We start from the raw sequence: 129,622 nt of genomic DNA, 5'->3' as shown, positions 1-129,622 counted from the left end.
TGAAACAAAGGCTTGGCTTGGCTAGACTTGAGAGTAGTCAAGTGAACGTGACCATGAAGAGTGAAACCATGCCCCAAGATGCCATGGTACATGTCTTACATATGCCATGGTATCTCCATACATTGAATGTCAATAAAATTTACAAAATGCACATTAATCAAACACTTAAAAAAGATATTGATATTACGATCACGAACCTGACCTTTACTCACCATACATCTCATTGTAAAGCACATGTATCAATTGAATCTTAATTTAATTTTTATACATCTTAATCATAATTTGTCTCAAATATAAAAATTTAATTCTGTCTAACAATTTTCCCATATCAAAATTACAAGGTTTTAGTTGTTAGCATGAAAGAAAGGCTTGACCTGGTTGGACTTCAGAGTAGCCAAGTAAACATGACCATGAAGAGTGAAACCATGCCTCAAGATGCCATGGTACATGTCTTACACATTCTTAATCAGGTTTACAAACTTGCAGCTCTAGAACAATATAATTGATTAAACGTAAAATGTTCATATGGATTAAATGGGCAACATAGTGCCCAAATCTGTAGAAAACATAAAGAGCAAAAAGGAAAATAAACGGTATATGATTCTAATGTTTTCAAACTTTTTTATCCCAGTAGCCATGCTTTCGTATCTTTAAGGCAAATATTTTTGCTTAAAAATTACCCTACTTGTAATTCTTAAAGAATCTTTGATTATGATAGAATAGAAATGAAAATCAGATAGTGAAATTCATCCATTTATACAGTCAAAGTTTCTCTCAACTTTAGAAGTAGCTCCATACATAAACAAAACAGCAAAGACCAACATAAAAGATTGACAGTCAATTTTAGACAGAGTTTACAAATCCCAAGTTACTCGCTATCCTCAGCACTGTCACAGCCTGCTACTTTGCTATCCATCCATGAGAAATCAATTACAAAACGAAGCTCATCAGATAATCAATTTCACATTTCAAGTCAAATATACATTAATCATTAACAAAAAATAAAAGACAAAGTAAAAATACTAACATATTTTCAATATAGTAGAGTTGTTGAGAAAGCAGTTCAGGATACATGCAGGCATTTCAAACCTCTTGCTTTGCCACTTCTTAACTTTTATCTTCAGATGCTTTAAATTAGCAAATGGTAATCGATTTTGATCCAGCAAGGATGGAAATTTGGCGAGAATCTTGCCACAAAGAAATGGTTATAAGAAATTAGAGAAAGAAATCTTTGAGAAAATCACATATTAAGATGCATTCATTTTTATCTAATTGATACTAATTGTCATTGTTCGTTATAAGAATGATTAAGATGACAAAAGACAACAATAAACAATTTGCACTGTTGTCTTCCAAAAGTAAATAGAAGAAAACCAAAGCCAAATCTGGCAATGATGCAGTAAGTGAGTCTAGCAATATATATCCACCTTTTGTGTTTAACAAGGACTTTATAAGAATAAATGGATGGCTGCCAATGAAATATAGACCGGTAGGTATGCTACAATAAAACAAATTAAAAGCCAATTCTTATTAAATATAATTAGAGAAGCAATAACCAGATCAATGTATTAATGAAGAATTACCTTTTTGTTTAAATTTTGTACATTCAACATATAGATTTCCTCCGAATTTCTTTTCAGTAAAATTTTCGTGAACCAAACAACATCAAAATGAACATACTGGGGTCTTACAATGGAAACAAATTGTTAAATTCAGGACACAATGTGTCTCATGCTTAAACATTCTCTTTTGCAATTAAAAGAGAAAGCTGAAATGATCTTTAACGCTTTGGTAAATTTTACACAACTTAGCAGGACAAGACAACAGATGATCTTGTCATGGAAAATTACCTTACTATCCTCATTAATGATCCGTTTCCTTTTGCATAGGTGAATTCCGATGCTTGAATTCTTTGACATAAGAGTTTAAAAGAACAAGACACATTTATAAGTGGAGATGGGAACCATAAATTTAGTAGGGGAATCTATGTGAAAAAGATGAGTTAGCATGAGTCCTGTTCTTCTTTTAGAATGATGAAACAGTATCCTTATAGATGTTGTAACATTTAATTTTCCTAAGAAAACGAACAATATGCTGCTCTGTATTATAATACATAACACCAACAACCCATTACACACATAAGTGATGGAGAGAAAGTTAGTTTTGCAAATCTTTTCTTGATTAAGTTTGCTTCCACTCCAACCCGTAATGGTTGAAAAAGAGATGTAAGCAATAAGATCAACATAGCAAGATGATAAATTTCAAACAGATTAATGATATGTGAGTAAAAACAATTTACCTTGACTGTTGAGGTGGATAATGTGAGAGATTTTGCTTGACGAAACTCCTTGAAGGTGTTGATCAAACGAATAACACTCTCTTCTTCATTGCGTTTAAGTGAGTATGCCTTTATATCAAAATATACATCATCGAGAAATGCAAGATTTTCCTTTAAACACACTATGGGAGGAATACCGGAATACTTAAAAGTTGTGAGTCGGGGAGCACAAATCTCAACCTTGCCCTCACCATGTAACACAAATGAAAGTAACAAGCTTCTGAGATTAACAGCATTAATACATAAATTTTCACTTCCAATCCAAATATCAAAAAGTTGCAGAGTTTGAAGATTTGGGCAACCTGAGAAAGCCGTTGGTTCAAAGTTTGGTCCAGCCATAGAGAAATGAGAAAGATGCAAAGACTTAAGAGCTGGACAAGCCAGTAATGTGGGTAGTTTTACGGCCATCCAATCATTACCTTTCAACTCGAGTGATGTCAATGATTGACAAGTGTAGAGACTCTGGGGCAATAAAAATGGGCGACCACCTCCACCTCTGTGGAGTTGGAAGGTGAGGTGTTGGACATTGTGTTTGACAGCGTAACACATCAAACCAGCTAGGACAGAAGCATGCTGGTCATAGTTGAGAGACTGGACACACACCTTGACAAGGTCAGTGGGACAACGCCGGAAAAGGACTTGACTGATGAAATTGCTCAAAGAAAGCATCTTGATACCTACCTGCTCTCGGTCTGCGTCATCTAACTGAACTATTTTCTGTTTGAAAGGGGAAGTATTGTAATTGAAGTCAAGGTAAGGAAGGGATTGCCAGAGGGGCTTCCATCTCTTGGACAAAACACAGGTTTGAACTGCCTGCTTGGTGTTTAAGAAAGACATGATTTTAAACAGAAGATCATCAGGTAACTTGCTGATCCTGTCTTCATTATTCCTGTTCCTCCTCCCAAGTGTTGACAACAACATATCGCTGAAATCTTCCATCTAAACTTTTCCAAGACCACCCAGAATGGGAGAGAGGGGATTTTGGGTTTTCTAAAAGAGAAGAGACTGTTTGAATGAAACGGTTGGCTGCAGCAGCAATGACCAAGTGAGCGTGAGAGGAAACGGCTTGAGAGAAAATGGTAAGGAAGATGCAAATTCGGATTTTTACCTTAATTTTATATATGTTTTAATTACCTACAAACGACGTAGTTTACCAAGGCAGGATCAAACTAATTATCTTGCCCACTCTAATTTATCATTCAATATTTTTCCTACATTTTCTCTACATATACACCATGAAACTTCAAGTTGCATATATATATATATATATATCATATCGAGTTTTATGTTTTATTTTCTTATCTCATTTTTATTTGAATTATTGCTACCATATGTAATACTATTTATGATTCTTAATATAAAATGTCGATAAAATTTTACAAAATGCATATCAATCAAACACTTTAAAAAATCAAAATATTACTACCGCCAAGCCGACCTTTACTCACCGTAAATCTCACTATATAGCGCACGTATCAATTTAGTCTTAATTTAATTTTTATACATCTTAATCATAATTTAGTTCAAATATAAAAATTTAATTCTGTCTAACAATTTTTCAATATCAAATTATAAGGCTTTCTGTTGTTTGCATGAAAGAAAGGATTGCACTGGCTGGACTTGAGAGCATCTAAGTAAACATGACCATGAAGAGTGAACCATGCCTCAATACGCCATGGTACAAACTTGCAGCTCTAGAACAATATAATTGATTAAACTTAAAAGGTTCATATGCATTAAATGGGCAGCACAGTGCTCAAATCTAAAAAAAACACAAAGAGATTTAGCGACAATATCAACATACAGTAGTATGTAAAGTAAGTATCAATTATTTTAAATCCAAAGCATCAATGAAATAAAAATGGCAGAAAGAGTTAATAGTTTCTCAAATCCTTTCTCACTTAACGTTTTCACTCCAACCCATAATGGTTAAAAAGAGATTTAAGCAACATAGTTTATCACAAATCCAAACAACCAATGATATGAAATGGCAATTGAGTCCAAGCAATTTACCTTAACTGTTGACGTCAATAATGTGAGATATTTGTACGCTGATTTTTAAATAGAAAGATCATATACTATTCATTGAGTCAAATGCTCAAATACATAAATATCGTAATTCGTTTTAAGAAACACTAAAGTTGCCCCCATGCGCTGCGTTCAGATTGAACAAAAGATTTGTCATTCGGGTCAAACAAAAGATTTGTCATTGATTTTAATACAAAGTTAAAGAGAATTTGATTGATGTTAATAATTTCATACATTGCTTGAACAAATTAAAGATAATCGTATGCTTTTATGGTATGATGTTAACAAAAGATTTGTCATTCGGGTCAAACAAAAGATTTGTCATTGTTTCTCATTGGTGTATGGCTTGTCTTGGAGGATCCTCTGGATCAAAAAAAAACCAAATGAAAAGTTAGGTTTAGTAAATAATTTTGCAGGAAAGGAATGAAATTGGAGAAGGCAGATGCTAATAAATTCACGAAGTAACATGATTAATGGGAGTTAACATGATAAATAGAAATACAGAGTATGGATAATTTTGATATAAAAGTGAAGTTGGTAATGGAAGTATAAAAAAAGTAAAGAAGGTAATAATGATCATACTGTCAATAATTTGAGAAATTAATACAAAGTGTTCATAAGCAAAAAAACTCAGTGTAACATTAATGAAAATTGAGTATGAGTCAGTTGCTGGAACGAGTTAAATTAGTCTGGAAATCAGATGCTGCATGTGTTGAATTGATAAGAATATCAGTATATATATAAGCAAGATTTATGACCAAATGCATACTCAGCTTTGATTAGAGGGTGATATCTCTACATTGAAAAATAGTAAGAAAAGTTTGTACATTAGAGTAGCACAGAATGTTAAGAGCATAATAATCAATCATAAAATACATGAAAGGTACAGATTAATAAAAATTATTATAGTGTATGAATTGCACTTGGTTTTTTAATTCTTGGTTGGCGATTCTTTTCTTTTGCTGGTGGTGAATTGTTTTTGCAGTGTGGTTTCTAGGAAAAGTTATCTGGCTGCATGGGTGTTGGTAGGTGATGCCAGAAGCTGTTCTTGTAGCTATTGTATTGTTGGCGGAGGGGTTGTTGATCTCGAAGTACCAACAGAATTTACAGTGCTTCATTATTAGCTTTGCACTTCAATGCAGTCAAACATCTTGCAATTGGCTATTCTTGTTTTTACCACTTTGGTTGTTAACCCTACGGTGAAAAATCTTTCTTGCTTGATCAGAGATTTCAGAGGTTCAGGTAGTGTCATCCAGCTGATAGTTCGTAGTGCAGCAAGTTTCATAAATATTGCACAAAAAACTTTTCCACTAGCCTGTGAAAGGCCACCAACTCCATTTGTGAAGTATGATCCTCCACAATATGTTGTATGTAGTATCTAAAATCAAGAAGACATAATGTGTTATTTTTTGTTTGATATTAAAAGCTGAAAATAAGATGATATCGAAGATGAATCAAAAAATTTGTTCATGAAAAGACTAATAATCAATGATCAAACAGATGAAACAAATGGGTTAACCAAAGATATATGTTTAGTAAACTCAATTTTTACATGAATACCATGATTACTCAGATAAGCAATCTGTGAGCATTAATGCACCATAAAGCTCACTGCGTAACATAGATATCATTTTAGTCTTAATTTAATTTTTATACTTCTTAATCATAGTTTACTTAAAATATAAAAATTTTATTCAATCTAACAATTTTTCAATTTCAAATTATAAGGCTTTTGTTGTTAGCATGAAAGAGGGGGCTTGGCCTTGTTGTTAGCATGAAACAGGGGCTTGGCCTGGCTAAACTTGAGAGTAACAAAGTAAACAAGACCATGAAGAGTGAAACCATGCCTTAAGATGCCAAGGTACATGTCTTACACATTCTCAATAAGATATACAAACTTACAGCTCTAGAACAATATAATAATTGATTAAACATAAAATGTTCATATGGATTAAACAAACTTTAGAAGTAACTCCATACATAAACAAAACAGTAAAAACCAACATAAAAGATTGACAATCAGTTTTAGAACGAGTTTACAAATCCCAAGTTAATCGCTATCCTCAAGACTCTCATAGCTTGCTTTGCTATCCATGCCTGAGAAATCAATTACAAAGCAAAGCTCGTAAGATAATCAATTTTCACATTTCAAGTCAAATATATATTAATTATTAACAAAGAATAAAAGACAAAGTAAAAATACTTACATATTTTCAATATAGTAGAATTGTTGAGGAAGTAGTTTAGGATACATGCAGGCATTTCAAACCTCTTGCTTTCCCGCTTCTTAGCTTTTATCTTCAGATGCTTTAAATTAGCAAATGGTAGTCGATTTTGATACAACAAGGACGGAAATTTGGTGAGAACCTTACCATAAAGAAATGGTTATAAGAGATTAGAGAAGGAAATCTTTGAGAAAATCACATGTTAAGATGCATTCGTTTTTATCTAATTCACAATAATTGTCATTGTCTGTTATAAGAATGAATAAGATAACAAAAGAGAACAATAACCAATTTGCTCTACTGTCTTCCAAATGTAAAATAGAAGAAAACCAAAGCCATATATGTCAGTGATGCACCAAGTGAGTCTAGCAATATATATCCACCTTTTGTATTTAATAAGGAGTTCAAAAGAATAAATGGATGGCTGTTAATAAAATATTGACTGGTAGGTATGCTACAATGAAACAAATTAAAAGCCAATCTTTCCTAAATATAATTAGAGAAGCAACAACTAGATCAATGCATTAAGGAAGAATTACTTTTTCTCTTAAATTCTATATATTCAACATACAGATTTCCTTAAAATTTCTTTTCATTAAAATTTTCATGAATCAAATAATATCAAAACAAGCATGCTAGGGGTCTAAAACAAAAACAGATTGTTAAATCCAAGACACAATGTATCTCATACTTAAACATGCTCTTTTTCAATTAAAAGAGAAAGCTAAGAGGATCTTTCAAGCTTCAGTAAATTTCTTACTACCCTATTCAATGATCCATTTCCTTTTGTGCAGGCGAATTCCTATCTTTAAATTCTTTGACACGATAGTTTAAAAGTACAAGACACATTTATAAAGTGGTGATGAGAAACGTAAATTTAGTATGGAATCTATTTGAACAAGATGAGATCTGTTATTCTTTTTGAACGATGAAACAGTCTCTTTCTCAATGCTATAACATTTAGTTTTCCTTTTCAATTTGTCTCCTCTTTTGTATCAATTTCCAAGCAAGAGTTGAAGAGAAAATGAGCACTATGGTGCTCTGTACCATAATGTATAAAACTAATAACGCATTACACACATGTGTGATGGAGAGAAAGTGTTGCAAATCACTTTAAGCAACAAGATCAATACACCATAATATATCATAAATTCAAAGGTTCAATAATATGAAATGGAAAATGAGTAAAAGAAATTTACCTGCACTGTTGACGATGATAATGTTAAAGATTTTGCATGACGAAACTCGTTAAGGGTGTTGATCAAACGAAGAACATACTCTTCTTCATTGCGTTTAAATCCGAGTGTCTTTATATCAAAATATACATCATCGACAGATGCAAGGTGATCCGTTAAGCACACTATGGGAGGAATACCAGAATACTTAAAAGTTGTGAGTCGAGGAGCATAAATCTCAACCTTGCCGTGACGAAGAGATGCAAATGAAAGTACCAAGCTCGTCAGCTTAAGAGCATCAATACATAAACCTTCACTACCCACCGCTAAAATATCAAAAAGTTGCAAAGTTTCAAGATTTGGGCATCCTGAGAAAGCCGTTGGTTCAAAGTTTGGTCCGGCCGCAGAGAAATGAGAAAGATGCAAAGACTTAAGAGCTGGACAAGCCAGCAATGTGGGTAGTTTCATGGGCATCCAATCACTACCTTTCAACTCGATTGATGTCAATGATTGGCAAGTCCAGAAGCTCTCGGGAAATAAATATTGGCAATCAGAGCGGGAATGGAAGGTGAGTTGCTGGACATTGTGTTTAACAGCATAGCAAAGCAATCCGTCTACGAGAAAACAGTGCGGGTCATAGATATGGGATTGGACACAAACCTTGACAAGGTCAGTGGGGCAACGCCGGAGAAGGACTTGGCTGATGAAATTGCTGAAAGAACACATCTTCATCTCTACCTCCTCTTTGTCTTCGTCATCTGTTTCCTGTTGGAAAGGGAAAGTATCGAAATTGAAGTCAAGGTTTGGAAGGGATTGCCAGAGGGGCTTCCATCTCTTGGACAAAACACAGGTTTGAACCGCCTGCTTGGTGTTTAAGAGAGACATGATTTTAAGGAGAAGATCATCAGGTAACTTGCTGATCCTGTCTTCAACAGTCATGCTCCTCCTCCCAAGTGTTAACAACAACATATCGCTGAAATCTTCCATCTAAACTTTTCCAAGACCACCCAAACTTGCAATATCAAAAAGGGAGAGAGGGGATTTTGGGTTTTCTAAAAGAGAAGAGACTGCTTGAGTGAGAGGTAACGGCTTGAGAGGTTTACAGAGAGAAAATGGTAAGGAAAATGAAAATTTGGATTCTTACCTTATACTTATGTTTTAACCATCAATGTCAATAAAATTTTATAAAATGCACATCAATCAAACACTTTAAAAAAATCATGATTTTACGACCAGGAAGCTGACCTTTACCCACCATAAATCTCACTTTGTAACACAGATATCAATTGAGTCTTAATTTAAATTTTATACATCTTAATTATAATTTAGTTCGAATATAAATATATAATTAATAATTTAATTCTGTCTATCAATTTTTCAATATCAAATTATAAGGCTTTTTGTTGTTAGCATGAAAGAAAGGCTTGGCCTGGCTAGACTCGAGAGTAGCCAAGTAAATACATGACCATGAAGAGTGAAACCATGCCTCAAGATGCCATGGTACATGTCTTACACACTCTCAATAAGGTATACAAACTTGTAGCTCTAGGACAGTATGTTTGATTAAATATAAAATGTTCATATCGATTAAATCTGCTAAAAACACAAAGAGCAAAAAGGAAAATAAACAGTATGATTCTAATGTTTTTGAACTTTTCGATCTCATCATCCATGCTTTCATATCTGTAAATAAAATATTTTGACTAAGTGAGTCTAGGAATATATATCCACTTCTTGTGTTTAATAAAGAGTTTACAAGAATAAATGGATGGCTGCCAATAAAATATTGACCTGTAGGTATGCTACAATAAAATAAACTAAAATATAATTAAAGCAAAAACCAGATTAATGCATTGATGAATAATTACTTTTTCTTTTAAATTCTATTTATTCAGCATTAAGATTTCCTTCAAACTTCTTTCCTCCAAAATTTTCATGAATTAAACAATGTCAAAATGAACATGCTAGGGGTCTAAAACGAGTACAGACTGCTAAATTCAAGACACAATATATCTCATGCTTATTAAAAGAGAGCTAAAATGAACTTCCATACTTTGGTAAATTTTACACAACTTATCAAGACAAGACAACAGATGACCTTGTCATGGAAAACTGCCTTACTACCCTATTTAATAATCTATTTCCTTTTGTGTAGGAGAATTCCAATCCTTGAATTCTTTGACATGACAGTTCAAAAGAATAAGACACATCGGAAACATAAATTTAGTAGGGAATGTATTTGAACAAGATGAGTTAGGATGAGTTCTGTTATTCTTTTAATATGATGAAATGCTATCCTTCAAGATACTGTAACATTTAGTTTCCTTATTTCAGTTTTTCTCCTCTTTAGTATCAATTTCCAAACCGAGTTGAAGAGAGAAAAAAAAACAATATGCTGCTCTATATTATAATTATATATAAAACCAAGAACACATTACACATAAGTGATAGAGAGAAAGTTTTGCAAATTTTTTCTTGCTAAAATTTGCTTCCATTCCAATCCATAATGGTTAAAAAAGAGATTTAAGCGACGAAATCAACATACCGTAGTATATAAAAATGGCAGAAAGAGTTAATAGTTTTGCAAATCCTTTCTCCATTAACGTTTTCACACCAACCCATAATGGTTAAAAAGAGATTTAAGCAACATAATTTATCATAAATCCAAACAACCAATGATATGAAATGGCAAATGAGTCAAAGCAATTTACCTTAACTATTGACATCGATAATGTGAAAGATTCGTATACTGATTTTTAAATAGAAAGATCATATACTATTCATTGAGTCAAATGCTCGGATACATAAATATTGTATTTCGTTTTAAGAAGCACTAAAATTGTCCCTGTCCACTGCGTTCAGAACAAACAAACGATTTGTCATTCGAGTTAAATAAAAGATTTGTCATTGGTTTTAATACAAAGTTAAAGAGAATTTGATTGATGTTCATAATTTCATACATTTCTTGAACAAATTAAAGATGATCATCTACTTTTATAGTGTCATTATTTAAGTACAAAAGTTGGTTATGATCAAATATATTAACAAAAGTTGTTGTTGTTGTTTGTAGTACAAAGTTAAAGAGCATTTCATTTATGCTCATAATGTCATACATTTCTGAAACAAAATGAAGATGATCATCTGCTTGTATGTATTTGCAGATGTGTATGATGGCAGAGGTAGCTGTTGTTTACAAAAGTTAACATTAGAATGTTCACATCGTCAAGCTACCTGTTGGCCAAAAATGTGAGTCAACATTGGTCAACATTGCCTATGCACAAAAGTTGCCATCAGATTGTTTATCTTGTTTGGTTACCTTTAGACAAAAAATATTGGGCAGTCGTGGGTTCCGTGATGGGCAAAATTCCAGAGTTTGTCGACATCAAGGAACAGGATGAAGGTGTTCACTAGGCTATTTTCTGGTGTGTGGCTTGTCTTGGAGGATCCTCTAGATGGAAAAAAAGAAAAAAACAAAATGAAAAGTTAGGTTTGGTAAATAATCTTGCAGGAAAGGAATGAGGTTGGGGAAGGCAGATGGTTATAAATTCATGAAGTAACATGATTAATGGGAGTTAATCATCTTGTCAATACCTTGAGAAATTAATACAATGTAAGCGTTCATAAGCAAATTGAGTTACATGAGTAGTTTGGAAATCAAATGTTGTATGCGTTAAATTGATAAGAATATTAGTATATATATAAGCAAGATTTATAACCAAATGCATACTCAGTTCTGGTTAGAGGGTGATGCCTCTACATTAAAAAATAGCAAGAAGAGTTTGTAGTTTGGAGTAACACAGATTATTAAGAGCATAATAATCAATCATAAAGAACACGAAAGGTACAAATTAAAGAAAAATTGTTATGGTGTATGAATTGTACTTGATTTTGTATTTCTTGGTTGGCGATTCTTCTTTGTTGCTGGTGATGTAATGTTTTTGCAGTGTGGTTTTTGGGAGAAGTTTCCGGGCTACATGGGTGTTGGTCGGTGAAGCTAGAAGCTGCTTTTGTGGCTGTTGTGTTGTTGGCGAAGGGGTTGTTGATCCCATAGTACCAGCAGAATTTACAATGTTCCATTCTTGGCTTTGCACTTCATTGTAGTCAAACATCTTGCAATTGGCGATTCCTATTTTTATCGCATAAGACACGCAATAGATCTATAAGCAATTTTTGCACTCAATGATTAAAGAGATGAAACAAATAGGTTAAGCAAAGATGTATATTTGGTAAAGTGAATTCTATAAAGACTACCATTAAAGGTTAGATAAGCAACCTGTGTATATGTGGACTTGAAAAAAACAGATTGATAAAGTGAGTAAACAGAGAATAGGGCGGAAAGGGAGTGATTATTAAATTTATAATACATTCGCTGAACAATTTTTTATCATGTTAAAAATAAGTTCTTAAACAAAAAAAATTCATCGAAACAAAGAAATTCCCAATTTTTTTTTGGTGCAAAATTGTCATCTTTTCATAATGTGAAGGGACATATTCTCATATCTTCTCAGTTCAAAGTGGCCAAGCCTCAGCCTCCACTGGTAGGTTGCAAATGAACTGGTCCAGTATGTTTTAGGTTCATTCTTGATTGTTGAAAAATATATAAATCCAAGTTCAAGTTACACTTCAGCTTGGAATTTGGTATGATAGAAAATATATGTGATGTATATTTTAGGGTGGGCTAAGTCTGTGCAGATAAAGGCTTGTGTTGTTAACCTGACAGAAAGGCTAGGCCTGGCTAGGATTGGGCTTGTTAACCGGATAGCCTTACACCAAGATGCCATGGTACATGTCTTGCACATGGTCAATGAGATACACAAACAAACTTGCAGCTCTAGAACAATGAATTGATTAGGCATAAAATGTTCATATGGATTGAATGGGCAGCATAGTGCTCAAATCTGCAGAAAACACAATGAGCAAAAAGGAAAATAAACAGTATATGATTCCAATGTTTTCGAACGCCATGCTTTCGTATCTATAAATCAAATGTTTTTACTAAAAAACTGCCTTACTTTTAACTGTTTAAAGAATTTTTGCTTGAGATGGGATAGAATTGAAAATCACATAGTGAAATTCATCAATATACAGCCCAAGTTCTCTCAACTTTAGAAGTAGCTCCATACATAAACAAAACAACAAAGACCGAAATAAAAGACTGATAATCAATTTTAGAAAGAGTTTACAAATCTCAAGTCACTCGTTATCCTCAAAGCTGTCCATGCCTGATAAATCAATTTCAAAGTAAAGCTCGTTAGATAATCAATTTTCACATTTCAAGTGAAATATACATTAATTATTAACAAAAAAAAAAGGATAAAGTAAAAATGCTCACATATTTTCAATACAGTAGAGTTGTTGAGAAAGTAGTTTAGGATGCATGCAGGCATTCCAAACCTCTTGCTTTGCCACTTCTTAACTTTTATCTTCAAATGCTTTAAATTAGCAAATGGAAATTGATTTTGACCCACCAAGGAAGGAAATTTGGTGAGAACCTTACGACATAGAAATGGTTATAAAAGGTTAGAAAAGAAAACCTTTGAGAAAATCACATATTAAGATGCATTCATTTTTATCTAATTCACAATAATTGTCCTTATCGGTTATAAGAACGAGTAAGATAACAAAAGACAACAATAAACAATTTTCTCTACCGTCTCCCAAATGTAAAATAGAAGAAAACCAAAGGCAAATATGTCAGTGATGCACTAAGTGAGTCTAGCGATATATATCTACCTTTTGTGTTTAATAAGGAGTTTACAAGAATAAATTGACGGCTGCCTATAAATATAGACCAGTAGGCATGCTCAATAAAGCAAATTAAAAGCCAGTCCGTGTTAAATAAAATTAAAGACGCATCAACCAGATCAATGCAGTAAGGAAGAATTACTTTTTCTCTTAAATTCTATATATTCAACATTAAGATTTCCTTAAAATTTATTTTCATTAAAATTTTCATGAATCAAATAATGTCAAAATGAGCATGTTGAGGTTCTAAAATGAAAATAGATTGTTATATCCAAGATACAATGTATCTCGTGCTTAAACATGCTCTCTTACAATTAAAAGAGAAAGCTAAAATGATCTTGCAGGTTTCGGTAAATTTTACACAACTAATCAAGATAAGACAAGAGATGACCTTGTCATGGAAAATTTCTTACTACCTTATTCAATGATCCATTTCCTTATGTGCAGGCGAATTCTTATCTTTAAATTCTTTGACACAAAAGTTTAAAAGTACAAGACACATTTATAAAGTGGTGATGAGAAACGCAAATTTAGTATGGAATCTATCTGAACAAGATGAGTTAACATGAGTTCTGTTATTCTTTCTGAATGATGAAACTGTTTCCTTTTAGATGCTGTAACATGTAGTTTTCCTTTTCAGTTTGTGTCCTCTTTTGTATCAATTTCCAACCTAGAGTTGAAGAGAAAATGAACAATATGCCACTCTGTACCATAATCTATAAAACTAACAACGCATTACACACGTGTGATGGAGAGAAAGCATTGCAAATCACTTTAAGCAACAAGATCAATACACCATAATATATCATAAATTCAAAGGTACAATAATATGAAATGGAAAATGAGTAAAAGCAATTTACCTGCACTGTTGACGATGATAATGTTAAAGATTTTGCATGACGAAACTCGTTAAGGGTTTTGATCAAACGAAGAACAGACTCTTCTTCATTGCGTTTAAATCCGGGTGTCTTTATATCAAAATATACATCATCGACAGATGCAAGGTGATCCGTTAAGCACACTATGGGAGGAATACCAGAATACTTAAAAGTTGTGAGTCGGGGAGCATAAATCTCAACCTTACCGTGACAAAGAGATGCAAATGAAAGTACCAAGCTCGTCAGCTTAAGAGCATCAATACATAAACCTTCACTACCCACCGCTAAAATATCAAAAAGTTGCAAAGTTTCAAGATTTGGGCATCCTGAGAAAGCCGTTGGTTCAAAGTTTGGTCCAGCCGTAGAGAAATGAGAAAGATGCAAAGACTTAAGAGCTAGACAAGCCAGCAATGTGGGTAGTTTCATGGGCATCCAATCACTACCTTTCAACTCGAGTGATGTCAATGATTGACAAGTCCAGAAGCTCTCGGGAAATAAATATTGGCAATCAGAGCGGGAATGGAAGGTGAGTTGTTGGACATTGTGTTTAACAGCATAGCAAAGCAATCCGTCTACGAGAAAACAGTGCGGGTCATAGATATGGGATTGGACACAAACCTTGACAAGGTCAGTGGGGCAACGCCGGAGAAGGACTTGGCTAATGAAATTGCTGAAAGAACACATCTTCATCTCTACCTCCTCTTTGTCTTCGTCATCTATTTCCTGTTGGAAAGGGAAAGTATCAAAATCGAAGTCAAGGTTTGGAAGGGATTGCCAGAGGGGCTTCCATCTCTTGGACAAAACACAGGTTTGAACCGCCTGCTTGGTGTTTAAGAGCGACATGATTTTAAGGAGAAGATCATCGGGTAACTTGCTGATCCTGTCTTCAACAGTCATGTTCCTCCTCCCAAGTGTTAACAACAACACATCGCTGAAATCTTCCATCTAAACTTTTCCAAGACCACCCAAACTTGCAAGGGAGAGAGGGGATTTTGGGTTTTCTAAAGGAGAGGAGACTGTTTGAGTGAGAGGTAACGACTTGAGGGGTTTACAGAGAGAAAATGGTAAGGAAAATGAAAATTCGGATTCTTACCTTATACTTATGTTTTAACCATCAATGTCCACACTAATTTTTTTTTTGGACAATATGGTATTTATCATTAAATATTTTTCTTACATTTTCTCTACATAAGTAAAATGTCGAATAGTAGAATGAAACTTAAAAATGGCATATATATGCTACATATTTTTTTTGAGTTATTGTTATCATTTGTGCTACTATTTACAATTCTAAAATGTCGAATAGTAGAATGAAACTTAAAAATTGCCATGCTTTTAATTGTTGAAGAATCTTTGATTGAGATAGAATAGAAATGAAAATTAGATTGTGAAATTCATCCATTTATACAACCGAAGTTTCTCTCAACTTTAGAAGTATCTCCATACATAGAATACTAATAAAATTTACAAAATGCAAATCAATCAAACACTTAAAAAAGATCTTCATATTATGATCATGAAGCCGACCTTTACCCACCATAAATCTCATTGGAAAGCACGGGCATCAACTAAGTCTTACTTTAATTTTTATACATCTTAATCATAATTTAGTTAAAATATAAAAATTTAATTCTATCTAACAATTTAACAATATCAAAATTATAAGGCTTTTGTTAGCATGAAACAAAGGCTTGGTGTAGACACCTATTTCAAAAAAAAAAAAATAATAATAATAAAATTTAATTAAAAAAAAGAGCCAAAAAATAAAAAAATTAATAAGAAATAAAAAAATAAAAAAAAATGATGAATGAATAGGAAGGGACTGAGAGTGTGCTCAACCCCTTATCCAGTCCATTATTACAGGGCATTAGTGCCCTTAAAAGGTAGCCGGATTTAGGGAGGATTGGTCACCTCCGGCTACCAACCCTTCCTGTTTGCCATAGACATGTGAAATCATGCTCAGAAGAGCATGATTTCGCCTCTGGATTGTCCAAATTTTTGGACAATCCAGTTTCTTAAAAGGGGGTTTCAAACCAATGGAGGGAAGGGAAAAACAAAATTTTTTAAAACAAAAAAACCAAAGAGAATCGGCAATCAAAATCCCTAAGAGTCTCTAGTAGCAAAAAACCACAATCAATCAAAAATCCCTAGTCTCTAGCAACAAAAAAACCTCAATCCACAAAATAAAAAAATATACCAAAAATACCAAAAAAAATAAAGCAAAAAATACACAATGGAAAGAGGAGAGCAACTGTGTTTGGGGGATTTTTGGTTAGGATAGATTTTGATTTTTGGGGTTTTTGTTGTCACCGGATAGGAAAGCCTAGAGGGTTTGCCGCCGTTGGTTGGAAAACTAGTTTTTGGGAGTGTTAGAGTTAGGTTTTGAAGGTGAGTCACGTTAGGAGAGAGCTGCTGGGGTGTGACATCGGGGACGTCGAACGGCGAATAGGGGTTTCTGTTTTCGGTGGCCGGCAAAGGAAAGAGAGAGATAGAGATTTGAGGTAGTCGACGCCGCCGGTTAAGGAGGTCCGGTTTGGGGTGGTGGCCGATGAGAAAGGGTTTAGAGAGGGTGGAGGCTTTTAGAGAGAAGGCAAAGAGGAAGCTTTTAGAGAGAGAAACAAGAGGGAAAAAATGAAGGAGGAAGGGAGGAAAGAGAGATTAAATACCTAGGGTTTGGAAGCGTTAAACAGCGTCATTTTGGGCAACAGAAGGCTGTTGGGCAGGAGACTAACACGGGGCATTTTGGGGAGCAGGATTTGTGGGCTTATAGTGGCGGGTTGGCTGAAGTGGGTTGACCCTTTGGGCCGCTTTAGCCCACCAAGGTAAATTCCTAACCCTTTTATGGATCTGTTTGTTGACCCATTTTGTATGATTTCCTTTTTAAGGAATATTAGATAGAATTAATTCTAAATTGTTATAGTATAAAATTTTAATTTTTTTATGATATTTTAGACTTAGAAGGTTAATGCAAATGGAAGAATATAGAAATAATAAAGCATAAAAAAAATAAAAATATTTTTGGAGGATGTTTAGCTATACAAAGAATTGAAGCTTAGGAAAATATTTACTACAAATATAAAAATAACAATAAAAATAACATATAAATGAATGAAGTAAATGGTAGGCTAAAGATTTATATATAAAATTAAGAACTTGGAAATTATTGGATTAAGTATTAAAGTAATAAAATGGGTATGAGAATCAATCTTAGAAAATTAACCCCTAAAAAATAGAAAATAATGATAATACTTTATGACATTAACTACAAGTATAATATACCGATGATGGGATGTCCATTCGGAGCGCGAGAAGTCGCAATTTCGAGTAAACTTCCCTAGGTTAGGGGTTTCGATTAAGACTCCACTAGTACGATGGAAGGGTCTTAATTTGGAATTCCAATGTTCCTAATTTTAAATAAAATAAAATACTGTATATTCAATGACCAATTAATCAAAATATACAAAACAAAAAAAATAGAAAATTAGCAATAATAATGAATTCGTTAATCATAATACAAAAGTGGAAAATACATATTAAAAAAAATAACAAGTTACGGATGATAAAAAATAATAATACTTGGTCTAAAAATTTGATTTTTGACTTTCGTATAATAAATAAGTATCTATATAGTTAAATATATATCGACATAGAAATGGTTATACAAAAACAATCAATAAACGTAAATTATTTGTTTATAATAAACACACACAAAGAAGAAGTAGTGAATTTCGTGGGAAATAGGAAACGAACATAGAATCTACGAGTGCATCATGTACCATGGTCGCATTGTTAAATGTCATGGCATATAGATATATTTTGTATACGGGTCTAAACCCCAATGATGAAACTTTTCGAGAAAGCTTGCGAAGGCAAGTTTCATCGGTAAATTCCCTAGGTGAAAAGATACCTCCGAACTCCACTAGTACAATGAGAGGGTCCGGAGAAATATCTTTAATAAAAGGCTTTTACCCGTATTAGGATTTGCATTCATGAAAGCACTGTTTTTTTTTTACGCACAAACGACTATCCCGATGATGAGATCTACCAAATAAACTTGCGAAGGCGAGTTGCTAAGGTATTTCCCTAGGTGAGAATACTTTTGGATCCCACCAGTACAATGGACAGATTCGGAAAGTACACTCAATAAAGGATTTTCGTTTGGCATTATCTCGATTTTATGCCACATATTTCACAATTGCATCATGTGCATGTTAGACCCGTAAAAAATGAAATAAAATATTCTAATAAAAGATAAAATAAATAAATAACAATTAAGGAAACATAAGAATAAAACTAATGGGTTAGGATAATATATGATTAAATGGTACCGTTCGTGGAACGGGTGTCACAGGGGTGCTAATCCTTTCCCGTGCGTAACCGTACTCCTGAACCCAAATCTAAAAGATACGTAGACCAGTTTATCATTCTTTCGACAGACCTAAAATTAATTTAGGATTTTGTCGAGTATAACAAAATAGGGTGGCTAATCACACCTAGAAAAAAAAGATTGGTGGCGACTCCTAGTTACTCGATTTTCACCCACGTCTAGCTGTCGAGTTTCCGGACCCGCACGTTACGACACTTGGCTTGGCTAGACTTGAGAGTAGCCGAGCAAACGTGACCATGAAGAGTGAAACCATGCCTCAAGATGTCGTGGTACATGTCTTACACATGCCATGATATCTCTAGACATAAAATGTCAATAAAATTTACAAAATGCACATTAATCAAACACTTAAAAAAATTCTTGATATTATGACCAAGAAGCTGACCTTTACCCACCATAAATCTCATTGCAAAGCACAAGTATCAACTGAGTCTTAATTTAATTTTTATACATCTTAATCGTAATTGAATTCAAATATAAAAATTTAATTATGTTTAACCATTTTTCAATATCAAAAGTTTAAGGCTGTTGTTGTTAGCATGGAAGAAAGGCTTGGCTTGGTTGGACTTCAGAGTAGTCAAGTAAACATGACCATGAAAGGTGAAACCATGCCTCGAGATGCCATGGTACATGTCTTACACATTTTCATTGAGAGATACAAACTTGCAGCTGTAGAACAGTATAATTGATTAAACATATAATGTTCACTTGGATTAAATGGGTCGCATAGTGCCCAAATCTGTAAAAAAACACAATAAGCAAAAAGGAAAATAAACAGTATATGATTCTAATGTTTTTGAACTTTTGGATCCCATCAGCCATGCCTTCTTGTCTATAAGCCAAATGATTTTGCTTAAAAATTACCCTACTTTTAATTGTTGAAGAATCTTTGATTGAGATAGAAACTAAAATCAGATTGTGAAATTCATCCATTTATACAATCAAAGTTTCTCTCAACCTTAGAATTATCTCCTTACATAGAATGCTAATAAAATTTACATGATGCACATTAATTAAACACTTAAAAAAGATTTTGATATTACGATCATGAAGCCAACCTTTAGCCACCATTAGTCTCATTGCAAAGCACGGGTATCAATTGAGTCTTAATTTAATTTTTATACATCTTAATCATAATTTAGTTAAAATATAAAAATTTAATTATGTCTAACAATTTTTCAATATCAAAATTATAAGGCTTTTGTTGGCATGAAACAAAGGCTTGGCTTTGCTAGACTTGAGAGTAACCAGGTAAATGTGACCATGAAGAGTGAAACCATGCCTCAAGATGCCATGGTATATGTCTTACACATTCCATGGCATCTCCATACATAGAATGTCAATAAAATTTACATAATGCACATTAATCAAACACTTAAAAAAGATCTTGATATTATGATCACAAAGTCGACCTTTACCCACCATAAATCTTATTGCAAAGCACAGATATCAACTGAGTCTTAATTTAATTTTTACACATCTTAATCATAATTTAGTTCAAATGTAAAAATTAAATCTTGTCTAACAATTTTCAATATCAAAATTATAAGGCTTTTGTTGTTAGTGTGAAAGAAAGGCTTGGCTCGGTTGGACTTTAGAGTAGCCAAGTAAACATAACCATGAAGAGTGAAACTGTCACGACCCGGAACTCCCCTCGAGCCCGTGACAACCGCCGCGGTGCCCCGATGGGCACTCATCTCTCGGAATGCCAACCGGAACCTCGCAAGGCTTAATATCAGTTTCTCGTTTTCCCTGGTGAGTAACTATTGCCAAATATTATGTTCTAAAGGATTTTGAGCTATTTCCAACTTAAAACTGATAAAATAAAAATTTTGTCTCACTGAGGCATTTTGGTCATTTTTCACTAAAAATTTCGAAACCAGTTAAAAATATAGTAAACAAGTACCAATCGCATAATTCATATTCAAAACTAAGTTTAAGCATCTAAAACCTTTATTTAAAATGAAATTCTAATTATTTGAATATAATAAGAAGATAAAATAAAATATTCAATAAAATATTTTATTTTCTTATAAACAGTAATTTTAGAGTTATACGTAAATACTTTTTGTAATATAAAAACAAAATAAATTCATTCTTACTGTAACACAATAAAGTAGAATATTTAAATTAATTTAAATTTACAACATCAAGTGTGCCCACAAATAACTAGAATTAAGGAAAACTGTGAACCTACTGTGTGGAGGACGCTAATCCAATAGAAGCCCTCAATGGAATCAGCTATCTACAGCTTACTCTGAGCTTGAAATGGGTGGAAAGGAGGGTGGTGAGATTATAAAATCTTAGTGAGTAAACAAACATCATTTAAATCATCTAAAACCGAGTAAAAGGAGACAATTCAAATATCCCACCATTTTTAAGTATTTCACAATTTGAAAATTCATTCTAACCCATGCAAATAGTTGTATTTCATTTAATTTCTCATTAAGGCTTATGATTTCCATAAACATTTGGCTCATGCCATCAAATAGTACTCAGTGACACCTTAATTAGAGGTGTACACTCGAGCCCGCCAAGGCTGTTAAAAATTCACATTTCACATAAATCATATTTTTATTTTGAAAACATAGCCGTTCCTTGGCGTTAGCGGAGTTCATCATCATGAGGTGGTTCGGCGTGACGTGAACTCTAACCATACCTCAAAAGATACCCTACGCGCCTCTCCGACCGAGGTACATATATATATCCGGATTTCGTGCCCCTCTAATAGGCTGATCCACGAAATCCGCCCACTACAGCAAGCTAAACCCACCATACAATAAATTTCAATAACATGATATGGCAATTATTGTAATTCACAGCCTTTTAAGGCTAAATACATATTTCATACATTTCAACACAAATATCAATTCAGCCATTCATGCAAATATTGTCATAAGCCATTCGATTTCAAATCATAAATTTACAATATAACAAGTGGTCTCCAATTACTCTATTTTTCAAAATCATTATTCGATTTTAAGACAATTTATAAAATCCTTTCATTCAAATACATTTTTTTTGTAAAACACAAAGATTTACCATTTAAACTCCTTTTCAAAAAATTTCACCAAAACCGAATAAAAACATACTTTAGATAATAAAAATGATGGTAAGGTTACTCACCTCATAATAGCGGGATTTCTACGTCGTTATTAATTCGTATACGAGTATAATTATACTTAATTGCCCGTCACCTACTTTGTTCAACAAGCTTTCCTAGCAACCATTTAAATTCAATACATTTAGTGAATCAATTCTACTTTTCTCTCTCTCATTCTATCATAAATCCACTCACCTAATTCACATCTTAATATATTTTTACTATAATTAATTGCATCTTTTGTTCACGTAATTCTTTAGAGTATTAACACCGGTAACTTATTTACGGTATTTAGTGCCTATTTCAACCTTCTAAGCAACTTAAATTTACTTCATATCACCAATTAACCAATGCATAATTAAATAAAATAATTTAGCCTCCATATAATCCAATTTCAAAATAAATCATGGTGAAGAGTAAAGAAATTTTACCCAATTAAACTAAGTTGGCCCAAATCTTCACCTTCCTTTTCTTTTGGATTTTTCTTCCTTTGTTGTTTTTAGACTCTTATTCATGGACTTCTCCCATTTCTTTCTAATTGGACCATGTCCATTTTTCTTGCTTGTTGGGCCATGCCCATTTTCTTTGTTATTTTCTTTTCTTTTCTTTTCTTTTCTTTTCTTTCTTTCTTTCTTTCTTTCCCACCGTCCAACAACCTTGTTTGTCTTTCTTTTTCTTCTCTTCACATGCACAAACCGTCCACTCTCTTCCTCTCTCTCCCTCTCACCACCGGTCACCCTTTCCTAGCTTTTTATCCTTCAATTTTTTTCAGCAGCTACAGCTGCTCATTTTGGCTCCAAAATCAGCAGCTATGCTGTTTTGTTTTTCTTCAAATATTCAGCAGCTAAGCTGCACCTTTCCCTCCAAAAATTTGTAGCCAAAACAATCACAATTTACCATCAAAATAGCACCTCAAAACCTTCAATTTTCTACTACAAAATTCTGCACTTTTTGGCATCCAAAACCAGTAGAAAAATGGCACTGTCTAGCCTCCAAAACCAGCCCTTAAATGGCTCTCTTTTCCTTCTTGAATGGTAGCAAAAATAGCCCCTCAACTCAGCTCTCTTTTCCTTTTATTTTTCTTTCTCTCTTGGCTTTCTCTTTGTTCTTTCTTTCTCTTCGTTTCTTCTTTGTTCTTTGGTTTCTCTTTTACACTCCCTCAACCGACCTCTCTCTTCTTTGTCTTCTTTACTTAGTTTACTCAATGGTATATATATATATATACTATTTTATTTCTTCATGAATGTTCCACCACATTCAGCTTTGTTCCAACCAGTCACATCACAATCTTTTTTTTTTCTTTTCTTCCTTCACTTGTTGCTTCACATGCCCCCCCCCCTCTAATTCACTAAGGAAAGAGTCTTTGACTCTTTTATTGACCACATGGGCGGCTGCCCATGTTGGTCTTATAATATTTTTTTTTATACACATACTATTATTATTTTACTCTATGTTAATTTTATTTTTCTATTTAATTTCCATTGCATATCCTTTAACTTTTATATGTTAAATTCGATCCTTTTGATATGTCTAAAAATTTCAATTTTCATCTAACTTCCTTTCTCAATGCGTGTACCACCGAAATATACAGATTGCACCTCAACGCAATATTACCACAATATTTAAATATTTACTTATCCGCGTTGGTTCGACTTAACAAAACACGCGTATTTCACTTTTATCGCTTATTTCTACAAAAATTCACTTGTATTTCTTCTCCCCCACTTGGATCAACCATATGATCCTTTTTCATGACTGATTTCGACATCCGGTTAAATATTAATATTTTAATATTATTTAATTAATAAAAATATTATTTTATTCTAAAAATTTTATCTTGTCTCCTTGGTACTCAAAATTCCTTATTATGCCTCACTTGACTTCTGAATCGCCTTTTATCTCACAAATTCTCTTCCGATAAAATTATTATTATTCTATTATTATTTTCTCGCATGCGGATCATTTTATCTTAAACTACTCCTTTCGTCTTTTATCACTTTGAAACATTTTAATTGACTTCAATTTGCATCCGATCAACTTTATTTATCACTATATCAAAGTATGGGTTATTTCAGAAACCATGCCTCAAGATGCCATGGTACTTGTCTTACACATTCTCAATCAGATATACAAACTTGCAGCTTTAGAACAATATAATTGATTAAACATAAATTGTTCATATGGATTAAATGGGCAGCATAGTACTCAAATCTGTAGAAAACATAAAGAGCAAAAAGGAAAATAAATGGTATATGATTCTAATGTTTTCGAACTTTTTGATCCCAGCAGTCACGCTTTCGTATCTTTAAGCCAAATATTTTTGCTTAAAATTACCCTACTTTTAATTGCTCAAGAATCTTTGATTGAGAAAGAATAGAAATGAAAATCAAATAGTGAAATTCATCCATTTATACAGCCAAAGTTTCTCTCGACTTTAGAAGTAGCTGCATACATAAACAAAACAGCAAAGACCAACATAAAAGACTGACAATCAGTTTTAGAAAGCGTTTACAAATCTCAAGTCACTGGCTATCCTCAAAACTATCCATCCCTGAGAAATCAATTGCAAAAGCAAAGCTCGTAAGATAATCAATTTGCACATTTCAAATCAACTATACATTAATTATTAAATAAAAATAAAAGATAAAGTAAAAATACTTACATATTCTCAATATAGCAGAGTTGTTGAAAAAGTAGTTTAGGATACATGCAGGCATTTCAAACCTGTCCCTTTCCCACTTCTTAACTTTTATCTTCATATGCTTTAAATTAGCAAATGATAATGGATTTTGATCCAGCAAGGATGGAAATTTGGTGAGAACCTTACCACAAAGAAATGGTTATAAGAGATTTAGAAAAGGAAATCTTTGAGAAAATCACATATTAAGATGCATTCGTTTTTATCTAAATCACGATAATTGTCATTGTCCGTTATAAGAAAAAATAAGATAACAAAAGAGAACAGTAACCAACTTATCAAGATAAGACAACAGATGACTTTGACATGGAAAATTTCTTCATTCTTACCACCCTATTCAATGATCCATTTCCTTTGTTGCAGGCGAATTCCTATACGGGAATTCTGTGACAATATAGTTTAAAAGTACAAGACACATTTATAAAGTAGTGATGAGAAACGTAAATTTAGTATGGAATCTATCTGAACAAGATGAGTTTTGTTATTCATTTATAATGATGAAACATTATCCTTCTAGATGCTGTAACATTTAGTTTTCCATTTCAGTTTGTGTCCTCTTTTGTATCAATTTCCAAGCAAGAGTTGAAGAGAAAATGAACAATATGCTGCTCGGTATCATAATATATAAAGCTAACAACGCATTGCACAGATGGAGAGAAAGTGTTGCAAATCACTTTAAGCATCAAGATCAACATACCATAATATATCATAAATTCAAACGGTCAATAATATGAAATGGAAAATGAGTAAAAGCTATTTACCTGCACTGTGGACGATGATAATGTCAAAGATTTTGCATGACGAAACTCGCTAAGGGTGTTGATCGAACGAAGAACATACTCTCCTTCACTGTGTCTAAATCTGGGTGGTGTCTTTATATCAAAATATACATTATCGACAGATGCAAGGTGATCCGTTAAGCACACAATCGGAGGAGTACCAGAATACTTAAAGGTTGTGAGTCGGGGAGCATAAATCTCAACCTTACCGTCACCAAGAAATGCAAATGAAAGTACCAAGCTTGTCAGCTTAAGAGCATCAATACATAAACCTTCACTACCCACCGCTAATATATCAAAAAGTTGCAAAGTTTCAAGATTTAGGCAACCTGAGAAAGCCGTTGGTTCAAAGTTTGGTCCAGCCGTAGAGAAATGAGAAAGATGCAAAGACTTAAGAGCTGGACAAGCCAGTAATGTGGGTAGTTTCATGGGCATCCAATCACTACCTTTCAACTCGAGTGATGTCAATGATTGACAAGTCCAGAAGCTCTCGGGAAATAAATATTGGCAATCAGAGCGGGAATGGAAGGTGAGTTGCTGGACATTGTGTTTAACAGCATAGCAAAGCAATCCGTCTACGAGAAAACAGTGCGGGTCATAGATATGGGATTGGACACAAACCTTGACAAGGTCAGTGGGGCAACGCCGGAAAAGGACTTGGCGGATGAAATTGCTGAAAGAACACATCTTCATCTCTACCTCCTCTTGGTCTTCGTCATCTATTTCCTGTTGGAAAGGGAAAGTATCGAAATCGAAGACAAGGTTTGGAAGGGATTGCCAGAGGGGCTTCCATCTCTTGGACAAAACACAGGTTTGAACTGCCTGCTTGGTGTTTAAGAAAGACATGATTTTAAGGAGAAGACCATCAGGTAACTTGCTGATCCTGTCTTCAATAGTCATGTTCCTCCTCCCAAGTGTAAACAGCAACATATCGCTGAAATCTTCCATCTAAATTTTTCCAAGACCACCCAAACTTGCAAGCGAGAGAGGGGATTTTGGGTTTTCTAAAGGAGAGGAGACTGTTTGAGTGAGAGGTAACGGCTTGAGGGGTTGATAGAGAGAAAATGGTAAGGAAAATGAAAATTCAGATTCTTACCTTATACTTATGTTTTAACCATCAATGTCCACTCTGATTTTTTTTTTGGACAATATGGTATTTATTATTAAATATTTTTCTTACATTTTCTCTAGATAGGAAAAATGTCGAATAGTAGAATGAAACTTAAAAAATGCATATATATGCTACATATTTTATTTGACTTATTGCAATCGTATGTAATACTATTTACAATTCGTAATATAGAGAATGCCAATAAAATTTTACAAGATGCATATCAATCAAACACTTCAAAAAAATCAAGATTTTACAACCACGAAGCTAACCTTTACCCACCATAAATCTCACTTCGTAACACAAATATCAATTGAGTTTTAATTTATTTTTTATACATCTTAATTATAATTTAGTTCAAATATAAAAATATTATTAAAAATTTAATTTGGTCCATCAATTGTTCGATATCAAATTATAAGGCTTTTTGTTGTTAGCTTGAAAGAAAGGCTTGGCCTGGCTAGATTTGAGAGTAGCCAAGTAATTACATGACCATGAAGAGTGAAACCATGCCTCAAGATACCATGGTACATGTCTTACACATTCTCATTGAGATATACAAACTTGCAACACTAGAACAATATAATTGATTAAACATAAAATGTTCGTTTGGATTAAATGGGCAGTGCAGTGCTCAAATTTGCAAAAAAAAAATAAAAACTCAATGATCCAAAAGGAAAATAAACAGTATATGATTCTAATGTTTTTGAATTTTTTGATCCCATCAGTCATGCCGTCGAATCTATAAGCCAAACGTTTTTGCTTAAAAATTACCCCATTTTTAATTGTTAAAAAATCTTTGATTGAGATAGAATAGGAACAAAAATCAGATTGTGAAATTCATCCATATATACAACCAAAGTTACTCTCAACTTTAGAAGTATCTCCATACATAGTGCTAATAAAATTTACAAAATGCACAGCAATCAAACACTTAAAAAAGATCTTGATATTACGATCACGAAGCCAACCTTTACCCACCATAAATCTCATTGCAAAGCACGGGTATCAACTGAGTCTTAATTTAATTTTTATATATCTTAATCATAATGTAGTTCAAATATAAAAATTTAATTCTATCTAACAATTTTTCAATATCGAAATTATAAGGCTTTTGTTAGCATGAAACAAAGGCTTGGCTTGGCTAGACTTGAGAGTAGTCAAGTGAACGTGACCATGAAGAGTGAAACCATGCCCCAAGATGCCATGGTACATGTCTTACATATGCCATGGTATCTCCATACATTGAATGTCAATAAAATTTACAAAATGCACATTAATCAAACACTTAAAAAAGATATTGACATTACGATCACGAACCTGACCTTTACTCACCATACATCTCATTGTAGAGCACAGGTATTAACTGAATCTTAATTTAATTTTTATACATCTTAATCATAATTTGTCTCAAATATAAAAATTTAATTCTGTCTAACAATTTTCCCATATCAAAATTACAAGGTTTTAGTTGTTAGCATGAAAGAAAGGCTTGACCTGGTTGGACTTCAGAGTAGCCAAGTAAACATGACCATGACGAGTGAAACCATGCCTCAAGATGCCATGGTACATGTCTTACACATTCTCAATCAGGTGTACAAACTTGCAGCTCTAGAACAATATAATTGATTAAACGTAAAATGTTCATATGGATTAAATGGGCAACATAGTGCCCAAATCTGTAGAAAACATAAAGAGCAAAAAGGAAAATAAACGGTATATGATTCTAAAGTTTTCAAACTTTTTGATCCCAGTAGCCATGCTTTCGTATCTTTAAGGCAAATATTTTTGCTTAAAAATTGCCCTACTTGTAATTCTTAAAGAATCTTTGATTATGATAGAATAGAAATGAAAATCAGATAGTGAAATTCATCCATTTATACAGTCAAAGTTTCTCTCAACTTTAGAAGTAGCTCCATACATAAACAAAACAGCAAAAACCAACATAAAAGATTGACAATCAGTTTTAGACAGAGTTTACAAATCCCAAGTTACTCGCTATCCTCAGAACTGTCACAGCCTGCTACTTTGCTATCCATCCATGAGAAATCAATTACAAAACGAAGCTCATCAGATAATCAATTTCACAGTTCAAGTCAAATATACATTAATCATTAACAAAAAATAAAAGACAAAGTAAAAATACTAACATATTTTCAATATAGTAGAGTTGTTGAGAAAGCAGTTCAGGATACATGCAGGCATTTCAAACCTCTTGCTTTGCCACTTCTTAACTTTTATCTTCAGATGCTTTAAATTAGCAAACGGTAATCGATTTTGATCCAGCAAGGATGGAAATTTGGCGAGAAGCTTGCCACAAAGAAATGGTTATAAGAAATTAGAGAAAGAAATCTTTGAGAAAATCACATATTAAGATGCATTCATTTTTATCTAATTGATACTAATTGTCATTGTTCGTTATAAGAATGAATAAGATGACAAAAGACAACAATAAACAATTTGCACTGTTGTCTTCCAAAAATAAAATAGAAGAAAACCAAAGCCAAATCTGGCAATGATGCAGTAAGTGAGTCTAGCAATATATATCCACCTTTTGTGTTTAACAAGGACTTTATAAGAATAAATGGATGGCTGCCAATGAAATATAGACCGGTAGGTATGCTACAATAAAACAAATTAAAAGCCAATTCTTATTAAATATAATTAGAGAAGCAATAACCAGATCAATGTATTAATGAAGAATTACCTTTTTGTTTAAATTTTGTACATTCAACATATAGATTTCCTCCGAATTTCTTTTCAGTAAAATTTTCGTGAACCAAACAACATCAAAATGAACATACTGGGGTCTTACAATGGAAACAAATTGTTAAATTCAGGACACAATGTGTCTCATGCTTAAACATTCTCTTTTGCAATTAAAAGAGAAAGCTGAAATGATCTTTAACGCTTTGGTAAATTTTACACAACTTAGCAGGACAAGACAACAGATGATCTTGTCATGGAAAATTACCTTACTATCCTCATTAATGATCCGTTTCCTTTTGCATAGGTGAATTCCGATGCTTGAATTCTTTGACATATGAGTTTAAAAGAACAAGACACATTTATAAGTGGAGATGGGAACCATAAATTTAGTAGGGGAATCTATGTGAAAAAGATGAGTTAGCATGAGTCCTGTTCTTCTTTTAGAATGATGAAACAGTATTCTTTTAGAATGTTGTAACCCATTACACACATAAGTGATGGAGAGAAAGTTAGTTTTGCAAATCTTTTCTTGATTAAGTTTGCTTCCACTCCAAGCCGTAATGGTTGAAAAAGAGATGTAAGCAATAAGATCAACATAGCAAGATGATAAATTTCAAACAGATTAATGATATGTGAGTAAAAACAATTTACCTTGACTGTTGAGGTGGATAATGTGAGAGATTTTGCTTGACGAAACTCCTTGAAGGTGTTGATCAAACGAATAACACTCTCTTCTTCATTGCGTTTAAGTGAGTATGCCTTTATATCAAAATATACATCATCGAGAAATGCAAGATTTTCCTTTGAAGACACTATGGGAGGAATACCGGAATACTTAAAAGTTGTGAGTCGGGGAGCACAAATCTCAACCTTGCCCTCACCATGTAACACAAATGAAAGTAACAAGCTTCTGAGATTAACAGCATTAATACATAAATTTTCACTTCCAATCCAAATATCAAAAAGTTGCAGAGTTTGAAGATTTGGGCAACCTGAGAAAGCCGTTGGTTCAAAGTTTGGTCCAGCCATAGAGAAATGAGAAAGATGCAAAGACTTAAGAGCTGGACAAGCCAGTAATGTGGGTAGTTTTACGGCCATCCAATCATTACCTTTCAACTCGAGTGATGTCAATGATTGACTAGTGTAGAGACTCTGGGGCAATAAAAATGGGCGACCACCTCCACCTCTGTGGAGTTGGAAGGTGAGGTGTTGGACATTGTGTTTGACAGCGTAACACATCAAACCAGCTAGGACAGAAGCATGCTGGTCATAGTTGAGAGACTGGACACACACCTTGACAAGGTCAGTGGGACAACGCCGGAAAAGGACTTGACTGATGAAATTGCTCAAAGAAAGCATCTTGATACCTACCTGCTCTCGGTCTGCGTCATCTAACTGAACTATTTTCTGTTTGAAAGGGGAAGTATTGTAATTGAAGTCAAGGTAAGGAAGGGATTGCCAGAGGGGCTTCCATCTCTTGGACAAAACACAGGTTTGAACTGCCTGCTTGGTGTTTAAGAAAGACATGATTTTAAACAGAAGATCATCAGGTAACTTGCTGATCCTGTCTTCATTATTCCTGTTCCTCCTCCCAAGTGTTGACAACAACATATCGCTGAAATCTTCCATCTAAACTTTTCCAAGACCACCCAGAATGGGAGAGAGGGGATTTTGGGTTTTCTAAAAGAGAAGAGACTGTTTGAATGAAACGGTTGGCTGCAGCAGCAATGACCAAGTGAGCGTGAGAGGAAACGGCTTGAGAGAAAATGGTAAGGAAGATGAAAATTCGGATTTTTACCTTAATTTTACATATGTTTTAATTACCTACAAACGACGTAGTTTACCAAGGCAGGATCAAACTAATTATCTTGCCCACTCTAATTTATCATTCAATATTTTTCCTACATTTTCTCTACATATACACCATGAAACTTCAAGTTGCATATATATATATATATATATATATATATATATATCATATCGAGTTTTATGCTTTATTTTCTTATCTCATTTTTATTTGAATTATTGCTACCATATGTAATACTATTTACGATTCTTAATATAAAATATCGATAAAATTTTACAAAATGCATATCAATCAAACACTTTAAAAAATCAAAGTATTACTACCGCGAAGTCGACCTTTACTCATTGTAAATCTCACTATATAACGCACGCATCAATTTAGTCTTAATTTAATTTTTATACATCTTAATCATAATTTAGTTCAAATATAAAAATTTAATTCTGTCTAAAAATTTTTCAATATCAAATTATAAGGCTTTTTGTTGTTTGCATGAAAGAAAGGATTGCATTGGCTGGACTTGAGAGCATCTAAGTAAACATGACCATGAAGAGTGAACCATGCCTTAAGATGCCAAGGTACATGTCTTACACATTCTCAATAAGATACACAAACTTACAGCTCTAGAACAATATAATAATTGATTAAACATAAAATGTTCATATGGATTAAATGGGCAACATAGTGCTCTAATCTGCAGAAAACACAAAGAGCCAAAGGGCAAATAAACAGTATATGATTCTAATGTTTTCGAATTTTTCAATCCCATCAGCCATGCTTTCTTATCTATAAGCCAAATATTTTTGCTTTAAAATTGCCCTACTTTTAATTGTTTAGGAATCTTTTATTGAGATAGAATAGAAATGAAAATCAAATAACGAAATTCTTCTATTTATACAGCCAAAGTTTCTCTCAACTTTAGAAGTAGCTCCATACATAGAATGTCAATAAAATTTACAAAATACACATCAATCAAACACTTAAAAAAGATCTTGATATTGCGATCACGAAGCCGACCTTTACTGACCATAAATCTCACTGCGTAACATAGGTACCAATTGAGGCTTAATTTAATTTTTATACATCTTAATCATAATTTAGTTAAAATATAAAAATTTAATTCTTTCTAACAATTTTCCAATATCAAAATTATAAGGCTTTTGTTGTTAGCATGAAAGAAAAGCTTGGCATGGCAAGACTTGAGAGTTGCCAAGTAAACATGACCATGAAGAGTGAAACCATGCCTCAAGATGCCTCAAGTAAACATGTCTTTTACATTCTCATTAAGATAAACAAACTTGCAGCTCTAGAACAATATAATTGATTAAGCATAAAATGTTCATTTGGATTAAATGGGTAGGATAGTGATCAAATTTGCAAAAAACACAATGAGCAAAAAAGAAAATAGACAGCATATGATTCTAATGTTTTCAAGCTTTTCGATCCCATCAGCCATGCTTTCGTATCTATAAGATAAATATTTTAAAAAAAAATTACCCTACTTTTAATTGCTTAAGAATCTTTGATTGAGATAGAGTAGAAATGAAAATCAGATAGTGAAATTCATCCATTTATACAGCCAAAGTTTCTCTCAACTTTAGAAGTAACTCCATACATAAACCAAACATTAAAGACCAACATAAAAGATTGACAATCAGTTTTAGAAAGAGTTTACAAATCCCAAGTTAATCTGTATCCTCAAGACTCTCATAGCTTGCTTTGCTATCCATGCCTAAGAAATCAATTACAAAGCAAAGCTCGTAAGATAACCAATTTTCACATTTCAAGTCAAATATATATTAATTATTAACAAAGAATAAAAGACAAAATAAAAATACTTACATATTTTCAATATAGTAGAATTGTTGAGGAAGTAGTTTAGGATACATGCAGGCATTTCAAACTTCTTGCTTTCCCACTTCTTAGCTTTTATCTTCAGATGCTTTAAATTAGCAAATGGTAGTCGATTTTGATACAACAAGGACGGAAATTTGGTGAGAACCTTACCATAAAGAAATGGTTATAAGAGATTAGAGAAGGAAATCTTTGAGAAAATCACATGTTAAGATGCATTCGTTTTTATCTAATTCACAATAATTGTCATTGTCTGTTATAAGAATGAATAAGATAACAAAAGAGAACAATAACCAATTTGCTCTACTGTCTTCCAAATGTAAAATAGAAGAAAACCAAAGCCATATATGTCAGTGATGCACCAAGTGAGTCTAGCAATATATATCCACCTTTTGTATTTAATAAGGAGTTCAAAAGAATAAATGGATGGCTGTTAATAAAATATTGACTGGTAGGTATGCTACAATGAAACAAATTAAAAGCCAATCTTTCCTAAATATAATTAGAGAAGCAACAACTAGATCAATGCATTAAAGAGGAATTACTTTTTCTCTTAAATTCTATATATTCAACATACAAATTTCCTTAAAATTTCTTTTCATTAAAATTTTCATGAATCAAATAATATCAAAACAAGCATGCTAGGGGTCTAAAACAAAAACAGATTGTTAAATCCAAGACACAATGTATCTCATACTTAAACATGCTCTTTTTCAATTAAAAGAGAAAGCTAAGAGGATCTTTCAAGCTTCAGTAAATTTCTTACTACCCTATTCAATGATCCATTTCCTTTTGTGCAGGAGAATTCTTATCTTTAAATTCTTTGACACGATAGTTTAAAAGTACAAGACACATTTATAAAATGGTGATGAGAAACGTAAATTTAGTATGGAATCTATTTGAACAATATGAGATCTGTTATTCTTTTTGAATGATGAAACAGTGTCTTTCTCGATGCTATAACATTTAGTTTTCCTTTTCAATTTGTCTCCTCTTTTGTATCAATTTCCAAGCAAGAGTTGAAGAGAAAATGAGCAATATGGTGCTCTGTACCATAATGTATAAAACTAATAACGCATTACACACATGTGTGATGGAGAGAAAGTGTTGCAAATCACTTTAAGCAACAAGATCAATACACCATAATATATCATAAATTCAAAGGTTCAATAATATGAAATGGAAAATGAGTAAAAGAAATTTACCTGCACTGTTGACGATGATAATGTTAAAGATTTTGCATGACGAAACTCGTTAAGGGTGTTGATCAAACGAAGAACATACTCTTCTTCATTGCGTTTAAATCCGAGTGTCTTTATATCAAAATATACATCATCGACAGATGCAAGGTGATCCGTTAAGCACACTATGGGAGGAATACCAGAATACTTAAAAGTTGTGAGTCGAGGAGCATAAATCTCAACCTTGCCGTGACGAAGAGATGCAAATGAAAGTACCAAGCTCGTCAGCTTAAGAGCATCAATACATAAACCTTCACTACCCACCGCTAAAATATCAAAAAGTTGCAAAGTTTCAAGATTTGGGCATCCTGAGAAAGCCGTTGGTTCAAAGTTTGGTCCGGCCGCAGAGAAATGAGAAAGATGCAAAGACTTAAGAGCTGGACAAGCCAGCAATGTGGGTAGTTTCATGGGCATCCAATCACTACCTTTCAACTCGAGTGATGTCAATGATTGACAAGTCCAGAAGCTCTCGGGAAATAAATATTGGCAATCAGAGCGGGAATGGAAGGTGAGTTGCTGGACATTGTGTTTAACAGCATAGCAAAGCAATCCGTCTACGAGAAAACAGTGCGGGTCATAGATATGGGATTGGACACAAACCTTGACAAGGTCAGTGGGGCAACGCCGGAAAAGGACTTGGCTGATGAAATTGCTGAAAGAACACATCTTCATCTCTACCTCCTCTTTGTCTTCGTCATCTGTTTCCTGTTGGAAAGGGAAAGTATCGAAATTGAAGTCAAGGTTTGGAAGGGATTGCCAGAGGGGCTTCCATCTCTTGGACAAAACACAGGTTTGAACCGCCTGCTTGGTGTTTAAGAGAGACATGATTTTAAGGAGAAGATCATCAGGTAACTTGCTGATCCTGTCTTCAACAGTCATGTTCCTCCTCCCAAGTGTTAACAACAACATATCGCTGAAATCTTCCATCTAAACTTTTCCAAGACCACCCAAACTTGCAAGGGAGAGGGGATTTTGGGTTTTCTAAAGGAGAGGAGACTGTTTGAGCGAGAGGTAACGGCTTGAGGGGTTTACAGAGAGAAAATGGTAAGGAAAAAGAAAATTCGGATTCTTACCTTATACTTATATTTTAACCATCAGTGTCCACTCTAATTTTTTTTTGGAGAATATGGTATTTATCATTATATATTTTTCTTACATTTTCTCTACATACGTAAAATGTCGAATAGTAGAATGAAACTTAATAAATGCATATATATGCTACATATTTTGTTTGAGTTATTGTTATCATTTGTGCTACTATTTACAATTCTAAATATATAGAATGTCAATGAAATTTTACAAAATGCACATCAATCAAACACTTCAAAAAAGAAAAAACACAATGAGCAAAAGGGAAAATAAACAGTCTATGATTCTAATGTTTTCAAACATTTCGATCCCATCAACTATGCCTTCGTATCTATAAGCCAAACGTCTTTACTTAAAAATTGCCATGCTTTTAATTGTTGAAGAATCTTTGATTGAGATGGAATATAAATGAAAATTAGATTGTGAAATTCATCCATTTATACAACCGAAGTTTCTCTCAACTTTAGAAATATCTCCATACATAGAATGCTAATAAAATTTACAAAATGCAAATCAATCAAACACTTAAAACAGATCTTCATATTATGATCACGAAGTCGACCTTGACCCACCATAAATCTCATTGCAAAGCACGGGCATCAACTAAGTCTTACTTTAATTTTTACACATCTTAATCATAATTTAGTTAAAATATAAAAGTTTAATTCTATCTAACAATTTAACAATATCAAAATTATAAGGCTTTTGTTAGCATGAAACAAAGGCTTGGCTTGGCTAGACTTGAGAGTAGTCGAGCAAACGTGACCATGAAGAGTGAAACCATGCCTCAAGATGCTGTGGTACATGTCTTACACATGCCATGGTATGTCCATACATAGAATGTCAATAAAATTTACAAAATGCATATTAATCAAACACTTAAAAAAGTTCTTGATATTATGATCAAGAAGCTAACCTTTACTCACCATAAATCTCATTGCAGAGCACGGGTATCAACTGAGTCTTAATTTAATTTTTATACATCTTAATCGTAATTGAATTCAAATATAAAAATTTAATTATGTTTAACCATTTTTCAATATCAAAAGTTTAAGGCTGTTGTTGTTAGCATGGAAGAAAGGCTTGGCTTGGTTTTTGGGTTTTCTAAAGGAGAGGGGACTGTTTGAGCGAGAGGTAACGGCTTGAGGGGTTTACAGAGAGAAAATGATGAGGAAAATGAAAATTCGGATTCTTACCTTATACTTATGCTTTAACCATCAATGTCCACTCTAATTTTTTTTTGGACAATATGGTATTTATCATTAAATATTTTTCTGACATTTTCTCTACATAGGTAATATGTCAAATAGTAGAATGAAACTTAAAAAATGCATGTATATGCTACATATTTTGTTTAGGTTATTGATATCATATGTAATACTATTTACAATTCTTAATATATAGAATGCCAAAAAAATTTATAAAATGCACATCAATCAAACACTGTAAAAAAATCAAGATATTACGATCACGAAGTTGACTTTTATCCACCATAAATCTCACTACATAACATAGATATCAATTGAGTTTTAATTTAATTTTTATACATCTTAATTATAATTTAGTTCAAATATAAAAATATAATTAAAAATTTAATTCTATCTATCAATTTTTCAATATCAAATTATAAGGCTTTTTGTTGGTAACATGAAAGAAAGGCTTAGCCTGGCTAGACTTGAGAGTAGCCGAGTAATTACATGACCATGAAGATGAAAGAAAGGCTGTAGCAGCAATGACCAAGTGAGCGTGAGTGGAAACCGCTCAAGAGAAAATGGTAAGGAATATAAAAATTCAGATTTTTAGCTTAATTTTACATATGTTTTAATTACCTACAAACGACGTAGTTTATCAAGGCAGGATCAAACTAATTATCTTGGCCACTCTAATTCTGTCTATCAATTTTTCAATATCAAATTATAAGGCTTTTTGTTGTTAGCATGAAAGAAAGGCTTGGCCTGGCTAGACTTGAGAGTAGCCAAGTAAATACATGACCATGAAGAGTGAAACCATGCCTCAAGATGCCATGGTACATGTCTTACACGCTCTCAATAAGGTATACAAACTTGTAGCTCTAGGACAGTATGTTTGATTAAATATAAAATGTTCATATGGATTAAATCTGCTAAAAACACAAAGAGCAAAAAGGAAAATAAACAGTATGATTCTAATGTTTTTGAACTTTTCGATCTCATCATCCATGCTTTCGTATCTGTAAATAAAATATTTTGACTAAGTGAGTCTAGGAATATGTATCCACTTCTTGTGTTTAATAAAGAGTTTACAAGAATAAATGGATGGCTGCCAATAAAATATTGACCTGTAGGTATGCTACAATAAAATAAACTAAAATGTAATTAAAGCAAAAACCAGATCAATGCATTGATGAATAATTACTTTTTCTTTTAAATTCTATTTATTCAGCATTAAGATTTCCTTCAAACTTCTTTCCTCCAAAATTTTCATGAATTAAACAATGTCAAAATGAACATGCTAGGGGTCTAAAACGAGTACAGACTGCTAAATTCAAGACACAATATATCTCATGCTTATTAAAAGAGAACTAAAATGAACTTCCATACTTTGGTAAATTTTACACAACTTATCAAGACAAGACAACAGATGACCTTGTCATGGAAAACTGCCTTACTACCCTATTTAATAATCTATTTCCTTTTGTGTAGGAGAATTCCAATCCTTGAATTCTTTGACATGACAGTTCAAAAGAATAAGACACATCGGAAACATAAATTTAGTAGGGAATGTATTTGAACAAGATGAGTTAGGATGAGTTCTGTTATTCTTTTAATATGATGAAATGCTATCCTTCAAGATACTGTAACATTTAGTTTCCTTATTTCAGTTTTTCTCCTCTTTAGTATCAATTTCCAAACCGAGTTGAAGAGAGAAAAAAAAACAATATGCTGCTCTATATTATAATTATATATAAAACCAAGAACACATTACACATAAGTGATAGAGAGAAAGTTTTACAAATTTTTTCTAGCTAAAATTTGCTTCCATTCCAATCCATAATGGTTAAAAAAGAGATTTAAGCGACGAAATCAACATACCGTAGTATATAAAAATGGCAGAAAGAGTTAATAGTTTTGCAAATCCTTTCCCAATTAACGTTTTCACACCAACCCATAATGGTTAAAAAGAGATTTAAGCAACATAATTTATCATAAATCCAAACAACCAATGATATGAAATGGCAAATGAGTCAAAGCAATTTACCTTAACTATTGACATTGATAATGTGAGAGATTCGTATACTGATTTTTAAATAGAAAGATCATATACTATTCATTGAGTCAAATGCTCGGATACATAAATATTGTATTTCGTTTTAAGAAGCACTAAAATTGTCCCTGTCCGCTGCGTTCGGAACAAACAAACGATTTGTCATTCGAGTTAAATAAAAGATTTGTCATTGGTTTTAATACAAAGTTAAAGAGAATTTGATTGATGTTCATAATTTCATACATTTCTTGAACAAATTAAAGATGATCATCTACTTTTATAGTGTCATTATTTAAGTACAAAAGTTGGTTATGATCAAATATATTAACAAAAGTTGTTGTTGTTGTTTGTAGTACAAAGTTAAAGAGCATTTCATTTATGCTCATAATGTCATACATTTCTGAAACAAAATGAAGATGATCATCTGCTTGTATGTATTTGCAGATGTGTATGATGGCAGAGGTAGCTGTTGTTTACAAAAGTTAACATTAGAATGTTCACATCGTCAAGCTACCTGTTGGCCAAAAATGTGAGTCAACATTGGTCAACATTGCCTATGCACAAAAGTTGCCATCAGATTGTTTATCTTGTTTGGTTACCTTTAGACAAAAAATATTGGGCAGTCGTGGGTTCCGTGATGGGCAAAATTCCAGAGTTTGTCGACATCAAGGAACAGGATGAAGGTGTTCACTAGGCTATTTTTTGGTGTGTGGCTTGTCTTGGAGGATCCTCTAGATGGAAAAAAAGAAAAAAACAAAATGAAAAGTTAGGTTTGGTAAATAATCTTGCAGGAAAGGAATGAGGTTGGGGAAGGCAGATGGTTATAAATTCATGAAGTAACATGATTAATGGGAGTTAATCATCTTGTCAATACCTTGAGAAATTAATACAATGTAAGCGTTCATAAGCAAATTGAGTTACATGAGTAGTTTGGAAATCAAATGTTGTATGCGTTAAATTGATAAGAATATTAGTATATATATAAGCAAGATTTATGACCAAATGCATACTCAGTTCTGGTTAGAGGGTGATGCCTCTACATTGAAAAATAGCAAGAAGAGTTTGTAGTTTGGAGTAACACAGATTATTAAGAGCATAATAATCAATCATAAAGAACACGAAAGGTACAAATTAAAGAATCTTTGCCATGCTTTTAATTGTTGAAGAATCTTTGATTGAGATAGAATAGAAATGAAAATTAGATTGTGAAATTCATCCATTTATACAACCGAAGTTTCTCTCAACTTTAGAAGTATCTCCATACATAGAATACTAATAAAATTTACAAAATGCAAATCAATCAAACACTTAAAAAAGATCTTCATATTATGATCATGAAGCCGACCTTTACCCACCATAAATCTCATTGGAAAGCACGGGCATCAACTAAGTCTTACTTTAATTTTTATACATCTTAATCATAATTTAGTTAAAATATAAAAATTTAATTCTATCTAACAATTTAACAATATCAAAATTATAAGGCTTTTGTTAGCATGAAACAAAGGCTTGGTGTAGACACCTATTTCAAAAAAAAAATAATAATAATAATAAAATTTAATTAAAAAAAGAGCCAAAAAATAAAAAAATTAATAAGAAATAAAAAAATAAAAAAAAATGATGAATGAATAGGAAGGGACTGAGAGTGTGCTCAACCCCTTATCCAGTCCATTATTACAGGGCATTAGTGCCCTTAAAAGGTAGCCGGATTTAGGGAGGACTGGTCACCTCCGGCTACCAACCCTTCCTGTTTGCCATAGACATGTGAAATCATGCTCAGAAGAGCATGATTTCGCCTCTGGATTGTCCAAATTTTTGGACAATCCAGTTTCTTAAAAGGGGGTTTCAAACCAATGGAGGGAAGGGAAAAACAAAATTTTTTAAAACAAAAAAACCAAAGAGAATCGGCAATCAAAATCCCTAAGAGTCTCTAGTAGCAAAAAACCACAATCAATCAAAAATCCCTAGTCTCTAGCAACAAAAAAACCTCAATCCACAAAATAAAAAAATATACCAAAAATACCAAAAAAAATAAAGCAAAAAATACACAATGGAAAGAGGAGAGCAACGGTGTTTGGGGGATTTTTGGTTAGGATAGATTTTGATTTTTGGGGTTTTTGTTGTCACCGGATAGGAAAGCCTAGAGGGTTTGCCGCCGTCGGTTGGAAAACTAGTTTTTGGGAGTGTTAGAGTTAGGTTTTGAAGGTGAGTCACGTTAGGAGAGAGCTGCTGGGGTGTGACATCGGGGACGTCGAACGGCGAATAGGGGTTTCTGTTTTCGGTGGCCGGCAAAGGAAAGAGAGAGATAGAGATTTGAGGTAGTCGACGCCGCCGGTTAAGGAGGTCCGGTTTGGGGTGGTGGCCGATGAGAAAGGGTTTAGAGAGGGTGGAGGCTTTTAGAGAGAAGGCAAAGAGGAAGCTTTTAGAGAGAGAAACAAGAGGGAAAAAATGAAGGAGGAAGGGAGGAAAGAGAGATTAAATACCTAGGGTTTGGAAGCATTAAACAGCGTCATTTTGGGCAACAGAAGGCTGTTGGGAAGGAGACTAACACGGGGCATTTTGGGGAGCAGGATTTGTGGGCTTATAGTGGCGGGTTGGCTGAAGTGGGTTGACCCTTTGGGCCGCTTTAGCCCACCAAGGTAAATTCCTAACCCTTTTATGGATCTGTTTGTTGACCCATTTTGTATGATTTCCTTTTTAAGGAATATTAGATAGAATTAATTCTAAATTGTTATAGTATAAAATTTTAATTTTTTTATGATATTTTAGACTTAGAAGGTTAATGCAAATGGAAGAATATAGAAATAATAAAGCATAAAAAAAATAAAAATATTTTTGGAGGATGTTTAGCTATACAAAGAATTGAAGCTTAGGAAAATATTTACTACAAATATAAAAATAACAATAAAAATAACATATAAATGAATGAAGTAAATGGTAGGCTAAAGATTTATATATAAAATTAAGAACTTGGAAATTATTGGATTAAGTATTAAAGTAATAAAATGGGTATGAGAATCAATCTTAGAAAATTAACCCCTAAAAAATAGAAAATAATGATAATACTTTATGACATTAACTACAAGTATAATATACCGATGATGGGATGTCCATTCGGAGCGCGAGAAGTCGCAATTTCGAGTAAACTTCCCTAGGTTAGGGGTTTCGATTAAGACTCCACTAGTACGATGGAAGGGTCTTAATTTGGAATTCCAATGTTCCTAATTTTAAATAAAATAAAATACTGTATATTCAATGACCAATTAATCAAAATATACAAAACAAAAAAAATAGAAAATTAGCAATAATAATGAATTCGTTAATCATAATACAAAAGTAGAAAATACATATTAAAAAAAATAACAAGTTACGGATGATAAAAAATAATAATACTTGGTCTAAAAATTTGATTTTTGACTTTCGTATAATAAATAAGTATCTATATAGTTAAATATATATCGACATAGAAATGGTTATACAAAAACAATCAATAAACGTAAATTATTTGTTTATAATAAACACACACAAAGAAGAAGTAGTGAATTTCGTGGGAAATAGGAAACGAACATAGAATCTACGAGTGCATCATGTACCATGGTCGCATTGTTAAATGTCATGGCATATAGATATATTCTGTATACGGGTCTAAACCCCGATGATGAAACTTTTCGAGAAAGCTTGCGAAGGCAAGTTTCATCGGTAAATTCCCTAGGTGAAAAGATACCTCCGAACTCCACTAGTACAATGAGAGGGTCCGGAGAAATATCTTTAATAAAAGGCTTTTACCCGTATTAGGATTTGCATTCATGAAAGCACTGTTTTTTTTTTACGCACAAACGACTATCCCGATGATGAGATCTACCAAATAAACTTGCGAAGGCGAGTTGCTAAGGTATTTCCCTAGGTGAGAATACTTTTGGATCCCACCAGTACAATGGACAGATTCGGAAAGTACACTCAATAAAGGATTTTCGTTTGGCATTATCTCGATTTTATGCCACGTATTTCACAATTGCATCATGTGCATGTTAGACCCGTAAAAAATGAAATAAAATATTCTAATAAAAGATAAAATAAATAAATAACAATTAAGAAAACATAAGAATAAAACTAATGGGTTAGGATAATATATGATTAAATGGTACCGTTCGTGGAACGGGTGTCACAGGGGTGCTAATCCTTTCCCGTGCGTAACCGTACTCCTGAACCCAAATCTAAAAGATACGTAGACCAGTTTATCATTCTTTCGACAGACCTAAAATTAATTTAGGATTTTGTCGAGTAGAACAAAATAGGGTGGCCAATCACACCTAGAAAAAAAAGATTGGTGGCGACTCCTAGTTACTCGATTTTCACCCACGTCTAGCTGTCGAGTTTCCGGACCCGCACGTTACGACACTTGGCTTGGCTAGACTTGAGAGTAGCCGAGCAAACGTGACCATGAAGAGTGAAACCATGCCTCAAGATGTCGTGGTACATGTCTTACACATGCCATGATATCTCTAGACATAAAATGTCAATAAAATTTACAAAATGCACATTAATCAAACACTTAAAAAAATTCTTGATATTATGACCAAGAAGCTGACCTTTACCCACCATAAATCTCATTGCAAAGCACAAGTATCAACTGAGTCTTAATTTAATTTTTGTACATCTTAATCGTAATTGAATTCAAATATAAAAATTTAATTATGTTTAACCATTTTTCAATATCAAAAGTTTAAGGCTGTTGTTGTTAGCATGGAAGAAAGGCTTGGCTTGGTTGGACTTCAGAGTAGTCAAGTAAACATGACCATGAAAGGTGAAACCATGCCTCGAGATGCCATGGTACATGTCTTACACATTTTCATTGAGAGATACAAACTTGCAGCTGTAGAACAGTATAATTGATTAAACATATAATGTTCACTTGGATTAAATGGGTCGCATAGTGCCCAAATCTGTAAAAAAACACAATAAGCAAAAAGGAAAATAAACAGTATATGATTCTAATGTTTTTGAACTTTTGGATCCCATCAGCCATGCCTTCTTGTCTATAAGCCAAATGATTTTGCTTAAAAATTACCCTACTTTTAATTGTTGAAGAATCTTTGATTGAGATAGAAACTAAAATCAGATTGTGAAATTCATCCATTTATACAATCAAAGTTTCTCTCAACCTTAGAATTATCTCCTTACATAGAATGCAAATAAAATTTACATGATGCACATTAATTAAACACTTAAAAAAGATTTTGATATTACGATCATGAAGCCAACCTTTAGCCACCATTAGTCTCATTGCAAAGCACGGGTATCAATTGAGTCTTAATTTAATTTTTATACATCTTAATCATAATTTAGTTAAAATATAAAAATTTAATTATGTCTAACAATTTTTCAATATCAAAATTATAAGGCTTTTGTTGGCATGAAACAAAGGCTTGGCTTTGCTAGACTTGAGAGTAACCAGGTAAATGTGACCATGAAGAGTGAAACCATGCCTCAAGATGCCATGGTATATGTCTTACACATTCCATGGCATCTCCATACATAGAATGTCAATAAAATTTACATAATGCACATTAATCAAACACTTAAAAAAGATCTTGATATTATGATCACAAAGTCGACCTTTACCCACCATAAATCTTATTGCAAAGCACAGATATCAACTGAGTCTTAATTTAATTTTTACACATCTTAATCATAATTTAGTTCAAATGTAAAAATTAAATCTTGTCTAACAATTTTCAATATCAAAATTATAAGGCTTTTGTTGTTAGTGTGAAAGAAAGGCTTGGCTCGGTTGGACTTTAGAGTAGCCAAGTAAACATAACCATGAAGAGTGAAACTGTCACGACCCGGAACTCCCCTCGAGCCCGTGACAACCGCCGCGGTGCCCCGATGGGCACTCATCTCTCGGAATGCCAACCGGAACCTCGCAAGGCTTAATATCAGTTTCTCGTTTTCCCTGGTGAGTAACTATTGCCAAATATTATGTTCTAAAGGATTTTGAGCTATTTCCAACTTAAAACTGATAAAATAAAAATTTTGTCTCACTGAGGCATTTTGGTCATTTTTCACTAAAAATTTCGAAACCAGTTAAAAATATAGTAAACAAGTACCAATCGCATAATTCATATTCAAAACTAAGTTTAAGCATCTAAAACCTTTATTTAAAATGAAATTCTAATTATTTGAATATAATAAGAAGATAAAATAAAATATTCAATAAAATATTTTATTTTCTTATAAACAGTAATTTTAGAGTTATACGTAAATACTTTTTGTAATGTAAAAACAAAATAAATTCATTCTTACTGTAACACAATAAAGTAGAATATTTAAATTAATTTAAATTTACAACATCAAGTGTGCCCACAAATAACTAGAATTAAGGAAAACTGTGAACCTACTGTGTGGAGGACGCTAATCCAATAGAAGCCCTCAATGGAATCAGCTATCTACAGCTTACTCTGAGCTTGAAATGGGTGGAAAGGAGGGTGGTGAGATTATAAAATCTTAGTGAGTAAACAAACATCATTTAAATCATCTAAAACCGAGTAAAAGGAGACAATTCAAATATCCCACCATTTTTAAGTATTTCACAATTTGAAAATTCATTCTAACCCATGCAAATAGTTGTATTTCATTTAATTTCTCATTAAGGCTTATGATTTCCATCAACATTTGGCTCATGCCATCAAATAGTACTCAGTGACACCTTAATTAGAGGTGTACACTCGAGCCCGCCAAGGCTGTTAAAAATTCACATTTCACATAAATCATATTTTTATTTTGAAAACATAGCCGTTCCTTGGCGTTAGCGGAGTTCATCATCATGAGGTGGTTCGACGTGACGTGAACTCTAACCATACCTCAAAAGATACCCTACGCGCCTCTTCGACCGAGGTACATATATATATCCGGATTTCGTGCCCCTCTAATAGGCTGATCCACGAAATCCGCCCACTACAGCAAGCTAAACCCACCATACAATAAATTTCAATAACATGATATGGCAATTATTGTAATTCACAGCCTTTTAAGGCTAAATACATATTTCATACATTTCAACACAAATATCAATTCAGCCATTCATGCAAATATTGTCATAAGCCATTCGATTTCAAATCATAAATTTACAATATAACAAGTGGTCTCCAATTACTCTATTTTTCAAAATCATTATTCGATTTTAAGACAATTTATAAAATCCTTTCATTCAAATACATTTTTTTTGTAAAACACAAAAATTTACCATTTAAACTCCTTTTCAAAAAATTTCACCAAAACCGAATAAAAACATACTTTAGATAATAAAAATGATGGTAAGGTTACTCACCTCATAATAGCGGGATTTCTACGTCGTTATTAATTCGTATACGAGTATAATTATACTTAATTGCCTGTCACCTACTTCGTTCAACAAGCTTTCCTAGCAACCATTTAAATTCAATACATTTAGTGAATCAATTCTACTTTTCTCTCTCTCATTCTATCATAAATCCACTCACCTAATTCACATCTTAATATATTTTTACTATAATTAATTGCATCTTTTGTTCACGTAATTCTTTAGAGTATTAACACCGGTAACTTATTTACGGTATTTAGTGCCTATTTCAACCTTCTAAGCAACTTAAATTTACTTCATATCACCAATTAACCAATGCATAATTAAATAAAATAATTTAGCCTCCATATAATCCAATTTCAAAATAAATCATGGTGAAGAGTAAAGAAATTTTACCCAATTAAACTAAGTTGGCCCAAATCTTCACCTTCCTTTTCTTTTGGATTTTTCTTCCTTTGTTGTTTTTAGACTCTTATTCATGGACTTCTCCCATTTCTTTCTAATTGGACCATGTCCATTTTTCTTGCTTGTTGGGCCATGCCCATTTTCTTTGTTATTTTCTTTTCTTTTCTTTTCTTTTCTTTTCTTTCTTTCTTTCTTTCTTTCCCACCGTCCAACAACCTTGTTTGTCTTTCTTTTTCTTCTCTTCACATGCACAAACCGTCCACTCTCTTCCTCTCTCTCCCTCTCACCACCGGTCACCCTTTCCTAGCTTTTTATCCTTCAATTTTTTTCAGCAGCTACAGCTGCTCATTTTGGCTCCAAAATCAGCAGCTCTGCTGTTTTGTTTTTCTTCAAATATTCAGCAGCTAAGCTGCACCTTTCCCTCCAAAAATTTGTAGCCAAAACAATCACAATTTACCATCAAAATAGCACCTCAAAACCTTCAATTTTCTACTACAAAATTCTGCACTTTTTGGCATCCAAAACCAGTAGAAAAATGGCACTGTCTAGCCTCCAAAACCAGCCCTTAAATGGCTCTCTTTTCCTTCTTGAATGGTAGCAAAAATAGCCCCTCAACTCAGCTCTCTTTTCCTTTTATTTTTCTTTCTCTCTTGGCTTTCTCTTTGTTCTTTCTTTCTCTTCGTTTCTTCTTTGTTCTTTGGTTTCTCTTTTACACTGCCTCAACCGACCTCTCTCTTCTTTGTCTTCTTTACTTAGTTTACTCAATGGTATATATATATATATACTATTTTATTTCTTCATGAATGTTCCACCACATTCAGCTTTGTTCCAACCAGTCACATCACAATCTTTTTTTTCTCTTTTCTTCCTTCACTTGTTGCTTCACATGCGCCCCCCCCCCCTCTAATTCACTAAGGAAAGAGTCTTTGACTCTTTTATTGACCACATGGGCGGCTGCCCATGTTGGTCTTATAATATTTTTTTTTATACACATACTATTATTATTTTACTCTATGTTAATTTTATTTTTCTATTTAATTTCCATTGCATATCCTTTAACTTTTATATGTTAAATTCGATCCTTTTGATATGTCTAAAAATTTCAATTTTCATCTAACTTCCTTTCTCAATGCGTGTACCACCGAAATATACAAATTGCACCTCAACGCAATATTACCACAATATTTAAATATTTACTTATCCGCGTTGGTTCGACTTAACAAAACACGCGTATTTCACTTTTATCGCTTATTTCTACAAAAATTCACTTGTATTTCTTCTCCCCCACTTGGATCAACCATATGATCCTTTTTCATGACTGATTTCGACATCCGGTTAAATATTAATATTTTAATATTATTTAATTAATAAAAATATTATTTTATTCTAAAATTTTTATCTTGTCTCCTTGGTACCCAAAATACCTTATTATGCCTCACTTGACTTCTGAATCGCCTTTTATCTCACAAATTCTCTTCCGATAAAATTATTATTATTCTATTATTATTTTCTCGCATGCGGATCATTTTATCTTAAACTACTCCTTTCGTCTTTTATCACTTTGAAACATTTTAATTGACTTCAATTTGCATCCGATCAACTTTATTTATCACTATATCAAAGTATGGGTTATTTCAGAAACCATGCCTCAAGATGCCATGGTACTTGTCTTACACATTCTCAATCAGATATACAAACTTGCAGCTTTAGAACAATATAATTGATTAAACATAAATTGTTCATATGGATTAAATGGGCAGCATAGTACTCAAATCTGTAGAAAACATAAAGAGCAAAAAGGAAAATAAATGGTATATGATTCTAATGTTTTCGAACTTTTTGATCCCAGCAGTCACGCTTTCGTATCTTTAAGCCAAATATTTTTGCTTAAAATTACCCTACTTTTAATTGCTCAAGAATCTTTGATTGAGAAAGAATAGAAATGAAAATCAAATAGTGAAATTCATCCATTTATACAGCCAAAGTTTCTCTCGACTTTAGAAGTAGCTGCATACATAAACAAAACAGCAAAGACCAACATAAAAGACTGACAATCAGTTTTAGAAAGCGTTTACAAATCTCAAGTCACTGGCTATCCTCAAAACTATCCATCCCTGAGAAATCAATTGCAAAAGCAAAGCTCGTAAGATAATCAATTTGCACATTTCAAATCAACTATACATTAATTATTAAATAAAAATAAAAGATAAAGTAAAAATACTTACATATTCTCAATATAGCAGAGTTGTTGAAAAAGTAGTTTAGGATACATGCAGGCATTTCAAACCTGTCCCTTTCCCACTTCTTAACTTTTATCTTCATATGCTTTAAATTAGCAAATGATAATGGATTTTGATCCAGCAAGGATGGAAATTTGGTGAGAACCTTACCACAAAGAAATGGTTATAAGAGATTTAGAAAAGGAAATCTTTGAGAAAATCACATATTAAGATGCATTCGTTTTTATCTAAATCACGATAATTGTCATTGTCCGTTATAAGAAAAAATAAGATAACAAAAGAGAACAGTAACCAACTTATCAAGATAAGACAACAGATGACTTTGACATGGAAAATTTCTTCATTCTTACCACCCTATTCAATGATCCATTTCCTTTGTTGCAGGCGAATTCCTATACGGGAATTCTGTGACAATATAGTTTAAAAGTACAAGACACATTTATAAAGTAGTGATGAGAAACGTAAATTTAGTATGGAATCTATCTGAACAAGATGAGTTTTGTTATTCATTTATAATGATGAAACATTATCCTTCTAGATGCTGTAACATTTAGTTTTCCATTTCAGTTTGTGTCCTCTTTTGTATCAATTTCCAAGCAAGAGTTGAAGAGAAAATGAACAATATGCTGCTCGGTATCATAATATATAAAGCTAACAACGCATTGCACAGATGGAGAGAAAGTGTTGCAAATCACTTTAAGCATCAAGATCAACATACCATAATATATCATAAATTCAAACGGTCAATAATATGAAATGGAAAATGAGTAAAAGCTATTTACCTGCACTGTGGACGATGATAATGTCAAAGATTTTGCATGACGAAACTCGCTAAGGGTGTTGATCGAACGAAGAACATACTCTCCTTCACTGTGTCTAAATCTGGGTGGTGTCTTTATATCAAAATATACATTATCGACAGATGCAAGGTGATCCGTTAAGCACACAATCGGAGGAGTACCAGAATACTTAAAGGTTGTGAGTCGGGGAGCATAAATCTCAACCTTACCGTCACCAAGAAATGCAAATGAAAGTACCAAGCTTGTCAGCTTAAGAGCATCAATACATAAACCTTCACTACCCACCGCTAATATATCAAAAAGTTGCAAAGTTTCAAGATTTAGGCAACCTGAGAAAGCCGTTGGTTCAAAGTTTGGTCCAGCCGTAGAGAAATGAGAAAGATGCAAAGACTTAAGAGCTGGACAAGCCAGTAATGTGGGTAGTTTCATGGGCATCCAATCACTACCTTTCAACTCGAGTGATGTCAATGATTGACAAGTCCAGAAGCTCTCGGGAAATAAATATTGGCAATCAGAGCGGGAATGGAAGGTGAGTTGCTGGACATTGTGTTTAACAGCATAGCAAAGCAATCCGTCTACGAGAAAACAGTGCGGGTCATAGATATGGGATTGGACACAAACCTTGACAAGGTCAGTGGGGCAACGCCGGAAAAGGACTTGGCGGATGAAATTGCTGAAAGAACACATCTTCATCTCTACCTCCTCTTGGTCTTCGTCATCTATTTCCTGTTGGAAAGGGAAAGTATCGAAATCGAAGACAAGGTTTGGAAGGGATTGCCAGAGGGGCTTCCATCTCTTGGACAAAACACAGGTTTGAACTGCCTGCTTGGTGTTTAAGAAAGACATGATTTTAAGGAGAAGACCATCAGGTAACTTGCTGATCCTGTCTTCAATAGTCATGTTCCTCCTCCCAAGTGTAAACAGCAACATATCGCTGAAATCTTCCATCTAAATTTTTCCAAGACCACCCAAACTTGCAAGCGAGAGAGGGGATTTTGGGTTTTCTAAAGGAGAGGAGACTGTTTGAGTGAGAGGTAACGGCTTGAGGGGTTGATAGAGAGAAAATGGTAAGGAAAATGAAAATTCAGATTCTTACCTTATACTTATGTTTTAACCATCAATGTCCACTCTGATTTTTTTTTTGGACAATATGGTATTTATTATTAAATATTTTTCTTACATTTTCTCTAGATAGGAAAAATGTCGAATAGTAGAATGAAACTTAAAAAATGCATATATATGCTACATATTTTATTTGACTTATTGCAATCGTATGTAATACTATTTACAATTCTTAATATAGAGAATGCCAATAAAATTTTACAAGATGCATATCAATCAAACACTTCAAAAAAATCAAGATTTTACAACCACGAAGCTAACCTTTACCCACCATAAATCTCACTTCGTAACACAAATATCAATTGAGTTTTAATTTATTTTTTATACATCTTAATTATAATTTAGTTCAAATATAAAAATATTATTAAAAATTTAATTTGGTCCATCAATTGTTCGATATCAAATTATAAGGCTTTTTGTTGTTAGCTTGAAAGAAAGGCTTGGCCTGGCTAGATTTGAGAGTAGCCAAGTAATTACATGACCATGAAGAGTGAAACCATGCCTCAAGATACCATGGTACATGTCTTACACATTCTGATTGAGATATACAAACTTGCAACACTAGAACAATATAATTGATTAAACATAAAATGTTCGTTTGGATTAAATGGTCAGTGCAGTGCTCAAATTTGCAAAAAAAAAATAAAAACTCAATGATCCAAAAGGAAAATAAACAGTATATGATTCTAATGTTTTTGAATTTTTTGATCCCATCAGTCATGCTGTCGAATCTATAAGCCAAAAGTTTTTGCTTAAAAATTACCCCATTTTTAATTGTTAAAAAATCTTTGATTGAGATAGAATAGGAACGAAAATCAGATTGTGAAATTCATCCATATATACAACCAAAGTTACTCTCAACTTTAGAAGCATCTCCATACATAGTGCTAATAAAATTTACAAAATGCACAGCAATCAAACACTTAAAAAAGATCTTGATATTACGATCACGAAGCCAACCTTTACCCACCATAAATCTCATTGCAAAGCACGGGTATCAACTGAGTCTTAATTTAATTTTTATATATCTTAATCATAATGTAGTTCAAATTTAAAAATTTAATTCTATCTAACAATTTTCCAATATCGAAATTATAAGGCTTTTGTTAGCATGAAACAAAGGCTTGGCTTGGCTAGACTTGAGAGTAGTCAAGTGAACGTGACCATGAAGAGTGAAACCATGCCCCAAGATGCCATGGTACATGTCTTACATATGCCATGGTATCTCCATACATTGAATGTCAATAAAATTTACAAAATGCACATTAATCAAACACTTAAAAAAGATATTGATATTACGATCACGAACCTGACCTTTACTCACCATACATCTCATTGTAAAGCACATGTATCAATTGAATCTTAATTTAATTTTTATACATCTTAATCATAATTTGTCTCAAATATAAAAATTTAATTCTGTCTAACAATTTTCCCATATCAAAATTACAAGGTTTTAGTTGTTAGCATGAAAGAAAGGCTTGACCTGGTTGGACTTCAGAGTAGCCAAGTAAACATGACCATGAAGAGTGAAACCATGCCTCAAGATGCCATGGTACATGTCTTACACATTCTTAATCAGGTTTACAAACTTGCAGCTCTAGAACAATATAATTGATTAAACGTAAAATGTTCATATGGATTAAATGGGCAACATAGTGCCCAAATCTGTAGAAAACATAAAGAGCAAAAAGGAAAATAAACGGTATATGATTCTAATGTTTTCAAACTTTTTTATCCCAGTAGCCATGCTTTCGTATCTTTAAGGCAAATATTTTTGCTTAAAAATTACCCTACTTGTAATTCTTAAAGAATCTTTGATTATGATAGAATAGAAATGAAAATCAGATAGTGAAATTCATCCATTTATACAGTCAAAGTTTCTCTCAACTTTAGAAGTAGCTCCATACATAAACAAAACAGCAAAGACCAACATAAAAGATTGACAGTCAATTTTAGACAGAGTTTACAAATCCCAAGTTACTCGCTATCCTCAGCACTGTCACAGCCTGCTACTTTGCTATCCATCCATGAGAAATCAATTACAAAACGAAGCTCATCAGATAATCAATTTCACATTTCAAGTCAAATATACATTAATCATTAACAAAAAATAAAAGACAAAGTAAAAATACTAACATATTTTCAATATAGTAGAGTTGTTGAGAAAGCAGTTCAGGATACATGCAGGCATTTCAAACCTCTTGCTTTGCCACTTCTTAACTTTTATCTTCAGATGCTTTAAATTAGCAAATGGTAATCGATTTTGATCCAGCAAGGATGGAAATTTGGCGAGAATCTTGCCACAAAGAAATGGTTATAAGAAATTAGAGAAAGAAATCTTTGAGAAAATCACATATTAAGATGCATTCATTTTTATCTAATTGATACTAATTGTCATTGTTCGTTATAAGAATGATTAAGATGACAAAAGACAACAATAAACAATTTGCACTGTTGTCTTCCAAAAGTAAATAGAAGAAAACCAAAGCCAAATCTGGCAATGATGCAGTAAGTGAGTCTAGCAATATATATCCACCTTTTGTGTTTAACAAGGACTTTATAAGAATAAATGGATGGCTGCCAATGAAATATAGACCGGTAGGTATGCTACAATAAAACAAATTAAAAGCCAATTCTTATTAAATATAATTAGAGAAGCAATAACCAGATCAATGTATTAATGAAGAATTACCTTTTTGTTTAAATTTTGTACATTCAACATATAGATTTCCTCCGAATTTCTTTTCAGTAAAATTTTCGTGAACCAAACAACATCAAAATGAACATACTGGGGTCTTACAATGGAAACAAATTGTTAAATTCAGGACACAATGTGTCTCATGCTTAAACATTCTCTTTTGCAATTAAAAGAGAAAGCTGAAATGATCTTTAACGCTTTGGTAAATTTTACACAACTTAGCAGGACAAGACAACAGATGATCTTGTCATGGAAAATTACCTTACTATCCTCATTAATGATCCGTTTCCTTTTGCATAGGTGAATTCCGATGCTTGAATTCTTTGACATAAGAGTTTAAAAGAACAAGACACATTTATAAGTGGAGATGGGAACCATAAATTTAGTAGGGGAATCTATGTGAAAAAGATGAGTTAGCATGAGTCCTGTTCTTCTTTTAGAATGATGAAACAGTATCCTTATAGATGTTGTAACATTTAATTTTCCTAAGAAAACGAACAATATGCTGCTCTGTATTATAATACATAACACCAACAACCCATTACACACATAAGTGATGGAGAGAAAGTTAGTTTTGCAAATCTTTTCTTGATTAAGTTTGCTTCCACTCCAACCCGTAATGGTTGAAAAAGAGATGTAAGCAATAAGATCAACATAGCAAGATGATAAATTTCAAACAGATTAATGATATGTGAGTAAAAACAATTTACCTTGACTGTTGAGGTGGATAATGTGAGAGATTTTGCTTGACGAAACTCCTTGAAGGTGTTGATCAAACGAATAACACTCTCTTCTTCATTGCGTTTAAGTGAGTATGCCTTTATATCAAAATATACATCATCGAGAAATGCAAGATTTTCCTTTAAACACACTATGGGAGGAATACCGGAATACTTAAAAGTTGTGAGTCGGGGAGCACAAATCTCAACCTTGCCCTCACCATGTAACACAAATGAAAGTAACAAGCTTCTGAGATTAACAGCATTAATACATAAATTTTCACTTCCAATCCAAATATCAAAAAGTTGCAGAGTTTGAAGATTTGGGCAACCTGAGAAAGCCGTTGGTTCAAAGTTTGGTCCAGCCATAGAGAAATGAGAAAGATGCAAAGACTTAAGAGCTGGACAAGCCAGTAATGTGGGTAGTTTTACGGCCATCCAATCATTACCTTTCAACTCGAGTGATGTCAATGATTGACAAGTGTAGAGACTCTGGGGCAATAAAAATGGGCGACCACCTCCACCTCTGTGGAGTTGGAAGGTGAGGTGTTGGACATTGTGTTTGACAGCGTAACACATCAAACCAGCTAGGACAGAAGCATGCTGGTCATAGTTGAGAGACTGGACACACACCTTGACAAGGTCAGTGGGACAACGCCGGAAAAGGACTTGACTGATGAAATTGCTCAAAGAAAGCATCTTGATACCTACCTGCTCTCGGTCTGCGTCATCTAACTGAACTATTTTCTGTTTGAAAGGGGAAGTATTGTAATTGAAGTCAAGGTAAGGAAGGGATTGCCAGAGGGGCTTCCATCTCTTGGACAAAACACAGGTTTGAACTGCCTGCTTGGTGTTTAAGAAAGACATGATTTTAAACAGAAGATCATCAGGTAACTTGCTGATCCTGTCTTCATTATTCCTGTTCCTCCTCCCAAGTGTTGACAACAACATATCGCTGAAATCTTCCATCTAAACTTTTCCAAGACCACCCAGAATGGGAGAGAGGGGATTTTGGGTTTTCTAAAAGAGAAGAGACTGTTTGAATGAAACGGTTGGCTGCAGCAGCAATGACCAAGTGAGCGTGAGAGGAAACGGCTTGAGAGAAAATGGTAAGGAAGATGCAAATTCGGATTTTTACCTTAATTTTATATATGTTTTAATTACCTACAAACGACGTAGTTTACCAAGGCAGGATCAAACTAATTATCTTGCCCACTCTAATTTATCATTCAATATTTTTCCTACATTTTCTCTACATATACACCATGAAACTTCAAGTTGCATATATATATATATATATATATCATATCGAGTTTTATGTTTTATTTTCTTATCTCATTTTTATTTGAATTATTGCTACCATATGTAATACTATTTATGATTCTTAATATAAAATGTCGATAAAATTTTACAAAATGCATATCAATCAAACACTTTAAAAAATCAAAATATTACTACCGCCAAGCCGACCTTTACTCACCGTAAATCTCACTATATAGCGCACGTATCAATTTAGTCTTAATTTAATTTTTATACATCTTAATCATAATTTAGTTCAAATATAAAAATTTAATTCTGTCTAACAATTTTTCAATATCAAATTATAAGGCTTTCTGTTGTTTGCATGAAAGAAAGGATTGCACTGGCTGGACTTGAGAGCATCTAAGTAAACATGACCATGAAGAGTGAACCATGCCTCAATACGCCATGGTACAAACTTGCAGCTCTAGAACAATATAATTGATTAAACTTAAAAGGTTCATATGCATTAAATGGGCAGCACAGTGCTCAAATCTAAAAAAAACACAAAGAGATTTAGCGACAATATCAACATACAGTAGTATGTAAAGTAAGTATCAATTATTTTAAATCCAAAGCATCAATGAAATAAAAATGGCAGAAAGAGTTAATAGTTTCTCAAATCCTTTCTCACTTAACGTTTTCACTCCAACCCATAATGGTTAAAAAGAGATTTAAGCAACATAGTTTATCACAAATCCAAACAACCAATGATATGAAATGGCAATTGAGTCCAAGCAATTTACCTTAACTGTTGACGTCAATAATGTGAGATATTTGTACGCTGATTTTTAAATAGAAAGATCATATACTATTCATTGAGTCAAATGCTCAAATACATAAATATCGTAATTCGTTTTAAGAAACACTAAAGTTGCCCCCATGCGCTGCGTTCAGATTGAACAAAAGATTTGTCATTCGGGTCAAACAAAAGATTTGTCATTGATTTTAATACAAAGTTAAAGAGAATTTGATTGATGTTAATAATTTCATACATTGCTTGAACAAATTAAAGATAATCGTATGCTTTTATGGTATGATGTTAACAAAAGATTTGTCATTCGGGTCAAACAAAAGATTTGTCATTGTTTCTCATTGGTGTATGGCTTGTCTTGGAGGATCCTCTGGATCAAAAAAAAACCAAATGAAAAGTTAGGTTTAGTAAATAATTTTGCAGGAAAGGAATGAAATTGGAGAAGGCAGATGCTAATAAATTCACGAAGTAACATGATTAATGGGAGTTAACATGATAAATAGAAATACAGAGTATGGATAATTTTGATATAAAAGTGAAGTTGGTAATGGAAGTATAAAAAAAGTAAAGAAGGTAATAATGATCATACTGTCAATAATTTGAGAAATTAATACAAAGTGTTCATAAGCAAAAAAACTCAGTGTAACATTAATGAAAATTGAGTATGAGTCAGTTGCTGGAACGAGTTAAATTAGTCTGGAAATCAGATGCTGCATGTGTTGAATTGATAAGAATATCAGTATATATATAAGCAAGATTTATGACCAAATGCATACTCAGCTTTGATTAGAGGGTGATATCTCTACATTGAAAAATAGTAAGAAAAGTTTGTACATTAGAGTAGCACAGAATGTTAAGAGCATAATAATCAATCATAAAATACATGAAAGGTACAGATTAATAAAAATTATTATAGTGTATGAATTGCACTTGGTTTTTTAATTCTTGGTTGGCGATTCTTTTCTTTTGCTGGTGGTGAATTGTTTTTGCAGTGTGGTTTCTAGGAAAAGTTATCTGGCTGCATGGGTGTTGGTAGGTGATGCCAGAAGCTGTTCTTGTAGCTATTGTATTGTTGGCGGAGGGGTTGTTGATCTCGAAGTACCAACAGAATTTACAGTGCTTCATTATTAGCTTTGCACTTCAATGCAGTCAAACATCTTGCAATTGGCTATTCTTGTTTTTACCACTTTGGTTGTTAACCCTACGGTGAAAAATCTTTCTTGCTTGATCAGAGATTTCAGAGGTTCAGGTAGTGTCATCCAGCTGATAGTTCGTAGTGCAGCAAGTTTCATAAATATTGCACAAAAAACTTTTCCACTAGCCTGTGAAAGGCCACCAACTCCATTTGTGAAGTATGATCCTCCACAATATGTTGTATGTAGTATCTAAAATCAAGAAGACATAATGTGTTATTTTTTGTTTGATATTAAAAGCTGAAAATAAGATGATATCGAAGATGAATCAAAAAATTTGTTCATGAAAAGACTAATAATCAATGATCAAACAGATGAAACAAATGGGTTAACCAAAGATATATGTTTAGTAAACTCAATTTTTACATGAATACCATGATTACTCAGATAAGCAATCTGTGAGCATTAATGCACCATAAAGCTCACTGCGTAACATAGATATCATTTTAGTCTTAATTTAATTTTTATACTTCTTAATCATAGTTTACTTAAAATATAAAAATTTTATTCAATCTAACAATTTTTCAATTTCAAATTATAAGGCTTTTGTTGTTAGCATGAAAGAGGGGGCTTGGCCTTGTTGTTAGCATGAAACAGGGGCTTGGCCTGGCTAAACTTGAGAGTAACAAAGTAAACAAGACCATGAAGAGTGAAACCATGCCTTAAGATGCCAAGGTACATGTCTTACACATTCTCAATAAGATATACAAACTTACAGCTCTAGAACAATATAATAATTGATTAAACATAAAATGTTCATATGGATTAAACAAACTTTAGAAGTAACTCCATACATAAACAAAACAGTAAAAACCAACATAAAAGATTGACAATCAGTTTTAGAACGAGTTTACAAATCCCAAGTTAATCGCTATCCTCAAGACTCTCATAGCTTGCTTTGCTATCCATGCCTGAGAAATCAATTACAAAGCAAAGCTCGTAAGATAATCAATTTTCACATTTCAAGTCAAATATATATTAATTATTAACAAAGAATAAAAGACAAAGTAAAAATACTTACATATTTTCAATATAGTAGAATTGTTGAGGAAGTAGTTTAGGATACATGCAGGCATTTCAAACCTCTTGCTTTCCCGCTTCTTAGCTTTTATCTTCAGATGCTTTAAATTAGCAAATGGTAGTCGATTTTGATACAACAAGGACGGAAATTTGGTGAGAACCTTACCATAAAGAAATGGTTATAAGAGATTAGAGAAGGAAATCTTTGAGAAAATCACATGTTAAGATGCATTCGTTTTTATCTAATTCACAATAATTGTCATTGTCTGTTATAAGAATGAATAAGATAACAAAAGAGAACAATAACCAATTTGCTCTACTGTCTTCCAAATGTAAAATAGAAGAAAACCAAAGCCATATATGTCAGTGATGCACCAAGTGAGTCTAGCAATATATATCCACCTTTTGTATTTAATAAGGAGTTCAAAAGAATAAATGGATGGCTGTTAATAAAATATTGACTGGTAGGTATGCTACAATGAAACAAATTAAAAGCCAATCTTTCCTAAATATAATTAGAGAAGCAACAACTAGATCAATGCATTAAGGAAGAATTACTTTTTCTCTTAAATTCTATATATTCAACATACAGATTTCCTTAAAATTTCTTTTCATTAAAATTTTCATGAATCAAATAATATCAAAACAAGCATGCTAGGGGTCTAAAACAAAAACAGATTGTTAAATCCAAGACACAATGTATCTCATACTTAAACATGCTCTTTTTCAATTAAAAGAGAAAGCTAAGAGGATCTTTCAAGCTTCAGTAAATTTCTTACTACCCTATTCAATGATCCATTTCCTTTTGTGCAGGCGAATTCCTATCTTTAAATTCTTTGACACGATAGTTTAAAAGTACAAGACACATTTATAAAGTGGTGATGAGAAACGTAAATTTAGTATGGAATCTATTTGAACAAGATGAGATCTGTTATTCTTTTTGAACGATGAAACAGTCTCTTTCTCAATGCTATAACATTTAGTTTTCCTTTTCAATTTGTCTCCTCTTTTGTATCAATTTCCAAGCAAGAGTTGAAGAGAAAATGAGCACTATGGTGCTCTGTACCATAATGTATAAAACTAATAACGCATTACACACATGTGTGATGGAGAGAAAGTGTTGCAAATCACTTTAAGCAACAAGATCAATACACCATAATATATCATAAATTCAAAGGTTCAATAATATGAAATGGAAAATGAGTAAAAGAAATTTACCTGCACTGTTGACGATGATAATGTTAAAGATTTTGCATGACGAAACTCGTTAAGGGTGTTGATCAAACGAAGAACATACTCTTCTTCATTGCGTTTAAATCCGAGTGTCTTTATATCAAAATATACATCATCGACAGATGCAAGGTGATCCGTTAAGCACACTATGGGAGGAATACCAGAATACTTAAAAGTTGTGAGTCGAGGAGCATAAATCTCAACCTTGCCGTGACGAAGAGATGCAAATGAAAGTACCAAGCTCGTCAGCTTAAGAGCATCAATACATAAACCTTCACTACCCACCGCTAAAATATCAAAAAGTTGCAAAGTTTCAAGATTTGGGCATCCTGAGAAAGCCGTTGGTTCAAAGTTTGGTCCGGCCGCAGAGAAATGAGAAAGATGCAAAGACTTAAGAGCTGGACAAGCCAGCAATGTGGGTAGTTTCATGGGCATCCAATCACTACCTTTCAACTCGATTGATGTCAATGATTGGCAAGTCCAGAAGCTCTCGGGAAATAAATATTGGCAATCAGAGCGGGAATGGAAGGTGAGTTGCTGGACATTGTGTTTAACAGCATAGCAAAGCAATCCGTCTACGAGAAAACAGTGCGGGTCATAGATATGGGATTGGACACAAACCTTGACAAGGTCAGTGGGGCAACGCCGGAGAAGGACTTGGCTGATGAAATTGCTGAAAGAACACATCTTCATCTCTACCTCCTCTTTGTCTTCGTCATCTGTTTCCTGTTGGAAAGGGAAAGTATCGAAATTGAAGTCAAGGTTTGGAAGGGATTGCCAGAGGGGCTTCCATCTCTTGGACAAAACACAGGTTTGAACCGCCTGCTTGGTGTTTAAGAGAGACATGATTTTAAGGAGAAGATCATCAGGTAACTTGCTGATCCTGTCTTCAACAGTCATGCTCCTCCTCCCAAGTGTTAACAACAACATATCGCTGAAATCTTCCATCTAAACTTTTCCAAGACCACCCAAACTTGCAATATCAAAAAGGGAGAGAGGGGATTTTGGGTTTTCTAAAAGAGAAGAGACTGCTTGAGTGAGAGGTAACGGCTTGAGAGGTTTACAGAGAGAAAATGGTAAGGAAAATGAAAATTTGGATTCTTACCTTATACTTATGTTTTAACCATCAATGTCAATAAAATTTTATAAAATGCACATCAATCAAACACTTTAAAAAAATCATGATTTTACGACCAGGAAGCTGACCTTTACCCACCATAAATCTCACTTTGTAACACAGATATCAATTGAGTCTTAATTTAAATTTTATACATCTTAATTATAATTTAGTTCGAATATAAATATATAATTAATAATTTAATTCTGTCTATCAATTTTTCAATATCAAATTATAAGGCTTTTTGTTGTTAGCATGAAAGAAAGGCTTGGCCTGGCTAGACTCGAGAGTAGCCAAGTAAATACATGACCATGAAGAGTGAAACCATGCCTCAAGATGCCATGGTACATGTCTTACACACTCTCAATAAGGTATACAAACTTGTAGCTCTAGGACAGTATGTTTGATTAAATATAAAATGTTCATATCGATTAAATCTGCTAAAAACACAAAGAGCAAAAAGGAAAATAAACAGTATGATTCTAATGTTTTTGAACTTTTCGATCTCATCATCCATGCTTTCATATCTGTAAATAAAATATTTTGACTAAGTGAGTCTAGGAATATATATCCACTTCTTGTGTTTAATAAAGAGTTTACAAGAATAAATGGATGGCTGCCAATAAAATATTGACCTGTAGGTATGCTACAATAAAATAAACTAAAATATAATTAAAGCAAAAACCAGATTAATGCATTGATGAATAATTACTTTTTCTTTTAAATTCTATTTATTCAGCATTAAGATTTCCTTCAAACTTCTTTCCTCCAAAATTTTCATGAATTAAACAATGTCAAAATGAACATGCTAGGGGTCTAAAACGAGTACAGACTGCTAAATTCAAGACACAATATATCTCATGCTTATTAAAAGAGAGCTAAAATGAACTTCCATACTTTGGTAAATTTTACACAACTTATCAAGACAAGACAACAGATGACCTTGTCATGGAAAACTGCCTTACTACCCTATTTAATAATCTATTTCCTTTTGTGTAGGAGAATTCCAATCCTTGAATTCTTTGACATGACAGTTCAAAAGAATAAGACACATCGGAAACATAAATTTAGTAGGGAATGTATTTGAACAAGATGAGTTAGGATGAGTTCTGTTATTCTTTTAATATGATGAAATGCTATCCTTCAAGATACTGTAACATTTAGTTTCCTTATTTCAGTTTTTCTCCTCTTTAGTATCAATTTCCAAACCGAGTTGAAGAGAGAAAAAAAAACAATATGCTGCTCTATATTATAATTATATATAAAACCAAGAACACATTACACATAAGTGATAGAGAGAAAGTTTTGCAAATTTTTTCTTGCTAAAATTTGCTTCCATTCCAATCCATAATGGTTAAAAAAGAGATTTAAGCGACGAAATCAACATACCGTAGTATATAAAAATGGCAGAAAGAGTTAATAGTTTTGCAAATCCTTTCTCCATTAACGTTTTCACACCAACCCATAATGGTTAAAAAGAGATTTAAGCAACATAATTTATCATAAATCCAAACAACCAATGATATGAAATGGCAAATGAGTCAAAGCAATTTACCTTAACTATTGACATCGATAATGTGAAAGATTCGTATACTGATTTTTAAATAGAAAGATCATATACTATTCATTGAGTCAAATGCTCGGATACATAAATATTGTATTTCGTTTTAAGAAGCACTAAAATTGTCCCTGTCCACTGCGTTCAGAACAAACAAACGATTTGTCATTCGAGTTAAATAAAAGATTTGTCATTGGTTTTAATACAAAGTTAAAGAGAATTTGATTGATGTTCATAATTTCATACATTTCTTGAACAAATTAAAGATGATCATCTACTTTTATAGTGTCATTATTTAAGTACAAAAGTTGGTTATGATCAAATATATTAACAAAAGTTGTTGTTGTTGTTTGTAGTACAAAGTTAAAGAGCATTTCATTTATGCTCATAATGTCATACATTTCTGAAACAAAATGAAGATGATCATCTGCTTGTATGTATTTGCAGATGTGTATGATGGCAGAGGTAGCTGTTGTTTACAAAAGTTAACATTAGAATGTTCACATCGTCAAGCTACCTGTTGGCCAAAAATGTGAGTCAACATTGGTCAACATTGCCTATGCACAAAAGTTGCCATCAGATTGTTTATCTTGTTTGGTTACCTTTAGACAAAAAATATTGGGCAGTCGTGGGTTCCGTGATGGGCAAAATTCCAGAGTTTGTCGACATCAAGGAACAGGATGAAGGTGTTCACTAGGCTATTTTCTGGTGTGTGGCTTGTCTTGGAGGATCCTCTAGATGGAAAAAAAGAAAAAAACAAAATGAAAAGTTAGGTTTGGTAAATAATCTTGCAGGAAAGGAATGAGGTTGGGGAAGGCAGATGGTTATAAATTCATGAAGTAACATGATTAATGGGAGTTAATCATCTTGTCAATACCTTGAGAAATTAATACAATGTAAGCGTTCATAAGCAAATTGAGTTACATGAGTAGTTTGGAAATCAAATGTTGTATGCGTTAAATTGATAAGAATATTAGTATATATATAAGCAAGATTTATAACCAAATGCATACTCAGTTCTGGTTAGAGGGTGATGCCTCTACATTAAAAAATAGCAAGAAGAGTTTGTAGTTTGGAGTAACACAGATTATTAAGAGCATAATAATCAATCATAAAGAACACGAAAGGTACAAATTAAAGAAAAATTGTTATGGTGTATGAATTGTACTTGATTTTGTATTTCTTGGTTGGCGATTCTTCTTTGTTGCTGGTGATGTAATGTTTTTGCAGTGTGGTTTTTGGGAGAAGTTTCCGGGCTACATGGGTGTTGGTCGGTGAAGCTAGAAGCTGCTTTTGTGGCTGTTGTGTTGTTGGCGAAGGGGTTGTTGATCCCATAGTACCAGCAGAATTTACAATGTTCCATTCTTGGCTTTGCACTTCATTGTAGTCAAACATCTTGCAATTGGCGATTCCTATTTTTATCGCATAAGACACGCAATAGATCTATAAGCAATTTTTGCACTCAATGATTAAAGAGATGAAACAAATAGGTTAAGCAAAGATGTATATTTGGTAAAGTGAATTCTATAAAGACTACCATTAAAGGTTAGATAAGCAACCTGTGTATATGTGGACTTGAAAAAAACAGATTGATAAAGTGAGTAAACAGAGAATAGGGCGGAAAGGGAGTGATTATTAAATTTATAATACATTCGCTGAACAATTTTTTATCATGTTAAAAATAAGTTCTTAAACAAAAAAAATTCATCGAAACAAAGAAATTCCCAATTTTTTTTTGGTGCAAAATTGTCATCTTTTCATAATGTGAAGGGACATATTCTCATATCTTCTCAGTTCAAAGTGGCCAAGCCTCAGCCTCCACTGGTAGGTTGCAAATGAACTGGTCCAGTATGTTTTAGGTTCATTCTTGATTGTTGAAAAATATATAAATCCAAGTTCAAGTTACACTTCAGCTTGGAATTTGGTATGATAGAAAATATATGTGATGTATATTTTAGGGTGGGCTAAGTCTGTGCAGATAAAGGCTTGTGTTGTTAACCTGACAGAAAGGCTAGGCCTGGCTAGGATTGGGCTTGTTAACCGGATAGCCTTACACCAAGATGCCATGGTACATGTCTTGCACATGGTCAATGAGATACACAAACAAACTTGCAGCTCTAGAACAATGAATTGATTAGGCATAAAATGTTCATATGGATTGAATGGGCAGCATAGTGCTCAAATCTGCAGAAAACACAATGAGCAAAAAGGAAAATAAACAGTATATGATTCCAATGTTTTCGAACGCCATGCTTTCGTATCTATAAATCAAATGTTTTTACTAAAAAACTGCCTTACTTTTAACTGTTTAAAGAATTTTTGCTTGAGATGGGATAGAATTGAAAATCACATAGTGAAATTCATCAATATACAGCCCAAGTTCTCTCAACTTTAGAAGTAGCTCCATACATAAACAAAACAACAAAGACCGAAATAAAAGACTGATAATCAATTTTAGAAAGAGTTTACAAATCTCAAGTCACTCGTTATCCTCAAAGCTGTCCATGCCTGATAAATCAATTTCAAAGTAAAGCTCGTTAGATAATCAATTTTCACATTTCAAGTGAAATATACATTAATTATTAACAAAAAAAAAAGGATAAAGTAAAAATGCTCACATATTTTCAATACAGTAGAGTTGTTGAGAAAGTAGTTTAGGATGCATGCAGGCATTCCAAACCTCTTGCTTTGCCACTTCTTAACTTTTATCTTCAAATGCTTTAAATTAGCAAATGGAAATTGATTTTGACCCACCAAGGAAGGAAATTTGGTGAGAACCTTACGACATAGAAATGGTTATAAAAGGTTAGAAAAGAAAACCTTTGAGAAAATCACATATTAAGATGCATTCATTTTTATCTAATTCACAATAATTGTCCTTATCGGTTATAAGAACGAGTAAGATAACAAAAGACAACAATAAACAATTTTCTCTACCGTCTCCCAAATGTAAAATAGAAGAAAACCAAAGGCAAATATGTCAGTGATGCACTAAGTGAGTCTAGCGATATATATCTACCTTTTGTGTTTAATAAGGAGTTTACAAGAATAAATTGACGGCTGCCTATAAATATAGACCAGTAGGCATGCTCAATAAAGCAAATTAAAAGCCAGTCCGTGTTAAATAAAATTAAAGACGCATCAACCAGATCAATGCAGTAAGGAAGAATTACTTTTTCTCTTAAATTCTATATATTCAACATTAAGATTTCCTTAAAATTTATTTTCATTAAAATTTTCATGAATCAAATAATGTCAAAATGAGCATGTTGAGGTTCTAAAATGAAAATAGATTGTTATATCCAAGATACAATGTATCTCGTGCTTAAACATGCTCTCTTACAATTAAAAGAGAAAGCTAAAATGATCTTGCAGGTTTCGGTAAATTTTACACAACTAATCAAGATAAGACAAGAGATGACCTTGTCATGGAAAATTTCTTACTACCTTATTCAATGATCCATTTCCTTATGTGCAGGCGAATTCTTATCTTTAAATTCTTTGACACAAAAGTTTAAAAGTACAAGACACATTTATAAAGTGGTGATGAGAAACGCAAATTTAGTATGGAATCTATCTGAACAAGATGAGTTAACATGAGTTCTGTTATTCTTTCTGAATGATGAAACTGTTTCCTTTTAGATGCTGTAACATGTAGTTTTCCTTTTCAGTTTGTGTCCTCTTTTGTATCAATTTCCAACCTAGAGTTGAAGAGAAAATGAACAATATGCCACTCTGTACCATAATCTATAAAACTAACAACGCATTACACACGTGTGATGGAGAGAAAGCATTGCAAATCACTTTAAGCAACAAGATCAATACACCATAATATATCATAAATTCAAAGGTACAATAATATGAAATGGAAAATGAGTAAAAGCAATTTACCTGCACTGTTGACGATGATAATGTTAAAGATTTTGCATGACGAAACTCGTTAAGGGTTTTGATCAAACGAAGAACAGACTCTTCTTCATTGCGTTTAAATCCGGGTGTCTTTATATCAAAATATACATCATCGACAGATGCAAGGTGATCCGTTAAGCACACTATGGGAGGAATACCAGAATACTTAAAAGTTGTGAGTCGGGGAGCATAAATCTCAACCTTACCGTGACAAAGAGATGCAAATGAAAGTACCAAGCTCGTCAGCTTAAGAGCATCAATACATAAACCTTCACTACCCACCGCTAAAATATCAAAAAGTTGCAAAGTTTCAAGATTTGGGCATCCTGAGAAAGCCGTTGGTTCAAAGTTTGGTCCAGCCGTAGAGAAATGAGAAAGATGCAAAGACTTAAGAGCTAGACAAGCCAGCAATGTGGGTAGTTTCATGGGCATCCAATCACTACCTTTCAACTCGAGTGATGTCAATGATTGACAAGTCCAGAAGCTCTCGGGAAATAAATATTGGCAATCAGAGCGGGAATGGAAGGTGAGTTGTTGGACATTGTGTTTAACAGCATAGCAAAGCAATCCGTCTACGAGAAAACAGTGCGGGTCATAGATATGGGATTGGACACAAACCTTGACAAGGTCAGTGGGGCAACGCCGGAGAAGGACTTGGCTAATGAAATTGCTGAAAGAACACATCTTCATCTCTACCTCCTCTTTGTCTTCGTCATCTATTTCCTGTTGGAAAGGGAAAGTATCAAAATCGAAGTCAAGGTTTGGAAGGGATTGCCAGAGGGGCTTCCATCTCTTGGACAAAACACAGGTTTGAACCGCCTGCTTGGTGTTTAAGAGCGACATGATTTTAAGGAGAAGATCATCGGGTAACTTGCTGATCCTGTCTTCAACAGTCATGTTCCTCCTCCCAAGTGTTAACAACAACACATCGCTGAAATCTTCCATCTAAACTTTTCCAAGACCACCCAAACTTGCAAGGGAGAGAGGGGATTTTGGGTTTTCTAAAGGAGAGGAGACTGTTTGAGTGAGAGGTAACGACTTGAGGGGTTTACAGAGAGAAAATGGTAAGGAAAATGAAAATTCGGATTCTTACCTTATACTTATGTTTTAACCATCAATGTCCACACTAATTTTTTTTTTGGACAATATGGTATTTATCATTAAATATTTTTCTTACATTTTCTCTACATAAGTAAAATGTCGAATAGTAGAATGAAACTTAAAAATGGCATATATATGCTACATATTTTTTTTGAGTTATTGTTATCATTTGTGCTACTATTTACAATTCTAAAATGTCGAATAGTAGAATGAAACTTAAAAATTGCCATGCTTTTAATTGTTGAAGAATCTTTGATTGAGATAGAATAGAAATGAAAATTAGATTGTGAAATTCATCCATTTATACAACCGAAGTTTCTCTCAACTTTAGAAGTATCTCCATACATAGAATACTAATAAAATTTACAAAATGCAAATCAATCAAACACTTAAAAAAGATCTTCATATTATGATCATGAAGCCGACCTTTACCCACCATAAATCTCATTGGAAAGCACGGGCATCAACTAAGTCTTACTTTAATTTTTATACATCTTAATCATAATTTAGTTAAAATATAAAAATTTAATTCTATCTAACAATTTAACAATATCAAAATTATAAGGCTTTTGTTAGCATGAAACAAAGGCTTGGTGTAGACACCTATTTCAAAAAAAAAAAATAATAATAATAATAAAATTTAATTAAAAAAAAGAGCCAAAAAATAAAAAAATTAATAAGAAATAAAAAAATAAAAAAAAATGATGAATGAATAGGAAGGGACTGAGAGTGTGCTCAACCCCTTATCCAGTCCATTATTACAGGGCATTAGTGCCCTTAAAAGGTAGCCGGATTTAGGGAGGACTGGTCACCTCCGGCTACCAACCCTTCCTGTTTGCCATAGACATGTGAAATCATGCTCAGAAGAGCATGATTTCGCCTCTGGATTGTCCAAATTTTTGGACAATCCAGTTTCTTAAAAGGGGGTTTCAAACCAATGGAGGGAAGGGAAAAACAAAATTTTTTAAAACAAAAAAACCAAAGAGAATCGGCAATCAAAATCCCTAAGAGTCTCTAGTAGCAAAAAACCACAATCAATCAAAAATCCCTAGTCTCTAGCAACAAAAAAACCTCAATCCACAAAATAAAAAAATATACCAAAAATACCAAAAAAAATAAAGCAAAAAATACACAATGGAAAGAGGAGAGCAACTGTGTTTGGGGGATTTTTGGTTAGGATAGATTTTGATTTTTGGGGTTTTTGTTGTCACCGGATAGGAAAGCCTAGAGGGTTTGCCGCCGTCGGTTGGAAAACTAGTTTTTGGGAGTGTTAGAGTTAGGTTTTGAAGGTGAGTCACGTTAGGAGAGAGCTGCTGGGGTGTGACATCGGGGACGTCGAACGGCGAATAGGGGTTTCTGTTTTTGGTGGCCGGCAAAGGAAAGAGAGAGATAGAGATTTGAGGTAGTCGACGCCGCCGGTTAAGGAGGTCCGGTTTGGGGTGGTGGCCGATGAGAAAGGGTTTAGAGAGGGTGGAGGCTTTTAGAGAGAAGGCAAAGAGGAAGCTTTTAGAGAGAGAAACAAGAGGGAAAAAATGAAGGAGGAAGGGAGGAAAGAGAGATTAAATACCTAGGGTTTGGAAGCGTTAAACAGCGTCATTTTGGGCAACAGAAGGCTGTTGGGCAGGAGACTAACACGGGGCATTTTGGGGAGCAGGATTTGTGGGCTTATAGTGGCGGGTTGGCTGAAGTGGGTTGACCCTTTGGGCCGCTTTAGCCCACCAAGGTAAATTCCTAACCCTTTTATGGATCTGTTTGTTGACCCATTTTGTATGATTTCCTTTTTAAGGAATATTAGATAGAATTAATTCTAAATTGTTATAGTATAAAATTTTAATTTTTTTATGATATTTTAGACTTAGAAGGTTAATGCAAATGGAAGAATATAGAAATAATAAAGCATAAAAAAAATAAAAATATTTTTGGAGGATGTTTAGCTATACAAAGAATTGAAGCTTAGGAAAATATTTACTACAAATATAAAAATAACAATAAAAATAACATATAAATGAATGAAGTAAATGGTAGGCTAAAGATTTATATATAAAATTAAGAACTTGGAAATTATTGGATTAAGTATTAAAGTAATAAAATGGGTATGAGAATCAATCTTAGAAAATTAACCCCTAAAAAATAGAAAATAATGATAATACTTTATGACATTAACTACAAGTATAATATACCGATGATGGGATGTCCATTCGGAGCGCGAGAAGTCGCAATTTCGAGTAAACTTCCCTAGGTTAGGGGTTTCGATTAAGACTCCACTAGTACGATGGAAGGGTCTTAATTTGGAATTCCAATGTTCCTAATTTTAAATAAAATAAAATACTGTATATTCAATGACCAATTAATCAAAATATACAAAACAAAAAAAATAGAAAATTAGCAATAATAATGAATTCGTTAATCATAATACAAAAGTGGAAAATACATATTAAAAAAAATAACAAGTTACGGATGATAAAAAATAATAATACTTGGTCTAAAAATTTGATTTTTGACTTTCGTATAATAAATAAGTATCTATATAGTTAAATATATATCGACATAGAAATGGTTATACAAAAACAATCAATAAACGTAAATTATTTGTTTATAATAAACACACACAAAGAAGAAGTAGTGAATTTCGTGGGAAATAGGAAACGAACATAGAATCTACGAGTGCATCATGTACCATGGTCGCATTGTTAAATGTCATGGCATATAGATATATTTTGTATACGGGTCTAAACCCCAATGATGAAACTTTTCGAGAAAGCTTGCGAAGGCAAGTTTCATCGGTAAATTCCCTAGGTGAAAAGATACCTCCGAACTCCACTAGTACAATGAGAGGGTCCGGAGAAATATCTTTAATAAAAGGCTTTTACCCGTATTAGGATTTGCATTCATGAAAGCACTGTTTTTTTTTTACGCACAAACGACTATCCCGATGATGAGATCTACCAAATAAACTTGCGAAGGCGAGTTGCTAAGGTATTTCCCTATGTGAGAATACTTTTGGATCCCACCAGTACAATGGACAGATTCGGAAAGTACACTCAATAAAGGATTTTCGTTTGGCATTATCTCGATTTTATGCCACATATTTCACAATTGCATCATGTGCATGTTAGACCCGTAAAAAATGAAATAAAATATTCTAATAAAAGATAAAATAAATAAATAACAATTAAGGAAACATAAGAATAAAACTAATGGGTTAGGATAATATATGATTAAATGGTACCGTTCGTGGAACGGGTGTCACAGGGGTGCTAATCCTTTCCCGTGCGTAACCGTACTCCTGAACCCAAATCTAAAAGATACGTAGACCAGTTTATCATTCTTTCGACAGACCTAAAATTAATTTAGGATTTTGTCGAGTATAACAAAATAGGGTGGCTAATCACACCTAGAAAAAAAAGATTGGTGGCGACTCCTAGTTACTCGATTTTCACCCACGTCTAGCTGTCGAGTTTCCGGACCCGCACGTTACGACACTTGGCTTGGCTAGACTTGAGAGTAGCCGAGCAAACGTGACCATGAAGAGTGAAACCATGCCTCAAGATGTCGTGGTACATGTCTTACACATGCCATGATATCTCTAGACATAAAATGTCAATAAAATTTACAAAATGCACATTAATCAAACACTTAAAAAAATTCTTGATATTATGACCAAGAAGCTGACCTTTACCCACCATAAATCTCATTGCAAAGCACAAGTATCAACTGAGTCTTAATTTAATTTTTATACATCTTAATCGTAATTGAATTCAAATATAAAAATTTAATTATGTTTAACCATTTTTCAATATCAAAAGTTTAAGGCTGTTGTTGTTAGCATGGAAGAAAGGCTTGGCTTGGTTGGACTTCAGAGTAGTCAAGTAAACATGACCATGAAAGGTGAAACCATGCCTCGAGATGCCATGGTACATGTCTTACACATTTTCATTGAGAGATACAAACTTGCAGCTGTAGAACAGTATAATTGATTAAACATATAATGTTCACTTGGATTAAATGGGTCGCATAGTGCCCAAATCTGTAAAAAAACACAATAAGCAAAAAGGAAAATAAACAGTATATGATTCTAATGTTTTTGAACTTTTGGATCCCATCAGCCATGCCTTCTTGTCTATAAGCCAAATGATTTTGCTTAAAAATTACCCTACTTTTAATTGTTGAAGAATCTTTGATTGAGATAGAAACTAAAATCAGATTGTGAAATTCATCCATTTATACAATCAAAGTTTCTCTCAACCTTAGAATTATCTCCTTACATAGAATGCTAATAAAATTTACATGATGCACATTAATTAAACACTTAAAAAAGATTTTGATATTACGATCATGAAGCCAACCTTTAGCCACCATTAGTCTCATTGCAAAGCACGGGTATCAATTGAGTCTTAATTTAATTTTTATACATCTTAATCATAATTTAGTTAAAATATAAAAATTTAATTATGTCTAACAATTTTTCAATATCAAAATTATAAGGCTTTTGTTGGCAAGAAACAAAGGCTTGGCTTTGCTAGACTTGAGAGTAACCAGGTAAATGTGACCATGAAGAGTGAAACCATGCCTCAAGATGCCATGGTATATGTCTTACACATTCCATGGCATCTCCATACATAGAATGTCAATAAAATTTACATAATGCACATTAATCAAACACTTAAAAAAGATCTTGATATTATGATCACAAAGTCGACCTTTACCCACCATAAATCTTATTGCAAAGCACAGATATCAACTGAGTCTTAATTTAATTTTTACACATCTTAATCATAATTTAGTTCAAATGTAAAAATTAAATCTTGTCTAACAATTTTCAATATCAAAATTATAAGGCTTTTGTTGTTAGTGTGAAAGAAAGGCTTGGCTCGGTTGGACTTTAGAGTAGCCAAGTAAACATAACCATGAAGAGTGAAACTGTCACGACCCGGAACTCCCCTCGAGCCCGTGACAACCGCCGCGGTGCCCCGATGGGCACTCATCTCTCGGAATGCCAACCGGAACCTCGCAAGGCTTAATATCAGTTTCTCGTTTTCCCTGGTGAGTAACTATTGCCAAATATTATGTTCTAAAGGATTTTGAGCTATTTCCAACTTAAAACTGATAAAATAAAAATTTTGTCTCACTGAGGCATTTTGGTCATTTTTCACTAAAAATTTCGAAACCAGTTAAAAATATAGTAAACAAGTACCAATCGCATAATTCATATTCAAAACTAAGTTTAAGCATCTAAAACCTTTATTTAAAATGAAATTCTAATTATTTGAATATAATAAGAAGATAAAATAAAATATTCAATAAAATATTTTATTTTCTTATAAACAGTAATTTTAGAGTTATACGTAAATACTTTTTGTAATATAAAAACAAAATAAATTCATTCTTACTGTAACACAATAAAGTAGAATATTTAAATTAATTTAAATTTACAACATCAAGTGTGCCCACAAATAACTAGAATTAAGGAAAACTGTGAACCTACTGTGTGGAGGACGCTAATCCAATAGAAGCCCTCAATGGAATCAGCTATCTACAGCTTACTCTGAGCTTGAAATGGGTGGAAAGGAGGGTGGTGAGATTATAAAATCTTAGTGAGTAAACAAACATCATTTAAATCATCTAAAACCGAGTAAAAGGAGACAATTCAAATATCCCACCATTTTTAAGTATTTCACAATTTGAAAATTCATTCTAACCCATGCAAATAGTTGTATTTCATTTAATTTCTCATTAAGGCTTATGATTTCCATAAACATTTGGCTCATGCCATCAAATAGTACTCAGTGACACCTTAATTAGAGGTGTACACTCGAGCCCGCCAAGGCTGTTAAAAATTCACATTTCACATAAATCATATTTTTATTTTGAAAACATAGCCGTTCCTTGGCGTTAGCGGAGTTCATCATCATGAGGTGGTTCGGCGTGACGTGAACTCTAACCATACCTCAAAAGATACCCTACGCGCCTCTCCGACCGAGGTACATATATATATCCGGATTTCGTGCCCCTCTAATAGGCTGATCCACGAAATCCGCCCACTACAGCAAGCTAAACCCACCATACAATAAATTTCAATAACATGATATGGCAATTATTGTAATTCACAGCCTTTTAAGGCTAAATACATATTTCATACATTTCAACACAAATATCAATTCAGCCATTCATGCAAATATTGTCATAAGCCATTCGATTTCAAATCATAAATTTACAATATAACAAGTGGTCTCCAATTACTCTATTTTTCAAAATCATTATTCGATTTTAAGACAATTTATAAAATCCTTTCATTCAAATACATTTTTTTTGTAAAACACAAAGATTTACCATTTAAACTCCTTTTCAAAAAATTTCACCAAAACCGAATAAAAACATACTTTAGATAATAAAAATGATGGTAAGGTTACTCACCTCATAATAGCGGGATTTCTACGTCGTTATTAATTCGTATACGAGTATAATTATACTTAATTGCCCGTCACCTACTTCGTTCAACAAGCTTTCCTAGCAACCATTTAAATTCAATACATTTAGTGAATCAATTCTACTTTTCTCTCTCTCATTCTATCATAAATCCACTCACCTAATTCACATCTTAATATATTTTTACTATAATTAATTGCATCTTTTGTTCACGTAATTCTTTAGAGTATTAACACCGGTAACTTATTTACGGTATTTAGTGCCTATTTCAACCTTCTAAGCAACTTAAATTTACTTCATATCACCAATTAACCAATGCATAATTAAATAAAATAATTTAGCCTCCATATAATCCAATTTCAAAATAAATCATGGTGAAGAGTAAAGAAATTTTACCCAATTAAACTAAGTTGGCCCAAATCTTCACCTTCCTTTTCTTTTGGATTTTTCTTCCTTTGTTGTTTTTAGACTCTTATTCATGGACTTCTCCCATTTCTTTCTAATTGGACCATGTCCATTTTTCTTGCTTGTTGGGCCATGCCCATTTTCTTTGTTATTTTCTTTTCTTTTCTTTTCTTTTCTTTTCTTTCTTTCTTTCTTTCTTTCCCACCGTCCAACAACCTTGTTTGTCTTTCTTTTTCTTCTCTTCACATGCACAAACCGTCCACTCTCTTCCTCTCTCTCCCTCTCACCACCGGTCACCCTTTCCTAGCTTTTTATCCTTCAATTTTTTTCAGCAGCTACAGCTGCTCATTTTGGCTCCAAAATCAGCAGCTATGCTGTTTTGTTTTTCTTCAAATATTCAGCAGCTAAGCTGCACCTTTCCCTCCAAAAATTTGTAGCCAAAACAATCACAATTTACCATCAAAATAGCACCTCAAAACCTTCAATTTTCTACTACAAAATTCTGCACTTTTTGGCATCCAAAACCAGTAGAAAAATGGCACTGTCTAGCCTCCAAAACCAGCCCTTAAATGGCTCTCTTTTCCTTCTTGAATGGTAGCAAAAATAGCCCCTCAACTCAGCTCTCTTTTCCTTTTATTTTTCTTTCTCTCTTGGCTTTCTCTTTGTTCTTTCTTTCTCTTCGTTTCTTCTTTGTTCTTTGGTTTCTCTTTTACACTCCCTCAACCGACCTCTCTCTTCTTTGTCTTCTTTACTTAGTTTACTCAATGGTATATATATATATATACTATTTTATTTCTTCATGAATGTTCCACCACATTCAGCTTTGTTCCAACCAGTCACATCACAATCTTTTTTTTTTCTTTTCTTCCTTCACTTGTTGCTTCACATGCCCCCCCCCCCCTCTAATTCACTAAGGAAAGAGTCTTTGACTCTTTTATTGACCACATGGGCGGCTGCCCATGTTGGTCTTATAATATTTTTTTTTATACACATACTATTATTATTTTACTCTATGTTAATTTTATTTTTCTATTTAATTTCCATTGCATATCCTTTAACTTTTATATGTTAAATTCGATCCTTTTGATATGTCTAAAAATTTCAATTTTCATCTAACTTCCTTTCTCAATGCGTGTACCACCGAAATATACAGATTGCACCTCAACGCAATATTACCACAATATTTAAATATTTACTTATCCGCGTTGGTTCGACTTAACAAAACACGCGTATTTCACTTTTATCGCTTATTTCTACAAAAATTCACTTGTATTTCTTCTCCCCCACTTGGATCAACCATATGATCCTTTTTCATGACTGATTTCGACATCCGGTTAAATATTAATATTTTAATATTATTTAATTAATAAAAATATTATTTTATTCTAAAAATTTTATCTTGTCTCCTTGGTACTCAAAATTCCTTATTATGCCTCACTTGACTTCTGAATCGCCTTTTATCTCACAAATTCTCTTCCGATAAAATTATTATTATTCTATTATTATTTTCTCGCATGCGGATCATTTTATCTTAAACTACTCCTTTCGTCTTTTATCACTTTGAAACATTTTAATTGACTTCAATTTGCATCCGATCAACTTTATTTATCACTATATCAAAGTATGGGTTATTTCAGAAACCATGCCTCAAGATGCCATGGTACTTGTCTTACACATTCTCAATCAGATATACAAACTTGCAGCTTTAGAACAATATAATTGATTAAACATAAATTGTTCATATGGATTAAATGGGCAGCATAGTACTCAAATCTGTAGAAAACATAAAGAGCAAAAAGGAAAATAAATGGTATATGATTCTAATGTTTTCGAACTTTTTGATCCCAGCAGTCACGCTTTCGTATCTTTAAGCCAAATATTTTTGCTTAAAATTACCCTACTTTTAATTGCTCAAGAATCTTTGATTGAGAAAGAATAGAAATGAAAATCAAATAGTGAAATTCATCCATTTATACAGCCAAAGTTTCTCTCGACTTTAGAAGTAGCTGCATACATAAACAAAACAGCAAAGACCAACATAAAAGACTGACAATCAGTTTTAGAAAGCGTTTACAAATCTCAAGTCACTGGCTATCCTCAAAACTATCCATCCCTGAGAAATCAATTGCAAAAGCAAAGCTCGTAAGATAATCAATTTGCACATTTCAAATCAACTATACATTAATTATTAAATAAAAATAAAAGATAAAGTAAAAATACTTACATATTCTCAATATAGCAGAGTTGTTGAAAAAGTAGTTTAGGATACATGCAGGCATTTCAAACCTGTCCCTTTCCCACTTCTTAACTTTTATCTTCATATGCTTTAAATTAGCAAATGATAATGGATTTTGATCCAGCAAGGATGGAAATTTGGTGAGAACCTTACCACAAAGAAATGGTTATAAGAGATTTAGAAAAGGAAATCTTTGAGAAAATCACATATTAAGATGCATTCGTTTTTATCTAAATCACGATAATTGTCATTGTCCGTTATAAGAAAAAATAAGATAACAAAAGAGAACAGTAACCAACTTATCAAGATAAGACAACAGATGACTTTGACATGGAAAATTTCTTCATTCTTACCACCCTATTCAATGATCCATTTCCTTTGTTGCAGGCGAATTCCTATACGGGAATTCTGTGACAATATAGTTTAAAAGTACAAGACACATTTATAAAGTAGTGATGAGAAACGTAAATTTAGTATGGAATCTATCTGAACAAGATGAGTTTTGTTATTCATTTATAATGATGAAACAATATCCTTCTAGATGCTGTAACATTTAGTTTTCCATTTCAGTTTGTGTCCTCTTTTGTATCAATTTCCAAGCAAGAGTTGAAGAGAAAATGAACAATATGCTGCTCGGTATCATAATATATAAAGCTAACAACGCATTGCACAGATGGAGAGAAAGTGTTGCAAATCACTTTAAGCATCAAGATCAACATACCATAATATATCATAAATTCAAACGGTCAATAATATGAAATGGAAAATGAGTAAAAGCTATTTACCTGCACTGTGGACGATGATAATGTCAAAGATTTTGCATGACGAAACTCGCTAAGGGTGTTGATCGAACGAAGAACATACTCTCCTTCACTGTGTCTAAATCTGGGTGGTGTCTTTATATCAAAATATACATTATCGACAGATGCAAGGTGATCCGTTAAGCACACAATCGGAGGAGTACCAGAATACTTAAAGGTTGTGAGTCGGGGAGCATAAATCTCAACCTTACCGTCACCAAGAAATGCAAATGAAAGTACCAAGCTTGTCAGCTTAAGAGCATCAATACATAAACCTTCACTACCCACCGCTAATATATCAAAAAGTTGCAAAGTTTCAAGATTTAGGCAACCTGAGAAAGCCGTTGGTTCAAAGTTTGGTCCAGCCGTAGAGAAATGAGAAAGATGCAAAGACTTAAGAGCTGGACAAGCCAGTAATGTGGGTAGTTTCATGGGCATCCAATCACTACCTTTCAACTCGAGTGATGTCAATGATTGACAAGTCCAGAAGCTCTCGGGAAATAAATATTGGCAATCAGAGCGGGAATGGAAGGTGAGTTGCTGGACATTGTGTTTAACAGCATAGCAAAGCAATCCGTCTACGAGAAAACAGTGCGGGTCATAGATATGGGATTGGACACAAACCTTGACAAGGTCAGTGGGGCAACGCCGGAAAAGGACTTGGCGGATGAAATTGCTGAAAGAACACATCTTCATCTCTACCTCCTCTTGGTCTTCGTCATCTATTTCCTGTTGGAAAGGGAAAGTATCGAAATCGAAGACAAGGTTTGGAAGGGATTGCCAGAGGGGCTTCCATCTCTTGGACAAAACACAGGTTTGAACTGCCTGCTTGGTGTTTAAGAAAGACATGATTTTAAGGAGAAGACCATCAGGTAACTTGCTGATCCTGTCTTCAATAGTCATGTTCCTCCTCCCAAGTGTAAACAGCAACATATCGCTGAAATCTTCCATCTAAATTTTTCCAAGACCACCCAAACTTGCAAGCGAGAGAGGGGATTTTCGGTTTTCTAAAGGAGAGGAGACTGTTTGAGTGAGAGGTAACGGCTTGAGGGGTTGATAGAGAGAAAATGGTAAGGAAAATGAAAATTCAGATTCTTACCTTATACTTATGTTTTAACCATCAATGTCCACTCTGATTTTTTTTTTGGACAATATGGTATTTATTATTAAATATTTTTCTTACATTTTCTCTAGATAGGAAAAATGTCGAATAGTAGAATGAAACTTAAAAAATGCATATATATGCTACATATTTTATTTGACTTATTGCAATCGTATGTAATACTATTTACAATTCGTAATATAGAGAATGCCAATAAAATTTTACAAGATGCATATCAATCAAACACTTCAAAAAAATCAAGATTTTACAACCACGAAGCTAACCTTTACCCACCATAAATCTCACTTCGTAACACAAATATCAATTGAGTTTTAATTTATTTTTTATACATCTTAATTATAATTTAGTTCAAATATAAAAATATTATTAAAAATTTAATTTGGTCCATCAATTGTTCGATATCAAATTATAAGGCTTTTTGTTGTTAGCTTGAAAGAAAGGCTTGGCCTGGCTAGATTTGAGAGTAGCCAAGTAATTACATGACCATGAAGAGTGAAACCATGCCTCAAGATACCATGGTACATGTCTTACACATTCTCATTGAGATATACAAACTTGCAACACTAGAACAATATAATTGATTAAACATAAAATGTTCGTTTGGATTAAATGGGCAGTGCAGTGCTCAAATTTGCAAAAAAAAAATAAAAACTCAATGATCCAAAAGGAAAATAAACAGTATATGATTCTAATGTTTTTGAATTTTTTGATCCCATCAGTCATGCCGTCGAATCTATAAGCCAAACGTTTTTGCTTAAAAATTACCCCATTTTTAATTGTTAAAAAATCTTTGATTGAGATAGAATAGGAACAAAAATCAGATTGTGAAATTCATCCATATATACAACCAAAGTTACTCTCAACTTTAGAAGTATCTCCATACATAGTGCTAATAAAATTTACAAAATGCACAGCAATCAAACACTTAAAAAAGATCTTGATATTACGATCACGAAGCCAACCTTTACCCACCATAAATCTCATTGCAAAGCACGGGTATCAACTGAGTCTTAATTTAATTTTTATATATCTTAATCATAATGTAGTTCAAATATAAAAATTTAATTCTATCTAACAATTTTTCAATATCGAAATTATAAGGCTTTTGTTAGCATGAAACAAAGGCTTGGCTTGGCTAGACTTGAGAGTAGTCAAGTGAACGTGACCATGAAGAGTGAAACCATGCCCCAAGATGCCATGGTACATGTCTTACATATGCCATGGTATCTCCATACATTGAATGTCAATAAAATTTACAAAATGCACATTAATCAAACACTTAAAAAAGATATTGACATTACGATCACGAACCTGACCTTTACTCACCATACATCTCATTGTAGAGCACAGGTATTAACTGAATCTTAATTTAATTTTTATACATCTTAATCATAATTTGTCTCAAATATAAAAATTTAATTCTGTCTAACAATTTTCCCATATCAAAATTACAAGGTTTTAGTTGTTAGCATGAAAGAAAGGCTTGACCTGGTTGGACTTCAGAGTAGCCAAGTAAACATGACCATGACGAGTGAAACCATGCCTCAAGATGCCATGGTACATGTCTTACACATTCTCAATCAGGTGTACAAACTTGCAGCTCTAGAACAATATAATTGATTAAACGTAAAATGTTCATATGGATTAAATGGGCAACATAGTGCCCAAATCTGTAGAAAACATAAAGAGCAAAAAGGAAAATAAACGGTATATGATTCTAAAGTTTTCAAACTTTTTGATCCCAGTAGCCATGCTTTCGTATCTTTAAGGCAAATATTTTTGCTTAAAAATTGCCCTACTTGTAATTCTTAAAGAATCTTTGATTATGATAGAATAGAAATGAAAATCAGATAGTGAAATTCATCCATTTATACAGTCAAAGTTTCTCTCAACTTTAGAAGTAGCTCCATACATAAACAAAACAGCAAAAACTAACATAAAAGATTGACAATCAGTTTTAGACAGAGTTTACAAATCCCAAGTTACTCGCTATCCTCAGAACTGTCACAGCCTGCTACTTTGCTATCCATCCATGAGAAATCAATTACAAAACGAAGCTCATCAGATAATCAATTTCACAGTTCAAGTCAAATATACATTAATCATTAACAAAAAATAAAAGACAAAGTAAAAATACTAACATATTTTCAATATAGTAGAGTTGTTGAGAAAGCAGTTCAGGATACATGCAGGCATTTCAAACCTCTTGCTTTGCCACTTCTTAACTTTTATCTTCAGATGCTTTAAATTAGCAAACGGTAATCGATTTTGATCCAGCAAGGATGGAAATTTGGCGAGAAGCTTGCCACAAAGAAATGGTTATAAGAAATTAGAGAAAGAAATCTTTGAGAAAATCACATATTAAGATGCATTCATTTTTATCTAATTGATACTAATTGTCATTGTTCGTTATAAGAATGAATAAGATGACAAAAGACAACAATAAACAATTTGCACTGTTGTCTTCCAAAAATAAAATAGAAGAAAACCAAAGCCAAATCTGGCAATGATGCAGTAAGTGAGTCTAGCAATATATATCCACCTTTTGTGTTTAACAAGGACTTTATAAGAATAAATGGATGGCTGCCAATGAAATATAGACCGGTAGGTATGCTACAATAAAACAAATTAAAAGCCAATTCTTATTAAATATAATTAGAGAAGCAATAACCAGATCAATGTATTAATGAAGAATTACCTTTTTGTTTAAATTTTGTACATTCAACATATAGATTTCCTCCGAATTTCTTTTCAGTAAAATTTTCGTGAACCAAACAACATCAAAATGAACATACTGGGGTCTTACAATGGAAACAAATTGTTAAATTCAGGACACAATGTGTCTCATGCTTAAACATTCTCTTTTGCAATTAAAAGAGAAAGCTGAAATGATCTTTAACGCTTTGGTAAATTTTACACAACTTAGCAGGACAAGACAACAGATGATCTTGTCATGGAAAATTACCTTACTATCCTCATTAATGATCCGTTTCCTTTTGCATAGGTGAATTCCGATGCTTGAATTCTTTGACATAAGAGTTTAAAAGAACAAGACACATTTATAAGTGGAGATGGGAACCATAAATTTAGTAGGGGAATCTATGTGAAAAAGATGAGTTAGCATGAGTCCTGTTCTTCTTTTAGAATGATGAAACAGTATCCTTATAGATGTTGTAACATTTAATTTTCCTAAGAAAACGAACAATATGCTGCTCTGTATTATAATACATAACACCAACAACCCATTACACACATAAGTGATGGAGAGAAAGTTAGTTTTGCAAATCTTTTCTTGATTAAGTTTGCTTCCACTCCAACCCGTAATGGTCGAAAAAGAGATGTAAGCAATAAGATCAACATACCAAGATGATAAATTTCAAACAGAGTAATGATATGTGAGTAAAAACAATTTACCTTGACTGTTGAGGTGGATAATGTGAGAGATTTTGCTTGACGAAACTCCTTGAAGGTGTTGATCAAACGAATAACACTCTCTTCTTCATTGCGTTTAAGTGAGTATGCCTTTATATCAAAATATACATCATCGAGAAATGCAAGATTTTCCTTTAAACACACTATGGGAGGAATACCGGAATACTTAAAAGTTGTGAGTCGGGGAGCACAAATCTCAACCTTGCCCTCACCATGTAACACAAATGAAAGTAACAAGCTTCTGAGATTAACAGCATTAATACATAAATTTTCACTTCCAATCCAAATATCAAAAAGTTGCAGAGTTTGAAGATTTGGGCAACCTGAGAAAGCCGTTGGTTCAAAGTTTGGTCCAGCCATAGAGAAATGAGAAAGATGCAAAGACTTAAGAGCTGGACAAGCCAGTAATGTGGGTAGTTTTACGGCCATCCAATCATTACCTTTCAACTCGAGTGATGTCAATGATTGACAAGTGTAGAGACTCTGGGGCAATAAAAATGGGCGACCACCTCCACCTCTGTGGAGTTGGAAGGTGAGGTGTTGGACATTGTGTTTGACAGCGTAACACATCAAACCAGCTAGGACAGAAGCATGCTGGTCATAGTTGAGAGACTGGACACACACCTTGACAAGGTCAGTGGGACAACGCCGGAAAAGGACTTGACTGATGAAATTGCTCAAAGAAAGCATCTTGATACCTACCTGCTCTGGGTCTGCGTCATCTAACTGAACTATTTTCTGTTTGAAAGGGGAAGCATTGTAATTGAAGTCAAGGTAAGGAAGGGATTGCCAGAGGGGCTTCCATCTCTTGGACAAAACACAGGTTTGAACTGCCTGCTTGGTGTTTAAGAAAGACATGATTTTAAACAGAAGATCATCAGGTAACTTGCTGATCCTGTCTTCATTATTCCTGTTCCTCCTCCCAAGTGTTGACAACAACATATCGCTGAAATCCTCCATCTAAACTTTTCCAAGACCACCCAGAATGGGAGAGAGGGGATTTTGGGTTTTCTAAAAGAGAAGAGACTGTTTGAATGAAACGGTTGGCTGCAGCAGCAATGACCAAGTGAGCGTGAGAGGAAACGGCTTGAGAGAAAATGGTAAGGAAGATGCAAATTCGGATTTTTACCTTAATTTTATATATGTTTTAATTACCTACAAACGACGTAGTTTACCAAGGCAGGATCAAACTAATTATCTTGCCCACTCTAATTTATCATTCAATATTTTTCCTACATTTTCTCTACATATACACCATGAAACTTCAAGTTGCCCACTCTATATATTTTTCCTATATATATATATATCATATCGAGTTTTATGTTTTATTTTCTTATCTCATTTTTATTTGAATTATTGCTACCATATGTAATACTATTTACGATTCTTAATATAAAATATCGATAAAATTTTACAAAATGCATATCAATCAAACACTTTAAAAAATCAAAGTATTACTACCGCGAAGCCGACCTTTACTCATTGTAAATCTCACTATATAATGCACGCATCAATTTAGTCTTAATTTAATTTTTATACATCTTAATCATAATTTAGTTCAAATATAAAAATTTAATTCTGTCTAACAATTTTTCAATATCAAATTATAAGGCTTTTTGTTGTTTGCATGAAAGAAAGGATTGCACTGGCTGGACTTGAGAGCATCTAAGTAAACATGACCATGAAGAGTGAACCATGCCTCAATACGCCATGGTACAAACTTGCAGCTCTAGAACAATATAATTGATTAAACTTAAAAGGTTCATATGCATTAAATGGGCAGCACAATGCTCAAATCTAAAAAAAACACAAAGAGATTTAGCGACAATATCAACATACCGTAGTATGTAAAGTAAGTATCAATTATTTTAAATCCAAAGCATCAATGTAATAAAAATGGCAGAAAGAGTTAATAGTTTCTCAAATCCTTTCTCACTTAACGTTTTCACTCCAACCCATAATGGTTAAAAAGAGATTTAAGCAACATAGTTTATCACAAATCCAAACGACCAATGATATGAAATGGCAATTGAGTCCAAGCAATTTACCTTAACTGTTGACGTCAATAATGTGAGATATTTGTACGCTGATTTTTAAATAGAAAGATCATATACTATTCATTGAGTCAAATGCTCAAATATATAAATATCGTAATTTGTTTTAAGAAACACTAAAGTTGCCCCATGCCCTGCGTTCGGATTGAACAAAAGATTTGTCATTCGGGTCAAACAAAAGATTTGTCATTGATTTTAATACAAAGTTAAAGAGAATTTGATTGATGTTAATAATTTCATACATTGCTTGAACAAATTAAAGATAATCGTACGCTTTTATGGTATGATGTTAACAAAAGATTTGTCATTCGGGTCAAACAAAAGATTTGTCATTGTTTCTCGTTGGTGTATGGCTTGTCTTGGAGGATCCTCTGGATCAAAAAAAAACCAAATGAAAAGTTAGGTTTAGGAAATAATCTTGCAGGAAAGGAATGAAGTTGGAGAAGGCAGATGCTAATAAATTCACGAAGTAACATGATTAATGGGAGTTAACATGATAAATAGAAATACAGAGTATGGATAATTTTGATATAAAAGTGAAGTTGGTAATGGAAGTATAAAAAAAGTTAAGAAGGTAATAATGATCATACTGTCAATAATTTGAGAAATTAATACAAATTGTTCATAAGCAAAAAAACTCAGTGTAACATTAATGAAAATTGAGTATGAGTCAGTTGCTGGAACGAGTTAAATAAGTCTGGAAATCAGATGCTCCATGTGTTAAATTGATAAGAATATCAGTATATATATATAAGCAAGATTTATGACCAAATGCATATTCAGCTTTGATTAGAGGGTGATATCTCTACATTGAAAAAAAGTAAGAAAAGTTTGTACATTAGAGTAGCACAGAATGTTAAGAGCATAATAATCAATCATAAAAGACATGAAAGGTACAGATTAAAGAAAAATTGTTATAGTGTATGAATTGCACTTGGTTTTGTATTTCTTGGTTGGCGATTCTTTTCTTTTGCTAGTGGTGAATTGTTTTTGCAGTGTGGTTTCCAGGAAAAGTTATCTGGCTACATGGGTGTTGGTTGGTAATGCCAGAAGCTGTTCTTGTAGCTATTGTATTGTTAGCGGAGGGGTTGTTGATCTCGAAGTACCAACAGAATTTACAGTGTTCCATTATTAGCTTTGCACTTCAATGCAGTCAAACATCTTGCAATTGGCAATTCTTGTTTTTACCACTTTGGTTGTTAACCCTGCGGTGAAAAATCTTTCTTGCTTGCTCAGAGGTTTCAGAGGTTCAGGTAGTGCCATCCAGCTGATAGTGTGTAGTGTAGCAAGTTTCATAATTATTGCACAAAAAACTTTTCCACTAGCCTGTCAAAGGCCACCAACTCCATTTGTGAAGTATGATCTTCCACAATATATTGTATGTAGTATCCAAAATCAAGAAGACATAATGTGTTATTTTTTGTTTGATATTAAAGGCTGCAAATAAGATGATATCGAAGATGAATCAAAAAATTTGTTCATGAAAAGAGTAATAATCAATGATCAAACAGATGAAACAAATGGGTTAACCTAACAACTTAAAATGTAAAAATTTAATTAAAAATTTAATTAAAAATTTAATTCGATCTAACAATTTTTCAATTTCAAATTTTAAGGCTTTTGTTGTTAGCAGAGGGGGCTTGGCCTTGTTGTTAGCATGAAACAGGGGCTTGGCCTGGCTGGACTTGAGAGTAACAAAGTAAACAAGACCATGAAGAGTGAAACCATGCCTTAAGATGCCAAGGTACATGTCTTACACATTCTCAATAAGATACACAAACTTACAGCTCTAGAACAATATAATAATTGATTAAACATAAAATGTTCATATGGATTAAATGGGCAACATAGTGCTCTAATCTGCAGAAAACACAAAGAGCAAAAGGGAAAATAAACAGTATATGATTCTAATGTTTTCGAATTTTTCAATCCCATCAGCCATGCCTTTTTATCTATAAGCCAAATATTTTTGCTTTAAAATTGCCCTACTTTTAATTGTTTAGGAATCTTTTATTGAGATAGAATAGAAATGAAAATCAAATAACGAAATTCTTCTATTTATACAGCCAAGGTTTCTCTCAACTTTAGAAGTAGCTCCATACATAGAATGTCAATAAAATTTACAAAATACACATCAATCAAACACTTAAAAAAGATCTTGATATTGCGATCACGAAGCCGACCTTTACTGACCATAAATCTCATTGCGTAACATAGGTACCAACTGAGGCTTAATTTAATTTTTATACATCTTAATCATAATTTAGTTAAAATATAAAAATTTAATTCTTTCTAATAATTTTCCAATATCAAAATTATAAGGCTTTTGTTGTTAGCATGAAAGAAAAGCTTGGCCTGGCAAGACTTGAGAGTTGCCAAGTAAACATGACCATGAAGAGTGAAACCATGCCTCAAGATGCCTCAAGTAAACATGTCTTATACATTCTCATTAAGATAAACAAACTTGCAGCTCTAGAACAATATAATTGATTAAGCATAAAATGTTCATTTGGATTAAATGGGTAGGATAGTGCTCAAATTTGCAAAAAACACAATGAGCAAAAAAGAAAATAGACAGCATATGATTCTAATGTTTTCAAGCTTTTCGATCCCATCAGCCATGCTTTCGTATCTATAAGATAAATATTTTTTAAAAAAAATTACCCTAGTTTTAATTGCTTAAGAATCTTTGATTGAGATAGAGTAGAAATGAAAATCAGATAGTGAAATTCATCCATTTATACAGCCAAAGTTTCTCTCAACTTTAGAAGTAACTCCATACATAAACCAAACATTAAAGACCAGCATAAAAGATTGACAATCAGTTTTAGAAAGAGTTTACAAATCCCAAGTTAATCGGTATCCTCAAGACTCTCATAGCTTGCTTTGCTATCCATGCCTGAGAAATCAATTACAAAGCAAAGCTCGTAAGATAATCAATTTTCACATTTCAAGTCAAATATATATTAATTATTAACAAAGAATAAAAGACAAAGTAAAAATACTTACATATTTTCAATATAGTAGAATTGTTGAGGAAGTAGTTTAGGATACATGCAGGCATTTCAAACCTCTTGCTTTCCCGCTTCTTAGCTTTTATCTTCAGATGCTTTAAATTAGCAAATGGTAGTCGATTTTGATACAACAAGGACGGAAATTTGGTGAGAACCTTACCATAAAGAAATGGTTATAAGAGATTAGAGAAGGAAATCTTTGAGAAAATCACATGTTAAGATGCATTCGTTTTTATCTAATTCACAATAATTGTCATTGTCTGTTATAAGAATGAATAAGATAACAAAAGAGAACAATAACCAATTTGCTCTACTGTCTTCCAAATGTAAAATAGAAGAAAACCAAAGCCATATATGTCAGTGATGCACCAAGTGAGTCTAGCAATATATATCCACCTTTTGTATTTAATAAGGAGTTCAAAAGAATAAATGGATGGCTGTTAATAAAATATTGACTGGTAGGTATGCTACAATGAAACAAATTAAAAGCCAATCTTTCCTAAATATAATTAGAGAAGCAACAACTAGATCAATGCATTAAGGAAGAATTACTTTTTCTCTTAAATTCTATATATTCAACATACAGATTTCCTTAAAATTTCTTTTCATTAAAATTTTCATGAATCAAATAATATCAAAACAAGCATGCTAGGGGTCTAAAACAAAAACAGATTGTTAAATCCAAGACACAATGTATCTCATACTTAAACATGCTCTTTTTCAATTAAAAGAGAAAGCTAAGAGGATCTTTCAAGCTTCAGTAAATTTCTTACTACCCTATTCAATGATCCATTTCCTTTTGTGCAGGCGAATTCCTATCTTTAAATTCTTTGACACGATAGTTTAAAAGTACAAGACACATTTATAAAGTGGTGATGAGAAACGTAAATTTAGTATGGAATCTATTTGAACAAGATGAGATCTGTTATTCTTTTTGAACGATGAAACAGTCTCTTTCTCAATGCTATAACATTTAGTTTTCCTTTTCAATTTGTCTCCTCTTTTGTATCAATTTCCAAGCAAGAGTTGAAGAGAAAATGAGCACTATGGTGCTCTGTACCATAATGTATAAAACTAATAACGCATTACACACATGTGTGATGGAGAGAAAGTGTTGCAAATCACTTTAAGCAACAAGATCAATACACCATAATATATCATAAATTCAAAGGTTCAATAATATGAAATGGAAAATGAGTAAAAGAAATTTACCTGCACTGTTGACGATGATAATGTTAAAGATTTTGCATGACGAAACTCGTTAAGGGTGTTGATCAAACGAAGAACATACTCTTCTTCATTGCGTTTAAATCCGAGTGTCTTTATATCAAAATATACATCATCGACAGATGCAAGGTGATCCGTTAAGCACACTATGGGAGGAATACCAGAATACTTAAAAGTTGTGAGTCGAGGAGCATAAATCTCAACCTTGCCGTGACGAAGAGATGCAAATGAAAGTACCAAGCTCGTCAGCTTAAGAGCATCAATACATAAACCTTCACTACCCACCGCTAAAATATCAAAAAGTTGCAAAGTTTCAAGATTTGGGCATCCTGAGAAAGCCGTTGGTTCAAAGTTTGGTCCGGCCGCAGAGAAATGAGAAAGATGCAAAGACTTAAGAGCTGGACAAGCCAGCAATGTGGGTAGTTTCATGGGCATCCAATCACTACCTTTCAACTCGAGTGATGTCAATGATTGACAAGTCCAGAAGCTCTCGGGAAATAAATATTGGCAATCAGAGCGGGAATGGAAGGTGAGTTGCTGGACATTGTGTTTAACAGCATAGCAAAGCAATCCGTCTACGAGAAAACAGTGCGGGTCATAGATATGGGATTGGACACAAACCTTGACAAGGTCAGTGGGGCAACGCCGGAAAGGACTTGGCTGATGAAATTGCTGAAAGAACACATCTTCATCTCTACCTCCTCTTTGTCTTCGTCATCTGTTTCCTGTTGGAAAGGGAAAGTATCGAAATTGAAGTCAAGGTTTGGAAGGGATTGCCAGAGGGGCTTCCATCTCTTGGACAAAACACAGGTTTGAACCGCCTGCTTGGTGTTTAAGAGAGACATGATTTTAAGGAGAAGATCATTAGGTAACTTGCTGATCCTGTCTTCAACAGTCATGTTCCTCCTCCCAAGTGTTAACAACAACATATCGCTGAAATCTTCCATCTAAACTTTTCCAAGACCACCCAAACTTGCAAGGGAGAGAGGGGATTTTGGGTTTTCTAAAGGAGAGGAGACTGTTTGAGCGAGAGGTAACGGCTTGAGGGGTTTACAGAGAGAAAATGGTAAGGAAAAAGAAAATTCGGATTCTTACCTTATACTTATATTTTAACCATCAATGTCCACTCTAATTTTTTTTTGGACAATATGGTATTTATCATTAAATATTTTTCTTACATTTTCTCTACATACATAAAATGTCGAATAGTAGAATGAAACTTAATAAATGCATATATATGCTACATATTTTGTTTGAGTTATTGTTATCATTTGTGCTACTATTTACAATTCTAAATATATAGAATGTCAATGAAATTTTACAAAATGCACATCAATCAAACACTTCAAAAAAAAAAAACACAATGAGCAAAAGGGAAAATAAACAGTCTATGATTCTAATGTTTTCAAACATTTCGATCCCATCAACCATGCCTTCGTATCTATAAGCCAAACGTCTTTACTTAAAAATTGCCATGCTTTTAATTGTTGAAGAATCTTTGATTGAAATAGAATATAAATGAAAATTAGATTGTGAAATTCATCCATTTATACAACCGAAGTTTCTCTCAACTTTAGAAGTATCTCCATACATAGAATGCTAATAAAATTTACAAAATGCAAATCAATCAAACACTTAAAAAAGATCTTCATATTATGATCACGAAGCCGACCTTGACCCACCATAAATCTCATTGCAAAGCACGGGCATCAACTAAGCCTTACTTTAATTTTTATACATCTTAATCATAATTTAGTTAAAATATAAAAATTTAATTCTATCTAACAATTTAACAATATCAAAATTATAAGGCTTTTGTTAACATGAAACAAAGGCTTGGCTTGGCTAGACTTGAGAGTAGCCGAGCAAACGTGACCATGAAGAGTGAAACCATGCCTCAAGATGCTGTGGTACATGTCTTACACATGCCATGGTATCTCCATACATAGAATGTCAATAAAATTTACAAAATGCATATTAATCAAACACTTAAAAACGTTCTTGATATTATGATCAAGAAGCTGATCTTTACCCACCATAAATCTCATTGCAAAGCACGGGTATCAACTGAGTCTTAATTTAATTTTTATACATCTTAATCGTAATTGAATTCAAATATAAAAATTTAATTATGTTTAACCATTTTTCAATATCAAAAGTTTAAGGCTGTTGTTGTTAGCATGGAAGAAAGGCTTGGCTTGGTTTTTGGGTTTTCTAAAGGAGAGGAGACTGTTTGAGCGAGAGGTAACGGCTTGAGGGGTTTACAAAGAGAAAATGATGAGGAAAATGAAAATTCGGATTCTTACCTTATACTTATGCTTTAACCATCAATGTCCACTCTAATTTTTTTTTTGGACAATATGGTATTTATCATTAAATATTTTTCTGACATTTTCTCTACATAGGTAAAATGTCGAATAGTAGAATGAAACTTAAAAAATGCATGTATATGCTACATATTTTGTTTAGGTTATTGATATCATATGTAATACTATTTACAATTCTTAATATATAGAATGCCAAAAAAATTTATAAAATGCACATCAATCAAACACTGTAAAAAAATCAAGATATTACGATCACGAAGTTGACTTTTATCCACCATAAATCTCACTACATAACATAGATATCAATTGAGTTTTAATTTAATTTTTATACATCTTAATTATAATTTAGTTCAAATATAAAAATATAATTAAAAATTTAATTCTATCTATCAATTTTTCAATATCAATTTATAAGGCTTTTTGTTGTTAACATGAAAGAAAGGCTTAGCCTGGCTAGACTTGAGAGTAGCCGAGTAATTACATGATCATGAAGATGAAAGAAAGGCTGCAGCAGCAATGACCAAGTGAGCGTGAGTGGAAACCACTCGAGAGAAAATGGTAAGGAAGATGAAAATTCAGACTTTTAGCTTAATTTTACATATGTTTTAATTACCTACAAACGACGTAGTTTATCAAGGCAGGATCAAACTAATTATCTTGGCCACTCTAATTTTTTGGACAGTATGTATTTATCATTCAATAGTTTTCCTACATTTTCTCTACATATACACAATGAAACTGAAAGATGTATATATCATATCTTAAAGATGCGTACCCCGTTCCTTTTACCGCTTCAGAGTTTTTTTTTTTTTTTTTTTTGGCTTTTTTCCTCTGATTCAGATCTGAAATAGTTTATTCTCTCAACAGAGGACAATGATGTTGTGTTTTCTTTTTATTTTGCTCTTTCCGTTTTTTTGCTCCCTTTTTTTCATGCATTGACAGTCTAAATTTATATTGATTTTACTATGCATTGTGAATTAGGGGGATTAAAAGGGTTTATTTATTTATTTATTTATTCTCTACAAGGAGTAAAGAATTGTTTCAAGCTTTGGATCATCTCAATGTTTTTAGTGGTGAAAGGAAGAGAAAAAAGTTTGAAAAATATCTTCCAAGAATTAATATATGAATATCCCATAAGCAAACTAAAGTGAAAAGTGTGGCACTTCAATGGAAGTTGCAAGCATGCTTGAAGATATCTGTTTTAAATTAGACAAGTTCAAGAAATATAAATTACTATATGAATATCCCATTAGCTATTGTTACTTGAATGAACAGATTCCAATTGTTTTACTAGTCAAGAACTTAGAGCAGTTTAGACAAATAAATGCTGCCTATTAAAATAGAATGGAATAGGAATTACAGGTTAGAGCAGAATTAACAATGTTACATGTAGATATAACGCTAAGCAGAGGTTGATTGATACCGACAAGGTGAAATTTGATTAGGATAAAGCAAACGAAAAGTCTATATTGTCTAGAAAATAACAATGGGAATTTCTCAATTCTTTTGGCTCTTTTCCTATCATTGAGATTTGAAATAGTTTATCCTCTCATTAGAAGAATTGTGGGAAATCAATGTTTGTGGAATGTTGATGATTTGTTATTCTTTTTTATCAAATTAGACCATGCATTTACAGTCTAAATTTATATTATTATGAATAGAATTTTGTACTTTTGAATTGAAGGAATGTCATTCTTGCAACTACGTAAGAGGCTAAAACGAATGGAATAGGTTATAATTTGTTACATTTCTAGCTATTTAATTTTAATATGATTGTATTTGTTTATCTCTTTGCTCCTGAATACAAGAAACATAAAATGAAAAAAAAAATTTGTCTGATGATTAAATAAAATGCTTTTAAGAACACTTCTTAAACTTTCGAAGAACAAAGCAATCTTCCCATTCTTGATATCAAAATATAAACAAAAAAATTTTGTGCTCGACAATATTTATCCAGTCAATGGCATGCATTAAGCATAAAGTTGTGAAATTTATTATGATATTCAATGCAAGCATTCATGCTATAACTTTATATTCTTCAATTGTTATTTTATTTAACGACTTTTATTATAAAGTGTAATGTTGGTAATTTTATCTTGATATTTTTGGCAGTTCATTGCTGTGTTTATTGCAAGATCTCAAAGGCAGCACTCATTGCAATTTGTAAGTATCTTTATTTTTGTTTGCCTTTTCCTGGATGCTTAACAATTTCAAAGACAATTTTGTATTACTACTACTATTATTAAATATTTGTAAAGTTTGTTTATTTTTGTTTGCTTTTTTTGGAGTGCTTTACAATTTGAATGACAATTCTGTATTAATGTTACAATCTATTCTATATTTTCATTGTTAATTTTTGACTCCAAATATGCTTTATTCATGAATGCTAATTCAATTCAAATACTCATTCTTTGCAAAAGCTATTATTTTTTTTGGTGGGATGTTGTTCTTTTTAATTTGGTCAAATTTAGCTAATCAAGTTGATATTTTTCTTGCGGATCGTGCCTGATCTATTTACATTGGTTGTGTACCATTATTTCTTTGATTGTTATAATTGTATTTGCAACTTTTGAAATACTTTATTTGCAAATCGTTGTTGTTTTTTTTTTAATGACTATTTCTTTTGAGTGAATATAGGTTTCTTTCAATAGATTGAAAGTACCAAATCTTGATTTGATGTGGCAATTTTTTTACAACACTTTGTTTGTTTTTTTTTTTTTTTATAGCCTTTTGTTATGATTGTTAGTGTAGATTTTTTTCAAAAACCACTGTTCATTCTTACTCCAAAATTGATGATTACCTATATATACAATCTTTCAGTTCTATTTTTCTAATATGAATACCAAACAAATTAGATCTTTTGTTTTCATTATTTCTTCTTATAATTAATGCCTTAACAAGTTAATTCACTACAATTATTGTCTTGAAAAAATTACTATAACTAACTAAACCACACACATGAACTTATAAATCTCAAATCCCAAGAAAAAGGAATTAATTTTTTTTATCTTCTCATTCTCAAATAAACTAACCATGAATTTATGAAATGTATGCCCTTGCCAACCCTTAGCTTTTCAAAAAATTAACTGTTGGATTTCTATTAAATACCTATATATTTGATTCTGTGTTACTCTTAGCATGAGTTACAACTTCCTTCAACCCGTAAGCTAATTATTACTATTTAATTGCAATCTACCATTGATAGAGTAATAATATATAGAGATTATTGTGAGATTAGTGCATACAATACTCTTAAATATTAAGTCTTAAATGTGTTTATTTTTTTATTACTTTGAGAGTGTTGTTGTTGTTTCCTTATATTTACAAAAACAATTACATCTTTGAATTGCATATAATTTCTATTCTTTAACATTTGTGTAAACTGTAAAAGGCTGTTGGTTCAACAAAGCTTTGAGCACTACATAACTTAAAATTAACAGAGGTTGTTCCTATGTGTTGCCAATGGTCTTGCCTACTATGTTTCTATATATTCTTTTTTATTCATTTATGTGCTTTGATTTACATAAATTTTGCAATCCCAATTTATACAATTTATTATTGTTTTGATGACAGATTTTTTTCAGTAGAAAATAGAATTATTGTGATTTTTTTATTTCTTTAGCCATACAATTTTTTCTACTCTTTACTTTTTTTGTAAACTAAATAAGTGGTTGATTATGCAAAGTTTAAAGATCTCAATAGCTTTGCATTTGCAAGACCAGCTGATATGTATAGTCAACTATTTTTTTATAAATATTTTTCTATTTAATTTGTTTAATACATTTATCTGTTCTACTTCACAAACCATCTGTAATTACTCTTTGTGTAATTTTTTAAAAGGAAATATTATGCTCAATGACATGAATTGTTCATTCTTTTATTTTTTTTATTCATCATTTTACGATTTCTTTTCGCTTTTAATTGTATATGTAGTTGATTGTGAAAAGATGTATGCTCTCTTTTTCAAATTTATATGTTCCGTTTTTTCACGAAAATAGTTCTTTATTTAATATGGTTGGGTTTATTTATGTATTATTGGTAGCGCTGCATTATTTGCACATTTAATCATGAGAACGATAGTACCAACATTAATAATATATGTATAAAAAATATTTTACCATGACTTAGAAGTTTATGATTCTAAAAATCGAAGAAAAAATATGATCAACTCATATATGCTAATATATCAATATCTAAAATATAAATATGATTTATCACATGTTTTTTTTATATTTTGCAAATTCACATCAGATATTGAATTCCATCTTTGCTTATTTACTATTTTTAAATGTACAAATTTTTTACATTGAATTGATGCAATCTTGAACTATTTTCAATATTTTCAGTTTTCTAATTATAAACATGACATTCAAATTTTCACTTATGTTCTTATTGTCTGATATTACATTAGTTACATGGAGTTTTCTCACCTATTTGTCTAACGTGTTTATGCTTTTTTGTTCTGAAGTCTTTTGTAGTTTTTTTTTTCTTTGTATATCACAGAAAGTACCAATTGAGCATTATAAAGCTTTCAACCTTACTTCGCCTTCTCATTTTTGCATCTTTTTTGTTCTCACTTCGTTTATTTGGGTTTTTTTTATCTAGGTGGTACCATTACTTTTTATGTTATTAATTTTTTTAAGTTTTCTGTTAGATCTTCCTTTCATAGTAATAAGTTTGTCTTCATGAATAGAAATAATCGTAGTAAACAAAATAAATGTAACAAGATCAAAATATCTAATTTTGTTATATCTGAGGATGATAGTTACTCATCCCAGATTCAGGGAGAATTTCCTCCTCAACATAACAACATGAATAATTTCCCCTCAACCCAATGTATCTATGTGCCTATAGAAGGACATGTAATTCTCCACTCTGCTGCAAATGCTCATGGAGAATTGCAAACAATTCAAGTTAAACCTGTTACAACTATTGCCGTAACTGGTTCAGCAAAAATGCTCCTTACCTAAGGAGAAAATTTAATTGCTCATCTTTTCTTTCAGCTACCTCAAGTTATTTTTCCCAACAATATACTTCAATTATAATTGACAATTTGTGTAGAATCCAGCAACTTTATGATTTTGCATTTTATGCTCCTAGGTCATCAAAGGTCTTCAAAGCCAATCTTAACAGCAAACTTATCTGTCTTAAAATCACCTACACTATACTAGCATCGTTTTTCTCCTTTTTTTTCATAACATGTAAAACCATGTAAACAATTTATGATTGAATTTTTCTTTAACCAAAATTATGAAGGTCACATGGAAGAAGTTGATTATCGATCTGATAATCATACGTCACGCCTTCAATTATCGTCTAAAAGAACTACTTTTAACATTTACGTAAGTCAAACAATATCAATAAAAATGTTCCAACTTATTTGAAACGTTGTTTCAATATTATCATTAACTAATGCTTACTATTATTTTTAATCAATTTAATAGGGAATTGCTTCACAACTTCTTGCTTCAGAGGACCCAATTATGTTTGTCCTTTTTTCCATGCTTATATGTGGTATGAAGAAAGAACTAACATATCAAAGGGAAGTAGAAATCTTACTTTTAGTTTTTGTTTTCAAGAAGGAATAGTTAGAATACCTTCATTTAAACAAATGCCTTCCTTCCTAGATCAGTTGCTTAGTAACAACACAAATCAAACAAGAATGAAATTTAATGATAACATAAAAATGTATAACAATATATTCCAATTCACATCATTAGGAGGTAAATTAGATAACTTAATCAACAATAAACCAAGCCCCTACACTTTTAAAATTAATGGACAGCTTCATCACAGAATAGGCTCTCTTCTTCCTATAGTTGGTAACAGACCAAAATTTGCTCAGTTGTATGTTTACGATAGTGAAAATAAAATCTCAAATAGACTAGACATTTTCTTTAATGATGATAACAACAAATCTATTGATAGATCTATAGTAGAAAGTTTATAAAAAATGCTTGATGAAAATAATTAAACTGTTAAAGTTTTTAGGATCACCAGAGATAGACTAATAATATCAAATTCTACACCTCTTAAGTTAGGACTTATAAAATCCTGTAATAACTCTAAACCAAACTATCGGTTGCCAACTACTTCTGAAATTGTTGGGCTAATAGTTGGTGATTTAGGAGAATATAATGGTCATCGAGATATCATAGTTGATCATATCAATGAAAGACATAAACGAATAAACAAACTACACCTTTATTTTATGGCCATGCAATACCCTCTTCTTTTCCCTTATGGTGAAGATGAGTTTACACCTACTATAAGTTATGTTCAATTACCAATAAGAAAAAAACCAAAATGCCAAAAAGTAACTATGTGAGAATACTATAAACATATAATTCAACAATGATTTATTGTTAAAAATACATAGTTAAGAGGTGGTAGGCTTTTTGAAAAATTTATAACTAACGCATTTGCGGCTATAGAAGAGGAAAGATTGTTATATATATGAAATAATCAAAAAAATTTAAGACCAAAATTGTATAAAAGCTTAAAAGACACATTTGCAAAAGGTAATAACAATGCAGTCACTATAGGAAAAAGTATAGTAGCACCTACAAGTTACACTAAAAGCCCACGATATTTATTACAAAATTACCATGATGCAATGGCAATTTGTAAAAATTATGGTTGTCCAGACCTGCTCATCACATTCATATGTAATGCTTGATGGAAAGAAATTTAAAATTTTAATCCCACATCAAACACCAGAAGATAGACTTGATATAACTACGAGTCTTTAAAATAAAATTCTATTGTTTAATGGAAGATCTAATGAAAAACAAACACTTTGGCCGCACTATAACCGGTATGTCAGTTAAACATAACGAACATTTATGACTTTAAATGAAACAATAAACTCATACTTTTCACAGACTAATACAAAATTTTTCTTCCTACATCAATTAGTGACTTATACCATTGAATTCCAAAAACAAAGATTGCCACATATCCATATTCTTCTTTGGTTGCATCATGATGACAAATACTTATCCTCGGAAGATATAAATAAGATAATATCAGCTGAACTGCCAAACAAAGACATGGATCTAATAACATACCAAGCTATAGCAGATTTTATGGTCCATGGACCATATGGCTCATCATGACCAAACTCTTCATGCATGACCAAAAGGAACTATTCCAAATACTTACCAAAAAATTTCCAAACAAGCACTGTTATTAATAAAGATGGGTTCCCAATATATTGAAGAAGAAATATACCTTATAATAAAATTATCAAAAATGGTATTGAATTAGATAATAAATATGTAATACCTCATAATATTGATCTAGTTAGTCAAATATCAAGCTAACATTGATGTTGAAATTTACAGTCAATCTAAAGCCATTAAATACTTATTCAAATACATCAATAAAGGACCAAACCAAGCACGAGTTATCCTAGAAAATTTAAACTCAAACATTAATCAAAATAAACAACAAAGGTATATTCAAATAGATGAAATAAAAACATATCTAGATTGTGGATTTTTATCAGCATACAAAGTATGCTGGAGACTCTTTGCTTTTCCAATACACCATCGAGAACCGACAATTCAAAGATTAGTCATACATTTACCAGAACAACAAAACATTTACTTCCATGATAATAAAAATTTATTTAGAGTCATGCATAAGCCAAATGTCAATAAGACAACCTTTACTGAATGGATGATTGCAAATCAAAATGGCAGGGATTTACTTTATGCGGACAATCCTATTGAATATGTTTAGCATCAAAAAGAAACAAAATGGAAGAAAAGGGAGAAAGGAAGATGAATAGGTAGAATAAACTATGTACATCCAGAAGTAGGAGAATTGTATTTCCTACGAATGTTATTAAATGTAGTGAAAGAAGCAACTAGTTATGAACATATCAGAACAATTGATGGCATTACGTATCAAAACTACCAAGAAACATGTAAGGCACTTGGATTACTAGGAAATGATCAAGAATGGCATGATGCATTAATTCAACCTTCACAAGGGCCTTCAAGTTAACAATTAAGACAATTATTTATAACTATTGTCATGTTTTTCCAAGTAGCAAATCCATAAGCCCTTTGGGAAAGTAATTGGAGATTATTTTCAGAAGATATTGAATATAGATTAGAATATCCATTTAGATCAACGCAATATACAATTTCAAAAAATGTCTAAAAAATTATGTTCTAATAGCTTTGGAAGACCTGTTTAACAAAAATTGTTGCTTTTTTTCTAAATTTAAATTACCTATGCCTAATCAACAAAATCTTTACCATGGAGAAAATAGGTTGATGCATGAAGAAATTAGTTATGAGTTGATACATCTCCAACAACTACACCTAAAATTGCTTTCAAACTTAAACCTCGAACAAATGCAAATTTATCAATGTGTTAAACAATCAATAGACAATGAAGAAGGACAAATGATCTTTTTATATGGACATGGAGGAAAAAGCAAGACTTACTTATGGAATACAATTATATCTGGAATAAGATCAATAGGGAAACTTGTTTTTGTTGTTGCGTCATCTGGTATTGTGTCATTGGTATTGCCAGGTGGCAGAACAGCTCACTCAAGATTTAAAATACCTCTCACTATCAATGAGTACTCCACGTGTCAAATAAAAAAGGAACACAACTTGCTAGGTTCATTCAAGCATGTAGCTTAATAGTATGGGATAAAGCACTTATGGTACATAGACATTACTTTGAAGCTTTAAAGAAACCTTGAAGAGATTTACTTGATAATGATTCTATTCAAGTTCTAAACAAACCCTTTGGAGGAAAAATCATTCTATTAAGAGGGGATTTTAACCATATTTTTCTTATTGTTGAGTCTGGAAACAAAACAAATATTATTAATGCTACAATAAATCAATCACCATTATGAGACAAATGCAAGATTTTTTGTCTTAAAAGTAACATGAGACTATTAAAGGATGACCTTGATGAGGAATTCAAGAAAGAAACTGAAGGATTTGCATAGTGTTTGCTAAATGTTGGTGATGGAAATTTAGAATCTTTTACCATGGAAAATGATGGTAAATCAAATTGTATACCATTACCAACGAATTTATTAGTTCCGCTTATGAATGACCCCATCCAAGACATGATCTCTGTAGTTTATAATAGATTCAAAAAATACTATGCAAACCTTGAATATCTCAGACAAAGACTATAGTCATACCGTATAACAAAACAATAGATATAATAAATGAACATGCCCTTAATTTGATATCAACAATGACAAAAACAGACTTTAGTAGTAACTTAATTTCACAAGCTAGCGATCAAATATCAAATCATCAACTACTATACCCAACAGAATTTCTAAACTCACTTAAATTTCTTAGAATACCAGACTATCTATTTCATCTAAAAATGGGAGCTATTATCACGTTATTAAGGAATATAGACCAAATTTGTTGTTTTTACAATAGAACTAGGCTTATTATCACACAATTAGCTCCAAATGTCATAGAAAGAGAAACCATTTCCAACTCTGAAAGAAACAAAAAAAATTTTATACCATGAATACTCCTAACCATGAAACATCGTAAATGGTCATTCCTTTGAGGTTATGCTATGGGATTACTATTAACAAAAGTCAAGGCCAAACCCTAGAAAAAATTAGTTTGTATTTACCTAAAGTTGATTTTATTCATGGTCAGTGATATGTTGGTCTCTCTATAGTAACACCTCAAAAAGGATTGCGAATTTTAGCCACTGACGAGAATGATAAACCAATTGCTAAAACAAAAAAAAAATAGTATACATGGAAATATTTGATAATCTGCATTAAGGTTTGGATCAACATCTTTTGACTGGTAGATATATTTGTTCAACATTTTTTTGTTATTTAAATCATCAAAACTTATACAAAATTAGATATTGTTCAATACTACCTCCCTTTTTTTGGGGGTTGGGGGGGCACTTATTACATAATGCCCATTTTGTTCCACTCATCATTTATTGCATGCATTTCATCCCATATTATTACATAGAGATGTGTTTCTTCAATTTATTCTATATTCAACTTCCGTCTTATAATTGCTTTAATTCGTGCTTATTTTCCAATTAAACATATAGTATAATGTAAACATTTTGCTCTTTAATATCTATTTAATTTAAAGGGCATAATCTATTTGCTATCAATACTGGGTAACAATGGCATATCAATTCCTATATGACCTACAATCTTTTCAACCACCTGCATCAGTCAAAGTGAGGATTGTGCGCCTATGGGAATCCATTGATCCAAATCGTCTGGACACACTCCTCAACCTTGATTTCCCAGTAACTGATGCACATGTACATACTCTTTCTAATGATTGAATAGGATTTTCCTTAAAAAAATTAGATACTATTCCATAAGCATTAAACCAATCCTATACAGAATATATATATATATATATATATATATATATATATATAAAACCATATCTTAACAAAGTTGCCGACGAAATATATTACAAATAGTTTGGCCATTTCTCAATTAGGAAAGAGCATTGTACAATTGTATAAATAACAATAGAATTGATATTGCTTTGTACTTATTTCTTATAATTAAATAAAAATATTAACAAAGAAATATTTAATTATTCCAATCTCTATTGTTATAAAACAACACAGTTAATTGGTGCTGACTAAATAGCTAATCCAAAATACAAATGAATATAATTTCGAGTTACCATATGGTCCAATTTTTCCAAAAACACTTGACCTTATCTTGCTACGGCAATAAACTTATTATATAGAAATTTTTAGGATATTTTTTTCTATTATTAGTTACTACTACAATGATAGGAGAATGTAAGTGATTACCATCCAAACATAAAAATTTGTTTATATTATGAAGAAGGCATAATGCAATGCTTAGTTAGCAAAGGAGTTATGACGGATTGTTGTTCCTTTGTATAGGATCAACCAAATTTTTAATGCCACACATATTTTCAATTCTTCTAGCCCATATTAATGTAAATTGATTTATATTTTCATTTGGTTGTGAGAATTCTGAGATATTAACAAAACACAAATTTTTCTTTATTTCAACTTTAACAAAACATAGATTTTTGATCGTTTCAAAATTTGGGTGCCTCACATATTAGGATAATAGAAATTTGCTTCTACATTTGTATGGTTATCCACAAAAAATTAATTTCAATGTTAAAACTGCATTTTGCATTCTTAGAGTTGCAAATTGGTGATAGCATTTTATATTCTTCATTCAATAGAGAAATATGTTGCATTTTATGGTAAGAACCCTAGACATGCCACAATTTCGACCTCAATTGAAAGAAGGATCTCTATATCAAATCAGCAAGTTTCAAACAAGTGATAAAAAGTCTAATTTCAACGCCATTCCTTCAAATATAACTGGGATACTTACAAGGAACACCTAAATCCATGAGCTTCATGAAGATCTGGCCCTATACCCTTCATCATATTTTACCTTTGCATCATTTAATCAGCTCAATGTAAGGATCCAGTATGATGCTATCTTGACAGGTACGACCAACTCAATTGTTTCCTAAATTGCTAAAGCATAATTTTCATAGCATATTTCATTATTGACACCGCAAATAGTCACTAACCCCACTTTAAATGATGTTTCAGAACCTAACAAATTTTATTAAGGATTTAAAATCGATGACCAATATTTCAAAGGTCTACTTGCATAACAAAACATATTACGCTAAAAAACTTGATCTTTACATTGAAGATCTCAAGTAAAAAAAGAAAAGTCATGAACACATTTGATCCTATGGGTGAATAAATTTTACATCAGATCTCATACTTGGTATTTTTATGTACAGTGGCAACAACTTAAAGGTTGTTTTATATGACGATAAAGCTGAAGACATAAATTGTAAAGCCTGACCTTATAAAATATTTTTCATGGCATACATGTGATGGATAGCATGTTTGCATACTAGGAGAGTCTCGAAAAATTTATAAAAGTCGATATTGTACCTAGAGGTACAACAAAGTTGATTAAAGCCTCGAACTAGATCGAATAGAGATTTTATGGTGAAATTAAAAATTTTACAGTCCAGGAATGATTTAATATGGTGATTCGGAGTTCGAGGATCAATTTGAAGTCAAACTGAAATTTTCATAACCTAGGGGTAAAATTGTCATTTTGCCACTCGAGGTTAAGATGTGAGTGTTGGATGAAATTTTTGACTAAGATTGATCAAGATTGACTATTTAGAACATAATTTGAGGTTGAGAAGTGAAAAATTGTAATCTTGGTATTTTTCGGAGCATAGGTGTAAAATGGTAATTTTGCCACCCTAGGGGCAAAACAGTAATTTTCCACCACCAGGACATTTGTCCAGCACATGGTCTTCCCTTATCCTCATTTTGACCTTTGACTAATCATGTGGTGGAGATAAAAGGTTTAAAATTTTTAAAGTTTTATAAATGGACCAATGGAAACATGCCATGTGTCAAGCTTAGAACATTTTATTATTTTCTATAAAAATCAGCCTATAAACCCCTCATTTCTCTCCAAATATTCGGCCACACCAAGAACAAAGGGAAAAAGGAAGAGAACAAACCCTAGGTGGGAAATTTGAAGAGAAAAAGTGTAGAAAAAAAAGGAAAATAAGTTAAAAAAGTAAGATTTTTCAATTTAAACTTGAAATCTATTTTCCTTAAGCATTTCTCCTTATTTTCCATGGTTAAATTACATGTTTTCATGATGAATTCATGGCTGATCAAAATGGGTATGGAGAGAGAAAGATGTTGGATTGATTTGATTTTAAATTATGTTAGTGTTTTTAGTTAATTTAGCATATTTAGAAGCAAAACAACAAGAAAACAATCCATTTTCCCCATGAATCTTCATTGGCCGAATCTTCCTTGATATGTGTGGGAGATGGATTGTTATTATTTCAAGAGAAATGGCTTAGAAAATGATGAATAATGGTGAGAAAATTAAGTAGACAAAATCACAGTGTTAGTGCACTGTAATGGTCGAATTTTTTCATGAAGAATGGGAAGGTTTTGATGCTGAAATTAGTGTTATTTGAATAATGTTTGGTGAATTGAGGCATAAGAAAAGAAATGGAGTAATTTGGGATTAAATTGGATGCGTTAGTAATTAATCGGGTGATAAGACGAACTTGGCCGGTAGCAAAATTTAGATGGTTACTCGTGCATTTTGCATTCCATATCATGCATTAGTAGTCTAAATTAGTTTAATTTTGATTTAGTACCAATGCAGTGAGTTTCTCGATTTTGTACTGTGTCAAGGTGGTGAGTCCTCTGATAAAGGCAAGGGAATTGCATCCGAGGACTCGTAGTCAAAGTACTTCGAAAATCCGTACTCTAGACATTGTGAGTAAACTTACTGTCATTTTAATTATCTAGGGTGGTTTTTAGATGATTTCATGAATTCTATGGAAAAAAGGGATTTAAAAAGGTAAATTTTCATGTTCTATGAATAAATGTATTTCAATGAAATTAATTTATAAATTGTTTTGAAATTAATAATGATGTTGAAAAACAGAGTACACGGAGACTGTTAATTGTTGCAATTCGATTGTTTAAATTGATTGGCTTATGATAAATCGGGCATGATTGGCTCGTTGGCAATTGTATTGAAATACGAATTGTTTGGTTACCTTGAAAGACTGCGAATTACAAAAATTATCATATCATGTTATTGAATTTTATTGTATGGTGGATTATATATTAATTAATCACTACAGTAGGGGGTTTTTGTGGACCAACCTTTTAGAGGGGCACGGTAAACCCCATTATATTCTTACCTCGATCAGAGAGGCACTATCGAACCCTGTTCTATAAAATAATTACGACGTCAGTTACATGCTCAATAGAATGTTTGCATATTTAGGAAGTTCGAGGAATCGTTAAAAGACGATATTGCCCCTAATGGTACCATTAAGTCGATTAAGCCTCGAACTAGTTCAAATAGGAATTTTAAGGTGAAATTAAGAGTTTCACAGTTCAGGGATGACTCAAAATGGTAATTCGGAGTTCGAGGATCAATTTGGAGTCAAATTGAAATTTTTACTATCTAGGGGTAAAATGGTCATTTGCCACTTGGAGACAAAATGAAAATTTTTAGAAAAGATTTTTTGGCCCCACTTGACTTATTGGAGTATGATTTGAAGTTTAGAAGTGAAAAATTTTAATTTCGGTATAATTTGGAGTATAGGGGCGAAATGGTAATTTTGCCACCTCGAGGGTAAATCATTAAATTTTCACCCCCGACACTTGTCAAGACCAAGGGATTTTATTCATCATGGAAATAGATAAACATGAGAAATGTGTGGTGGAGAATTAAAGAATTAAAAGTCAAATATTTAAAATTTGAACCAATAAGGAAATGCCATGTGTCATGTTTTTATTATTTTATTATTTCTTTATAAAAAGGCAATAAAAATCAGCCCATTTCTCCCATAGTGATCAGCCAAACCAGAAGAGAAGAGAAACCAAGGAAGAACAAACCCTAGGTGGAAAAAATCAAAGAGAAAGTGTTAGAATTCAAGGATTTGATCAAGCAAAGATAAAATTTCTTTGATTTTGCTAGTGATTTACCTTACCCATGAATTTTCCCTTAACTTTCATGGTTAAATTACATGTTTTCATGATGAATTCATGACTGGTCAAAATGGGTATGGAGAGAGAATGATCTTGGATTGGTTTGATTTTTAGGTATGTTAGTGTTTTTAGGTGATTAATGATGTGTAGCATGAAAACAAGTGAAGAAAACCACCAAAGGTTTGGTGCCTATCAATAGCCAAATTCTTTAAGTGAATAATGAGGAAGAATGAGATGTTATTCTAGGTGATTTGATTAAGAAATAATAGTTTTTGGTGTAGGAATTAATGAATTATGGAGAGAAAATTAAGTAGGAAAAATCACGGAGTTAGTGTACCATTGTTGGCCGAAAGTTCCAAGAAGAAAAGTGAAGGTAAATTTTGCCTAATTGTGTGTTAATTAGTTGTGCTTGGTGAATTGAGGGATTGGAAAAGAAATGGAGCAAGTTGGAGTGAAATTGGACGCATTGGCCAATTTATCGAATGAAAAATCGACTTAGTCCAATATCGAGTCTAGATGGCTACCCGCGCATTTTTCATTTCATATCATGCATATATATCGAGTCTAAAATAGCTTATGACTGTTAGACATAATTTAATTGAAATATGTGTCATGGATTATGACTAGGTGGTGAGCCATTGGATACGGGGTAAACGACTGTACCCGCGGACTGAAAATAGGAGTATTTCTACTCCTAATACTGTGAGTAAACTTATTATCGTCTTAATTATCTAGAGTAGCTTTATACAATTATGTGATTTTATAGAAAATGGGTTTAAATGGTAAATTACTATGTTTTAGGAGAAATTGTGATTTTATAAAATGGTTTTATAAATTTTCTGGAAAATTGAATACTGGTTTTGAAAATAGAGTAATTGGAGACTGCTTACTTGTGTTATAAATTGTGTTTTAAATTATAAGGCTTATAACAATGTGAGCATGAATGGCAAAGTCGGTATTTGTATCAAAATTATATATACTATGTATTCAGCCTTGAGATGCTAGATTGCGATAAATTGCCATATCATGCAGATAAGGATTTTATAAATCATGTGGTAGATAAAATAAAGTTAAGCTACTGCAGTGGCAGGGTTCCGTGGACCAACCTATTAGAGGGGCACGGTAAACTCCTTTATATTCTCACCTCGGTCATAGAGGCACGTAGGGTATCTCCTGAGGTGGGCTTTTTGAGTGCACTTCACGTTAACCACCACATGAAGTGAGACTCAATCAACGTCAAGGAACGGCTGTTTTTTTTTTCAAAATAAAAACAAGTTTTATGATTATATAAAATTTTTCACAGCCTTGGCGGACTCGGTTGGATACCCCTGGTCCAGGTGTCTCTAAGTACAGGATTTGGCATGAGCCAAGTTTTGAGAAATTCACGAGCCATATTGATTATTTGGTTGAAATGAATATTGGTGTTGTGAAAAATTTGTTGAAATGAATTATTTTTAATTGTCTCCCTTTACTTGCTTTTATATAATTTAGATGGTGTCTGTTGACTCACTGGGATTATGTAATCATAATCTCACCCCTCTTCCTATCTATTTTTCAGGTTCAGGTCAGTTTGTTGATAGTTGATTAAGACGAGAATCAATCTCGGAGTTGCATCCTAGAAAGTAAGGGTTCGTAGCCCTACACTTTCTTGGTCAGTTGGGGGCCCACATGTCACTGTAAAAGTAATTTTATACTTCAGTTATTGATTTAAAGTATGTATGAACATATTTATCTTTTACACCATGTTTTTGGCAGGTTTCGGTATTTTTGAAAAAAAATGATGAAAATACCCATGCGAGTTTTTATTGTTTTGATTTGGAAACGACTTATGATTTCTTAAAATACGAGATTTAATAACTGTCGCTCACTGGGGAAATGCGGAAGCTGATGCTAAGCCTTGCGGGGTTTCGATCGGTATTCGAGGTAATGAGTGCCTATCGAGATGTCGCGGTGGTTGTCACGGGCCCAATGGGAGTTTCGAGTCGTGACAGGGGCGTAGGGTATCTCCTGGGGTAAAGTTTAGGGTTCACTTCACACTAACCACCACGTGAGGGTGAACTCAACCAACGTCAAGGAACGGTTATGATGTCCAACGAAAATGTGTTTTATGTGAAATGTGAATTTTTAACAGCCTTGGCGGTCTCGATAGGATGCCTCGGCCAAGGTGTCCCCGAGAATGGATTTATGGCACAGGCCTAGTTTTTATGAGATTCATAAGCCTCTTTACGTATTTTGAATGAAATGTGTTCTAATGCTGTGACCCAGTTTACGATGATTTATTTTATTATCTCCATGTACTCAACTCTAGATGTTTATGATGATGTCTGTTTACTCACTGGGATTTTATAATCTCACCACCCTCATTTCCATCCATTTCAAGCTCAGAATAGACTGTATATAGCTGATCTCATCGAGGACTACCGTTGGGTTTGCATCTTTCAAACTGTAGGTTTATAGTCTTCTTTACTTTTGTTTATTCAGGGGGGGAGGGGCCCACTTATTACTGTAAATTAAATTTCGTACTCTAGATATCTATACTACTGTATGTAGGAATTTATTTTGCTTTGATGCTATAAAAATTATTTACGTAGTGTTTTAAAAATATTGTTTTATAAGACAATATCCTCGCTGTGTCATGATATCTACTTCATATCCACTAAATTCCTTAATCTGTAGTGCTATAATTCCAAGCATAATAAATGATATCCTTGATAGAGGATGTTATAGTACCAAGCATAATACTTGATATCCTTGATTTATAATGATATGGTTCAAATCATTATGCTTGATATCCTTGCTCTGTAGTGCTACGCTTTCAAGCCTAATGCTTGATATCCTTGATCTGGGGTACTATGGTTCCAAGCAAAATAGATGATATCCTTGATACTACTTAATTATATCCTTGATTTATTGTGCTACATTTCCAAACATAATACTTGATATCTTTGATTTGAAGTGCTACGATTCCAATTCCAATGCTTGATATCATTGATTTGTCATGATATCTCTTGATATCCACTGCTTAATTATCCTTAATTTATAGCACTATGATTCCAAGCATAATTCCCACTATCTTTGATCTGGTGTCCTATGGTACCAAGTATAATAGATGATATCCTTACTATGTCATGATATTTACTTGATATCCACTAAATATTCTTGATCTGTAATGCTACAATTCCAAGCATAATAAATGATATCCTTGATATAGGGTGTTATGGTACCAAGCATAAAGCTTGATATCCTTGATCTATCATGATATAGTTCAAATCATTATTCTTGATATCCTTGATCTATAGTGCTAAGCTTCCAAGCCTAGTACTTGATATCCTTGATTTGGGGTACTACGATTCCAAGCATAATAGATGATATCCTTGATACTACTTAATTATATCCTTGATTTATTGTGCTACGTTTTCAAGCATAATACTTGATATCATTTATTTGAGGTGCTACGGTTCCAATTACAATGCTTGATATCATTGATTTGTCGTGATATCTTTTTATATCCACTACTTAATTATCCTTGATTTGTAGCGCTATGATTTCAAGCATAATTCCCAATATCTTTGATCTGGGGTCTTATGGTACCAAGTATAATAGATGATATCCTTACTATGTCATGATATTTGCTTGATATCCACTAAATGTTCTTGATCTGTAGTGCTACAATTCCAAGCATAATAAATGTTATCCTTGATATAGGGTGTTATGGTACCAAGCATAAAGCTTGATATCCTTGATCTATCATGATATAGTTCAAATCATTATTCTTGATATCTTTGATCTATAGTGCTAAGCTTCCAAGCCTAATACTTGATATCCTTGATCTAGGGTACTACGATTCTAAGCATAATAGATGATATCCTTGATACTGCTAAATTATATCCTTGATTTATTGTGCTACGTTTCCAAGCATAATACTTGATATCATTGATTTGAGGTGCTATGGTTCCAATTACAATGCTTGATATCATTGATTTGTCGTGATATCTTTTGATATCCACTACTTAATTATCCTTGATTTGTAGCGCTATGATTCCAAGCATAATTCCCAATATCTTTGATCTGGGGTCCTATGGTACCAAGTATAATAGATGATATCCTTACTATGTCATGATATTTACTTGATATCCACTAAATATTCTTGATCTGTAGTGCTACAATTCCAAGCATAATAAATGATATCCTTGATATAGGGTGTCTTGGTACCAAGCATAAAGCTTGATATCCTTGATCTATCATGATATAGTTCAAATCATTATTCTTGATATCCTTGATCTATAGTGCTAAGCTTCCAAGCCTAATACTTGATATCCTTGATCTGAGGTACTACGATTCCAAGCATAATAGATGATATCCTTGATACTGCTTAATTATATCCTTGATTTGTTGTGCTACGTTTCCAAGCATAATACTTGATATCTTTGATCTGAGGTGCTACGATTCCAATTACAATGCTTGATATCATTGATTTGTCATAATATCTCTTGTTATGCACTGGTTAATTATCTTTGATTTGTAGCACTATGATTCCAAGCATAATTTTCAATATCTTTGATCTAGGGTCTTATGGTACCAAGTATGATAAATGGTATCCTTACTATGTCATGATATCTACTTGATATCCACTAAATATCCTTGATATGTAGTGCTACAATTCCAAGTATAATAAATTATATCCTTGATATAGGGTGTTATGGTACCAAATGTAATGCTTGATATCCTTAATCTATCGTGATACAGTTCAAATCGTTATTCTTGATATCCTTGATCTACAGTGCTAAGCTTTCAAGCCTAATGCTTGATATCCTTAATCTGAGGTATTACGATTCCAAGCATAATAGATGATATTCTTAATACTGCTTAATTATATCCTTGATTAGTTATGTTATGTTTTCTAAGCATAATACTTGATATCTTTGATCTGAGGTGCTACAGTTCCAATTATAATGCTTGATATCCTTGATTTGTCATGATATCTACTTGATATCTACTGCTTAATTATCCTTGATTTGTAGCGTTATGATTCCAAGCATAATGCCCAATATCTTTGATCTAAGGTCCTATGGTGTCAAGCATAATGATGATATCCTTACTATGTCTTGATATCTACTTGATATCCACTAAATATCAGTGATCTGTAATGCTACAATTCCAAACATAATAGATGATATCCTTGATATAGGGTGTTATGGTACCAAGCATAATGCTTGATATCCTTGATCTATCGTGATACAGTTCAAATCAGTATTCTTGATATCCTTGATCTATAGTGCTACACTTCTAAGCCTAATGCTTGATATCTTTGATCTGGGGTACTACGGTTCCAAGTATAATGGATGATATTCTTAATACTACTTAATTATATCTTTGATTTCTAGTGTTACGTTTCCAAGCATGATGTTTGATATCATTCATCTGAACTGCTATAGTTCCAATTATAGTACGTGATATTCTTGATTTGTCATGATATCTACTTGATATCTACTGCTTAATTATCCTTAATTTGTAGTGCTGTGATTCCAAGCATAATGTCCAATATCCTAGATCTAAGGTCTTGTGGGACCAAGCAAAGTAGATGATATCTTTGTTATGTCATGATATCTACTTGATATCTACTAAATATCCTTGATCTGTAGTGTTACAATTCCAAACATAATAAATGATATCCTTAATATAAGGTGTTATGGTACCAAGCATAATGCATGATATCCTTGATCTCTCGTGATACATTTCAAATCATTATTCTTGATATCCTTGATCTATAGTGCTAAGCTTCCAAGCCTAATGCTTGATATCTTTGATCTGGGGTACTACGGTTCCAAGATAATAGATGATATCCTTGATACTACTTAATTATATCCTTGATTTGTTGTGCTAGGTTTCCAAGCATAATACTTGATATCTTTGATCTGAGGTGATACAATTCCAATTATAATGTTTGATATCCTTGATTTACCATGATATCTACTTGATATCCACTGTTTAATTATCCTTGATTTGTAACGTTATGATTCCAAGCATAATGCCCAATATCTTTGATCTGAGGTCCTATGGTATGAAGCACGATAAATGATATCCTTACTATGTCATGATATCTACTTGATATCCACTAAATATCCTTGATCTTTAGTGCTATAATTCCAAGCATAATAGATGATATCCCTGATATAGGGTGTTATGCTACCAAGCATAATGCTTGATATCCTTGATCTATCATGATACAATTCAAATCAGTATTCTTGATATCCTTGATCTATAGTGCTACGCTTCCAAGCCTAATGCTTGATATCCTTGATCTTGGGTACTATGGTTCCAAACATAATAGATGATATCCTTAATACTACTTAATTATATCTTTGATTTGTAGTGTTACGTTTCCAAGCATGATGTTTGATATGCTTCATCTGAAGTGCTACAGTTCCAATTATAATACTTGATATCCTTGATTTGTTGTGATATCTGCTTGATATCCACTAGTTAATTATCCTTGATTTGTAGTGCTATGATTCCAAGCATAATGCCCAATATCCTAGATCTGAGGTCCTCTGGTACCAAGCATAATAAATGATATCTTTGCAATGGCATGATATCTACTTGATATCCACTAAATATCCTTGATTTGTAGTGCTACAATTCCAAGCATAGTAGATAATATCCTTGACATAAGGTGTTATGCTACCAAGTATAATGCTTGATATCCTTGATCTATAGTGATACAATTCAAATCATTATGCTTGATATCCTTGATCTGTAGTGTTACGTTTCCAAGCCTAATGCTTGATATCCTTGATTTGGGGTACTATAGTTCCACGCATAATAGATAATATCCTTGATACTGCTTAATTATATTATTTATTTATAGTGCTATGTTTCCAAGCATAATGCTTGATATCCTTGATCTAAGGTTATACAGTTCCAATTATAATACTTGATATCCTTGATATGTCATGATATCTACTTGATATCCACTACTTAATTAATAATCCTTGATTTGTAATGCTATGATTCCAAGCAAAATGCATCTTTTATGGACCTTTGCCAAAGCCTTATACTGACTTTTGTTTGCAAACATCGCTTTTTGTAATTAAGCTAACAACCAATATATAAAATTACAAATTGTAGTAATATTACTTTACATTTTGTATATGTAATTTTTGGTACATGGACTTGCTTTAGTCCTCACCTACAAAAAGTTATAGAATGAAAAATATGATAAACACATTATTACAACATGTATTATTGTATCCGTGTGCATTGCATGGGTACATTTCTAGTATTAATAACTATAAGATGCATTCCTTTTTATCTAATTCACAAAATTATAATTGTCTATTATAAGAATGAATAACATAACAAAAGACAACAATAAACAATTTGCACTGTTGTCTTCCAAATGTAAAATAGAAGAAAATCAAAGCCAAATATGTCAATGATGCACTAAGTGAGTCTAGCAATATATATCTACCTTTAGTGTTTAATAAAGAGTTTACAATAATAAATGGATGGCTGCCAATAAAATATAGACCGGTAGGTATGCTACAATAAAATAAATTAAAAATCGACCCTTATTAAATATAATTGGAGAAGCAACAACCAGATCAATGCATTAAGGAATAATTACTTTTTCTTTTAATTTCTATTTATTCAGCATTCAAATTTCTTTTAAACTTCTTTTCTCGAAAATTTTCATGAACCAAACAATGTCAAAATGAATATGCTGGAGGTTGAAAATGAGAATAGATTGTTAAATTCAAGGCACAACATATCTCATGCTTATTAAAAATGAGCTAAAATGAACTTTTATACTTTGGTAAATTTTACACAACTTATCAAGACAAGACAACGGATGACGTTGTCATGGAAAACTGCTTTACTACCCTATTTAATGACTCATTTCCTTTTCTGCAGGAGAATTGCTATCCTTGAATTCTTTGACATGATAGTTTAAAAAGAACAAGACACATTTATAAGTGGAGATGGAAAACATAAATTTAGTAGGGAATCTATTTGAACAATATGAGTTAGCATGAGTTCTGTTATTCTTTTAGAATGATGAAATGTTATCCTTCATGTAACATTTAGTTTTCCTATTTCAGTTTGTCCCCTCTTTAGTATCAAATTCCATGAAAGAGTTGTAGAGAAAGAGAAAAAAAAAAAAAAAAAACAACAACACATTACACACATAAGCTCGCTTAACTTTGCTTTCACTCCAATCCGTAATGGTTAAAAAAATACATAAGCAACAAGATCATCAACATACATCATTTATCAATTATCAAAAGATCAATGATATGAAATGGCAAGTGAGGATTGATAAAAGCTTTTACTTTTCTTTGTGATGCTAATATCACAGAAAGGCTAGGCCTGGATGGGCTTGGGTTTGCTAATAGTACAGCCTATTAAATATGACCGTGAGGAGTGAATCAGACTCAAAATACATCAAGATGTCATGGTAAATGTCCTACACATTCTCAATGAGATACATGCACAAAGTTGCAACTCTAGAACAATGAATTTGATTAAACATAAAATGTTCTAATGGATTGAATGGGCAGCATAGTGCTCGAATCTGCGGAAAACACAAAGAGCAGGAAGGAATATAAACAGTATATCAACATCATCCACTGCTTATCATATGATTACAATCTAAAATATTGTTTTCAGTAAATAGTTTTCAAGTTTGGATCTCATCAGCCATGCTTTTGTATCTGTAAGGCAAGCTTTTTTTGTCTGCGAACAAGAATAATTGCTTGAGATAGGATAGAAATGAGAACCAGATGGTACAAGAAGCACTTCATGCAAACACCACTCACCCCCTTCGGATAGGTAATTCTGTGGAGGGCATGATCTCTTTCTTGCAATTGGCAAATCTGGTTTGCCTATTTAACTTTTTCTCTTAACTCGGGTTTCTGCAAGTATAAATGCAAACAAATTATATAAACCTGTTTCTGTTACAGACATCTTATCTATCAAAGAAAGAGTCTGGGAATCAATATCATACCTCTTCTGTCAAAACTTCTTCTGATGTGCCAATTTAATTACGTCTTAAATCATGCAGACCAAGAAGGAAAATGGTCCTTGGACCACTTGCAGGCCAACCTCATGCTTTGGGACCCTTGTAGAGTAATCTGTGGTAAGACTAACAAAAAAGAAAGGCACAATAGAGGTTGGTCAAGACCACCCCAGGATTTATGAAACTGAATGTTGATGGATCAGCATTGGGGAAGCCTGGACCTGCGGGTATCGGGGGCGCCCTAAGAGACCATGAAGGCTTCATCAAGGGTACTTTCTCTCATCCAATTGGGGCTAAGGATTCCAACTACGCAGAACTGATTGCCATTAAAGAGGGAATCAGCTTCTTTCTTTCCACTCCATTGTCTAGCAGTCACTCTCTCATTGTAGAAAATGATTCCCGAAGTGCCATCAATTGGGTGAGTAACCACAGTTCACTTCCTTGGCGTATGAAGAGTTTATCTGGCAGCATTGAAGTTTTCAAACGTGACGTCAAAGCTATTTTATTCAAGCACATTTTTAGAAAAGACAACAACCTTGCTGATGGTCTTGCCAAAGCAGCTGTTATGCGATTGGGTAAATTCTCTGCAGTTTTTTAATGCTTTGCTTGTCACTGGTTTGATGATAATGATCTATGATGGTTTCCAGGTCATTCCTACCTTTCCCTTTTTTAGTATGGATCATGGATATTCATTTTGAGGTATTTTTGCATGTACAGGTGGGCATGAATATTTTCTGCCCCTTGCTTTTTTCTTGTGTTTTGTGGCTGAACTGTGTTGCCATTTAGGACCCAGGGGACTGGTTGTTTTTTTGTGGCTGAATTGTGTGACCCATTTGGTCTCTTTGTAACAGGGGATTAGCAGCTGAAGGGATTTTCTCTACCCTCTCTGCTTTTTTCTGGCAACCCCCTTGCCAGCTCTTTCAATGAAATGTTCATGCCCTTCAAAACAAAAAATCATGTTTCTGCAAGTATGCAAGCAAATTAAAGCAAACCTGTTTCTGTTACAGGCATTTTGTCTCTCAAAGAGAGAATCTAGAGATTAATATCATGTTTCTTCTGTCAAAACTTCTCAGAAGAAGTATACCAATTCTCCTTTTCCAGTGAGTAATTCTACAACCCAATGATGTTCTTGGAAGCTCCATTTTTCCTTAATTGACAGAAAGCCTGTGCTACTTCACTGCAGCGGAAATCAAGATTCAAAAATCCCATTAACACAAACACGGATAATTGCCAATATGCTAGCAAAAGAATTGAAGCTTGTGCCATTTGGGAGTTATGGTCCTTGGTATGACAAGATGCAGGTGTGCATTTGCAATTCCACAATAAACATGTTGCATACAAGTTGACATCAATTGCCAAATCATGTCTGCTGCTCAATTCTGTTTACATTCAGGTTGGCGGGTGTACTTAATCTAGAGATTAAGAATAGCCCTTGCATAGATAGTTCTAGGAATGCATCAAACTATGGACCTGCAGATGGTGGAGCCTTGCAGTGAAACCTCTAAAATTATTTTAAGGGTTTTTCCTACCTTTAATACTTCCAAGCCTATTTAATGCGTGCTTTGAATTATCATACGGATTTACTGGTAATTCCAAGGTATTTCTTTTCTTGTCAGCAGACTTGATCGTTTCAAGCTTATCGTGGAGCCATGAAAATCATCTTGGCTTAGCTGGATCTTTATCAACTGGCACGATCTGGAGCCTTAAAACATTGTCATTTCAAGGATCTGTGGACATCATTTGCCAGCATCTATACTCCAAAACAGCATAGGTGCTTGTATTTGAGGTCAATCTTTTGTCTAAATATTCCTTGGTCTGTCTATCCTCTGAAGTACTCCCTGGAGACAACCTTGTTTATGTGTGTCTTCCAGCCTAGACCTCACTTGATATGTCAAACCTAACAAGTCTTGGCAGACTATAATTGCCACTTCTATTCTTCCTTTACCCCAATTTGAAGTTCTAAAAGTCGTTTATTACCTTAAATATCCTGCTTTAAGCTGGGACTTCTCTTATTCTTGTGCTTATTTGCTTCTGTCCTAATAATACTAGCTCCATATTTAACATAATAGTACAACATTGTTATCATTTATTTAGAAAATCAGATATTGAAATTCATCCATATATATAGCCAAAGTTCTCGCAACTTTACAAGTAATGCCATACATAAACAAAACAGCAAAGACCAACATAAAAGACTGACAATCAGTTTTAGAAAGAGTTTACAAATCCCGAGTTAATCGCTACCCACAGGACTCTCATGGCCTGCCATTTGGCTATCCATGCCTGAGAAATCATCTACAAAACAAAGCTTGTAAGATAATTGATTTTCACATTTCAAGTCAAACATACATTAATCATTAACAAAAAATAAAAGACAGGTAAAGATACTAACATAGTTTCATTGTAGCAGAGCAGCTGAGAAGGCTGTCCAGGATACGTTCAAAACTTTTAGGCTTCATGAATAGCCACTTGTCAACTTTTATCTTCAAATTAGCAAATGGTCGTAGATCTTGATCCCGCAAGGAACAACATTTGGTGAGAACCTTACCACATAGAAATGGTTATAAGAGGTTAGAAAAGGAAACCTTTGAGAAAATCAAATATTAAGATGCGTTCTTTTTTATCTAATTCATAACAATTGTCATTGTCCGTTATAAGGATGAATAAGATAACAAAAGACAAAAATAAACAATTTGCTTGGTTGTCCTCCAAATGTAAAATAGAAGAAAATCAAACCCAAATATGTCAATGAAGCACTAAGTAAGTACAGCAATATCCACCTTTTGTGATTAATAAGGTGTTTACATAAATAAATGGATGGCTGCCAATAAATATAGACTGGTAGGTATGCTACAATAAAATAAATTAAAAGCCAATCCTTATCAAATATAATCGGAGAAGCAACAACCAGATCAATGCATCACTCATCACTGAATAATTTCTTTTTTTTTTTAACTTAGATTCAATCTATTCAACATTCATATTTCTTTCAAATCTCTTTTCAATAAAATTTTCATGAACCAAACAATGTCCAAATGAACGTGCTGGGGGACTAAAACGAAAACAGATGGTTAAATCCAAGACTCAATTTATCTCATGTTGAAGCATGCTCCTTTGAAATTAAAAGAGAAAGCTAAAATGAACTTCCACACTTGGGTAAATTTTACTCAACTTATCAGGATAAGACGATAGATGCCCTTGTCATGGAAAATTTCTTACTACCCTATTCAATGATCCATTTCCTTTTGTGCAGGATAATTCTTATCCTTGAATTCTTTGACACGATAGTTTAAAGGTACAAGACATTTATAAGTGGTGATGGGAAACATAAATTTCGTAAAGGAATCTATATAAAAAAGACGAGTTAGCATGAGTTCTGTTATTCTTTTAGAATGATGAAACGGTATGATGTTGTAACATTTAGTTTTCCTAAAAAAAACAAAGAATAATATGCTGCTCTGTATCATAATATATAAAACCAACCACACAGTACACACATAAGTGATGGAGAGAAAGTTTTGCAAATCTTTTCTCGCTTAAGTTTGCTTCCACTCCAAAAAGTGATTTAAGCAACAAAATCAACATACCGTAGTATAGAAGATCAGTTATCAATTATCATTAAACCAAACCATCAACGAAATAAAAATGCAGAAAGAGTTAATAGTTTCGCAAATCATTTCTCACTTAATTCAAACAATTAATGATATGAAATGGAAAATGAGTAAAAGCAATTTACCTCCACTGACAATGATAATGTTAAAGATTTTGCATGACGAAACTCGTTAAGGATGTTGATCAAGCGAAGACCATACTCTTTTTCACTGCGTTTAAATCTGGGTGGTGTCTTTAAATCAAAATATACATCATCGACAGAATCTGGGTGATCCGTTAAGCACACAATCGGAGGAGTACCAGAATACTTAAAGGTTGTGAGTCGGGGAGCATAAATCTCAACCTTACAGTCACCAAGAGATGCAAATGAAAGTACCAAGCTTCTCAGATTATCAGCGTCAATACATAAACCTTTACTACCAACCGCTAAAATATCAAAAAGTTTCAAATTTTCAAGATTTGGGCAACCTGAGAAAGCCGTTGGTTCAAAGTTTGGTCCAGCCGTAGAGAACTGAGAAAGATGCAAAGACTTAAGAGCTGGACAAGCCAGTAATGTGGGTAGTTTCATGGGCATCCAATCAGTACCTTTCAACTCGAGTGATGTCAATGATCGACAAGTCCAGAAGCTCTCGGGAAATAAATATGGGCAATCAGAGAGGAGATGAACAGTGAGTTGTTGGACATTGTGTTTAACAGCATAACAAATCAATCCATCTACGAGAAAACAATGCGGGTCATAGACATGGGATTGGACACAAACCTTGACAAGGTCAGTGGGGCAACGCCGGAAAAGGACTTGGCTGATGAACTTGCTGAAAGAACACATCTTCATCTCTAACTCCTCTTCGTCCTCGTCATCTATTTCCTGTTGGAAAGGGAAAGTATCGAAATTGAAGTCAAGGTTAGGAAGGGATTGCCAGAGGGGCTTCCACCTCTTGGACAAAACACAGGTTTGAACTGCCTGCTTGGTGTTTAAGAAAGACATGATTTTGAGGAGAAGATCATCAGGTAACTTGCCCATCCTGTCTTCATTCTTCTCGTCCCTCTTCTCACTTGTTAACGACATATCGCTGAAATCTTCAACCAAAAGGAACAACAAGGAAAGGGTTTTCTAAAACAGAAGAGAAAGGGCCTTTGAGTGAGAAGAGGCAGCTGCTTGAGAGACTTTTAGGTATGCCCTAAGTACCTATGAAACGATGTAGTTTATGAAGACGAGAAGAAAAAGAAACCGGCCACTTTGTGAGCTATACGGTGTTAATTAGAGCTGTCAATATGAGCTGATCCGGTCTGCTCGATCCAAGTTATTGTGATTAAGAAAATATGAATTGGGTCGGATCAATTATTTTTTATATGAGCTATCAAAATTTTAATTCAGTCAACTTTTTACTAGTTCATGGATTGAGTTGAGTTAGTTCATTTTTTTAAAAAAAAAATTATTTTTATAATTTTATTTAATAAATTTTTTATTAATAAAATTATTTTATAATTTAATTCATAAATTAATATTATTAATTTGATAAGTAAAAATTAAACAAATTAAAATATATAAAATAAGTAATATTATTGATAATTAAATTATTAATTTTATATAATTAAATATATAAAATTATTAAATTAATTAAAATTATTAATTTTTTTGATCCATAAGACTGACTTGCCCACCCCATCCTAGCCCTTTGATTTGGTGGGCTGACCCATTTAAATACGATTTTAATATGAATCTAAATTTTTAGATTCAACCCACCTCATATTTTATAAAAAATAAGCCAACCCAATAGATTAAACTCATTTTGAAAGATATAGTGTTAATACAGAATAACTTTTTTATACATTTTCTATATTCGCAAAATGTCAATTTGTAAAATGAAAATTAAGATGCATATGTAAATTATAATATTGAGTTTTATGTTTTAGTTTTTTATCATATGCTATATACACTTTTGTTTGAGTTATTGCTATCATATACAATACTACTTGCAATTCTTAATATAGAATGTAGTTAAAATTTTACAAAATGCACATCAATCAAACCATTAAAAAAAATTAAAATATTACTATCACGAAACCAGCCTTTATCTACAGTAAATCTCATTGTGTAACACAGATATCAATTTAGTCTTAATTTAATTTTTACACATTGTAATCATAGTTTACTTCAAATATAAAAATTTAATTAAAAATTTAATACTATCTAACAATTTTTCAATATCAAATTATAAGGCTTTTGTTGTCAGAATTAAAGAAAGGCTTGGCCTGGCTGGACTTGAGAGTACCTAAGTAAACATGACCATGAAGAGTGAACCATGCCTCTAGATGCCATGGTACATGTCTTATGCATTCTCAATCAGATATACAAACTTGCAGCTCTATACAATGAATTGATTAAACATAAAATGTTCATATGGATTAAATGGGCAGCATAGTGCTCAAATCTGCAGAAAACACAAAGAGCAAAAAGGAAAATAAACAGTATATGATTCTAATGTTTTTGAACTTTTCGATCCCATCTGCCATGCTTTCTTATCCATAAGCCAAACGTTTTTGCTTAAAAATTGCCCTATTTTTAAGAAATTATTATGTTAGGAGAGAAATGGTACACTAAAACAAACTTTGCTTAAGAATCTTTGATTGAGATAGAATAGAATTGAAATTCAGACAGTGAATCATGCATATAGACAGCCAAAGTTCCCTCAACTTTAGAACTAGGTCCATACATAAACAAACCAGCAAAGACCAATATAAAAGACTGACAATCAGTTTTAGAAAGAGTTTACAAATCCCAAGTTAATCGCTATCCTCAGGACTCTCAAAGACTGCCATTGGGCTATCCATGCCTGAGAAATCAATTACAAAACAAAGCTCATAAGATAATTTTCACATTTCAAGTCAAACATACATTAATCATTAACAAAAAAAAAAAAAAAAGACAGGAAAGATACTAACATATTTTCAATATAGTGGAGCTGTTGAGAAAGCAGTTCAGCATACATGCAGGCATTTCAAGCCTCTTGCATGGCCACTTATCAAATTTTATCTTCAAATGCTTCAAATTAGTAAATCGTAATCGATTTCGACCCACCAAGGAAGGAAATTTGGTGAGAACCTTACCACATAGAAATGGTTATAAGAGGTTAGAAAAATAAACCTTTGAGAAAATCAAATATTAACATGCATTCTTTTTTATCTAATTCATAATAATTGTCATTGTCCGTTATAAGGATGAATAAGATAACAAAAGACAACAATAAACAAATTGCGCGGTTGTCCTCCAAATGTAAAATAGAAGAAAATCAAACCCAAATATGTCAATGATGCACTAAGTGAGTATAGCAATATCCACCTTTTGTGTTTAATAAGGTGTTTACAAGAATAAATGGATGGCTGCCAATAAATATAGACTGGTAGGTGTGCTACAATAAAATAAATTAAAAGCCAATCCTTATTAAATATAATCGGAGAAGCAACAACCAGATCAATGCATCACTCATCACTGAATAATTTCTTTTTTTTTTTAACTTAGATTCAATTTATTCAACATTCATATTTCCTTCAAATCTCTTTTCAATAAAATTTTCATGAACCAAACAATGTCAAAATGAACATGCAGGGGGTCTAAAACAAAAACAGATTGTTAAATCCAAGACTCAATTTATCTCATGTTTAAGCATGCTCCTTTGAAATTAAAAGAGAAAGCCAAAATCAACTTCCACACTTGGGTAAATTTTACTCAACTTATCAAGATAAGACAATAGATGACCTTGGCCTGGAAAATTTCTTACTACCCTATTCAATGATCCATTTCCTTTTGTGCAGGCGAATTCCTATCCTTGAATTCTTTGACACGATAGTTTAAAAGTACAAGACATTTATAAGTGGTGATGGGAAACATAAATTTAGTGAAGCAATCTATATGAAAAAGATGAGTTAGCATAAGTTCTCTCATTCTTTTAGAATGATGAAATGGTATGATGCTGCTCTGTATCATATAATATATAAAACCAAACACACATTAAACACATAAGTGATGGAGAGAAAGTTTTGCAAATCTTTTCTCGCTTAAGTTTGCTTCCACCCCAACTCATAATGGTTTAAAAAGAGATTTAAGCAATAAAATCAACATACGGTAGTATATAAGATCAGTTATCAATTATCATTAAACCAAACCATCAATGAAATAAAAAAGGCAAAAAGAGTTAATAGTTTCGCAAATCATTTCTAGCTTAATTCAAACAATTAATGATATGAAATGCCAAATGAGTCAAAGCAATTCACCTTGACTGCTGCCGTTGACAATGTGAGAGATTTTGCATGACGAAACTTGTTAAGGATGTTGATCAAACAAAGAACATAGTCTCTTTCATTGTGTTTAAATCTGGGTGTCTTTATATCAAAATATACATCATCGAGATTTGCAAGAGAATCCGTTCTCCACATTGTCGGAGCAATACCAGAATACTTGAAAGTTGTGAGCTGGGGAGCATAAATCTCAACCTTGCCGTCACCAATTAATGCAAATGAAAGTACCAAGCTTGTCAGCTTAAGAGCATCAATGCATAAACCTTCACTACCCACCGCTAAAATATCAAAAAGTTCCAAAGTTTCAAGATTTGGGCAACCTGAGAAAACCGTAGTTTCAAAGTTTGGTCCAAACGGAGAGAAGCCAGAAAGATGCAAAGACTTCAAAGCTGGACAAGCCAGTAATTTGGGTAGTTCTATGGCACTAAGAGTCACATCATTAGCTTTCAATTCGAGTGCTGTCAACGATTGACAAGTCCAGAAGCTCTCGGGAAATAAATATGGGTAATCAGAGCGGGGATGAACTGTGAGTTGTTGGACATTGTGTTTAACAGCATAACAAATCAACCCGTCTACCAGAAAACAACGCGGATCATAGATATGGGATTGGACACAAACCTTGACAAGGTCAGTGGGACAACGCCGGAAAAGGACTTGGCTGATGAAATTGCTGAAAGAAGCCATCTTCATCTCTACCCGCTCTTCGTCCTCGTCATCTATTTCCTGTTGGAAAGGGAAAGTATCGAAATTGAAGTCAAGGTTAGGAAGGGATTGCCAGAGGGACTTCCATCTCTTGGACAAAACACAGGTTTGAACTGCCTGCTTGGTGTTTAAGAAAGACATGATTTTAAGGAGAACAGCATCAGGTAACTTGCCCATCCTGTCTTCATTCTTCTTGTTCCTCTTCTCACTTGTTAACAACATATCGCTGAAATCTTCAACCCAAAAGGAACAACAATGAAAGGGTTTTCTAAAACAGAAGAGACTGTCGGAACAAAAGGGTCCGTGACTGAGGAGAGGCAGCGGCTTGGCCTGAGAAAGGTTTTGACCTTCTAGTTATGCTTTACTGACCTATGAAACGATGTAGTTTATGGAGAGGAGAAGGAAAAGAAACCGGCCACTTTGTAAGCTAAATGGTGTTAATACAGAATAACTTTTTTGTACATTTTCTGTACTACTTTCAATTCTTAACATAGAATGTTGATAAAATTGTATAAAATGCACGTCAATTGAACCATTAAAAAAAATTAAAATATTACTATCATGAAACCGACCTTCATCCACCATAAATTTCATTGTGTAACGCAGATATCAATTTAATCTTAATTTAATTTTATACATTGTAGTCATAGTTTACTTAAAATATAAAAATTTAATACTATCTAACAATTTTTCAATATGAAATTATAAGGCTTTTGTTGTTAGCATGAAAGAAAGGCTTGCCCTGGCTGGACTTGAGAGTACCTAAGTAACCATGACCATGAAGAGTGAACCATGCCTCAAGATGCAATGGTACATGTTTTACACATTCTCAATCAGATATACAAACTTGCAGCTCTATACAATGAATTGATTAAACATAAAATGTCCATATGGATTAAATGGGCAGCATAGTGCTCAAATCTGCAGAAAACACAAAGAGCAAAAAGGAAAATAAACAGCATATGATTCTAATGTTTTTGAACTTTTCGATCCCATCTGCCATGCTTTCTTATCCGTAAGCCAAACGTTTTTGCTTAAAAATTGCCCTATTTTTAAGAAATTATTATGTTAGGAGAGAAATGGTACACTAAAACATACTTTGCTTAAGAATCTTTGATTGCGATAGAATAGAATTGAAATTCAGACAGTGAATCATGCATATAGACAGCCAAAGTTCCCTCAACTTTAGATCTAGCTCCATACATAGACAAAACAGCAAAGACCAATATAAAAGACTGGCAATCAGTTTTAGAAAGAGTTTACAAATCCCAAGTTAATCGCTATCCTCAGGACTCTCATAGCCTGCCATTTGGTTATCCATGCCTGAGAAATCAACAAACCAAAACTCATAAGATAATCGATTTTCACATTTCAAGTCAAATGTACATTAATCATTAACAAAAAATAAAAGACAAAGTAAAAATACTTACATATTTTCAATACAGTGGTGCGGTTGAGAAAGTAGTTTAGGATACATGCAGGTATTTCAAACCCCTTGCTTTGCCACTTCTTAACTTTTATATTCAGATGCTTTAAATTAGCAAATGGTAGTAGATTTCGATCCACCATGGAAGGAAATTTGGTGAGAACCTTACCACATAGAAATGGTTATAAGAAGTTAGAAGAGGAAACCTTTGAGAAAATCACGCATTAATATGCATTCATTTTTATCTAATTCACAATAATTGTTATCGTCCGTTATAAGAATGAATATGATAACAAAAGATGTTCATGAATAAGATATCAAAAGACAACAATAAACGATTTGCTCTGTTGTCTTCCAAATGTAAAATAGAAGAAAACCAAAGCCAAATACGTCAATGATGCACTAAGTGAGTCTAGCAATATATATTCACCTTTTGTGCTTAATAAGGAGTATACATGAATAAATGGATGGCTGCCAATAAAATATAGACTGGTAGGATGCTACAATAAAATAAATTAAAAGCCAATCCTTATCAAATATAATTGGAGAAGCAACAACCAGATCAATGCATTAAGGAATAAGTACATTTTTGTTTTAAATTCTATTTATTCAGCATTCAAAGTTCCTTCAAACTTCTTTGCCCGAAAATTCTCATGAACCAAACAATGTCAAAATGAACATGCTGGGGGTCTAAAACGAGAACAGAGCTGAAATGAACTTCCATACTTTGGTAAATTTTACACAACTTTTCAAGACAACACAACAGATGACCTTGTCCTGGAAAACTGCCTTACTACCCTATTTAATGATCAGTTTCCTTTTGTGCAGGAGAATTCCTATCCTTGAATTCTTTGACATGAGAGTTTAAAAGAACAAGACACATTTATAACTGGAGATGGGAAACCAAAATTTGATAGGGAATCTATTTGAACAAGATAAGTTAGCATGAGTTCTGTTATTCTTTTAATACGATGAAATGGTATCCTTCAAGATGCTATAACATTTAGTTTTCCTATTTTAGTTTGTCTCCACTTTAGTATCAATTTCCAAACCAAGAATTGAAGAGAAAGAAAACAAATGTACAATATGATGCTCTGTATCATAATGTATAAAACCAAAAACACATCACACACATAAGTGATAGAGAGAAAATTTAGCAAATCCAACCCAATTTCAGCAACAAAATTAACGTACCGTAGTATATAAGGTCAAATATCAATTACCATTAATCCAAACCATCAATGAAATAAAAGTGGTAGAAAAAGTTGATAGTTTGATAAATACTTTCATGCTTAACTTTGCTTTCACTCCAACCCATAGTGGTTAAAAAGAGATTTAAGCAACAAGATCAACATACCATAATATATAAGATCAGAAATTCAAACAATTTATGATATGAAATGGCAAATGAGTAAAAACAATGTACCTTGACTGTTGATGTCGATAATGTGAGAGATTTTACATGACGAAACTCGTTAAAGGCGTTGATCAAACGAATAACATGCTCTTCCTCATTGAGAATAAATATGGATGCCTTTATATCAAAATATACATCATCGAGAAATGCAAGATTTTCCCTTAAACACATCATCGGAACATAACCAGAATCCTTAAAAGTTGTGAGTCGGGGAGCATAAATCTCAACCTTGCAGTCAAAATCTAATGCAAACGAAAGTACCAAGCTTCTCAGATTAACAGCATTAATGCATAAATTTTTACTTCCAGGCCTAATATCCAAAAGTTCCAAAGTTTCAAGATTTGGGCAACCTGAGAAAGCCGTCGGTTCAAAGTTTGGTTCAGCCGTAGAGATTCGAGAGAGACGCAAATACTTAAGAGCTGGACAAGCCAGTAATGTGGGTGGTTTTATGGGCATCCAAACATTACCTTTCAAACAGACATTACCTTTCAAACAGAGTGATGTCAATGAGTGACAAGTGTAGAGACTCTTGGGCATTAAAAATGAGCAACCACCTATGAGTTGGAAGGTGACGTGTTGGACATTATGTTTAACAGCGTAACAAATCAAACCGGCTAGGACAGAAGCATGCCGGTCATAGCTCAGAGACTGGACGCAAACCTTGACAAGGTCAGTGGGACAACGCCGGAAAAGGACTTGACTGATGAAATTGCTGAAAGAACACATCTTCATCTCTAACTCCTCTTCGTCCTCGTCATCTATTTCCTGTTGGAAAGGGAAAGTATCGAAATTGAAGTCAAGGTTAGGAAGGGATTGCCAGAGGGACTTCCATCTCTTGGACAAAACACAGGTTTGAACTGCCTGCTTGGTGTTTAAGAATGACATGATTTTAAGGAGAACATCATCAGGTAACTTGCCCATCCTGTCTTCATTCTTCTTGTTCCTCTTCTCACTTGTTAACGACATATCGCTGAAATCTTCAACCCAAAAGGAACAACAATGAAAGGGTTTTCTAAAACAGAAGAGACAGTCTGAATGAAACGGCCCTTGAGTCAGGCGAGGCAGCGGCTTAGGTAATGCTTTAAGGACCTATGAAACGATGTAGTTTAACTGCTTATGGTCTTCACCATTGAATATAGAATAACTTTTTTTTACATTTTCTGTACATATATAAAATACCCATTCACATTTTCTGTTTTGTTTTCTCATGTCATATTCTTTTGTTTGAGTTGTTGCTACCATACTAATACTATTTACGATACTTAACCTCGAATGTTGATAAAATTTTTACCCATAATAAATCTCGTTGCATGATACAGGTATATCATTTTCATTTTAATTTAATTTTTATGCACCTTAATCATAATTTACTGAAAATATAAAAATGTAATTCTCCCTTAAATTTTAATTTGTAGTCTGATTTTTAAATAAAAAAAATTATCTATTATTTATTGAGTCAATTACTCGCTCAATATATGGATGAACAAATTAACAGATACATAATCAAAGTCAAAATCCACTCTAATTTTGAAAATCTTCTACAAATCAAAGTCCGCTTTAATTTTTTGGAGAATAGGGTGTTTATCATTGAATATAGCAAGTTACCAGGAAGAGTGAACCATGCCTCAAGATGCCAGAGTACATGTCTTACACATTCTCAATCAGATAAACAAACTTGCAGCTCTATACAATGAATTGATTGAACATAAAATGTTCATAGGGATTAAATGGGTAGCATAATGCCCAAATCTACAGAAAACACAAAGATCAAAAAAAGGAAAATAAACAGGGTATGATTCTAAAGTTTTCGAACTTTTCGATCCCATCTGCCATGCTTTCTTATCCGCAAGCCAAATTTTTTTACTTAAAAATTGCCCTATTTTCAAGAAATTATTATTTTAGGAGAAAAATGGTATACTAAAACATACTTGTTGCTTGAGAATCTTTGATTGAGATAGAATAGAACTGAAATTCAGAGAGTGAAATTCATGCATATATACAACCAAAGTTTCCTCAACTTTAGAACTAGCTCAATACATAAACAAAACAGCAAAAGGACTGACAATCAACTTTAGAAAGAGTTTACTAATCCCAAGTTAATCGCTATCCTCAGAACTGTCATAGCTTGCTATCTCGCTATCCATGCCTGAGAAATCAATTACAAAGCAAAGCTCATAAGATAATCGATTTTCACATTTCAAGTCATATTTACATTAATCATTAACAAAAAATAAAAGACAAAGTAAAAATACTTACATATTTTCAAAACAGAGGAGCGGTTGAGAAAGTAGTTCAGGATACATGCAGGCATTTCAAACCTCTTCCTTTGCCACTTCTTAATTTTTATATTCAGATGCTTTAAATTAGCAAATGGTAGTCGATTTTGAACCACCAAGGAAGGAAATTTGCTGAGAACCTTACCACATAGAAACGGTCATGAGAGGTTAGAAGAGGAAACCTTTGAGAAAATCACGTATTAATATGCATTCATTTTTACCTAATTCACAATAATTGTCATTGTCCGTTATAAGAATGAATAAGATAACAAAAAACAGCAATAAACAATTTGCTCTGCTGCCTTCCAAATGTAAAATAGAATAAAACCAAAGCGAAACATGTCAATGATGCACTAAGTTAGTCTAGCAATATAGATCCACCTTTTGTGTTTAATAAGGAGTTTACATGAATAAATGGATGGCTGCCAATAAAATATAGACTGGTAGGAATGCTACAATAAAATAAATTAAAAGCCAATCCTTATCGAATATAATTGGAGAAGCAACAACCAGATCAATGCATTAAGGAATAAGTACTTTTTTGTTTTAAATTCTATTTATTCAGCATTCAGATTGCCTTCAAACTTCTTTGCCCGAAAATTCTCATGAACCAAACAATGTCAAAATGAGCATGCTGGGGGTCTAAAAACGAGAACAGAGCTGAAATGAACTTCCATACTTTGGTAGATTTTACACAACTTATCAAGACAAGACAACAGATGACCTTGTCATGGAAAACTGCCTTACTACCCTATTTAATGATCCGCTTCGTTTTGTGTAGGAGAATTCCTATCCTTGAATTCTTTGACATGAAAGTTTAAAAGAACAAGACACATTTATAAGTGGAGATGGGAAACATAAATTTAATAGGGAATCTATTTGAACAATATAAGTTAGCATGAGTTCTGTTATTCTTTTAATACGATGAAACGGTATCCTTCAAGATGCTATAACATTTAGTTTTCCTATTTCAGTTCGTCTCCACTTTAATATCAATTTCCAAACCAAGAATTGAAGCGAAAGAAAATGAATGTACAATATGATGCTTTGTATCATAATGTATAAAACCAATAACACATTACACACATAAGTGATAGAGAAAAAATTTTGCAATTGCTTTCAATCCAACCCCGATTTAAGCAACAAAATTAACGTACCATAGTATATAAGATCAATTATCGAGTATCATTAATCCAAACCATCAATGAAATAAAAATGGGACAAAAATTGATAGTTTCGTAAATACTTTCTCGCTTAACTTTGCTTTCACTCCAACCCATAATGGATAAAAAGAGATATAAGCAACAAGATCAACATACCATAATATATAAGATGATAAATTCAAACAATTTAAGATATGAAATGGAAAATGAGTAAAAACAATTTACCTTGATTGTTGATGTCGATAATGTGAGAGATTTTGCATGAGGAAACTCCTTAAAGGTGTTGATCAAACGAATAACATACTCTTCCTCATTGTGAATAAATCTGGGTGTCCTTATATCAAAATATACATCATCCACAGATGCAAGGTTATCCGTTAAGCACACCATGGGAAGAATACCAGAATACTTAAAAGTGGTGAGTCGGGGAGCATATATCTCAACCTTACCGTCAATAAGTAATGCAAATGAAAGAACCAAGCTTCTCAGTTTATCAGCATTAATACATAAATTTTCACTTTCAGGCACAATATCAAAAAGTTGCAAAGTTTCCAGATTTGGGCAACCTGAGAAAGCCGTTGGTTCAAAGTTTGGTCCAGCCATAGAGAAATGAGAAAGATGCAAAGACTTAAGAGCTCGACAAGCCAGTAATGTGGGTAGTTCTATGGCCATCCAATCATTACGTTTCAACTCGAGTGATGTCAATGATTGACAAGTGTAGAGACTCTGGGGCAATGAAAATGGAAGACCACCTCTGAAGTTGAGTTGGAAGGTGAGGTGTTGGACATTGTGTTTAACAGCGTAACAAATCAAACCGGCTAGGACAGAAGCATGCGGGTTGTAGTTGGGAGACTGGACACAAACCTTGACAAGGTCATAGGAATCACGCCGGAAGAGGACTTGACTGATGAAATTGCTGAAAGAACACATCTTCATCTCTAGTTCTAGGTGATCTAAGTGAACTATTTTCCGTTTGAAGGGGAAAGTATTATAATTGAAGTCAAGGTAACGGAGGGATTCCCAGAGTTTCTTCCATCTCTTGGACAAAACACAAGTTTGGACTGCGTGCTTGGTGTTTAAGAAAGACATGATTTTAAGAAGAAGTTCATCAGTTAACTCGCTGATCCTGTCTTTATTCTTCTTTTTGCCGTTCCCCTGCCCCATATCGCTGAAATC

The 129,622-nt window shown here is 32.9% G+C and overlaps 14 protein-coding genes and 1 long non-coding RNA gene across 20 annotated transcripts in view; 2 read left to right on the top strand and 13 right to left on the bottom strand.

The window, feature by feature from the left end:
• Window positions 1-6,416: 6,416 nt before the first annotated feature.
• On the bottom strand, window positions 6,417-8,753 carry LOC148760585 (F-box/LRR-repeat protein At3g26922-like). The gene is made up of 3 exons (XM_088810555.1): window positions 7,791-8,753; window positions 6,619-6,733; window positions 6,417-6,463 (listed from the first exon to the last, which is right to left on the bottom strand). Exons 1-3 carry the CDS (start codon window positions 8,751-8,753, stop codon window positions 6,417-6,419), a joined length of 1,125 nt encoding a protein of 374 aa, XP_088666681.1.
• A 3,905-nt stretch (window positions 8,754-12,658) lies between these two features.
• LOC148760584 (F-box/LRR-repeat protein At3g26922-like) lies at window positions 12,659-15,334 on the bottom strand. The gene is made up of 2 exons (XM_088810554.1): window positions 14,372-15,334; window positions 12,659-12,664 (listed from the first exon to the last, which is right to left on the bottom strand). The coding sequence occupies exons 1-2, from the start codon at window positions 15,332-15,334 to the stop codon at window positions 12,659-12,661; spliced, it is 969 nt and encodes a 322-aa protein (XP_088666680.1).
• Window positions 15,335-24,313: 8,979 nt separating this feature from the next.
• Window positions 24,314-30,805, bottom strand: LOC148760583 (F-box/FBD/LRR-repeat protein At1g16930-like). The gene is made up of 4 exons (XM_088810553.1): window positions 29,828-30,805; window positions 25,339-26,304; window positions 24,604-24,701; window positions 24,314-24,323 (listed from the first exon to the last, which is right to left on the bottom strand). The coding sequence occupies exons 1-4, from the start codon at window positions 30,803-30,805 to the stop codon at window positions 24,314-24,316; spliced, it is 2,052 nt and encodes a 683-aa protein (XP_088666679.1).
• A 2,995-nt stretch (window positions 30,806-33,800) lies between these two features.
• LOC148760582 (F-box/LRR-repeat protein At3g26922-like) lies at window positions 33,801-35,002 on the bottom strand. Its single transcript, XM_088810552.1, has 2 exons — window positions 34,040-35,002; window positions 33,801-33,881 (listed from the first exon to the last, which is right to left on the bottom strand). Exons 1-2 carry the CDS (start codon window positions 35,000-35,002, stop codon window positions 33,801-33,803), a joined length of 1,044 nt encoding a protein of 347 aa, XP_088666678.1.
• A 13,149-nt stretch (window positions 35,003-48,151) lies between these two features.
• LOC148760581 (F-box/LRR-repeat protein At3g26922-like) lies at window positions 48,152-50,142 on the bottom strand. Its single transcript, XM_088810551.1, has 3 exons — window positions 49,177-50,142; window positions 48,442-48,539; window positions 48,152-48,161 (listed from the first exon to the last, which is right to left on the bottom strand). The coding sequence occupies exons 1-3, from the start codon at window positions 50,140-50,142 to the stop codon at window positions 48,152-48,154; spliced, it is 1,074 nt and encodes a 357-aa protein (XP_088666677.1).
• A 7,704-nt stretch (window positions 50,143-57,846) lies between these two features.
• LOC148760580 (F-box/LRR-repeat protein At3g26922-like) lies at window positions 57,847-60,183 on the bottom strand. Its single transcript, XM_088810550.1, has 3 exons — window positions 59,221-60,183; window positions 58,049-58,163; window positions 57,847-57,893 (listed from the first exon to the last, which is right to left on the bottom strand). The coding sequence occupies exons 1-3, from the start codon at window positions 60,181-60,183 to the stop codon at window positions 57,847-57,849; spliced, it is 1,125 nt and encodes a 374-aa protein (XP_088666676.1).
• Window positions 60,184-64,088: 3,905 nt separating this feature from the next.
• Window positions 64,089-66,764, bottom strand: LOC18587443 (F-box/LRR-repeat protein At3g26922-like). The gene is made up of 2 exons (XM_088810549.1): window positions 65,802-66,764; window positions 64,089-64,094 (listed from the first exon to the last, which is right to left on the bottom strand). Exons 1-2 carry the CDS (start codon window positions 66,762-66,764, stop codon window positions 64,089-64,091), a joined length of 969 nt encoding a protein of 322 aa, XP_088666675.1.
• Window positions 66,765-75,747: 8,983 nt separating this feature from the next.
• On the bottom strand, window positions 75,748-82,302 carry LOC18587445 (putative F-box/FBD/LRR-repeat protein At5g62970). Its single transcript, XM_088810548.1, has 4 exons — window positions 81,325-82,302; window positions 76,773-77,738; window positions 76,038-76,135; window positions 75,748-75,757 (listed from the first exon to the last, which is right to left on the bottom strand). Exons 1-4 carry the CDS (start codon window positions 82,300-82,302, stop codon window positions 75,748-75,750), a joined length of 2,052 nt encoding a protein of 683 aa, XP_088666674.1.
• A 5,081-nt stretch (window positions 82,303-87,383) lies between these two features.
• On the bottom strand, window positions 87,384-88,584 carry LOC148760579 (putative F-box/FBD/LRR-repeat protein At4g13965). Its single transcript, XM_088810547.1, has 3 exons — window positions 88,336-88,584; window positions 87,623-88,174; window positions 87,384-87,464 (listed from the first exon to the last, which is right to left on the bottom strand). Exons 1-3 carry the CDS (start codon window positions 88,582-88,584, stop codon window positions 87,384-87,386), a joined length of 882 nt encoding a protein of 293 aa, XP_088666673.1.
• A 25,148-nt stretch (window positions 88,585-113,732) lies between these two features.
• LOC148760578 (uncharacterized) lies at window positions 113,733-114,152 on the top strand. The gene has a single exon (XM_088810546.1). The coding sequence runs from the start codon at window positions 113,733-113,735 to the stop codon at window positions 114,150-114,152; it is 420 nt and encodes a 139-aa protein (XP_088666672.1).
• Window positions 114,153-114,351: 199 nt separating this feature from the next.
• LOC18587440 (uncharacterized) lies at window positions 114,352-115,598 on the top strand. The gene is made up of 3 exons (XR_001929839.2): window positions 114,352-114,654; window positions 114,738-114,855; window positions 115,174-115,598. It is a non-coding gene; the product is annotated as an uncharacterized LOC18587440 (long non-coding RNA).
• Window positions 115,599-115,657: 59 nt separating this feature from the next.
• LOC18587438 (F-box/LRR-repeat protein At3g26922-like) lies at window positions 115,658-118,347 on the bottom strand. Of its 3 annotated transcripts, XM_018129209.2 has the most exons (4): window positions 118,184-118,326; window positions 117,291-118,031; window positions 115,947-116,097; window positions 115,658-115,849 (listed from the first exon to the last, which is right to left on the bottom strand). In XM_018129209.2, the coding sequence occupies exons 1-4, from the start codon at window positions 118,196-118,198 to the stop codon at window positions 115,788-115,790; spliced, it is 969 nt and encodes a 322-aa protein (XP_017984698.2). In that variant the 5' UTR covers window positions 118,199-118,326; the 3' UTR covers window positions 115,658-115,787. The 3 variants fall into 3 exon arrangements, with proteins under 3 accessions (XP_017984698.2, XP_017984697.2, XP_017984696.2); XM_018129208.2 differs by having other exon boundaries at window positions 115,658-115,837; window positions 117,291-118,347; XM_018129207.2 differs by having other exon boundaries at window positions 117,291-118,342.
• Window positions 118,348-119,775: 1,428 nt separating this feature from the next.
• Window positions 119,776-122,638, bottom strand: LOC18587437 (F-box/LRR-repeat protein At1g55660-like). 4 transcript variants are annotated; one of them, XM_088802694.1, is made up of 5 exons: window positions 122,338-122,638; window positions 122,081-122,185; window positions 121,439-121,657; window positions 120,110-120,269; window positions 119,776-120,000 (listed from the first exon to the last, which is right to left on the bottom strand). In XM_088802694.1, the coding sequence occupies exons 1-5, from the start codon at window positions 122,350-122,352 to the stop codon at window positions 119,951-119,953; spliced, it is 549 nt and encodes a 182-aa protein (XP_088658820.1). In that variant the 5' UTR covers window positions 122,353-122,638; the 3' UTR covers window positions 119,776-119,950. The 4 variants fall into 4 exon arrangements, with proteins under 4 accessions (XP_088658820.1, XP_088658819.1, XP_017984695.2 ...); XM_088802693.1 differs by having other exon boundaries at window positions 121,439-122,185; XM_018129206.2 differs by having other exon boundaries at window positions 122,081-122,637.
• Window positions 122,639-123,259: 621 nt separating this feature from the next.
• LOC18587436 (F-box/LRR-repeat protein At3g26922-like) lies at window positions 123,260-126,043 on the bottom strand. The gene is made up of 3 exons (XM_018129210.2): window positions 125,017-126,043; window positions 123,595-123,754; window positions 123,260-123,487 (listed from the first exon to the last, which is right to left on the bottom strand). Exons 1-3 carry the CDS (start codon window positions 125,971-125,973, stop codon window positions 123,438-123,440), a joined length of 1,167 nt encoding a protein of 388 aa, XP_017984699.2. The 5' UTR covers window positions 125,974-126,043; the 3' UTR covers window positions 123,260-123,437.
• An 892-nt stretch (window positions 126,044-126,935) lies between these two features.
• The window catches only part of LOC18587435 (F-box/LRR-repeat protein At3g26922-like), a 2,939-nt gene continuing 252 nt past the window's right edge, over window positions 126,936-129,622 (bottom strand). Inside the window, exons 1-3 of the mRNA XM_007011202.3 lie at window positions 128,672-129,622; window positions 127,264-127,423; window positions 126,936-127,153 (exon numbers count right to left, since the gene is read on the bottom strand). The exon at window positions 128,672-129,622 is cut by the window's right edge and continues 252 nt beyond it. Coding sequence (XP_007011264.3) covers window positions 127,104-127,153; window positions 127,264-127,423; window positions 128,672-129,622 — 1,161 coding nt within the window. The 3' untranslated portion in view covers window positions 126,936-127,103. The remainder of the gene's footprint in view (window positions 127,154-127,263; window positions 127,424-128,671) is intronic.

Source organism: Theobroma cacao, chromosome 10, assembly GCF_053813885.1.
Source record: "Theobroma cacao isolate CCN51 chromosome 10, ASM5381388v1, whole genome shotgun sequence".
In the NCBI taxonomy this organism is placed as follows: domain Eukaryota; kingdom Viridiplantae; phylum Streptophyta; class Magnoliopsida; order Malvales; family Malvaceae; genus Theobroma; species Theobroma cacao.
This window is presented reverse-complemented; position numbering and strand designations above follow the sequence as displayed.

Bases quoted from the DNA above. Each gene is read 5' to 3' on its own strand.
- LOC18587437 (XM_018129205.2), bottom strand. From the start codon at position 122,386: ATGTTGTTAACAAGTGAGAAGAGGAACAAGAAGAATGAAGACAGGATG. The intron at 120,270-121,438 runs GTGAATTGCTTT...CTATGTGGTAAG, and splicing joins TGTCAACGGCAGCAGTCAAG to GTTCTCACCAAATTTCCTTC. The intron at 120,001-120,109 runs GTTAGTATCTTT...TTGATTTCTCAG, and splicing joins CTCCACTATATTGAAAATAT to GCATGGATAGCCCAATGGCA.
- LOC18587443 (XM_088810549.1), bottom strand. From the start codon at position 66,764: ATGGAAGATTTCAGCGATGTGTTGTTGTTAACACTTGGGAGGAGGAAC.
- LOC148760578 (XM_088810546.1), top strand. From the start codon at position 113,733: ATGAAACTGAATGTTGATGGATCAGCATTGGGGAAGCCTGGACCTGCG.
- LOC148760581 (XM_088810551.1), bottom strand. From the start codon at position 50,142: ATGGAAGATTTCAGCGATATGTTGCTGTTTACACTTGGGAGGAGGAAC. The intron at 48,540-49,176 runs GTAAATAGCTTT...CTTTGTGGTAAG, and splicing joins TATCATCGTCCACAGTGCAG to GTTCTCACCAAATTTCCATC.
- LOC18587438 (XM_018129207.2), bottom strand. From the start codon at position 118,232: ATGTCGTTAACAAGTGAGAAGAGGGACGAGAAGAATGAAGACAGGATG. The intron at 116,098-117,290 runs GTAAATTGCTTT...CTATGTGGTAAG, and splicing joins CATTATCATTGTCAGTGGAG to GTTCTCACCAAATGTTGTTC. The intron at 115,850-115,946 runs GTTAGTATCTTT...TTTGTTTTGTAG, and splicing joins CTCTGCTACAATGAAACTAT to ATGATTTCTCAGGCATGGAT.
- LOC18587445 (XM_088810548.1), bottom strand. From the start codon at position 82,302: ATGGAGGATTTCAGCGATATGTTGTTGTCAACACTTGGGAGGAGGAAC. The intron at 77,739-81,324 runs GTAAATTGTTTT...GGAAAAATTTAG, and splicing joins TATCCACCTCAACAGTCAAG to ATGGAAGATTTCAGCGATAT. The intron at 76,136-76,772 runs GTAAATAGCTTT...CTTTGTGGTAAG, and splicing joins TATCATCGTCCACAGTGCAG to GTTCTCACCAAATTTCCATC.
- LOC18587436 (XM_018129210.2), bottom strand. From the start codon at position 125,973: ATGTCGTTAACAAGTGAGAAGAGGAACAAGAAGAATGAAGACAGGATG. The intron at 123,755-125,016 runs GTACATTGTTTT...CTATGTGGTAAG, and splicing joins TATCGACATCAACAGTCAAG to GTTCTCACCAAATTTCCTTC. The intron at 123,488-123,594 runs GTAAGTATTTTT...TTGATTTCTCAG, and splicing joins CACCACTGTATTGAAAATAT to GCATGGATAACCAAATGGCA.
- LOC148760579 (XM_088810547.1), bottom strand. From the start codon at position 88,584: ATGGAAGATTTCAGCGATATGTTGTTGTTAACACTTGGGAGGAGGAAC. The intron at 88,175-88,335 runs GTAGAGATGAAG...CACAATGTCCAG, and splicing joins ATGACGAAGACAAAGAGGAG to CAACTCACCTTCCATTCCCG. The intron at 87,465-87,622 runs GTAAATTTCTTT...ATTATGGTACAG, and splicing joins TATCATCGTCAACAGTGCAG to AGCACCATAGTGCTCATTTT.
- LOC148760583 (XM_088810553.1), bottom strand. From the start codon at position 30,805: ATGGAAGATTTCAGCGATATGTTGTTGTCAACACTTGGGAGGAGGAAC. The intron at 26,305-29,827 runs GTAAATTGTTTT...GGAAAAATTTAG, and splicing joins TATCCACCTCAACAGTCAAG to ATGGAAGATTTCAGCGATAT. The intron at 24,702-25,338 runs GTAAATAGCTTT...CTTTGTGGTAAG, and splicing joins TATCATCGTCCACAGTGCAG to GTTCTCACCAAATTTCCATC.
- LOC148760582 (XM_088810552.1), bottom strand. From the start codon at position 35,002: ATGGAAGATTTCAGCGATATGTTGTTGTTAACACTTGGGAGGAGGAAC. The intron at 33,882-34,039 runs GTAAATTTCTTT...ATTATGGTACAG, and splicing joins TATCATCGTCAACAGTGCAG to AGCACCATATTGCTCATTTT.
- LOC148760584 (XM_088810554.1), bottom strand. From the start codon at position 15,334: ATGGAAGATTTCAGCGATGTGTTGTTGTTAACACTTGGGAGGAGGAAC.
- LOC148760585 (XM_088810555.1), bottom strand. From the start codon at position 8,753: ATGGAAGATTTCAGCGATATGTTGTTGTTAACACTTGGGAGGAGGAGC. The intron at 6,734-7,790 runs GTAAATTTCTTT...CTTTATGGTAAG, and splicing joins TATCATCGTCAACAGTGCAG to GTTCTCACCAAATTTCCGTC. The intron at 6,464-6,618 runs GTATCCTAAACT...TTGATTTCTCAG, and splicing joins GAGGTTTGAAATGCCTGCAT to GCATGGATAGCAAAGCAAGC.
- LOC148760580 (XM_088810550.1), bottom strand. From the start codon at position 60,183: ATGGAAGATTTCAGCGATATGTTGTTGTTAACACTTGGGAGGAGGAGC. The intron at 58,164-59,220 runs GTAAATTTCTTT...CTTTATGGTAAG, and splicing joins TATCATCGTCAACAGTGCAG to GTTCTCACCAAATTTCCGTC. The intron at 57,894-58,048 runs GTATCCTAAACT...TTGATTTCTCAG, and splicing joins GAGGTTTGAAATGCCTGCAT to GCATGGATAGCAAAGCAAGC.